The sequence below is a fragment of the Chelon labrosus genome (assembly GCF_963514085.1).
Source record: "Chelon labrosus genome assembly, chromosome: 21".
NCBI lineage: Eukaryota > Metazoa > Chordata > Actinopteri > Mugiliformes > Mugilidae > Chelon > Chelon labrosus.
Genome location: NC_140354.1, coordinates 9547049 through 9652177, shown reverse-complemented (window position 1 = coordinate 9652177; position 105129 = coordinate 9547049). Strand labels below are relative to the sequence as shown.

Genomic DNA, 105129 nt, shown 5'->3' with positions numbered 1-105129 from the left:
ATTAAAAAAAACATTTGTAAAAATAATTATTTGCAAATACTTTGCATGTAAATGGTCTTTATACCCATTTAAATGCTGTAGTAGGATAAATAAATTTATACTGTTAAACGAGAACAACAGGTAGCTTGTTTTAGAGGCTGCGTTTCGGTGCCCCAGTCACTCCCACTATATGGATATACGCAGATCTAAATATCTCCCGGACTACTACAAATTACACAAAAGTTATGTGAGTGAGTAAACGACCGTATTTTATGCCAGACGTAACCCTACAGCACCACCTACAGTATTTAAATGGTACAACAGTTCAACTATGACCTTTACACTCCGACCTCATTGGTTTTTTAAAAAAACGAATACCGTATTCGGTTAGTTCTATGTTTCTAATTAAGTACAAGGTTTGTTTATAACAATACTTTTAATGTAGGGTAACGCTGCCCAAATAACATCTAAACGTTTACTTTGTGACCTCTAATTCGCCATTGTGTCGTGTCTTCTGCGCATGCGCCCCCCCCTCCAGAGGAGAGCTGTCGAGGTCGTGTTGTAGGATTTCTCTGGTTGCTGGATAAAAAGGGAGGCAAAATGCCTGCAGACTACGATAAAGAAGCCTACCCGGAGCCGCCGCAGCAGACCCCGGCCATAGACAAGCGAACGGCGCTGCCAGACCCCGCCATAATCCTGTCTAAAGCTTTCTATTACGCCGTGGACCTTCCTGTCACCACCTTTAGAGGTAACCGGAGCTAACCCGGCTAACAGCTTAGCATATCAACACCGCTATGCAGTGGCGCTGTATGCACATATTGTTGGCTTATTTAAATTGAAAACACGACACAAAATCAGTTGTAAATGGTTGCTTTTTGTCAATAATGGCCAGAAGAAGCTGTGCAGCGTGCGCACTGTAATTCAGATGTTATACTAGCTCGCGTTATTCGCTGGACCAGCATAACATGGCCTTGATGCAGTTTTTTGATCTGTGCCTTTGTCTCCATCTTCATCCAGACACCATTGACAGCATTCGGGGTAAGAATAAGTTGGTCTACTACCACCGTAACTTCCGCCGTGTTCCTGACCTGATTGACTGCACGGAGGGAGATTACGTCTGCTACTATGAGGCGGAGATGCAGTGGAGGAGAGACTAGTGAGTAAAGCACATATTATAAGCTTCATCCATCCCTGCTGCCACTTGTGCACACCCGGGACCACCATTAAATGCACTCACCGGCCAGTTCATTAGGTACACCCTGCTTGTTGGACCTTTATGTCTCGATCTGGCACAGATTCAGGAAGGTGCTGGAAACATTCCCATGAGAGTTTGGTCTGTATTGACATGATAGATTTGTCACATCCATTATGTAAATCTGGATGCATCCATGCCTTTTTGTTGTTTATTTCAAAGTCTTGAATGTTGCACAACTCATCAGACCAGGCAACATTTTTCCAATCTTCTTTTTTTTTCCTGATTTTGGTGAGCGCTTGTGAATTGTAATCTCAGTTTCCTGTTCAGGAGTGGAACTCGATGTGTTGTTGTTGTGCTGCTGTAGCCCATCATCTTCAAGGTTTGACGTGTTGCGCGTTCAGAGATGCTCTTCTGCGTTCCTAGGTTGGAACAAGAGGTTATTTGATTTACTGTTGCCTTTCTATCACCTAAAAACAGTCTGACCATGCTCTTCTGACATCGACAAGGCATTTTTGCTCAGAAAACTGCTGCTCACTTTTATTTTCAGACTTTTAAAACCCTAGATATGGATTTGCATGAAAATCTCAGTAGACAACAACAGCTTTTTAAGGTCTAGGATTTGGGAATTTGACCAGATATGGGTGAAAAACTTAAGGCGACCATTTAGTTTATTAGTCTTAAAGCCCTAATGGCTTGGGGGCAAGATGTTCTTGCAGCCTCTCTGCAGAAATGGGAATTCTTGAAAGTGGATCAGAAAGCGACTCTTTTTGAAAGCGACGAGAGTGTCAACCTGTGTCGTTGTTTCCGTCACTCTTCAGTAAAGTGGATCAGGAGATCGTGAAGGTGATCCAGGAGCGTGTGAGGGCCTGCCAGCAGAGAGAAGGGGCCAGCTACCAGCAGAACTGTGCCAAGGATATACAGCAGTTCAACCAGGTGACGAAGGCCTTCCGGTCCCGCTGTAAGTAGTGTTTTAAAATCTTTAAGCATCGATTGACACTGATGAACTACAGCCACGTCATTACTAGATGTCTTTGCTTCATGACCTGCCTGTTTTTTCAGACGAGGACCTGGGAGCTTACGCCAACGCAAGAAAATGTCTAATGAAGCAAAAAGAACGAATGATGGCAGCTGAGGCCAACAGTGCTTGAAAAGGTTCTGTCTTATGTAATAATTGTAAAATAAAGTTTATGTGGTACATGATGTTTTCTCAGTGTGTGAATGTTCCACTACATGAAATTCAATTTGACTATAAGCTGTACTACAAACTACATCTGAAATGCACACGGTTGAATTGAGCCCTCTGTATTTAAGTTTAACATGAACAACAAACGTGGCCGACCGCGATATTTGTTTTGCTTCCAAAGTCACTGACAATGATCGACATTGAGGTAGATGTATCCTCACTCAAATGTTGTGTAATAAAACTAGTATGACCAAAAAAAAATAAAAAATACATAATTTACTAGACTATAAAATGCATTTAACATTCACGGTGTGTATTTCCATGGGCACTGCCATTGTTCCGTGACATCAAGCTGCTGCATCTCAGTGAAGTCAGGGTAGATCGATTTGCCCCAACTTTGCTAGTAGGACCTCCGGCTTCAAGAGCACTTTTTCCAAACCTCAAACCTCCCAGTTTTCTGGAATGCAGCATTAGTGCAGGACTGTTGTAGTGCATTTTGTATTCACTAATGTACCCAAGAAACTGGTGAGTATACAGGTGCAGCTCAGAAAATTAGATTACATAAGATAAAAAACAAAAAAAAAACAAGATACTCTTGGTTGGGCCTCCTTTTGCATGAATTAGTGCATCAGTGAAGCGTGGCATGGAGGTGATCGGCCTGTGGCACTGCTGAGGTGTAGTGGAAGCCCAGGTTGCTTTGATAGCAGCCTTCACGTCATGGTGTCTCACCTTCCTCGACAACAGCCCATAGATTCTCTAGATCAGGTCAGGCGAGTGTGCTGGGCAGTCGGGCAAAGTTAACACCATGGTCACTGAAGCAGCTTTTGGTACCGTTGGTAATTTGGGCAGGTGTCAAGTCCTTCTGGAAAATGAAATCAGCATCTCCATAAAGCTTGTCAGCAGAAGGAAGCATGAAGTGCTCCAAAATTTCCTGGTAGATGACTGCATTGACAGTGGACCAACACCAGCAGATAGAGATTCTCATTATCTGTATGCTATAATCAAAATAAAGGCTTGAAATATTTTACTCTACATGTAATGAATCTGGATAATGAGTTTCACTTTCTGAAGTGTGAAGGTCAGGAACTTTTTCACAATATTCCATTGTTTTTTTTAGCTGTACCTGTATACGCTTTTAGTCACATGCCAAGTTGATCACACTGGCACATCTTAGACATTTGAGCCACACATCTTTTTCCCTGACATATAGCACACGTTACAAGACAGTACACATAGGTGGTGTTCCCGAATGTTTATTCAACAATTCTCTGTACAAAAAGTTTAGGAGGTAGCGGCCTGGACAGCCTGGCCCCTCTGCACAGACACCCTGGTGTGAGTCTTGGCCAGATGGTCAGTAAACTCCTGTAACAACAAGCAGAGAGCCAGGTTAGATAAATAAAACCTTACATATTAGAAAACAAGGCGTTTTCGTTGGGCTCGTACTGACCTGATAGGGAGACTTGGTGAAGACTGTCTCCTTCCAGAGATCAGGGGTCAGGTAGCTGTAGGTCTTGGAGATGGCATCAAAGGTGGCCTTAGCTGTGGAGGGGAAGAAGAAAATGAGCAGGTGCTGAATACAGAAGGGGAGCAGTCTCGTTGAGGAAAAAAAAAAAATAAATAAATTGTTGGGCACCAAAATGGGGAACAGAGAAGACAACTAAAACGTCTTCCTGCCGTGCAATGCTCGTTTTTATTTCTCTCCTGATAACGACAACTACACCACGGCAGAGGTGAAGCTGAGCAGAGCAAGGAGAAAACAGTACACAGACCAGGACATCCAGAAGAATCTTACCGAAGTTGCCGAGGGTGGCCGTGCAGCCTCTGGCGGAGGTGTAGCAGTCATCGATACCGGCCATCATGAGCAGCTTCTTGGGCACGGGGGCGGACACGATGCCAGTACCGCGGGGGGCGGGGATGAGACGCACCAGGACAGAGCCGCAGCGGCCGGTCACCTTGCAGGGCACGGTGTGGGGCTTGCCGATCTTGTTACCCCAGTAGCCTCTCCTGACGGGGACGATGGACAGCTTGGCCAGGATGATGGCGCCGCGGATGGCCGTGGCCACCTCCTTGGAGCACTTCACCCCCAGACCCACGTGGCCATTGTAGTCGCCAATGGCAACAAAGGCCTGTAAACAAAGATGGACACCACCAACTTTAGATTTAGACATCAAAAGCACAACAGGATAGTGTTATTTTTAAAAAACGAAACAAAAACATCTTTATCGTTAATAACGCTCACCTTGAACCTGGTGCGCTGACCAGCCCTGGTCTGCTTCTGGACGGGCATGATCTTCAGCACCTCGTCTTTCAGACCAGAACCCAGGAAGAAGTCGATGATCTCAGACTCCTGCAAAAAAAAGCATTATATTAGTTTATTATGACCGACAGTTGAGGTTTCAAGCTAAATATCTTTATGTTAGGGGTCTGTAGACAGGGGAACTCAAGGGGTGATGCATGATAAGCTGTAAAACATTCATGCAAGAATTTCAGACATACACTGTGCCAACCTTAGATTGGATTAAAACATCCATAAACTAAGTGTACAATTCTAATTTTGGAGTATTTAAAAAGCAAATGATAAGTTCTTCCCATCCCCATTGTTGTATTTGCACCTTTAAACTCAATGACATGTTCAGGTCGCCTACACTTGCCAGTTCATTGGGTACACTAGCAAAGAAAAAATGCATTCTGCAATGTATCTCCGCTTCACGAAGGTTAACGTATTCAGTGCGTGTTTGAAACAAAGCTGCTATGATTAGTTTTGGAGAGTGCGATTTGTAGAAACAAAATTTAAAGTTTGTGCAGACAAGTTTGTATTAGTTTGTCAGTAGGTAACAGATGTACTAAATAAACTTGTAACGTGTAATTCAATAGCTTAACCGCACCGCAAACATCCTCTAAAATGATCAGACAGTTCAATAACAACCTTTTGAACAGTGTTTAGTAATTGTGAAGCTGCTGTATTACAGCAACATAAAGCACAATTTGGGAGAAATGTGTGAATACCATGCTAATTTAAACTTAATGTACTAGCCCATATGTCTTATTACTGCCGTGATGCTCACCTTGATGGGCAGAGAGTACAGATAGATCTCCTCCAGGGACTTGATCTTCATGTCCTTAACCAGGCGGCCCAGCTTGGTGACGGGCACCCACTAACAGAGGAAACAGCACCCCGGTTAAGCCACAATAAATTATATATATATATGTTGATGAAATAAGATATCAAAACGTCAAAAACCTACCTCCTTGTCCTCGGACTTGCCTCCGCGGGGACCACGGCCCCTGCCGCGGCCTCGCCCGCGTCCACGGCCCCTGCCGCGGCCACCTGCGCCAAAACCTCCGCGAAAACCTCCTCTACCACCGGCGTCGTCCGCCATTTGCTGCAAAGAAAAAATACAATATTAAAAAAAACATTCAAATTCAGTCGCTAAAAAACAACAGAACTTGGCAAAACCAGCCGTTTCATTTGTGCCACACACGACACGAGAATCGCCGCCATATTCGCGGACAAAAACTCACACACAATAATTAAAATTTCGTTCAAATCTGACATTAAATACGTGTCAGAATTTAAATTAACATATCTATATGTAATGTTAAAGGTAAAACCGGTATGTTTTGTTGAACGATGCTTAAGATAATGTAGGATTTTGATCGGACTGAAAAATTCGCCGTGGAACTTACGTGATTGTTAAAACAGGAAGAAGGCCCGAAAAGGGTTCCGCCGGGTTTTATGTGGAAGGTGTTATCGCGATACTTCCTCCACGAAATAACGTGCTCACTAGCGCCCCTACTGGCAGCTTTTTCATTTGACTCAAAACTTGTTTTTGTTGAAATAATATAAGTAGAGTCTGATTTAAAATATGAAATATCTACTGATGTGCTTGTAATTTTTATCCATACGAAAAGCTCTTAATACAAATATGTTATTTTAAAGCAAACCATGTATTCTTTGTGTATTTTATATTGTTTATTGCACAGGATACCCAAACAACCTCCTTGTATGAGTGAGCATATGTGGCAATAAATCTGATTCTGATTCAGAACCTGGGCTAATAGCATTATTGTTTTATTTATATTTGTTTTAATTAATTTAAGCTAGCCCTGATACATTTTATAGAGTATGCAGCGGTCACAGCACACTGAATAGACACTTTCCTGCATTAAATCCCCCATTCATAACCGCTAAGGTGTTCAGTTTACGTTGAAACCGTGTAAGAAAGGTGGTAATTCAAGTGTATGATCATTTTGGAGGATGCAGTTTTAAAATGGGGTTGACAAAACAATAGAAACGTGTGCTGGTATAACACAATACAATTCAAAAGTATATTAAGATCAGATGCAAATAGGAAAACTGTGTGATGTTAAATACTTTATTTACAAAGCTGCTGGAAATTCCCTAAATCCATACCTACCCACATATTAAATAACAAGCGTCAAAGAAATAAACACATGCGGAAATTATACACAGCAGTAGCCAACCGGTAACACTGACTCGTCCCTCAGCCGTTGCTGTTGCTACTAGGAGTCCCGCTGGAGCTGCCGCTACTCTCCAGGAGGTCCTCCTCTTCCACCTCGTGCAGATCGTCCATCACCTCCAGGCTCTCGCAGATGAGCCCTATCTGCCTCTTCATGTGAGCCATGGTGCTCTGCATCCTCCTCATCTTCCTCTGGAGGGCCGTGGCGATGGTCCTGTGGTTCCTCTGCCTGGCTTCGTACTCCTGCCTCAGCTGCTTGTAGCAGTTGTGCTGAGTCTGGGTGCGGTGGGAGAGTATCGTGCCGCAGCCCATGTGGCAGGGCTGGCGCCAGTGCTCGCAGTGGCGCGCGTGGGTCTCCAGGTCCCTGCGGAGGAGCTGCGCCCTGCATCCCTGGTACGGGCAGGGAATGAGCTCGTACAGGCAGCTCATGCTGTGGCAGTACTGCTCTGAGAGGGAGAAGGTCTCATCACAGCCGCGGATCTCGTTCTTACACTGGGAGATTAGTTTGCAAGGAAAATAATCATTAGTTGCTTTCCTAGTGACAGATAGTCATCATTAAATGGTTAAAGGTTCTGACCATTGACCACAAACAACTTGTCGTGGTCACTACACACTGGCACTGTGGTCAGGAAATCTTGCCAGAAGCTCTGTTTCCTGAGGACACTGAGGAAGCTTGGCACGAGCGCGAGCAGCCTCACAGAATTCCACAAGTGCGGCATTGAAAGCCTGCTGACAGCGTTACAGCGTGACATGGGAACCGCTCCAGTCAAAGCCAGAAAGCACCACAAGAGAGTGGTAAAGAACTGGAACGACCGTCTACCACCAGGCCTCTCAGTATGCAATGATCTGATTACTCACACAATCCTGTCTGACGCCACACCGACGATGTGCAATGCTGCAACATACGGCACACGATCATCCCACACCGAAACTGCCTTTTTCTTTAATACTAAATATCTCTTAAAACTCAATCTTAGTTGATTTATTCTATGTTTGTGAATACTGGATAGGGCTATATTTAACTTGTTGTATTCTAGATGTGTTCTACATTCCAGAATAGGTAAAGCTATTTCTGAATAGAACATGTATATATTCTAGATTTCAGAAGAGATTGTTCTATTCCAGAACAGTCCACGTTCTAGATTCCACATTTCATATTCTAGTCTTATCACTGCGGCTCTTCTCGTCCACATCGTTTCATTGCATTGTTGACTTTGTGTTATGGCTGCACATGACAAACAAACTGATGATCCTGATTCTGACCTTGATCTTCATGCGTCCGATAGATTTGCTCAGCTTGAACATGACAAAGATCAGGCTCGGGTTAACCGGCTTCCTGCAGCAGGGGCAGGTCTCCTGTCTGTGAAGTGACGAATAACAAAGAGTCATTAGGCATCTATCACAGTTAATCATATGGTGTTACTTATCCGGTGGCATTGATCTGGCGCATTCTGTACCTTTTTAGCCACTGTAAGATGCATCTCTTGCAGAAAATGTGGTGGCATGCCGCTCTTACAGGACACCTGAGGACCCCCTGGCATATGGTGCAGATCAGGTCGTAGTCTGGAGCGTCCACAAACAGCTCCACATCATAGCCCCCGCTCTGTGTTGACACCTCTGGGTCCGCCTTGATTTGGCCAATGTAAACACAAACTATTAATCCGGATTAAACCGTCATTAAGGAAATTAGAGAGGGCAAAGTTACGGCAGATGCAGGCTGTGACAGCGACCTAACTACAGTGTATTCAACGTGAAGAAAAGAGACAACAAAACAGAATTGTTCTGGAAAGTCATATGACCAGTCACGTGATTGGAAAAAGTACAATACCTTTGCCAAAACGATTTCAAAACACGAGATAATTTTAAAATGTTATGTGTTCAGCATTATCCTTAATGGTGTTTTTGCTTAGCCCAATTCAAATAGCTTATATAATTAATATGCCTTCATATTATTATAGCTCTTTAAAGGCCAAACTAATGATAAACTTCACCGACTAAGGAAAGTAGTTTTTCCAAAATTAAGGATATAAATTCACACGTACATTTGTTCGGGGAAAAATTGAAATAAAGCATATAAAGAAACAAATATTAAATAAAAATAAATGAATAATAAATAAAGAGAAGCTGCCGTATACTCACCATTACAAACTCCTTTCCTTTCCATTCCCGGCGCTGGTTTACTCCATATCGATCCTCTCACATGTCACACACGGAACACACCCCTGCGTTATCAATACAACACACACACACATGAACATTCCTGACCCAACATGAAGGAGGGCCCCCGGACAAATGGAAACAGTAAATTATATAAAAAGAAAGCCGGATAAAGGCGGCGTCCTTTCCCTGCTGTTCGACCGGGGTCAGCTCGTCAAACGTTTAAAATGAAAAGGTGCCGAAGCAGCTGCTGTAAAAGATAACTTTCACGAGTTAATTTTGACAACAATGACACTCATTGCTTTTGTTTTACTCAAATAACACTTTAATACCGCTACTTTAAACTTCCACAAGCTAAAAGTTATGTTTTATTGACAGACATTTAATTTCTGCATCGGCTGAAAACATTGACAGTTCACAAAAATAAAATAACAATCCGGCCAATCACAGCTCCGATGTGTGTCGATGACGTACAATGCGTGCGACTCGGCTATCAACATGCGGGATGGACGCTTTGGCTGTAGCCAACGTGTGTGACGAGGAATAAGTTATTTACATTGCCCGTGGCGTCTAATTATTCGGGTTTTTTGGCTTTTCTCGTGAGCAAGATGGCGAATACCAATCTCCGTTTCAAGACGAAGTGAGTTTGGCGCATCGCACGTGCGGACGTCCAGGTGTTGCTAGCGGGCTAACGCAAACTGGGCTAAGGTGGCTTCGTTTCACTGTGATATTTCTCTTATTCTCTTACAGTTATGCCGTTTCCAGCAAGATCGAGCCGTTTTACAAAGGAGGGAAAGTGCAGGTGCGTTGTCTGCTCTGACTTGTCAGTGTATAAGGGTGTAGTACCTGCTGGGCTAACTTGATATCATTTTAAGAGAGACGTTATGGAAATGTCACATTGTCATAAGGTTGAGACTTCTAGGAGGCATACTTGGTTGTGTATTAGAGGTCAAAATGCCTTGATTTATTGTCCAAAGTATGGGGCAAGCTCCAAAATGTCTTCATCTTCATCTTTTATAACCACTTGTCCTGTGAAGGGCAGCTCCAAAATGTGATTGGCAAATTTTTCAGAGTTATATAAAATGTAATGCAACTGTTTTCACAAGCTGAGTAGCGATAAGCACACTACAGCTCCTCGACTTGACCTTTAACCTCTCTGTGTATTGTTTTTTTTTTTTTTTTTTCAGATCAGCAAAGATGAGAACTACATCTTTTGCACATGCGGATCCCGTGTCAATGTTTTGGAGATCAGCACGGGGAAGATCGTTCACTGTGTCGAGCATGTGAGTGCAGTCTGGTTGTAAGGGGATTTAGTGCACGACTGTTATATTAGAACGTATTTATTTTCTAACTTTAATGAACTGGCTAGTGAGAGAAGAGCTTATTTGGAAGTTAAAAATGTAATATCACTTGTGATAACGTGTTTGATAGACAGTGGTGCTATAGTCATGATTTAGGTATTTCTTTTATATGTATTTTTGGTAGAGTGATATGATATCACCCACGGACATTCTCTTCCCTTTATCACAAAGGAAATACATCTTGAACTTTATAGGTCCTCGTGCTGATGATATATATATATAAAAGTATCTAAAATGTGACCTAGCTAATGAAAGCATTTCCATTTTTTTGTTTTTGTTTGTCCTGTTTGGCAAAATTTTCCATGAAGGACGATCAAGAGGACATCACATCATTTGCGCTCAGCAGCGATGATGAGGTAAGATGGTGTGGTTACAGATTTCCAGTTACTGTTGTGTTTTTTTCAGCATACGTCTGTGAAACGGTATTAAATACGTCTTTACTTTCCGTCCCACAGTTCCTGGTGACAGCCAGCAGGGCTCTGCTGCTGAAGCAGTGGGACTGGAGGCAGGCTACCTGCATTCGCTCCTGGAGGGCAATTCACACGGTTCCTGTTGCCAGCATGACCTTTGACCCCACCTCTACCCTACTGGCGACAGGTCGGCTGCGGCGTAATTAACGACGATCAGCTTCTTCCTTAATGTTCGACGTCGCATAGTTTACGGTGTTCCGCCTTGTCTTGCAGGGGGCTGTGACGGCACCATAAAGGTTTGGGACGTGGTGAAGCAGTACTGCACTCACAACCTGAAAGGGTCGTCTGGTGTCGTGCAGTAAGTGGACGCAGCTTGGCCCTTGCTTTTTAGAAATAATATTACATGGATACTATACAGACAATTACGTATTCATTGGAAATTCTAGATTTATAGGTCTTTAATATTACAAATGAAGATGGAGAAATTTAGTAGATTTAGTAAAATCACAAAAAGCTTCCACTACTTGTGTGTCTTTGCAGCTTGGTCCAGTTCCACCCAGATATAGAACGGCTGCAGCTCTTCTCCTCCTCTCTGGACTGCGGCATTCGGTTGTGGGACCTGCGCTCCAGCAAGTGCGTGTGCGTGCTGCAGAGCCACTACAGCGCCGTCACCTCCCTCAGCTTCAGTCTGGACGGCGGCACCATGGTCAGGTACGGCGCAGCCCGGGTTATAGACGCAGTGGATGGGGCTGACGTTTAAGTAGTACTAAGTAAAGTACTGTGAGTGCGTCTGAATGCCAACGCGTGTAACTGTATCCTGGTCTTTGCTTGCAGTTCTGGCAGAGATAAAATCTGCACAGTGTGGGACCTAAAAACTCGGGAAGCGAAGAGAACGATTCCGATCTATGAGGTAAGAGTGTGCAAACCTTTATTTGAATAACAAAAACTCATTTAATACTTGCTTTAGCCTCAATTGTATATGTCTTTATCTGCAGGCTGTGGAAGGCGTTGTGCTTCTGCCTGAGAAGACAGACTTATCTGAGATCGGGGTGAAGAGCAAGGGCTTGCATTTCATCACAGCTGGCAGCAAAGGTTTGGTTCTTAAATTACCCTAAAGCGCCTCGCCTGCGTCGCGAGTCTAAATTTAGTGCTTTAAACATCGCCGTCACTCGCCAACGCGTCCATCTTCCGTGCAGGTATATTGAGGTTGTGGGACGCCGACAAGGCGCGGTGTGTCTACACCCAGACCCTCTCCTCCGCCCTCGCCCCCGCCTCTGGAGAGGAGGAAGAGAATGACGACGACAACCCCCGCAGTCTCACCTACCTTTTTCACCTGCCTGCCTCCTCCAGACTGGCCACAGTCACCGCAGAGCACAACATAATGTTCTACAAGCTGCCTGATCTCACCACACAGCAGCAAGTGAGTACAGAGTCCAGAGCTTAGTGTGATACTTAGATCCGGTGCTGATGATTATTATTTGGGAACTGTACTTCTTTCTGTGTGCGTGACTCAATTGCGTAATTTGTGCGTCCGCTTCAGTTCGTGGGTTACAATGACGAGGTGCTGGACGTGAAGTTCCTGGGCAAAGGCGACAGTCACATCGTGGTGGCCACCAACAGCTGCCAGCTGAAGGTGTTTGAGCTGCTCACCAACAGCTGCCAGATCCTCTACGGACACACAGGTCGGTCACCAGCAGAGGGCAGCGTGTGAACGCGTTGTGAAAGTTTCTGCAGCGGAACCGCAATGAAAAAGAGTCGCGCTGCGTAGATGTACAAAGACTTTAAATAGTTTTAATCAGAGTTTTAAATGTTTCCTTAATTAGATTGGGTGGTTTTTAGTGAGATGGACTTCATAAGAAATCTAATTATTGGGACAATTTAAGTTTGGTGTAAATTAAAATCAAAAGATATTAAAATGAATGAATAATGAGGTATAAATACAAACGTACGTCATATTTAAAAAGGTACCAATCTAGGAAATGTTAAAGCACAAGGACTGTAAACAGAAGTGAAACCAGACTTCTAATCAAATTTTCTTGTCTTTGTGTTGCTAACATGCAACTCGCCGAGCAGGTCGGATGGATGTTTATCTCTCCCCCTTTTTCTTTTTCTTTTTCCTGTTCGTCTCCCTCAGATACTGTCCTCACGTTGGACGTGTTCAAAAAAGGCCAACTCTTTGCAAGCTGTGCCAAGGTAACAAGCGAGGAGAAATTAGTCTGCACACATGCAAAGAAGAAACCATTCCATACATAGAAACATTAAAGCACATTAAAGCTAACAGCCACGTTGGTGCGTTTGTCTTTAGGACAGGTCGGTGCGTGTGTGGCAGATGGACAGTGACAGTGGTCGGGTGAGATGTGTGGCCCAGGGCTCCGGCCACACCAATGCTGTGGGCTCCATCACCTGCTCCAGGTAGCTCTCCTGCAGGTTTTCTTGTCACACGTACTTGTCGCATATGTGCCATAAAGGCTTTAATGTGAATCTGATTCTTGTGTCCAGGGTGAAAGCGTCTTTCATTGTGACTGGTAGTCAAGATTGTACCGTGAAGGTGTGGGATCTACCCGCAGACCTTTCTACGACGGGGACGGACATCCATCAGCTCACCGCCCGCACCACGGAGAAGGCACACGATAAGGTACAAGACAGTCCAGGAACTCTTGCAGCCATTTTTACCTGTTAACGTGCATAACAGGAAGATGTGTGCATGCATTAAAATCTAATGTGGGTGTTATTTGTAGACTTTTGTATACTGCAAAGAACAGGGTCCAATTCCAGCTGGAAAAGTACAGCAAACCAAACAGTTTCATATTCTAAAAGACATTAGTTTTTGTCCAAATATGAGTCAAAATCTTCTAGGTTTGCATAATATGGTTGGCAAATACACCAACCCTAAATTAAATTGGAACCGGTCCCTGAGATGACATTGCAACAACAACATTTGGGATGCGTCTACAAATCTTTTGGCAGGCTTTTCCCGATCCCCTTGTGAGTCGTTTTTGTTTACACGCTTAGATAAGCCCTCGCTGATGAAGGAGATTTGGTTAAAATGCAAGAACAAGGAAAAGGGCGTTCAAAGCTGTGTTCAAAAATTCCCTCATCGCCAAAAACAAACCTTTGGTTGTAGCCGCTGGTTAATCTTCAACTACATTGTCCGCTGTCTAAACACTCAGAGGGAGTCTTTTTTTAGCGGGACTGTGGAGGGTTAGTCACTGTTTGCATTTAAATGAAAAACGGGGTCACTCGCTGACGCAATGAAACAAAAGGCTCTCTCATGTAATAGTGAGAGACCAGTCTTCCTTATAATAACAGCCAGTTTGAATTTCACACGGCCTGCTCTTTAATCTGTGAAAACTGATTGCTTACGTCAAGCCTGTGGCTCAATCCTTCCCTCCGGATGCACTGCTGCTAACACAAGCGCACAACATAACGTGATTGCCTGGAATAAACTCTACAAGGGAACACACGTTGAAGCGACAATTGTGTTTGGTCGGTAAAATAGAAAGTATCCAGTGAGCGGCAGTTCTCTGGGTGAGAACCTTGTTGGTACCAGACGTCAGAGGAGAACCGTGAGACTGGTTGGAGCTGGTAGAAAGAAAACAGTAACTCAAGATCATCTCTGAAGGCGCAACACGTCAAACACGGTAGTGCTACGACGGCAGAAGACCAGATGAAGGATAAGAGCAGGAAACCGAGGCTGAAACTCACGAGGGATCAACAGAATTGGACAAACGTAAATTGGGAAAAAAACGTTGCGAATGATTTCTGCTGCCACATTCGGATGTTTGGGTCCTGCCTTGTACCAACGATTCAGGCTGGCTGTGGTGGTTGTGGTGGTGTAGTGGTGCGGCGGTGACTTTGGGCCCCTTAGTGCCACAGCCTACCTAAAGATTGTTGCAGACCATGTCCACCCTTTTTCTGACCACAGCGAAGCCATCTACTGGCGGCTACTTCCAGCACAATAACGCACCATGACTCAAAACTGGGATGTGGTGGAACAGGATATTGGCATCATGGATGCGCTGCCGACAAATCTGCAGCAGGTGTGTGATGCTATCGTGTGAAAATGGAACGTTTCCAGCACCTTGTTGAATCTATGCCACGAAGAATTAAGGTTCAGAAGTAACCCGGTTGTAGGAAGGCGTACCTGATAATGGATGAGGGAGTGTAAATGCATGTGAACGTGAAACTCATAGGTGAGTGGCCAGAGAGGTTGGATCAGTTTGCCGTACCAATTTGCTGACTGTCATTCCCAGACTCTCCTGCATTTCTGGTTACTCCTTCAACCAAAGACGTAAAACCCCCCAAAAATAACTTAACATGTTTTTCTATTTAGTCCCAATGTAACCATCACTATCTAGATGATAATGCTCTCTCCGTTAACTATAGGAATGCTCAAAATGTTCGTTGTTGAGCAAGCCAGGTGATTTATTTTTTTCTCATTTTCTGTCTAATTCACACACCGGTGACTCAGTTCCTAAGTTATGTAAACAACGTGTATCCAAGCTTAATCTTCTCATAAGGAAATGCAGAACCAAATCTGTCCCATTGGCTCACTTCCGGATCTAAATACCATTTGCAAGTCACTGGAAAGTAAAGTTTTGTTTTTGTGTGCTGCACGTACACACTTCTCAAGATGCACAATACAACAATTATACAAAAAGAGTTGGCAATCTGTCAATTGGGAGTGCCCGGTAACGTTTCCAAGTCATTCCAGTCAATTGAACAGCCCTGTTTTTCCATCTAAATTCTCAATACATCCTCTTGACTCATTTAAACTTAGATCTTACCAAACCTGTTAAAAATTATTCCTCATATCATCATCTTCGTCCCTTTTTACATCCCTACAGGATGTAAACAGCGTTACAGTGTCGCCCAACGACAAGCTCCTGGCTACGGGCTCCCAGGACCGCACGGCCAAGCTGTGGTCCCTGATGGGGGACGGTAACCTGGCCCTGCTGGGGGTGTTCCGGGGCCACCGTCGCGGCGTTTGGGCCGTCTGCTTTTCTCCGGTCGACCAGGTGCTGGCCACCTCCTCTGCAGATGGCACTACCAAGCTGTGGAACCTGCAGGACTTTAGCTGCCTCAAGGTAAGGGGGAACATGTCTATGTACGCGTGTCATTTTTTGTCGTTCGTTTAGAGTTTTAAACTTTTTTCCCCTCTTCGTTTTCAAGACGTTCGAGGGCCATGATGCATCTGTCCTCAAGGTCATCTTTGTGAGTCGAGGCGCTCAGCTGCTCTCCAGGTAACCGCACTTCCTTCTCACGCAAGGCATTTCCTCATAATATTAACAAAAGATGTCATTTCTGTTTCCACATTGCAGCGAAATGGGCCAATTCATTTTGAAACAGCATTTTCACATTGTACTGTAGATTAAGGAAGCCGGTCTGTAAAACGTCTGAGTCCTGCTTATCGTATTATCTCAGATGGCTGATTATCATGGTTCATTTCAGGGAACTATCGCTTGTCAAACTTGTTTACTTATAAGGTTGAATAAAAGGAAACAAAGCTGCCTTTCAAAAGCAAAGCTATATTCTCAAGAGGCTTATCTGTATCCATGGCAAACTTACTCTGATTTCTTTGTGCATTTCACTGTAGTGAAGTGTGCATCAGTTACATACTAATACTTAAATTTTCAAATGTCAGATTCAGATTTTGTCTATTAGTCCAAACCATAAACTGTATAAATATAGACGACGCATCAAAACACGCCAAACTGACGCTAATTTCCCGGGGATACGGGCCAGAATCTGCGCAGTGCGGCCCGAAAGCGTTCCCGTTTAACTAATACTGTGCTCTGTTCTACCTCCACCAGTTACAACGAAATGTTGTTGTTTTGAAAATTTTTACAACTTTCATGGTCTCTCTGGACTGCTTTACAGAGCGGTTGGCATTGCAACTGGTAGTCGCATTTATGTCACATCCTGTTTCTATAGAGTCAAATATCTAACTAAAATGAAACATATCCAAAAAAATGACTCTTGAACATTGATCAACATTATATCAGCTACCTAAAAAGACAGAAAACATCCTTGAAAACAAATATTTAACATGTATTTTAGTGTTTTAATTTGGCCCAAGTCCCATCCGCTAATATGGAGGGGGCGGAGCTTATGACCTATACTGCAGCCAGTCACCAGGGGGAGCTCTACTTGCTTCAGCTTCACTCTCGCGGAGCAGTTCGGTCGTCCATCTTTATACAGTCCATGGTCCAAATCTGAAAAGCATAAACCTGGGAATATTTACATATTTGCCTGATTAAACAAAGTTCTGGCTATTTGAATTATCTTTGTTTCAACTTTTATATACTTTAACACTCTTAACCTGCTTAAAATTGGCAAGTAGTATGGAATTAACGATGCTCTAACATCTAGTTCCTAGTGAGCATTTCCCTGCCAGGTCTGTTTGTTTTGGCTAGTGTGAGCACAACAATCGCGCCCCATTCCCGAACAAATCAACCAAGCTGAGACCACCCTCTTTAACTGGTTTCAGAACACTTCCCAGAGTGATTCGTTTGCAGTGAGAACACACGTTACGTGGATCAAACTAAACGTACATTTTCGATGCAAAGTTATTTCCTGACTTCCCGAAATCAAAATGTTCTGCCAAATTTTGACCAATCAAAAACGTAGTGTTAACACAAACCGAACCAAAGCTTAATGCAACATTGTACCAATGGAAATATGTGTATAAGCCCCCCAGTACACAGCTTGTGTACTCAGAATTCAGATATATCTTAATTTCTGTTGCTGTACCGCCTTATGACTCCCTACATGCGAGTCTTGCGGAGTGTTAACGCAATTCTGTATTTCCCTATCGTGTTCCACAGTGGCTCAGATGGTTTGGTAAAGCTGTGGACCATAAAGACCAACGAGTGCGTGAAGACACTGGATGCCCACCAGGATAAAGTGTGGGGCCTCCACGCCAGTCACAAAGATGATAAGATGGTGACTGGCTCAGCAGACTCTCATATCACCGTGTGGGTGGTAAGTAGGTTTTGACCGATCTGTTGACTCTTTGTTGGCCTTCTGATTGGTCGAGACAATCAAAAGGCCATGGAAATATTTATATGGCAGCTTGAGGTTCTTTTAAAAGACCTATATTGGAAATTGTAAACACACAGAGAACTCAGTGTGGAAATAAGCATGTGTCACCGTGTTTGGTTGTCACTTGACCGTGTACTCGATGCTTTTTTGTTCAGTATTTGCATCTAGTGTTTAAGGAGGTGATGTAAGCGAAAGGTTTCTATTGTTGTGACCACAAAGTATCCTTCAGCAAGATATTCTTTCTTCTTTATCTTTTAGCCGGTTGTGTTTAGCTGACCATTCACTCTGACTTATCCCTGAACAGGGCGGTTGATTGTTAACAAAAGTTTTCTGTTTGTGCACCGCTAGGATGTGACTGAAGAGGAGATTGCAGAAGAGCAGGCCAAGCAAGAGGATCAGATACTCAAGTAAGTTGCAAAGATGGATTATTTTGTTGGACTTGCTGAAAGGATCACTTCGGCCATGCTCACACCTGATATTGATATGCGTCTTGAGCATATCCGCAAGCTTAAAGTACTATTGCGAACACACCCAGGATGCATTGAGGGGGTCTGGGCCACTTGTAATGGAAGTCTTATAAAAGTTTTTTAGCAAAACAGCAATTTACAAATGAAATAACAGAACGTGTTCACACTGTGTCATTAAAAAATGTATCCGCATATGGTTAATTAACCGTGTGTTCATGTTGCTGTCTTCTCCAAAGTAGCCACGTGGAGTTAAGTTACATATTTCCTCTATCACCAGGTTAGAATCTGACCTTCATGCAGGTCTCAAAAATAACCAGCATCAGGGTGGTGATGAATAAATAAACAATAATTTCAGTCAGTGAGATACTTTACAGCTTGTTCCAAAATATGTATCATCTACGCAAGTCATGATGCACACTCAACAAGCGGTTACAAAATTCTGCTTTGCCCCGGATGATGTTGGGTGTTGATTTGCATACAGAGCACAAAACTGTAGTCGGACATCCAGACGCATTTAAAATGTCAGGTGTGAACACAGAAGCCAGTTTTCAGCCGGATACTTGTAATCTGATCAGTGAGAACACGATTTACAGGAAATTTGAGGCTTCCTTCAGCTGAGCCATTTAAGATCTGCAGTTTAGACCTTATAGATATGGTGGAGTCCAATTTCAAGGAACTGTACTTTCCATTGTACAAATTCAGGGCATCTTGGTCATGCGTCTTTGTGTGCGTATCAACATGTGTCTTTGTCTTTGTTGCGTCTAAAGGCAGCAGGAGCTGTCGAACCTGCTCCATGAGAAGAAATATCTGAAGGCCCTGGGTCTCGCCATCTCACTCGACCAGCCTCACACTGTGCTCACTGTCATCAAAGGTACTTCATTCTACTGGTGTACTCCCCCCGTCTCTCTCCTCTGTCCTTTATGAGCTGCTGAACGGTATGTTCAGTGTCTGTTCTCTCTGTCCTTCACGTTTTCACCTGTGGTTATCTCAGCCGTCAATCTGTCCTCTCTCATTCTGGACCCTGTCCTCAGAACGAGCCTGCGAACACCTAAACGAACACCTGGATTCTGCACCTTGACTCCCTTTTGTTCAGTTCCCACAACAAATGAATGCAGTGGCAGTTTAAAGCTGAAGATGAGCAGCTATAAATATCCCTGATTACTTTGGAAACACAATTGCAGGCGTTGCAGCCAACACAGAATATTTTATAATACTGTAATACTATAATAAGTGTTACGGATGTAGTGAACCAGCTCAACAACATCCTTGCACTTAATTAAAGCCAACGTTTTATATTGCAACGAGGAAGTTACGGTCACATTGTGGCAGTTGGAAAATCCTTTCTCCAAATCATAATATTTAAATATGCAATTAACTTTTAGATTTTTCTTGTTCGGTCTGTGTTTTCTCCTGTTTCAACAATGGAAATGATCTGGTGAAACCTAGTCGTGCTTACGTCAAAGACACTGAATTTATCCAAACCAGTGCATGCACAAAGGAAATCTATTTGTAGACAAGGCCATCGCTCAGGACTGTCGCAGGTGGAACAACGTGTACAACGTGTCGTTTAGTATATGGGTACAGGTAATGCCTTCTTTGTTTCGTTGTTTTGTAATCACAGCACATATGTGCTTCATGCTTTCACTGAAATGACTGCATTTATCCGAATGCAGGCATGCACAAAGGGCGTTTTTGAGCATCTGGGCGTGTGGTGTTGTAATATCAGTACTATTGGGAGCATTGCCAAGAGCAAAAATGTACCCGCACACATTTGCCTCTACATAGACCAGATTGACAGCCGTAAATGAGGCAACAGTGTACCTGTCCATATCTGTGATGACACATTATCCGTCATCTGGGAAAATACTGATTTGCCTGTCAAGAAAATTAGGTTAATTTTGGTATTATAAAAACTGAAAATGAACAAAGGTTATCTGCTACTGCCTGACCCCTGACATCAACTTGTCCTGTGCTGTTTCTAGCAATCCGTCAGCAGGAGGACAGCCGCGAGCTCTTGGAAAAAACGGTGCTGAAGCTTCGACAAGATCAAAAAGGTAACATGCCCAAAGACGTCTTTGGACCCTTTTCATTAAGAATCACCTGATACGCTATGTTGGCTACCTAATCATGATGGGAAGTTATTGACTCAGATAAAAAGGCTTGACATTTCATAATCATGCTGGCTTTAAAAAAAAAAAAAAGAGTGACTCACTTTCAAACATAATACTGGCAGCCTCTATGGAAAGAATGCTTGTCAGTGGAAAACTCTTATTGTTTGAACCCTGCTTTTGTTTTCGTCTTGCTGCTGTACGATATTTGACCCTGTTACGGTTGCTTTGACTCAGAGTCGCTCCTGCGCTACTGTGTGGTTTGGAACACCAACGCAAGGAACTGTCTGGATGCCCAGGCTGTCCTCCAGGTGCTCCTCACACACCTGCCGCCCGAGGAGCTGCTGCAGTACCAGGGAGCCCGAACACACCTGGAGGGCCTCATCCCATACACAGGTCAGCGGAGGGCATGGAAAATACTGACATTACTGACCAGTAAATGATTGGATATAACAAAATAGAAGCATGCATAAAAATGCATTGGGATTCCTATGGGAAATGCAAGGTCATAAAAAGAGCAACATCATCTGCATAGAGTGCAAAAGCACAGATTTGAACAAGTTACAAAGAAGACTTTGGCAAATTTGGGAAAGTTGTGGCGGTATAACATAAAGGGTTACCTTTGAATCCCCACTTTAAAAACTTTCCCATAACAAGTCCTGCAGGTAGACTCTCACAAAGAAACCGAAGAGTGTAAAAATCAGTTTTCATATCCAAAACTTTAACCAGTGAAACAAGAGTAGCTGTTGGACTCATCTTCTGCCTCTTTCTCACAGAGCGGCACATGCAGAGGATTGGCCACCTGCTGCAGGCATCCATGTTCTTGAACTACATGTGGCAGAAGATGAGAGTGGCTGGAGCACCATCCAGGTGAGAGAGAGCTACCTAACCTGGTCTCGCCTTCCTCGTTTGGTTCAGCTCATTCGGGCTGGTGTGCACGCTGTCGGTTGACTTCTGGTGTTGACCTGACAACGCGGAGGCCCCACTGGGATTAACATTGATCCTGGGCGATCTGATCTCAAGTGGGCAGTGCACTAAAATGCACTTGAGATCCAATCCTAGTTCTGCATCTGTTACGGCAGATGAAGCCAGGATAATGTAAATGTCAGCTGGCGTTCACTGCATATATCAATGTGTATTGTTTTATGAATCTAATCCGTGTTGCTTTATCCTGTCCAGCATGGACCAAGGTGAAGACATGGATACTACTCCTCTGGTCCAGACCCAACCTTTCTTTGTGATTGACAAGGAGAAAAGGGACATCAGCAGCGAAGAGAGAGAAGACGAAGGCGACGACAGTGACAGCGGACAAGACGAAGACTTAAATTGCTCCGTTGAAGACGTAGAGCAGGTTGATGAGGTCAGTGCCACCAGTAAAGCCTCCACCAGCAACGGGCAGTTGAAAAACGGGAACCATGACTCGGGAAGCGAGGAGAGCTCAGAGGAAGAGGAAGACGTGGAAGGCGACGATAAGAATGATCTAACCACGGTAGAAGTCATGAAACGTCTCCCGGTTTCCGTCACTGCTCAACGCCAGACTTTCGCTAGCTGACAGAAATCACCAAGCTGAACACGGGTGACTCACTTCTGCGGAGAAGTTTTCAGAACTCGGACCATTAGTGACCCTGAATGATACGTGGCAGCGCTGCAGGAGACAGAGAAACAGGTGTGAAATTACAATAAAGACGATTGGCCCACTTCTCAGCAGCTGGGTCTTGAAGACTTTCAATCTTGTGCCAGCACCAGAGCTATGCATCAGTCCATCAGCCTCCAGGCAGGAAAAAGAGGCGATGGAACAGATTGCAGGAATGAATAGCTGCATAAACATTCAGGCGTTGTGACACGGTCCTCTTCACCCACAGCACATACCACTGTGCCGTTGTGCAGTGTTGCATAGACCTGATCAACCTGCTCGGCAAGAACGCAGTTTCCACTTGCAGCCCACACCTCTCCTTATGTACCCATTTATTATTTTTTTAATGTCTGGACCACAAATGTTTATAAAATAAAAATGGCTTGTGATTTAAAATAAGTTGCATTTCTGATAAATCGATCAACAGCGTTTTAAAATAAGATGTGCACACAAAAGGTTTTAAAACATGACCCAATCTCTACCTGGAAAGAACTCAGTTGCTTATCGGAAACAAGCAGTTGAGTCGGTTGACTGGAGGTTTTGGTCTTTTTTTTCCCTTCCTCATAGTTTTGGCAAAGCTGTGGTTCGGCATATCGTGCAGCTTTTGCAGCGTGCGAAACAACCAACCGACCATTGCTTAGTTTTTTTTCTCCATAGGGTTTGGTGCCAGGTGGCGTTCAGACTTTGTTATTTTAATGGCTTCTCTGCGATCTGATCGCGAGCAACCACCCGAAAATACTTTGTCTCCAGATCTATCTGGAGATCTGCTCAGTTTCACACTCTATGCAAATAAAACATCAACATCGTTTGGGGGCAGTAGCATAATGTAACAGCTGCTTAACGGATTTCAACTTGCAGCTCTATCAGAATCACAAACAGCTGTGGCATGAAGACTTGGGGAGATGAGACGCATTTTGGAGCAAGCTGTGAAGCTTCTGACCCACTGAAAGAACGCACACACAGTGTAGTCGAACTTAATTTCAGTTGTTGATTCTTGCTTTTTATTTATTATTTAGTTGGTTAATGGCTACAGGCTCATTACTAATGAACAGACAGAACTCAACGATGCCTCACAGCAAAAAGGTTCTGGGTTCAAATCCATCGGCATGTTCGTCTCTGCGTGGGTTGTCTCTGGGTACTCCGGCTTCCTCCCACCATCCAAAGACATGTTCGTCAGGTTAATTGGTGATTCTAAATTGGCCGTAGGTATTAGCCCTGCGATAGACTGGCGACCTGTCCAGGGTGTACCCCGCCTTTCGCCCAATGACAGCTGGGATAGGCTCCAGCAGACCCCGCGACCCTTCACAGGACTAAGTGGTTACAGAAGATGAATGAATGAATGTTAGCCCTGCGATAGTCTGGTGACTTGTCCAGGGTGTACCCCGCCTCTCACCCAATTGCAGCTGGGATGGGGATAGGCTTCAGCCCCCCTGAGACCAACCAGAGGACAAGTGGTCATAGAAAATGAATGATTGAATGAATGAATGAGGCAAAACTCTGCTTGCACAAGAGAACTCCCGTTGACAAAGTGTGTACACACTACCAAAGCAATGTCGTCACATGTCTTGGGAGTCTTCCAAGTTATTACAGTTCAGGCTTTTTAGACACATTAAGAAAGACTTGGACATCGTCTTAGTTCCTGAAACAGCTTTTATTTGTCGTCACATTCTTTAGTGAATACACCTAGAATTTACATGGTCAGATTCTGGAGTGTATATTCAGTTATACGCCTCCTGTCCTTCATAAAGAGATAGCTGTACATGTGCTTTAGCCAATACAGAAACAGCAGTATGGATAAACATTTAAGAAAAATGTGCAGTCAGAAGTACATATGAATCTTTCTCAGTACACTCGACACTAATGCATATAAGGCACAACACAAAATTTCCAGTATGAAAAATAAAACCCAAATAGCCATTTTTCTAGCTCTGGTATCTTTCATTTTCCAATTTGGGCACCCTTCATCCCAAGCCATAGAGTAAATGAGATTCTTACATGTCAGAAATTAAACATTTTGATACTTTATCGACTGATAATCTCCGTTTGCGTGGGTGACAGGCCACCTTTGGTTGCATTCTTTCGGGTGACAGTGGTGCAGCGGGTGAGGATCTCCTGGGCCCTTGGTCTAGGTGGCACCTTCGGTAATGTGGGCCCCTTGTAGAGGTAGGGATCAGACACGCTAGGGATCAGTTTTCCCTCTGGGGCGGTTGTTGGGCTGCTTGTTGGGCTGAGGCGGTTGCTCACAGTGGGCGGAGGCGTGCGGCTGAGACGAAGCTGTTCTTCGTTGGCGCTTTGGCTCAGGTCAAGGAATGAGCCCGCTGAGGAGGAGAGGTCGCTGAACTCGTCGCTGAAGCTTGAGTCGCTGTTGAAGCTGTCCTCGCTGTCGTGTGTCGGGCTCCTGCCACGTTGCGCCCCTTCTCTGTCCATCTCCACCATGATCATGGGAGGAGGATTTGAGGAGGTGGGTGAGGTGAGAGTGTTTGTAGGGGACGCAGGGGCGCTTGCTGCAGCGGGGCTTGCTGCAGCGGGGCTTGCTGCAGGCTGCACGGCAGGTTGTTCAGGAACGCTGAGATGCCGAGACATCTGTCTGTTGCGTGGTTGGACTGGGGAGGGAGACCTGGCAGATGGAAGTTGCAGCAGGTTTCCATGGGAGCGGCTGTGCTGGGACTGCTGCTCCAGGTCCAAGGAGGCGCCCAAGGAGGCGCCCAGGAAGGGGGAGGAGAGGCGGCGCTCGTGCTGGTGGAATCCCATTTGAATTTGCGGGATGTGGTAGGGCTGCAGGTAAATGGTAGGAATGTAACCTGTTTTTCCATTGTATCTGTTAAAACACAAACATGGAGAGGTGAAAATTGGCACCAGTTTAAAAACTGAAAACAGAGGTCCTTCAGCTTTAGCTAACGCTTGCTTTAATTGCTACTTTGATAGCATTTAATACCTCAAAGTAAACTTGTAAGTTAGAACTTTCTGAATAATACTGACAAACCCTAACCCCCATTTTTTGTTGTTGTTTATACCTATTGATAACGAATGCTATAAAACAAATCAATGTAATGCCTTCCACAAGATGCTAGAGCAAGATCCTGGGTGCTTTACAAAGATTGTTTATTTATTATTTTATTCTACGTTAACCTATTCCAGCCTGACTAATAGACTGGGCTGTGATAATCACTCAGCATGACAAATATGCCTGTTTACTGTAACATATACAAAATGCGTTCATCGATGTACGCTACACTATTAAACAAAATAATAATTGTTTCAAAAAGAAATCGCATTGTTCCGTTTACAAATCAGAAAACATAACTTAGTTATTACCCTCCGGGATAGTGACTTAGTTATTAACCCCGCCCCCAAAAAAGAGATTTTTTTGGGGGCGGGGTTTTCTGATTTGTAAAGGGAATATAAAATCCGGTACAATTCGATTTTTTTTTTTTTTCACTGCACAACCTTCAATGAAAGTTACCTTTAATTAATTGTTTATGGTCTTTCAATTGCGCAGCATTTGTGTAGCGGCCGCTGCTGCCAGTCATTTGACAGTTGTTTTTACAATACTTTACAGTGTATCTGTCCCATTTTCTTACTTTTGAGGCACCGCTCTGGTGTTACTTAGTTAGTTAATTTACAACAAAGCAGCTTAATGATCCATTTTTCAGCGGATCAGTTGTAATACCTTATGAGCCACCAGCCGTTTTCGGACTGCTGCAGGACCTCCACCACTGAACCGGTGCTTACGGTGATCTCGTCATCTTTGGTGGCCTTGTAGTTCTTGACTGCAGCGTAAAGGACTCCTGCGGGTAGAATAAATGTCTAAATATAATGTCATGTAATAGAATTTGCTCGACGTGCAGGTATGCCAGAAATACAGGCGTTGATGTCTACAGAAAGGGTACAACAAATACCTCTTTCAGGAATATCATCTGCCTCGTCGTCATCCTCATCGTCCTCTATTTTCTCCAGGTAGGGCGCAGGGAACCAGGCCATCCGCTTTTCTTCGTTCTCCACAAGCCACCACCCTGAACCAACACAAACACACGTTAAAACTGCTCCCTGGGAGCATTTTGGGGCCGTAGTGGGGACGTCTGCTCACCTGCTTTGTCTTTGATGAGCACGTCTACTTTTTCCTCCACGGCCACTTTGAAAGGCTTGTTCTTGGTGTCTTTGGTCTCGTACGTGGCCACGCATTTGTACGTCTCCGTGACAAACGGCTGGGTCACGTTGCCAGTGTTGCCGGGTCCTCCGTTGCTCTTGGCTTCGTCGTCCGTCTGCATGATCACGATGCTGGGGGCGAGAGAGGCCGATTAGTCCTGAGGTTCATCCGGTCCAGAAAGAAAGAGATAGATCCTATGTCTGATGATGGATTCATGCAGGCTCTACTTTTAAGATTCTCTTTGCCAACATCTCTTCAGTGCTTGCTCTGGGGGTTTCATGCTCTGGGTTGAGACAGTTTGATTATTGTTACTGGCAACATATAAATAAATTGAATTAGACTGATTATTATTATTGCTTAAACCTGAACCTGTACCTGACCTTGTTTCATCTTTGTGAATCTACTGGCTCTTATCTAAAGTCTATCCCTAAAAAGCTGAAAAACTGGAGAAGCTGCTTGGATAGAAAAGTTGGCACAGCGTCTTCAAGAAACTCTACAAGTCCAGTTCCTCTTGTTTTGAGCTTTCATTGGATATAAGATGACCTGGATGACTGAGAACCTGAGAGTTGTCTGAGGTTGTGCGTAAATCAACATTTAAAAGGGGTTAAGAGAAAGTCTTTTCTAGTCATTTTAGAACATAAAAGCAGAACTACAATCAGGAGCCATGTCAAAATGACCATATAACTTAAAATATACAATTATGTTTTAATAGTTACCCCTGATCTAAGATGGTGTTTGAGCCACCATGTATTGTGCAAGTTTTCTGGAATCAGCTCTAAAGGATTACTGAGGATATTTTCAGTATGGATGTCATTGTTTATTTACTTAATCTAATTGCTCTCATAGGCGCAGAGGTCGACAGTACAGTTGCTCGAAATGAATAAATGTTTAGCCTACCTGTCCTTTGCGAAATCCGACTGCAGGTCCTTGTCCTTTGGGTTGAAAAACTGGATGACCTCCAGGTTCTGAGAGACCCGCGGGTCGCACCTCAGCAGTTCATTACAGTAATTCTCCAAAAACGTCAGGCACACCCGGACCTTGGCCGAGCCCTTCCTCTGGCTGCTCTGCTTCATCTTTCTGTCTGAAAGCGCACAGGACTCTTTCAGTGCCAATCCTTAAGGAGCGCGACTGGACTCAGCCCAGCTGTGAATAATGCACACTTACATTGAAACCTTGGGATGATTCTGTCTGATTTTTTCATTTTGCTTGCCGAGGGGAACGCCTTCTTCATTTGCTTCTGTAGGTTATCAACAACATGGGTTAGACATGTGAACATGCACAAAACGAGAGGCGTAAATAAAGCCTGTTTTACACTCACATGCAGTGTCTTGAAGTCCTGAAAGCTTCTGTACACTACAATTTCCTCCTTGTCCGACCAAAGCACCGAGGTCATGTACATCTGGAAGGAGAAAATGCAGACTTTTATTACAAATTCAAAAAAAGAAATATAATGAGCAACTCAATCTGCACTTACTTTGCACTTCTCCTTGTGTATCACCCCAGCCAAACGGACACTCATGGGGTATCGCGCAGGCTCCATGGTGGAAGGGCAGGCAGGCAGGCAGGCAGGCAGGCAGGCGGGTAAAGGTGTGCCGAGCAGTCCTGCAGTCTCAGCCTGGTTCAGGACTGAAGCAGGTGCAACGCTCAGCAGGTGAATTTATTTCCTCCGCCGGAGCAGGTGTGGCTGCAGCGCCTCACGTAGGCACAAATGGAAAAAATTCCAGCATTCCTCCAAAGCCACATGTGTTAGCACAGTTCAGCGCTATGTCACAAACAGGTCAAGTCTGTTTTGTTCTGAGCCGGGACTTGTGCGTGTGGCCCCGGTTGCTGCCAAGGGGAATATTCAAGACTGATGGTGATTAGATTGTGACTGACTGAATCAGGTGGAGCAGGTAGAGCAGGGGCTTCTTCTCTTTCGTTACAGCTCACTAGATCATTTGGAAGGCTAACAAAGTAAACAACCAAGAGGAATGTATCAGGATCCCCTCAGTTGTCCCCTACACACAGAATATGTTCCCAACTAATCATTTAGTGCTTCGAATTAATATATTTTGGGTTCCACACCTTACAGGCATATGTTTTTGGCCTTGGTTCAGAGCTATCACCTTAAAAGGGCTGCACTGTGAAATGAAATATCTATAATGAAGACCCGTGTGTCATCTGCAAAGAAATTAACAACCGCTCATGAGAGAGGCCAGAAGCACCCCGGACGTGTCCCACAGTGCATCACCCCTGCACCCCTACAGCAGTAAGCGTCAGTCACGCCTCCTCTCGGGAAAGCAGCAGCAGCCACGACCGTTAAAACCACACGAGGAAGTTGTTGCACACGACATTCCACATCTTTTTTTTTTTTTTTTCCCAGTCCGGTCTTTACAGGGAAGAAATGTTTCCTCCTCTCTGCAGACAGCTATTTTTAGGTGCAGCATCTACACGGCAAACATGCGGCGCTGTTATCGATTACTGACTAGTTTGTGTTTTAGCATGCTTTTTCAGCCTGCTGGGAGGAACCTGACAATAAAACAAGTGTCCAAGAGCCTCCCGTTGAGCAGTTAGAGACTGTTAAACTCGGTATGTCCAACTAATCTAAACTGATTAAGGATTACAGTCGTTTTGAGATTTGTGTTTACAATATTTATTGACTTATCACTGCACCAACTGTATTTTGGAAGAAACCAAAATCTGGGCTCTGGGGTAGGTCAACAGATTTACGTTTCATGGTTCATTACTGACATCTAGTGTTAGATGAGCCACTGCACCATCGTTTTACTCATTTAACTCGCCAGATCATAAGCCACTCACGAAAGAGCCACGAAGCACGCAAAGCACAGATATGTATGAAACTGCCATCTTTATTTTTCCTCACACAATACCCTCATAGCAAAAGTATAACACTTTATCTTCTTTTAACTGAGTTTGTTAAATCGGGGTTTAAATGACCCCCTCCCATATAAACATTCTTTCATTGCACAGATTCCTGGTTCTGTTATACATGATTTATAATAATAATAAATTATAATTAATTTGAAGCCATTAAGATCTGCAATCCACTTGCATGGATTAAAAAAAAAAAAAAAAAGCAATACAGTGCAAATAGTAGCCCAACAGCCAATAGAAATCAAGTTGATGCGAGCAGCTTTAAGCGACAGATAGGTTTGGGAGTGCGTGCATTGCTCAGCAGCTTTTACATCGACCTTACTACAATAAAGGAATCCTGAAAAGTTGAAAAAAAATATTCCTTTCAAACACGACGACGACTTACAAACATTTCAAACAGTAAGGCAGCACATTTTCCCTAAAGCGTCAAAGGAGGTCACCCTTTCACACATGGTTTACATTCTTCAATGTCATACTCCCCACTGAGGAAGCAACTCGTTTGCTGGAAGTAAACAGCAGTAAAATAAAATAAAAAATAATAATAAAAAAAAAAAAAATCAACAGGTCAGAACACTGCATTGCTTTTGTTGCGTCTCAACATTTCTCCTTGTGCCGTGCCCAGAACTTTTTCTTCCAGGCGACCGTTTGAGACAACGCACAACCCTTTGTCTCAAACTCACGATGTGTGCCGTCACGTGTGCGCTAATTTTTCCACTTTTAATTAAAAATAATTAAACAGCTCACCCTTAAATAAAACAAAACATTTAGGCGGCGTAAGGGATCCTACCCATCGAGTGATCTTTGGCTTGAACAGAGAACATCTGATATGAAGTCGCTGCAGCTTGGAAAAGACCCGCTCTCTGGGTCAGTCCTAGCTCCATCACCCTTCAGCGTTTTCGGTTATTAAATATTTATTGCCTTAACATCATAAACGAACATAGCATCCCTGATCAACTTACAATCCAGTCAAAAAAAAAAAACAGATTCTTTCTCATCGCAGCGTCTCCTCTGATCTTAGTTCAATAAATCACCATTAATCACTTTGGGGCTTAAAAACTGATAAAGATACTGTATATTTAAAATTAAATTTTAAATAAATTAAGCTCTCACTGAAGAAAATCTTTCCACGCATCTTTATAATTTCTTCTGCAACCCCTAATTGAAAGGCATTTATGTTTATTCCCCTTAAGAATCTATTTTGATGTCCGACTACAGAGGCAGATTTGAGTGCAAATAAATGAGGTGGATTATCAAAAATAAAAATAATAATAAAAAAAAAGACAAATTAAAATTTCAATTATCTCTGCAGCGACTGGGAGAGCCGCCCATATCTCGCCGATCTTTCCTCCTCTTCTTCCTCTGCGCCTTCTTTCCTTCGGTGCAGCAGATGAGTGTGTCTGACCACTTGTTCGTTTCCGCGCGGTGAGGAAAACGGGTCACCTCGGGTTCTCGGCATTCAAAGGCCCTCCCATCCCATTCAAGCACGGGGCAGACGGAGCCGTCCCTCATTTCACTCGGCGTCCCCGTGCATTTATGTCACCGGAATTCATAAATAGGCATACTGTGCTCTCGAATGTGGTTTAGGCTTAGAGACTGGTACCTGCAGGAGCAAGTAAGAGACAAACAGTGTGAATAAGAGGCGTGTTGACGTGACTAATGTTACTGAATTATAGTAATTACCACTCTGAGCTCCTATGGTAATAGTAGCCTTCAATAGTGGCCGTGGACTTCTGGAAGCAGATGTAGTAGAAGCCGGCGAACGAGGCTCCGCTGATGTCTTTGATGGTGTGGTCTGGAACTAGAAACTGCTCCTGAGAGGGCGAGAAGAGCAGAGGTCAGCCTGATGCTAGGCCGAGGGGGGAGACAGGGGAACGGCCGCAGCTTGATAATGTAACCAACCTTCCACCTCATGAAGATATAATCACTGTTTTCCAGCGCTTCATAGTCGAAGTCGTCCGAGTTGAAGTTTTTGGCGTACTTGTAAAAGGCCTGGAACTTGCTCTGGAAAGGGAGCAGAAACGTCAACACGTGCAATCAAATATGCCAAATTAACGTCAAATGGTTTCATTAATTGATCATCAGCCGTGTATAATTCACGCCAGGGATTAGCATGTGTCCTGGATGGTCAGATCACAAATGGGCACCTTTAAAACCAGGTGTGAATAGAACCGGGACATATTGAGGATGGATTTGCGATCCGTTCACTCGGACCACATTTAGAGGCGGTCTTGCCCACTTTCCACATTCCTTTCAGCAGTGTGGACAAACAATGCGTCCTGGGTCGTCGCCTACTCGACTGACGCGCTCCAGTGGCTTCCACAGTTCGGAATACAATCTGATTTTTGTAACCAACATCAGGGAATAGCCAGATAAATGCATAAATGATAAAATGTTTAGTGAGTGAGAGAAACTCTAAAGCTTGTTTCAAAATTCATATCATGTCCACAAGTCTCCATGTCACGACCATAGACTGTATAAAGATGAAGGGCGGAACAGCTCCTCAAAAGTGAAGCCGGATCAAGTAGAGCTCCCCCTGGTGTCTGGCTGCAGTATAGGTCATAAGCTCCACCCCCTCCATGTTAGTGGATGGGACCTGCGCCAAACTAAAACACTAAAAAAAAAGTGTGGCCGGGTCATCGATACTGCTGTAATACTATTCTACTGCACCTCAAATGATGTCTGTTCTTATTTGCATACAGTGTGCAAAACTGGATGACTTTTGGACAGGAACGGAGAGACGTATTTTCAGCCGGTTACGCGTGACTGGATCACTCAGGACACATTCAAATAACCAGGTCAGGACAGGGGCCATTGATCGCTCAGACGACATTAAATGGTCCGGGCCACATGTGACCACATTATTTCAGCAGCACTCTGTTTTGAAAGTTTGGGAGCCCTTCCCGTCCCCAAAGTGAGCGAATAATTTCACTGAGCTTTATCCTTTGTAAACAAAAAAATGCTACCCCGTCGTATACATCCTGCATATTTCAAAATAATTTGGGCATTGCTGTGCATTACCAGTTAATATGCAAGTTACTGATCAAATCCTCGATTGACTGAGACAGTTACATTAAGATAAATTAAGATGATTGAACATACCCAGTGCTTTCGGTCCACATCCTCGTCTGCGTCCCACTTCCTGGTTAAAAAAGGCCTTTTTCGGCTGATAATTTCACCAGCAAAGAAAGTAGTAAGAGTGGGATACTCCTGCCACAAACACACACACACAACAAATGAGAAAATGAAAACCCTAACCCTTCCGCATATTATTTTTTAATATAAATAAATAAACCACGGTGCAACTTGAGGAGTAATGTGATTTATAGGTTGTGGGGCTGGCTATGAACTACACACTTTAGCATCTGCAGATATAGGGGTGCTGCTGGTGCCGCAAATCAAACAGTTGTCCCCTTCATCTCAGCTTTCTGCAACACGCCGATGCACTTACACACTCAGCTGGCAGTTCATTTGTTACACTAGTGAATACAAATGCGTCCTAATACAACAGCCCTGCGCTAAATCTTTTCATTTGTTTAACATACACCGAGAGAGCTGGTGATTTTGGATCACTTTGGAGGCTGTGCTCTGAAGTACTATCGAATTGGATTGTGTTGTACCGGCAAGTTTCATCTTTTTAAACAGGCCCATTTTATTCAGTGGGCTAGGCTATATAACAAAAACGCTGTTTGTGTTTGATTCAATACAAACTACATCCTCCAAAAATGATCATGCAGCTGAATTCCCACTTTCTTAGGCTGTTTCAACATAAACTGAACATTATAACAACCCTGAAGGTAAGAGTTAGTGCAGGACTGTTGTACTAGAATGCATTTGTTTTCACTAGTGTACCCGATGAAGTGGCAAGAGCTTGTATGCACAAGAAATGTGAGAGACTATCAGCTTTCCCCCCCCGCTCCGTCACAGCTGAAATTTACCCGGGGATCTCGCTGACCCTTTCCCCCCCCTTCCACATGTTACATAAAGTAACTGGGCATACAGCTGACACACTTAAGCTCAAGTATGGGTGGCTGGCCCGAGCTGCCTCACAGTTTATCAACAGCTAATCTGACATGATTCATCCAGCGTCGAGCAAGTGGGAACCAGTTCGCGTTCAGTCACAGAAAGAGTAAAGGTCAGTGTTACTACACCTGACCCAGTTGCGAAGGCTTACCTCAGTCAGGCCTTTGATCTTCAGGTATCCACACAAATATGAGTCCTCTACAGTCACATGCTGTCCAAGATAAAGACATTTAAGGAATTGCAAGCACAAAAGTTGTGTATACAAATGAAACGGCAGCACTGGAAATGAGAAAACAAGACGCCAGGTGGACGAGCAAACAGGAATTAAACCTTATATTTGCTTAATGTCTGCTAGATAGATCAATTCTGCAATTCAGGTAGCTTATTGCACAAAATACTAGCGTGTTTGGATGGTATGTGAGCTACAAACTATATTGTATGTGACTAAAGTATGTCTTGAATTCAAAATGCCAGCACAGGAACATGGCTCAAAATTAGGTCAGCTTGTTAATACTGTAAAAAAATATGACTGCACATATGCTGACTTTGCATTATAATAATAAAAAACAACATTAATAAACAAACTAATAACAATTTACCTGCAAAACAACCTCGACGTCGTAGGAGTTGCCTTTGCTCTTCTGGTAACCACGAAACTGTGAGCCGCTGTACAGGAGCGAGGTGGCCACCCCCGGCTGGTGGGTGTTGATCGGGGCAGGGGGAACAAGAGAGGCCGAGGACCGGCAGGCCGAGCCGGTCGCTCTGTAGCACTCCGCTCGGACTGGCATGACGAGCGCTAAGGTGCCGCCGTCAGCAACCGTCATTAACTTTGCGACTGAGCACACCGCACCTGGGGACAGAATAGGTGCTGACAGGGGAGGTTCAGCGAAACCGCTCGAAACACCACAAGTCCAAACTTTTCCTCAATTATCTGAGGTGTCCATGAACCGACTACAGGAGAGCTGCAGCGTTTCATTTGAGAATCCAGCTTCCCCGAATTTCATTGGCTAGAAACTAGTGCTCGCCCGGAGAGGGATTCTTATTGGATAATGAGCCGCGGGGTGTTCTGGGTGTTGTATTCCATTCCCGGCACTCCAATCACGAGATAGGATACAAGATGGAAACTCAATGTTTTGGTGACAATTTTAGATACTGTAGTTTAAGACTGAAATACAGAAACACATATATTAATAGTTCAAAACAATTACTGTGTCTCCTAGGCAAATATAGCACTAACACGGACCTGTTTCCTTATTTCTGCTATATACTGTGTATCAAACATAATAGTTTCTATAATTTACACGATATCATATGATTGAATCCTGTTAAAAATTATTTTTTTCTCATTCAAAGTGTTAATGATAGTTTCTTAGAGCAGCCTTAAAGGGATACAACATTATATTTAACTATAGACATTCCTTGTGATAATTAAGCCTTTCAATTCTTGAATTTAACTAAATTATTTTCTATTTGAAGGAGGCATCTTGAGGCAATGATCAAAATATACAGTTTTTCATTAATTTCTTTTTTATTGTGTTGTTTTCATTTCAAAACAGGCAGCAAAAATGACAAACAGAGAGGTAGTTAGAGCTTTTCTTTAGTGCATATGACAAATATTGAGTATATACTGTAAGAAGACATGCTTTTTTTACTTGTACACAGTGGGAGTTGTTACAATTGTCAAGTGAAGCTGTGAAAATACACACACACTTAAAAATGATCTTACTAGTTGATCTCCTGCAACTGCTCCCTCAAACGGTCCACGTATCTGTTGATGTCTGAGATGCACATGCGGCTCCGCTTAACTTCTTTGTCTTGAATCTGCGACGACCCATAAAGGCAAACGTCAAAATTTTTATAAAGGCTGTCAGACAAACAAGAGAGGTTTTGTGATCCATGTTAAAATTTACACTATCAGATCCCTACCCCTTTAATTAGTGTCGCTTTCCAGGTGCTGACACAGGTAACCAGCTGAGTCTCCCGGTCGTTGATATTCAAAATGTGGTTATCGTGGCCAGTGGCTAGTGCGTCCATCACTGCGTCTTTGTCTGCGAACAGCTACGCGTAGGAAATACAAGCATAAGAACAATGGCGGTGCTTTCAGATTTATCTGTGTCATCAGCGTTGACATTAGACTGGCATTATTCAACTATTCAAATACCGTACTGGTCATTTTTGTTTTCTTGGTATGCATGCTTAAATGTGCAACTGAGTTTTCAGTGTAGAACTGAGAAACAAGTTCTTGCAAATGTGTTAGTATTTTTAGTTTTATGGCCTTGTTGCTGAAAGGTGCAATGCAAATAAACCAGCCTCACCTTAGTTTGGCTACAATAGCTTTAGTTATAATACTGGTCTACAACATTAGACTAAAAGGGACATCACTGACCATCACAACGTCGTTTGACATTGCCTCCTCCAGCTCGCCTTTGGCAACTTTCTGGAGAGTTTCATTGGCAACTTCCCGTACATTCTGATAATAGGCATCCTCCAGATCTCGACATTGGGCAAATGTATAAATGTGTCAAAGAAATTATTCATACACGGTTGGATTACTCACAAGAAAAATCTGGCAAGAAAAAGTTAGAAACATCAGTGCTAGTTGAAATGACTCAAAGGTGTTACGCAGACTAACAGTCGTCGAAGGATATATCTCTTGCACAGTTTCGCTGAAGTTGCCAACCATGTCTGAGAGGCTGGCGTCAAAGGTTTTGATGTCATCCTGAAATGAAGAGGAGGCATCACTGTGGGTAAACCTGAACTTAAAGTAGGACACAGCATCAGGACAGAATGTACACGCTGACCTCCAGCAGAGTGTCCAGATGAAACTCCAGTTCCATGAGGCTTTTGCAGAGGTGGTTGACTTCCTCATTGCAATGCTTGAGCTTGGCCTTAAATAAACCTGGATCTGATAACTGCTGCAACTCCACTGTCCTCTATACAGGGGAAAAAAACAAGAGATAATCCTGTGTTAAATGCTAATATCATTTTTACTGAATCTATATAACTCTGCAAGACAGCCCAGAAAATGTTAGACTATAATGGTCCTTCCAGCTTGCCTCGCTGTGTTGCCGATCAAAACTTTCCAACATCTGTGCTGCTTTCTGTTGGTAGTTTGCCACAGTCTCACGCTGGCCACTGAAGAAAGAGTCCACCAGTGTCTTTCTTTTTTCGTGTTCAGCCAAGCCTGTTTCAAATAGCTGCATACACAGCTCCACCATTTGTTGTTCAAATGTAAGTACAAGGTCAAGGAATCATAGTCTCAGCTTCCATGTTATCAGTAATACACCTGCATGGATCAGGAAGCCATGACAAGGATATGTCAGGAGCAGAGAAGCCACTCCCGGAGCACAGCGCAGTGTCTCTGTCTCTGGATCGTCTTTAAACATGCTGTTAAACAGATATGGCCCGTTGAGGAACTCCACAAAGGCATCCTGTGAGACAGAAGGACTTAAGTGAGGCACATGACGTACATACACACTTACTCATCTGCACCAACAAACCTGAATTTGCATTACCTTGTGTAATTGTAGTTTAGCGTCCTGACTTTGGTGAGTCTCAACAGCTTGTTGTTTCTCCACCTCTTCAAGTCTCATTTTCTCCAGAACAGGCATGTATTTGATCATTGCTTCTTTTTTCTGCACGCACACACAGATACATCAGTCAATAAAGATCAATAAAATGTTGTCGTAAGCGGAAGAAGATTACAAAACTTACATGGCTACAGTCGATTGTGAATTGGATTTGGACTGTTTGTACTTACAGTGTTCTTGTCGATCAATCTGTAGTCCAGGAACGTCAAGTTCGGAAAATAGCCAGCGAGGAAGAATTTGTAATCGTCGACCTCAGAGACAGGATTCCCAGAAAAGGTGACTGTGAACAGTTTCTCCAGCTTCCTGATGTGGAGCACCTTTGAAACAGATCAACTATGCATTAGGTTATGTAAAACATTCAGTGGCGTGGCACATTCATTTTTTTTCTTTCTTACATCTTCTAGCTGACTGAGGAGGTTGTTTGCAAAGATGAAATGGGTGAGGTTCCCAAGTGTAGCCATGTTTTCGATGACAGAGATCTTGTTGTTGGACAAATTCAGCACCTCGAGCTTTCGCAGCGCCTCCAGACCCTCAATTTTCTCGATGCTGTTGAATGACAGATCTGAAAGGTGCATTTAAAGCATTGCTAGTATTGTTTCTTAGTAGATCTTAGGTGCTGTCTACAAGGAAATGCAATCAGAATATACAGCAAACGCAAAGTTCCTTCTTACTTAGCCATGTCAGATTAATCAGATTTTCCAGGCCCTCAATCTTCTCTATGAGGTTGTTATTCAAATCAAGCCTGGTCAAGGAGGTGAATTCCCACAAGTGGTCAATCTTTTGGATGTCTGTCAACAAACAAACTCTCACATAACTAAACTCAGTACACAGTGATACACGTTTATTTTTACTCTTTCTCACTTTTGAATTCCAGGTATAATACAAGGATTTCACTAAAGTGGGTTCCCACAGCATCGGGCTCATCATCGAGAGCCTCCGCTACGACCTCCCGCAGAAACATCTCATCCATCAACGTGGGCCGGGATTTGTCAGCATAAGAGCTCATCATGCTGTCAGTGGCGACCCTTTCCTCTGTTAAGACAACAGAAATACATGATATTTTGTTACTTAGAAGCTTGATTTGTTCAGGTAAACACTGTGCCAAGCAAAGGAACAGAAACATTGGAGGGTGTTGCTTTATATATTATTATTATTACTCATGCAACAAGCTTAAAATACACACAATTAAAACTTTACTACCTTGATAAAGTCGGTGTGTACCCTCTCACTACCTCTGTTGTTTACACTGTTACATAGCAACAGGCTCATCTGAAGCTGCGTTCAAGTGCGTTCGAGTTATTCTGTTAAAATGAGATTTAAAGCTCAAAATGCACCTTTTTTTTAGCGTGACTTATTGACATATGACTAAATATATCAAAATTGCGTTTAGCTGCGATATCAGGAACATTTTGCGCTCAATTTATTTTCGTTAAACATATTTTTTTACGTCCGGCCCGTTGAGCTATGCACTTTTATCGTTACATTCTTTATTAAGGAGGATTTGGCCTCCTACGCCTCGAGGGCATTGTTATCGTTACTTGTATATATTATTGTATTTATGAAGAATTATTTTACGCTTTCGGATAAAGAGACATGATGATTAACATTTATGAACGTTGCATTTCGTTGCTTAAAATGCGACCAGGAATACGTGTCGAACGCTCTCGCTCCTTTCTTTTCTAACCAATAGGATTTCCCGGTGGGCGGGGCTTGGGAGCGCCGCCTGAGGGCCCCAGCCTCTGTCATTCCAGAGCGGACTGTTGTTGTCAAGATGGAGTTCTTGCTCGGGAATCCGTATAGCACTCCCGTGGGCCAGTGTGTTGGTAGGTTAGCTTTCAAAAAAAAAAAATACTCATCATTAGAGCGTTGGAGGTGCGCCGCTTCCTCCGCCGCTCCGTGATACGAGAATAGACTAAACGCCCGGTGTCTACTACTACTACTGGGATTAACGGTTGCACCCGCGAGCTAGCATCATCTTAGCGAACGTCATCTATTTGGAATCTGATTTAAGCTAATGTTAGCCCGCTAACCCGCCTAACTTAGTTCGCCGTGATAACACCTGCTAAAATCACGGCGTTTGTGTAGACAGCGTTGTTTCTAGAATTAAATTAGTGGGGGATTAAATGGGGTCTGTGGTGACAGGGCTTGGAGTGACTTGCAGAGCCCGAACTAAGTTCCATGTTTTCTTAGTGGGCGTTTTAGTTGGACAAATTGCTTCGTCAACCAGGTCGTTTTTTGTTTTGTTTTTAAGTTTAAAGTGTAATTTCTTCTCCGTTTTGGTGCTCGTTAGCACTGCAGCGGAGAACAAGGGCATGTGGCCTACCGCATCCCTTTGGTGCGGTTGCAGCTATCTTTGCATTTTGCCCTTTTGTTTACAAAAACTACTTGCAGACTACATCCGATCCAGACGAGTTGTCACCCGAGCATTTGTCGCACAATGAGTAAGGGCTTTTGCTTGGCTTAATAGTGTGACAGTCTGCAACAGTTTGCTTGTGGTGAAATCTAGCAGTGCTCAGTGTTGAGGATGTGTTTGAATATCATGTCAAGACAGGGCAACACCATTAGTGCTGTTGTTCCTGTTTATAGAGGGACCACATCCTTTACAGTGACATCCCTCTGATATTTTCCTCCTTCAGCCGTAAACAGCCTTAGACTGGATGTCCATTGACGGCGAAGTCGTCTAAAAGGTTTTTTAAGCAGAGTTTCCTGTTTTGATGTAAGCCGGTGGAAATCTCAGATGTTGATTTAGAAACTCGGCGACCTAATCAAGCTCACTGATGCTGCGAGATGGGAGCTGTTTTGCGAAAAAGGAAGTCTGCAGCATCGCCGAGAGCACACCGTGTCCTGTCGTTGTGTCTGCAGATACTGGGCCTGTCGTGCTGTGGGGTTGCACGCTGAACATCTTGAATTTCCATTTCGCAGAGATGGCTGTATCTCCTGCCAGATCTCTCTCCGGTTGAGCTGCAGCGCCGTGCAGAGCTGCGGTCTGAGGGGTCTGCAGGCTTCAGCAATAAAAGGGGCAAAGGATCAGTTAAACCTGACACAGAGACGAAGGGAGGAGACGTGTGTTAATTCTGTGCCACGGAGCCTAGCAGAGCCACAGTTTAGTGGCATGCGGAAGGACAAAACACGAGGGCATGTAGAAAACATGCAAGAGTAACGAAAGTAAGAGTCCACTCTGTGCCGTACAGAAATAGGCCAGAGGAGGACTTTGTGGCTTTGTTGGCAAGTGCATGGCACAGCTTGCCACTGTTAGTGTTAAAGCCATGTGATCGACTGGCTCCATTCGTGTGCTGTCGATTCCCAGGGCCGAGGGAGGCCGAATGAATGCCCTCAGTGGGCATTTAACATCTATCGGCCAAGCTCTGATAGTTCAGTGTACAATCAAGCGCATATCGTGTGGGCAGATCAGATTTTTTCCCCCCCCTGTTTTATTCCCTTTTCCGCCATCCGTGCGCGCCACCCCGCTTTGACACGACAATCCACTTGAGGAGATTAAATGGGATATCCCAGTGGAGTTAGCGGGTTAAACCTTCCAAACTCACGTCCTATACGCCGTGCGGCGTGATGCCAGTGCCAGGCGCGGTGGGGCGATTTATAAACGCTAATGTGTTGAAATTTCTCTGTGGCTGTCCGGTCTGTGACAAGTTGATCGGAGAGACGAGTCGGAGCATGAATAAAACATGGCTTTCAGGTTTGTCAAGTGTTGTGCTCCCCAACAGGTCGGCATCACGGCCCAGCGAGAGGCGCTTGGCCCGGGCATCGCAGTCTGCTAAGGCCCTCTGAGCTTCAGAGGGAAGAGCTCGTCCTGTCCAAACCCAAGAATTGTGTAATGAGAACCGATTAAGTGTCAGTCACAGGATTCATAGCTTCGTGCATTAGTAGAAACCCAAGTGAGACCCAAATCTTCAAATAGTGTTGCATTCATGGGCATGATGGGTGGATTTGGAGGAGGCAGCTATGGTGACTACAATGCTGTCTGTAGCCAAAATGCTATTAAATGGTAGGGTGGAGTGTGAAGGGGAGATTAGGTCACTGTGGCTTCTGTTTCTCTGTTTTTTTTTTTTTTTTAATGACCGTTTCGGGAACACAGCTACATCTCCAGAGGTGTTGGCTTTCCGTTTTCTAGCGCGCTCTTTGGTCCAGTAAATTCAGTTCATTCGCCGGAGTTGGAGGAAGCGCAGAAACAGGTCGTGGGCGTTATTTTATAGCGCGCAAGAGTTTCTCGCGAGACCTGTAGACGTTGAAATGGGATGAGGAATCGCGGTAGTCTCATTTGCCTCCTCAACCCGAAGCCAAGAGTTAATCCCACCCCTTTCTGACGGATATTGGGTTTCCAGTCGGGCTGCTAATGGATCTTCACTGCGCAGATTTTTTCCCACATCTCAAAAGGGGAATTATAAATTAACATAATGAGTGTTCACTGTAGGGTAGGGTTTCTATGATGTTTTAGCTCTGTTCATATTTCATAAGCTGGTTGATTGTTTAAAATTTTGAATAATTATGTCAAGTTACCCTCTGCAGAGACCACTACTCAGAGGAATTGTATTTGTCTTTACTTATCTCAGTGGTCTGAAGTGGGCAAGGCTCCAGCATAAAAAAAAAAGAACTATGCCGAAACAAGCGTCCAGTGTGGCAGTGTGTGTAAAACTGATGAATTCCCTTTAATTATAATGATACGCTAATAATTCATTTTTATCCAAAAAAACCCGAAAACATAGGAATATTCTGCAAAAGCACTTTTTTGTTGTTCATAAAACTTACGTCTACACGATAATACCCCTTTTCGCTCAGGCAGACAGAGCGCCGAGGTCTGTCGCCTCATTCTGATTTGGTTACACAACTGTTGCACTCATGCCCTTACGTGAACCATGGGTTGCTTTAATTACCGCGCATCAACTTAAGCACAGACGACAACCGAGCCCTGCTACACTGCAGCAACGCGCTTACTGGGCAGTAAATAGTTTGCAACCGTGCAGAAAACCACCAGCATCCTGCGCCTCGAGACCCAGAATCGGAGCCGAATAAAAAAAAAAAAGTGTGACGTCAGTTTGTTCCTGTGAAGCATTATCTTTCAGAAAACGGTGCGAGGGTCATGAATTAAGCGTGATGTAATTAATGTTTTGCCCCGAACTCTTTTGTGTTTTCCCTCCAGAGAGAGCGACAGATGGAGGGCTGCAGAGTGAGGACTGGACGCTCAACATGGAGATCTGCGATATCATAAACGAAACAGACGAGGGGTGAGCCGCTGCACTCTCAGGAAATTAGTCGTTATTGGGTTGTAATTTGCTTTTATCAGCGCTCTGGAGGATTAGTGAGGGTATTTGGCCCAAAAAAGGCCTCTGGTCCCCCAGCGCGTTTGTAATGGAGCTTTCATTGTTTTATCACAGACTGGCCGACGGAGTGACTCGAGCAAATAATACGCTGACTACTCTTCTCCTTCTTCCCCGCATTACACAAAGCCTTTTGTTTTCCTTAGGTGCCAATGAATGAATGAATGAATGAAGCAAAGAATGAATTACAGCTGGGCGACGTGGCCGAAAACGCCTCGGGTCTCAAGTCATGCATTCCTTGTTAAAAACTGAACGTAGTTTAAAAGAACCGCCAGACAATGAGTGGAGAAAGATTCACACAGTAAACATTATGGTGCATTATGAATTTTTGTTCATGCTCTTTATCACAACAGTGTGTGATTACGCAGCCTCATGCTTTAAGTGAACTCCTGTCAGTGAATAGCATGAAGCTGAGGCATTTCTACTTGTGCGCTCGTCAGTCAGTCTGGCTGGCTCTGTAATAACGTCACCCAAAAGCTAGTCGACGCTGTGTCATCTTTTGCCAGTCGGGTTCATTTTTGTTTCCACTTCCTGCTTCACTTTCAACAATGGCAAGTGAAACTTTCGCTGAAATTTTGGCAAAATTTCACCTAAGACAAGTCTGAGCCTCCTCAGTTCACCTTTCCTTGACGTGTTCCATCGTTATTGATCCAAAACAGTCAATTCGAAAATTGCGGAGAATGAGAAGCAGCTGGAAATACCAAAGCGGAAATACGCCACTACCAAGCGGACCAACAGCTCTTGCGGTCTGCATCGCGGCGACGTGTGTTTTATATTTCTAGAGAGGTGCATGTCAATTACGGCACTAGGGTTTGCGCTGTCACCGTAGCAACGGAGTCAAATTGACGCAGAGAAGCCTAAACCGCGTGTTAGTTTTCAGTCTATCTCAGTCCAGTAGAGCACTCTCTAAGGAATGTTTCCAGCACCTTGTTGAATCTATTCCACAAAGAAGAAGGTGTACCTAATAAACTGAACGATGAGCGTAAATTTGACCCTGTTATTATTATTTATATTAGCAAATAGCTGAAGAAGATGCAGTATACTGTAAGTGATGTTCTCTGTTATCTTTGCCAACAACTCTGGACTGGGTTTTGCTGACATATGCGTAGCAGGGCATAGAAGTCTGACATTTCCAGAGTCTTGTTAGACGTGGCTGTCGTGGAGAATATCTAAAAGGGTTTTCTGTTTTTTTTTGTTTTTGTTTTTTTTCCTCTCTGAGTACCTTCTGTTTTCTGTGTTCGCATTCTTCATGCCTACACGCACGCATTGTCTTGACATGCGACACGGAGCCCTCTCTCCGTCACACCGAGCACGCGCGCGCAGCAGCAGCACGGAAATAGAGAGCGAGGTCGTCCAGCTTAACACAGAACACACAAGTCATTGTCTTCTGCCTGGTCAACTGCAGCGTTGGCGATCCTGAAGCTGGAGAGAAACAGTTGTGAAACGTCGGTGTCGCTACTCGTGTGTTTTTTGGCTAAGATTAATATCTGATACATACCCCAGCCGGGGACCATATGCTCGGTCCAGTCTGCGCTTCAACCTGGTATTGCAGTATGGTGCAATGGTGCAACCCTTGAACTCAGACGACCTACTGTGTACTTTCAAATATCTAATTTAACAGGTTAGTGTTGAAACATGGTATAACAACATGGATACACTACAAATTAAAGGCAACAAAGAACTAGAACATACTGTGGACACCTTGTACAATATGCTATATGTCACACTTTATGCTCCGTCTCCATTCATTTCTATCTGTTTTTAGCTCCTTCACTCAGTAAATGTATTGTAGCCCCTGAAGGAATTCGTAAAAGCTTATTACGTTTCATCTGCATTCGAGAAATAGGGAGGCTAAGTCAGAAAGCCAGCCTAGACTCTTCATGCATGGACAGCTTTGTTCTTGCCTTGGGAGAGACATATCGTAAATCAGGAAGAGAAAAGAAAGAGACAGATGGTGTGACAGTTCTTCTTCTGTTTTACAGTTACACTGACTGACTCGCTTGTGCGATCGTGGCAGAGAAAAGTGTTGATTCCGACGAAGTCAGTGATGCCATGCTCACGAGCAGCAGGGTTTTTTATTATTATTTTTCTTTTTTTATGCAGCTCTAACGTTTCTGCTGTTTTTCTCTAGGCCAAAAGATGCCATGCGGGCTTTGAAGAAGAGACTGAGTGGCAACAAGAACTACAGAGAAGTGATGCTGGCGCTAACAGTAAGAAGTTTCTTTGTAAAGCTGGCGCTAAATTCAGCTAGTATGTCGGTCGTCGTTGTTTGACAAAACAGCTTTGAACTCAGGAGCCACGTCCTTGTTGTTGCTCCTTCTTAGCCGCTTTGCATAAAATTTGACCGAGCTCTGCTAGTTAAAAGCACCTGATTGTAGCGGAAGCATCCTGGCTGAGATTTCCTGTGAACACCACAGAGTTTCTGTTGCTTCTCGCATTAAAAAAAAAAAACATTTCTCTGCAATTTGTTTCTTAAATGAGTTTGATCCGCTCCCTTTTTACAGGTGTTGGAGACATGTGTGAAGAACTGTGGTCACCGCTTCCACGTCCAGGTTGCCAACAGAGATTTCATAGACGGTGTTCTGGTCAAAATCATCTCTCCCAAAACGAATCCTCCCACCATCGTACAAGACAAAGTGCTGTCTCTCATACAGGTATTGGAGCGTCCTCTGTCCTTCCTACCTATGCTGTGCTTTTAAAATGTATTCACCCAATTAGATGTTTTCCTTTTTATTGTTTTTAATTAAGTGATTGTATAAGTATTCACCCGATTCAGGTCAGAGTTTAGTTGATTGCCTTTGGCACTGAGTCTCTATGGATAGGTCACGGTCAGGCTTGCACATCTGCAACTTCAATCCGTTCTTCTTTGCAAAACTGTCCGGTTGGACAAGGATCGGGCTTGAACTGCACTTTTCAAGTCCAGACACGAATTCGCTATTGATCGAGGTCTGGGCATTGAGTTGTTAAATATTGTCGGGAAATAAATCTTCTCCCAAGAAATAGTCCTCTTCTAGACTGAATCAAAATCAGGATTTCCACATATTTTGCTGTGTCCATTTTACCCTCCACCTATACAAGCCGCCCAGGGGCTGCTGCCCAGAAGCATCCCCAAAGCATGATGCTGACACCACCGTGCTTCGTGGTAGGGTTTGTGCGTTTGTTGCCAGACATAGCGTCTTGCCTGATGTAGCAAACCAGTGACTGGACCTTCCAGGTGCAGGTGTCTTTATACTACAGCCACCAGAGACACATTAACTGCACTTCATTTCACTAATTGTGAGACTACTAGCACCAATTGGCTGGGGCCTCTGTAGAAATAAGTCAGCCGCTTTAAAGGGAGACACAGTCAGCCCTGTGAAAGGAATCACACAGGCCTGTGATGGTCTCTGGGTAGTCAGGTGGGCAGCGGATAATATGCTCCACTTCAGAGATGTTATCCCGCAGGCTTCACTGTCTCCTGCAGCTATCTGGTTACTTGCGGTCACTTTAGCCAAAAGGTTCTCCTGTCTATTTCTGCTGTCTTTTAAATATTTACAGGGATTGTTCAAAGCGGCTCCATGGAGATTCCTCTTTTGGAGAGAGTTTACTGTACACCCAGGAGGTCCCACACCATTTATTTATTTATTTAGACCTGTGAAACAGGGTAGAAATGCTTACCACTAATGTACAGATGTTATTTAGTACTTTATTTTTTGCCTGATGACGTTTTTACAGTCAAATGTTTATTGGATGTCTCTTTGTGTGTGTGTGTAATGTGACAGGCCTGGGCCGACGCCTTCAGGAGCAGCCCTGACCTAACCGGGGTGGTCCATATTTACGAGGAACTGAAGAGGAAAGGCATCGAGTTCCCGATGGCAGACCTGGATGCGTTGTCTCCCATCCACACGCCACAGAGAGTAAGGATAAATACAAAAAACACACACAAACAAATTTTGCGCACCGCGGCATCCTATAGAGTTCTGTTTTCCTCACAGGGTACACCGGAAGTGGACCCAGCCATGATGAAGTACCTCGCCCCTGTCGCACCTGCTGCCGTGACTCCTAAACCGGCCCCGCCCCCTCCCTCTGCTACGCAAGCTACTCAGATGCAGAGCCCCATCACGGCAACCCCTGAACAGGTAAGAGGCGTCAACAGCAACATTTAACTAATAATATTAACCCGTTACTAGTGACTTAAAGCAAATGAAGTCATGTTACTAACTGCTGCTTATACTAAATAGTGTGAATTAGTTTCAATGACCTTTGAACCATTGTGCTTTCAGATTGCCCGGCTGCGTAGTGAACTGGACGTAGTGAGAGGGAACATCAAAGTCATGTCAGAGATGTTAACTGAGATGGTCCCCGGCCAGGAAGATTCCTCTGACCTAGAACTGCTTCAGGTTAGATGAGTACACATTCAACTTTACAAACTGTGGCTTAGTTTTTGAATACAGGCTCATGCAAAATAGATTTCTTCAGGAATTACGTACACAAGATTCAGTAAATAGCAGATTTACTGTGAAGTGTTATTCTTTTGTGCAGCCACTAGAGGGAGTCATGTATTTAGTTTTCTGTCCCACAGCTTATTAAGCGCCACTAGTACCATTATTCCTAAAGTAAAAGTATACTTGGTACTGGCAATTAACTGGTATTATAGAAATTTCTTGCTAGTTTAATCTTTTAAAGCCAAATCCACAATGGTATTTGTGTCAGCTCCATGGTTCTGGCCCAGTGCAAAGGAATCTGTGCCACTTTTATGGGTCATGTGATGCATTTCTTGACTTTTTGGTTCTTTTTCCAGCCGCTATAAAAAAACGAAAAAATATTTTTGACTTCTGAAATTCTGAATGCCTTGTATAAATCTATAAGATCCTATGTCAACTATAAAATGATTTCTTATAGAGGGTTGGTTGAGTCATTAGTAGACAGACTGCACGCTTTCCTGTTATTGCGGTTATGTGTCTGCTCGTCCACATCTCTGCGCTTCTTCCTCCCCCTCCTCCTCCTCATTTTCTCTTTGTGTCTATTGCTTTATTTCTGAATCTCTAAATCAATATGTTTCCAAACCCATCAAGGAGCTGAACAGAACGTGCCGGGCGATGCAGCAGAGGGTGGTTGAGCTCATCTCACGTGTCTCTAACGAGGAGGTGACGGAGGAGCTTCTGCACGTCAACGACGACCTCAACAACATTTTCCTTCGTTACGAGAGGTGCTTTCAATCAAGCAGTCAGTCGCACTTTATTCGCGTAGGGCTGGACAAGACATGGCTGTTTTGGTTCCACATATAAATCCACATATAATTAGTTTTAAATGTCCGAAACCTCACGGAGAGAAACGATGTGAAGCACTCATTTGTTTTTAAGCATTTTGAGGCTTCTGACATAGATAAAAAATGTTTAAGCATTTGAAACAAAGATGTGTAAGCATGTGAACGTCACAAACATTCAGCTTTTCCTATGCTGCTAACAGGTACGAGAGGTACAGGTCGGGCAGAGCCGCACACAACAACGGGGTGAGCGCCATCGACAAAACTCTGCATGCAAGCAACAAACATCGAACACTTTTTACTTTAATACATAACGCCCATTTGTTTAACATGAGGGATGTTGTGAGCCATGTTCACACAAATCAACCGTTGTTAGAATGAATACTTACTATAACACTTACTTTATTGTTGCATAATGTGAAATGTAAATAGAAAGCACTTTAAGCTTTGCAACCTGATCTCTCTAAAGTGTACATTTGCCGCTATCAGCCATTTATCAAAGGACTGAGTCTTCTCTTATTACGTCTCACATGGCTGTGTTTGCACTTAGTTGATCTCTCTTGTGTGCTCTGTCTGTTTGTATTGTGGCTAGCTGATGAAGGCAAGTATGACCCAGTGTTCCATCCAAGCCTGCGTGCTGGGATGAACTGGACGTTATGCATTAATTTGACCCATATGATCCTTAACGTCAGTGCCAACGTGTGACGCTAGACACATGCCATTCCCTCTACTCCTAATGGCTTTCTTCAGCAATCATGTGGCGACTGTTCATTCAACCTTCAGTATTTTCCCTTGAGTAGACTCCAGTCCACAAATACCGACCTGCAGTGATGTTTCAAGTGGTGTAGTCAATCCTGTAGAATTTCCATAGCTACCAAAGTGTTCTTTTTGTATTGGAGAGGTTAACATCTTTTTCTTTTTTTTTTATCAAAACATCAAACACCTTTTCCTCCTCTATATCCAATATTAGATGTTAAATGAAGCTACAGAGGATAACCTGATAGACCTGGGTCCAGGCTCCCCTGCTGTGGTCACACCCAGGATCACATCCAGTCCTCCATCCAGCTTCACTCCCGGGGCCACGGCTTCCCCAGGGCACAACCTTACGACTGCCGCGCTGTCCACTACACTAGCTGGTCTTGGTAAGAACAAAAAATATATATATATTAATTTGTCCTTACCTTGTGCAGTCCAGGTAGGCAGACGGCGCCTACAGAGGTGCTGTAAAGAAGGACCAGTCTCTGGTTATGTAGATCTATAAATCTTAGCATCATTATTTATTTTAATTCAATGTATCTTGTCATTTTTTGTTGCCTTACCTCCAGATGTAGGATCAAACAGCGTGAGCAGCACTCTTACGTCTTTATCGGGCCCAAACCAGGATGACTTTGACATGTTTGCCCAGACCAGGAGCAGCTCTCTAGCTGAACAACGCAAAAAGTAGGTCTAGGTGTAACTTTCTTTAACATAGATCGTCTCCTGTTGGTTTCCAGGTTGCAATTTACTTTAATTTAGTAGCTAATGATAACCACCTTTGATATTTAAACTAAACTCTAACCTGTTTGCTGTGTGTGAGACATGAAATATAGACTTGGGGTTATTGGATATATGGCACAAATTTAGGAAAAAGCTGTAAGGTTTCTCACTCACTGAAGGGATGCAAGACCTTAAGTTGCAATTTATTTTTTGATCTCCGCCCTGATGTTAGTTGTTTTAGACCCTTAGATAGATAGATAGATAGATAGATACTTTATCCCTTGGAAAATAGTTTTTTATGACATAATTACTTGGACTCAATCAATTCATTTGTGGAAATGGAAATAAATAAGGAAATAGACTAGTTCTGCAAAAAATATGATTAAAATGGGCCATAAATGTTTGTTCTTCAAACGTTGTTCATGTTTTCGTTTACAGTGTAAAATATGAAGACCCTCAGGCTCTTGGAGGCCTGGCCTCTGCTTTGGATGTTAGACAACAGAATGCAGGAGGGGTGAGTACATTGAGGCATGTCGTTTTAAAACAGCTTTCGGCATGTATGGAGTGTGGGAGCTGTGTTGTTTACATGGCAGTCGAGCCTTTTTTTTTTTTTTTTTGTACCAGTCTGCCCCAGCCCCTGACTACTCCCTGCATGTTGGGGTCTGCAAAACTGTATGTCCCACAGTGATATTTCTCCTGTGTGCAGTGACACTTTGACTATAAACGGATAGGCGTAGCTATTTCTAGTTCAATCAGTTCAATCCAGCTTTAGTTCGTTTTCACAATCTGTTCTCTCAGAAAGCTCAGAAGTCACCGGCTAGTTTCAAAATGCTTAGTCTGAGCACACATTGCAATATATGTGTATGGTCATCAGTAGGTACACAAATGATTCTGTAACTTGAACCACCGGACACACATACACACACACACACGATGGTGATTACAACATTTTTTAGTTGCCTCAGGTTTTACATGTTTAGTACTTTACCTTGAAGTCTCTTCTTTTTTCCCTATTTGCTTTCCTCATTTTCATCTTTATGGAATGACCCTTTCGCCTTTTTCTTACGTTCTGTTCTTTCCCCCTTTCGATGACAGTCGCCTCTCGCACATTTGACTTCTCGTCTGTCTTTCTCTCTCTGCGCTGTGTGCTATGCTGTGGTGGGGCCTTTCTTCTCTTGTGTAAGGTGTTATTCTGTTGTTGATTCAGCTGAGGGTAAAAGGGGATGATAACCCAGCAGATCAGGAGCTGCCCATAGACAGCTGGCTTATCACCCAAGGAATGGTGAGGACTCTATTCACAGTGTGGCCTCCTACCCCTTCCCCGTGTCCACCATCACTCTCAGCCTCCTCCGCCATTGTCCATCATTCTCATAAGCTGCTGTTCTTCTTAAGCGTCATCTCACTGCTCTGTCCTGGTGCTAACAAAGTTATACCCTCTAAAAGCATCCACCTCCACCGCTAGATTTTGTTCTCTAGTCTTGGGCAATATGACAAATATATTTATTTTGAAATTAAGCCATTGCAGGCAGTGCTGTGAACCAAACCTGCTTTTGCATGATGACATATTTTAAGTTATTTCTAATTAATTTGTATTTATCTTAATTTATAGCATTACTAAAAAGCAAATATTCCTGCAAACACTTTAGCAATGGAGTGTGCAGAAAATGGTATGTTTCACTTCATACCATACTGCCTACCTCTATTGTACTCTGTAGGAATGAGTGCTAAACACTATACTCATTACTGATACTCATTCTAATGGATCCTTTACTGGCCTGCTGTCCATGAACAAGGAACCTTTTACCTTATGTCAAGTCCAAACATCCTGTGTTACGGTTGCTAGGATAAACAAACAACAGCCATGTGGGGGTCCATTCCCATAGAAAAATTGCATTCCTCCCAATGGTCCATTCCCATAGCAAAATGTTGAAAACCTGTAATAGTCCAGAGGCAACATGGAGGTGAGACAGCTAGCATCAGCAACCATGCTAACGTTGGCCGACATTGGAGCAATGACAAGTCTTTTCAACACTAAAAGTCCACAGGTTTCACCATTTTTTTTTATGGTAATGGACGCCCCCATTGCAATTGCTTGTGTAACTTAGCAAGTAGGAGCCCTCTGGTTGGTGTCCAGCAGACCAGTCAAAAGTCCAACAAAGGGTCAATTCCACCCTTTTGTGGATGTAATAATGCGTCACCAAGAACTTTGATCAGCTCCATCATCCCTTAACAGTCACGCACTAAAACAACGGAGGAGAGCAAATACTCCTGCTACGCAGCAAAATCAAATCAACAACGATGAACTGTGTTAAATTGCTAAGATGTCATTCAATCTTAAAAAAACAAGAGAGTTGATTGCGGCTTGCTGTGTAGTGGTGGGTATTTTGTCAGTGGTCCCGTAATGCTCTATGGATTTTAGATAATACGCTAGTGATTAACAACCACCTTGAATTTTAATTCTAACCAGAAAAACACCAGTCAACTAACAGATAAAGTAGATTTAATATTTATAAATTGATGTTAAAGGGGAACTACTGTTTTTTACAACCTGGACCTTATTTCTGGCATAAAATACGGTCGTTTACTCACCCATATAACTTTTGTGTAATTTGTATTCCTTCGGTAGATAATTAGATCTGCGTATATCCATGTAGTGGGAGTGACTGGGGCACCGAAACGCAGCCTCTAAATAACGCATTATCTGCCGCGAAACTCGTTCATTTCACCAATATTTTGTTATCATAGGCTAGTGCTATTCCCCACTGAGTCCTGAGTAACAAAATATTGGTGAAATGAACAAGTTTCGAGGCAGATAATGCGTTATTTAGAGGCTGCGTTTCGGTGCCCCAGTCACTCCCACTACATGGATATACGCAGATCTAAATATCTCCCGAAGGAATACATATTACACAAAAGTTATATGGGTGAGTAAACGACCGTATTTTATGCCAGAAATAAGGTCCACATTGTAAAAAACAGTAGTTCCCCTTTAAGTTTATATTATGAATGTTTACATGTAATGGATTACGCCTTGAATTTAAACTCACCGGCCAGTTCATCAGGTATACCTGTTCAGCCGCGCATCAGCGCAAATATCAAATCAGCCAATCACACGGTAGCACCTCAGTGCATTTAGTCGTGTGGACGTGGTCAAGATGAGGGCAAACAACCTGCATGCGTGGATCCATCCTACCTTGTATTAACAGTTCAGCGGTCGTGTAATGGTGTGGGAGATATTTTCTTGGCAAACGCTGGGCCCCTTAGTGCCAGCTGAGCATCATTTAAATGCCACAGCATCCCTGAGCGTTGCTGCGGACCGCGTCCATCCCTTTTATGAACACAGTCGACCCATCCTCTGATAGCTACTTCCATCAGGATAACGCACCGCGTCACAAAGCCAAAATGATCATGACAATGAGTTCACTGTCCTCAAAAGGCCTCCGCTGTCACCTGATCTAGAGCACCTTTAGGGTGTGAAACAGGAGATTCACATTGCGTATGCTTAGCTGACACATCTGCAGCATCCGTATCCAGCCCAGTACCAGCAAGGTGTACCTAATGAACTGGCCAGTGAGTGTATATCAGTTTAACTGTCACAATAGGGACATTTTTCTTATTGTGCACTTTATTTTATCTCCTCTTCACACAGCTGCATGACTTTTTTTTTCTTGTGAATGGCTTTCACTGCCCTACTGCCCTATCTTTTGACGCTTTTTGTCCTTCACTACACATACTAGGATCTCACGAGGAAACACCAGTGTTTTTGTAGTTTACAACAGGGCCTCAGACTAGGTTTTTGTTCTTTATAATAAACTCTGGTATCAGGTTGATGTCACATGTAGCCTTGACTAAGTCACAAAGGAAAAAGTAAGAAAAGTAGAAAAAGATAATTTTTTTTCGAGTGACATATAATGCAACACACAGTTTCCATTGTGGCCGTTTGGTGCTCTCACAGACACGAGCGCAAACGCGCAACGTCCACTGACATGGCTTCCATCATCACAGTCACTGCTCCCCGCACAGCGTTGCGCCGTGCGCCCTGTTGTCGCCGCGTGGCTCGTGGCTCGTGCGTGCGTCCTCAGAGTTTGTGTATGCCATGGGATAGCCCTGCCTCTCGACGCTCCCTGTGCTTCCAGCTATTCCCATCCAATCAATCTCTTAATCACGTTCAAGCGATTTGCTAATTGACTAATGATGTGGAATAATTAACGCTGCTGTGTGACATTAGTCGGCAGCTGCTAAGCCGTGTCAGCGCCACGGAAATAATGAGAACAATACACAAACTGGGAATTCCCGCTCTCACACTGAAGGCTGCTGAGTAGCAGTTCACAACATATGATAAAACACTGTTAGCACAGAGGCGAGAGAGGTTGGGGGTGTCTTTTGAGCATTTTTTATTTCATTCATTTATTAGTTTTACTTTGATAATTTTCCTCTATGAGCTTCTGGTGATTCCTGTTCTTGTTATTTTGTGTGTGTGTTTTATATCTTCGTTTTTGTTGATGGCGCTGGGTGTCTTTCTGTTTTGTGGCTTTGGCGCTACCCCTCGGTTTGTACATGGCTTTGCTCCATAGATCCCCGTATCGCAGTCCTCTGTCATGGATGACATAGAGGAGTGGCTCTGTGCTGACGTGGTGAGACTTTTTTACCTTGATTTATTTCTTCTTGCTTCTCTCTCTATTGCTCTTTCTTCTATCCTCAAATTTGTTTGATTTTCTTTTTTTATTATTTACGTTTTTTGATAGCACATTTCATCCGTCTAACCGCATACTTTTGACTTAACTTTCTTTTAACTTCACGTTCTTTCATTTATCCAATGACTGACGTAGGAGTTTACCATTAGGTCACAGGCTAACAAAGTGCTAACAATAACTGACTTAAAACAGTCGCCGCAGTGATCTTCCTTAACTTGTGCATGTAGAGGTTATGAGGGGGCTCGAGAAGGTTCCCCCGGTCGGGTCAACTTGTGTGAAGTGTGGAAGGATGCATGAATGATCCTCCATGAGCCGCTTCGTATAAATCTGTCCCAGTCTGTGTGAACTTTACAGGGATGTGACCTTTTTTGTGTCCTGCGCCAGCTTATTGTGATGCAGACTGTGTGCCAAAATGTATTTCTGTCATTCATATGACAGCGTGTTCACATTCAGTAAAATAAAGACAACTCCAGTATTCTGTCAAAGGATGTGTAATATATTGTATGATCTTGGTTTTTCTTAATAGAAAGGGGACACTGCTGAGGAAGGAGTGACCAGTGAAGGTAGGCACAGTTAATAGAAGCAAATGCACATGCTTACTTGCCAGTTCATTAGGTACAATGAAGTGAAAATGAATGCATTGTGATACAACAGTCCTGCACTAAATCTTAGCTTCAAGAAGGCTTTCAGCTTCTGTTTAAAATAAGGTAGAGAGCTGTCGATTCAACTGTGTTTTCATGTGGTTTCATATTGAATTGTATTGTGTCTCTATTATTTTAACAAGCGAATTTAAGTCAGTGGGCTAGGCTAAATAACAGAAACACTTTTTTGTCTTTCATTCAGTCAAGCTTAGCAGCACCGCAAACATCATCCTCCAAAATCAAAAAATAAAACAATGTTTTATTTAAGTCGGCTTTATTTCCCATGTTTGTGTTCCCTGCTTTCAGTCCATCCAAGTGTGCCTGGGGGCCTGGGGACAAGCCTGGGGGAGTTTTGCTTGCTCAAGAAACCTAAGTCATGACCATAGAGGGGATTCAAACCAGTGACCTAACCCTCCCAAGGCTGCTTCTCTAACCACTAGACCACAGCTACTACTTTTCTGATCCTGTTTTACTATAAACTGAACATTGTAACAGTCATAAAGGGGGGTTTAGTGCAGCACTGTTAGAATGCATTTGTTCTCACTAGTGTACCTAATGTTTTGGCAAGTGAGTTCCATCCTTTTTTTTTTTTTTTTTTATTTTAGCCCTTGTTCTGAATCCAAATGTAACATTCATCCCTGAGCCGCCATCCTTCTGACGCATCGATTTGTTTCTTTCAGAGTTTGATAAGTTCTTGGAGGAGCGATCCAAGGTGGCAGACTCCCTGCCGTCTCCCCCCGGATCTAACCCCGGATCTAACCCCGGATCTAACCCCGGGTCTAACCCCGGGTCTAACCCCGCTCACCCTGCTCGCGCCCCCGGCGGCTCCCACAAGAAGGCTGAGCGGACGGAAGACGCCCTCTTTGCCTTGTAGACTGTTCTCAGCGCCCCTCCCTGCGGGGAGCCTCCGCCCTGCAGGAATGCCCCCGGAGCGGTCCGCCTCGTCCCCATTTTCTTTCATCGCTGGCTGGCAGTGGTGTAGCAAGTGGTCTCCACCTGCTTGTTGTTCTCTTGCCACGGTGTCGCTCAAGCCTGCAGAGGTCCGACGTGTTTACCGCGCACTACGCTGTTGCGTATTACTATAAATGGATGTATTAATATGTTAATGTGGGATGTATTATTTTGCAGTCTCATTTGTAACACTCCACCAAAGGAAGACAACCGTGATTTAAAAATGTGGTATATTACGTGTCCACACGTTGAGTCAGTATTGAAGCATACAACGAAGGGTTACATTGTGTTAATTCGCCGCACTTTGCTAATTTCTAATTTATGCATTTATTTTTTTTTTTCATTTCTGCAAATATTCCAGTCAAGAGTTCTATGTATGCTTCTAATACTGAGATATGCACGGAATAGCGACACCTTTTGTTTTTTTTTTAAGTTTGCTGAAAGCACTGAAAAAGAAAAAGTCTCACGTTAGCAGGCTAACTTTGCTAAAGGAAACCAGTAGCAAACGCGTATTTAATCTTGACAAAACTGCCAGCATTCCTCTAACCAAAGGGATTTAAAAAAAAAAACAACAAAAAAAACATCTATATATGACTAGTTAGGATTCGCATTTATGCATTTCTAGTGGGGGGGAGGAACGTGCCCATGGAACATTTCCCATCAGTCTTTTCGTTCCTTTGAAAAGCCACGACAAATTTTGCTGCGAACGCTTTTAGCCATTCCAAAGAGTAACGAGGCTTCAGCGACCAACTTCATTTTAAAGTCACATCTACAATGACCTTAAGAGTAAACGTTAGGGATCGTGGACGTGTTCCAGTTATATTAACGTCTGTGCACTTTGAAGCTAAAAACAAATCTGTATTTTGTCCTTTTGCGTTTACAAGATGGTTACTATTTTTGTAGGGAAAGGGAAATAATCTTTCGAGCGACATCGTTTTGCACATAACTTTTCTAACTGTGTTGTTGCAGCGCCCGTTGGCGTCGCGGCGGTTGGACGGCGCATCAGACCCGTGATTGCAAAAACGTTCGAAGATATTAGACGTTGCACAAAAGAAAATTAAGTAAATGGTGTTTAAGTGATCAGTGTGACATGGCACTGGCATCATAATCAACTAAAACGCTTATGATAATGCGCTGTTGTGAAAAGATAGAGGCAGGTCTTCTCACAGTTAACACTAGTTTAATCTAGTGAGGTATGTACCTCTAATTACAGGAAGTTTAGCTTCTGTATGAGATTAAACATGTATTGGCTCACAGTAATATCTGGACATATATATATATATATATATATATATATTATGATGTGTTATTTGATGCCCCTGTGTTTTTATAGTTCACATAAAAAAGAAAAGACAGATATTTGTACCCTTCATCACTCGTTTTTTCTTTGATTTGTGCAGTCAAAGACTTAGTTTCATTCTTTGTGTATTTTTTTTTTTTTTTATTGTTATTTTCGAAGCCAGTGTGATTCGTCTTCTGTTGTTTGAGATGCCGCCCGGTTTTTCTGTAACTGACCGCAGCCAAGTAGCTCTGACTGGAGTTTGTCTTCGGAGTACATGAGATCACGTTTCATTTCCTGTCCATTTCAGTTCATTTTAACTTGTAATTGCGCTGCACGGGAGATTTATTTTCTCTTCTTTCATTTGAGAAAAGCCAAAAGCCTTGTTAATCACAGTCATTTGAGTCCCCTATCAAAGTGGTAACAGCCTAGTTATACGTAAATCTTGTCAGTATATTCACTAAACATTAGTGTCTGCCTAATCATTACGATGTATCTTAACTGACAGAATGAATTATCGCTGAGCTTTAATTTTCTTTAATGCTGTACGGCTACATATGGATATGTAGGTTTAATACGGTTGCCAGGTAACTGAGATATTAATTTTTAGAACCAACCATTGTGTCATTTTTGAAAAAACTTTAACCATGCAGACGGGACGACGATACTAAAAAATGTAACAGGAAGCCCCTTCCAAAAAGGGAACTTCAGCTATTTTTCTGTGTTTTGGGATCTGCGATGGAGTGTTTTCTGTTATTTGCATTTATGAAGCTTAAGTCCTGATGATCGCAACATGTATTCCTCTCAAACGTCTGGCTACGTCGCAGTGGTTGCTGAATGTCTTTTAATACGGATGAGGCGGGATGTTTGGACGACGTTTTGCGGACACGGAAAAGGGGGGGGGGGGGTCTGGTTTTTCTGTCGCCGGGTGTTCCACGTCTGTTTGGCTGTGCCGTCTGCTGCCATTACTGATGGTCAGATTCGTGTTTGACCTAATGCACATGTGTAACTGCCCAATAAAACACTAGCAATGTGTGGCCGCTTCCTCGTGTTTTTGTATCTTACAGCCAAGCGGTGGGGCAGTTCCCCTTTTCTGCATTCCAGTGGCGCCCATGATGCAACCCGGGCTCAATCTTGCATTGTCACAGCAGCCTTTAACCCTCTCCTACATGGTTGTTTGAGGGACCTTCATCCACTCCACTCCACCTGATTCGAACTCACTAACTCGAATCGAAACTTTTCACACACGAGCTCTGTTTAGACTCTGCATTAATATGTTTTCCTGAGTACAGGTGTGAAAACACACGGAATGAATTGAGACACATTTGACATCTGATCACTCAGACTATATTTGGAGGTGGTCTAGGACGCCTGTCTTTAAGCAGTGAGAACACACGCCAACTGACTGTTTTGCCTCATTCATTGAGAAAAAACACTCACACTGATCTTTGTGCAGATCTCTAAAATAAATATCAGGACGGAGATAAATAAATATAACGTGTGCATGCTTTCATTGACTGAGTTAGCCTTTACAACTTTTTTTTTACTACTGACATTACACTAACTACATTTCCCCAAGGCTTCAAGTCATGACGCATGAAGCACAAACTGTTCTGATACAGATGGAGCGATCCACTGGAAACAGCAGCGAAGTTCTGCCGGGGCCCCCGAATGACATCCACGTTTGTTCGGAACGTAATCGGATCTCGAAGCCATGTCGGAGACGCATTTAAAACACTGAGGCGCGAACACCAAGTTCCAGCTGGTCATACTTGTGACATAATATGTAACATACACAAAAACACACCATCACCTCCAGTAACAGGATTTTCTGCATCACTCCACTCCCTTCCTGAAAACAACTTTGCAGTGCCACTCCAGGTCACTGACCTATTTCTTCAGAACGTGCCTTTGTGAGGCTTTCTCTTTGTTTTCATATGGCGGCATATTTACATTACAGTGTTGAAGCTGATGACTCAACCGGAAAATATTTTAAGAGGCCCTCAACTTTGTTGCTTTATTAATTATTTAAGTGTTAAGTAAGAAAAAGTAAGTAGGAAGTTAAATGTAAAACACAATTAAATCTTAAATCTTATTGGGGAAATTATTTTCTATGTATATATTATTACTATTATGTATTACATTATGCATACATTTTTTTTTTTAATTATTATTTTTGGTTACATGCATTGCCCCTGTTTATTTCCACGTTGCTGCCACCATCGCTTCCAGAGTTAAACACATGATGTAATTTCTAGACCCAGGGATGTGTCGTCAGATCACCCCACTCGGCTTCTCGGCTTCCCATTGGCCGATTTCACTGGTTCTACAGGAGGAGCCGCTTATTTGAGTCAAACTAACTTGACCGTGTGAAGGTAACGCCCCCGGCGGCTCTGATTGGCTGAGCACGGCAAACCCACAATAAACACAAGCATGCCTTGTCCCACTAAAGTCACGTCTATGTGAAATATGCACTTCATATTTTAAAAGGCTGCGCAGGGCTTAAATACACAGCACTGGCATTAGTATTAAAAATATAGTTTTGAGATTAGATTTAATGACCCTTTTGTGATACTTTCAAAATATTTTTCCATATTTGGCATTTTGGAGTCATTTTATATAGTTGTCTGTTATATTGATAACCGTGTCACATTGTGGATTTTCATATAAAACCACGGCAATGTGATCCTCTCCTTGTCACATCTTCGGCGAAATAATCAAAACAACCCCGAGGAAGAGGGACGTGGGAATCCAGTTCGAAGGCAGCGATTGGCTGGCGCACCTGTCAATCATCATCGGTTGGATGGGTTTCTCCGGCTACCGCCGTAAGCACGTTAGTACTGAATGAGCTTCAGTGTTTGGCATGGTTTGACAACTTTCCCCTGGGCGATTATTATGGGGGCAGGAGGACGCAGTTAGCAGTTAGCGGACACATCGGTAAAGAAGTTGCAGCTCGTTTTTTTTTTTTTTTTTTTTTTTGCGTGTGTTTCCAGCAGACCTCGGGATCTGGAGGTCTGTCAAATGTAGGAACTTTCCCATTATTATTTTTTTGCCCCCCGTCCTCTGAGCGAGCCAGTGAAGTCTTACAAGGGAAAGCCAGACACCGGAGTAAAGATGAACAGCCTGTCTTTTGACGATCCTTCGTTGGACAACCTGGATCCGACGCTGACGCTGAATGACCCCAGCGATATTGACACGGCTCTTTTAAGCGACATTGATGGTAAGAATATGCAACGGTTGGCTTGTTGGCTAAGCCGGTAACGTTTGCCACACACATAAATTAACATTAATTTACTCCAGCATATCATGTGCGTGTTTTATTTATCATTTCACCCTGTGTTCTAAATCCAGTATTTAGACTAAGCTAATGTATGCTAACTTACAGCACTGGCAACAACCAAACGTAAAGGATTTTACATCAGCTAGCGTTAGTTAGTTAGCTAGACTAGCTAACGTTAACAGTGCTCAGCTAGCCGAGTATCCTGTAGAAGTTGCCTGTGCGTGTATAGTTGGTAGTCTTATTCTGAATTTGTCTCTATCAGAAGCCGCTGCTTTCGTTTTATTGTTCCGCAAAACTGTGACTGGAGCGGGTTAGCTAAAAATGCTAATGTGCTGCTAAATGGTCGCGAGAGGGCCCCGCCCCCAGCACGCTCCACAGACAGGGGTTAGGGGTTACTGTAGTTCATTCCTCTCTACTGGGTTCAGAGTACCTCATTTGACCGCATTTGCAAATTTTAAAGTAGTTTTCGTCAAATCAAACCTTAAATAAGGGATTTATTATTATAATATGAGAGCAGGCTTTACTGTAGACTTTAATGTTTTTTGTTTTTTTTATCTATTTGTTGCAAAATACGCCCTGCGCGACCCCATCTGCATCCTTTACTAATCCTCTAAATGTAAAGAAATGGTTGATTCCGCTTGAATGTGTTGCGCAGTATTTTGTGCATTTTGTGTAGGGGGGAATTTTCTTCAAATGGCCAAACATGTTTCATGATAACACCCGATTGTGATAACCCGCATTGTGTAAACATTACTCGACCGTGCACGCCGCGAGGCCGTGCCGCGCCGCTTGCGCCCGTCCTAAAATCTGACCGGCAGTAACCCCTCCGGTGACGCTGCTCGATGGTAACCTCGTGTGTGAAGCCACAGACAGTCCCTCTCTCTTTTCCTGTCTTGGTCTGATCGGCATAGCAAGTCTCCGAGAGGCGCTCTGATTGGTCGAGAGCGATCACCTCATGCACAACACTGGTTCACAAATCCGGGCTGCAGCAGCTTCTCACTGCAGCCATAACATACACTCAGTGTATTTTTTTATGTATTTTGCGCTTCCCCAAGTCAACTGAATCTGGTCACATTAGAGGCTTGTGAAATTATTATTTTGTGAAATCTTTCCAGGGCCTGAATATACACTCGCTTGCCAAAACATTAGGCAGACCTCTAAAGCCCTAAATCCCCTCCATGACTGTAATAATATTCAGTTTGTGTTGAAACAACATAAGAAGAGTTGTAATGTTATTTAACCTAGCCTGCTGATTAAGTGGGGGTGTCAAAATAATAGAAACATGTGTTGGTACAGCCTCCAAACAAACCATACCATAACCTTCATGAAGATTTATGGAAAAGACACTTTGGTAAATGTATTTTTTTTTCATATCTGTTATGATCGTGCCAAACCAAGAGGTGCAAGACTCTAATAAAGTTTCACAACTCTTTTATAAACACTTGGCACAGTTTTCTCCTCATCATGAGAAAGGGTACTCTACCTGGTGTTTACCATCACGTGTCAGTATATCCTGTCCGTTTCACAGTTTCTGTTAGTCATTCAGATTATGAAATGTGTTAAAATATTTCTTGTGTCACCAGTGCACAATGTGGATATGTTTCACTGCTCAGTGACACTGATGCTGCTTCTGGTTTCCTTTTCAGACATGCTACAGCTCATCAACAACCAGGACATGGAGTTCGGAGGACTCTTTGATCCCCCTCCGTACACCGGGCCTCCTCCAACCCAAGAGATTCCTGTTTTGACACAATCCATCACCCCAACTGTCCCTCCCGCCCCGACCACCACCACCACCACCACGTCTTCCTCTCCCTCTTCCATCCTGAGCAGCAGCCCCCACCTGGATGCACTCCTGGGCCCTCCCATCACCCGTAGCGCCACCACCCCGGACAAGGCCTTCCAGCCTCCCACCTTCCAGCAGTCTCCTCTGGCCAAGGTACCCAAAGTCGCCCAGCTGCAGCCGGCTTCCCCGCAACAGGCTCAGACCCTCAGACAGCCCCAGGTGGAGCAGCCCGCGCCGATCCTTAGCCCGCCCGCCCCGGCCCAGGCTGCCTCGCCTCATGGCTCCCCAGGTCCGAACCCGGTGTTCAGCTCCACGCCGCAGGCTCTTTTCAGCTCACCCGCGTCCCAGACTCCACCTCATCCCCAGCCGCAGACACAGCCTCAGGCCCGGACCAACAGCAGCAGCCAGAATAGCTACACGGGTAAGTACTTTTTAATGGCGACGGGGGTTTATTAGTGTAGGGTTACACTTACAGTTAATTACCTTAAAACCTATTGTTCATGAAATCTTCAGCGCAATGTTTTTATAGTTTATTAGCTTTAAATGGTTTAGAAAACAAAGAACAATGAGGTTTAAAGCAGATTTTTGTTTCCTTCATAAGTTTGGCTTTTTCGAAGAATTGTAAACCGTAGTTCCCAGTAAGGTGGCTCTTCACGTGTATTGGATTTATCAATCTATGACACTAGATTATTCATCGTAAAGTCGTAATCTAATAGACTTTGCTCAGCAGCCTACGTCTATTAAGTGACCGAAAATGCTTTGTCTGAGCAGCACCTCTTGTATATGCACACGCGGCGGTGAATGCGCACCGTTCATTACAAATGCAAACGTCCATGTTTGTTGTGTACATTCTGCGACGAGAGGCTTCCATGCCCTCTGGACATTTTCAACGAAACGTGAAAGTTAGTGTGCGCAGCTGTGCGTTCCTCCTTCCTTACGTTTCCATCAGCACCTTAAAAAAAAATGCCTCGGGGCCTGGCACAGACACACTAATGCAATGACTAGTTGGAGGAGATAAGAAGTGCGGCATGACTCACTGAACGTTGTTATCACGCGCTTCTTACGAGATGACCGTTCACCTACAAACCCACGAACAAGGTCGATACCAAATCGGACTGTGTGTGTGTAAATGCTGGTGCAATCATTGTTAGTGTTTAAACAATTGTTATAAATAGCATGCTCACAAGACGAGGCAAAACACAAAAAGCTCACATCCGTCGCCTAGATGTTGGGAAGTTAGGTGCTAACTAAGGGTCACAAGTTCAAATCCAAGGACTGATGGGAAGAAATGTGTTGGTTGCAAAGCACCTTAACCTGCAAACTCCTCCCCAGGTTTAATTTTTTTAATTAATTTTTTTTTATTGTGCCCTCTACTACCACCAGATGTGCTCAACACGTGTTGACCGGCTATAGCTAGGTTAAATGCACAAACAGCAACATATACTCGGACACTCGGGCACAGAACTGAGTCGTCTTCGTGCGTGTTTCATATCATTACACGTGTTTTATTGACAGCTGAATAAATCTTTGTGGCATCTCTTGTTTTCCAGCCGCCGCTCCCAGCAGTGTGGCCGCGCCTGCCGCGAGCCTGACGTCCTCGCCTCCCTGTGTTCAGCCGGTGACCATCCAGGCTCAGCTCCAACAGCTGACCACCGCCTCGCCTCTCTTGGCCACGTCAATGAGCCCCCCTGTTCAAACCATCGCACCCCACGTCCAGCAAGTGCCCGTAAGTCTCTTAGGCCAGTAGCCGAGTCCTTGTTTGTGTTTGTGACTATTTGGCGTGCTGATTCTGGTGTCTTCCTCAGGTGCTGCTTCAGCCGCAGTTCATCAAGGCCGAGTCTCTGCTGCTGACCACTCTAAAGCATGACCCTTGTATTGTCACCACTATGTCCTCTTCCACAACCCTGGCCAGCACCACCCCAGTACAGAGCACTTCACTGCAGGTACCTAAACTTAAACCCAGAGGCCGTACGATACACCGCCGAGGCGACACTTGAGATGTAACCGCCTTGTTTACCTCCTCAGGCCTTTATGGGCGGAGGCACTATCCTGACCACAGTGCCCGTCATGGTGGACACTGAAAAGCTGCCTATCAACCGCATCGCCATCAGCGGTAAGCCATCGGGCCAGCCGCCCAAGGGCGAGAAGCGCACAGCCCACAATGCCATTGAGAAGCGCTACCGCTCCTCCATCAATGATAAAATTGTGGAGCTCAAAGACCTGGTGGCTGGCACTGAAGCCAAGGTAAGACGGAGCTTATTAAACAGCACAGTTTAATAATAATCTATTCTGAACTACGGCCTGTTTTTGTCAGGTTTTTGTAATTTGAGTCTAATACAAATTACAAAGCATTTGTTTTCATCCAATCTTGTTCCTTTTTTTTAGCTCAACAAGTCTGCAGTCCTGAGAAAAGCCATCGACTACATCCGTTACCTGCAGCAGACCAACCAGAAGCTCAAACAGGAGAACATGGCTTTTAAAATGGCAGCCCAGAAAAACAGTACGCGCTTAAAACCCTTCTTCTGTCTCTATTCCCCCAACTCTCTCGTGATGAGATTTGTCGATAGCCGCTGACTGACTTGACCCTCCAACAGCTCGCTCAGTCGTTCTTTTCCTCTTTTTTTTTTTTCCCCTCAGAGTCCCTCAAGGACCTGGTTGCCATGGAGGTTGACGGACAGGCGGATGTGAAGAACGAGCTGCCCACCCCGCCGGCGTCTGATGTGGGCTCCCCGACGTCTTTCTCGCACTGTAGCAGCGACTCGGAGCCGGACAGTCCAATGGTGGAGGACACCAAGGTAATGCATCTCTCACCTGAAGTGTAGACTTGAAGGTGGAGGTTGGCATGTTGAAACCTAGTAGCTGCTCACTTTGATGATACCTGTGTCAGAGGAATGAGTACTGAATGTTCTTTATATATTTTTAAACACATGCCTCTTTCTGAACTCTCCTCTTTGCGACAGCCAAGCGCAGGCATGTTGGACCAGTCGGTAGCGGGCGGCTGCGCCGGCGGCATGTTGGATCGTTCCCGCATGGCACTGTGCGCGTTCACCTTCCTCTTCCTCTCCCTGAACCCCTTGGCAGCTCTGCTCTGCTCATCCGGCAGCAGCTCAGCTGAAGGCGCCGGAGGCACCGCCGCTCATCACGCAGGCCGAAACATGCTGGGAGTGGATATTGCAGGTACGCTTCGGATAAAAGCCGGTAGGGAGACAGGAGGTTGCTGCTGCTGTCAGTAGGTTATCTAAATCTCCAGTTTCATGTGACCGTGTGTGTGTTGTTCGTAGCTGACTCATGGGGCTGGATGGACTGGATGCTTCCAACCATTCTGGTGTGGCTGATGAACGGTATCCTGGTATCGGGGGTTCTGATTCGACTCCTGGTTTATGGCGAGCCTGTAACCAGACCACACTCGGGATCATCTGTCTTGTTCTGGAGGCACCGCAAACAGGCTGATCTGGACCTAGCTAGGGTATGATCTTTTTTTCTTTCTTAACTTGTTTGGTTTTCCTGTCCCATCATCTGATTTATCGTCACCTTTTCTCTTTCTCTTGATCTCCCTTTACGCTGAGCAGGGAGATTTTGCCCAGGCCAGCCACAACCTGTGGACCTGTCTGAAGGCTCTCGGCCGCCCCTTACCCACCTCCCAGCTGGACCTGGCCTGCGCTGCGCTCTGGTCCCTGTTGAGATTCTGCCTCCAGCGCCTCTGGGTGGGCCGCTGGCTGGCTGCCAGGGCCGGGGGACTGCGGTCTGATCGCCCCCTGCAGGAGGACGCCTGCAAAAGCAGCCGAGACGCGGCCCTGGTTTACCACCGTCTCCACCAGCTGCACATGACAGGTCGGCCCGAGGGAGGAATTTAGTTTTTTAGATTAAATCGGTGTGTGTGTGGTCGACTGAACACTCCAGGGTGGCGTATTGAAGTTATCAGTCATTAAATAGTAACTCGGCTTAAATTGATTTAGTGCCAATACATAGTTTAGGCTGATTTTGAGAAAAAATGCAGACTTCTGGCGTCATTTAGAGTTTAATTTGTTTCCATTAAGGTGGAGGTTTTATTTCCCCGCTGGTGATTTAACTGGCTTTTTAAATTAAAATGTATATGGATTTAACTTTCTGCAGCGGTGATATGATGGGATAAGTAAGTTGGTGTAACTTGCTACCTTAAGTTCATTGCAGCACTTTTCTCTTTTAAAATGAATATTATTATTCTGTGTTCTGCAGGTAAGCTGAATGGCAGCCACCTGTCAGCAGTACACATGGCCCTCAGTGCAGTGAACCTGGCAGAGTGCGCTGGCTCATGTCTGCCTGTAGCCAGTCTGGCCGAGGTCTATGTCTCCGCAGCTCTTCGGGTCAAAGCCAGCCTACCAAGGATCCTGCATTTCACCTCTGTAAGTCCCCTTTTATTTTGCACAAGCATCTCGCTCAGTCATTTGTTTGAATGAAGTACTTACACATGGTCCTGCTGTTTTTTTTTGTCATTCAACTCATTTTTTTACTCCTTATAGCGCGTGTTCCTGAGCAGCGCCCGTCAAGCATGCCTGTCGTCCAGCGGCAGCGTACCTCCTGCTATGCAGTGGCTTTGTCATCCGCTGGGTCACCGCTTCTTCGTGGACGGGGACTGGGCTATTCGCAGCACCCCTAAAGAAAGCATTTACAGCCAGGCCGGCAACACTGGTCAGTGTTCACCGTTATTTTGTAATGCCTTATTGACGCTTTGGATTCTTGGCATTTGTCAAATTAAAAGATTTTTTTTTTTTTGGTACTCTTACAGTGGATCCTCTGGCCCAGGTGACTCAGGCATTTAGAGAGCACCTCCTGGAAAAGGCTCTGTACTGTGTGGCACAGCCTCATGGAGAGAAAAGTCCTAGCCAGGGCGAAGGGTGAGAAAACCAGACACACTTAGGACTTACGTCTGCTTAGATTGCCTATGATACAAACTATAAAACAAAAGCTTTTGATAATGATTCTAAAGTCACCAGTATGTGTTCATGTGACAGAAAAAAACAATAATTCGCTATGCATCTGTCCTCAGGGAGTATGCTGACGCCCTGGAGTACCTCCAGCTGTTGATCAGTGCATCCGATGCAGCTGGTGCCACATCCCAGTCCTTTGCTATTGGCTCCAACATGGCGACTGTGACTGGTAGGTCACTATAACAGCTGTCCTTTCTATTTACAGCCCATTCATTTCTCTGTTCCATGTGTGAGAAGATGGACACCCACCATGCACGGCGGTTTTACCTAGAAAATTGTGGAATTATTGCATGTAACTTTCGATTTTTCATCAGTGCTCAAAACCTCCATTACCTGGCTGAAAGTACTTTGCTTAGCAAGTACAGCAACACTATATTTTCCCTCCTTGCTTTAGTACTACTTATGTTTCCAGAGAGAATTGCGTTTGATTGTATAGCACCCGTCCTAAATGGTTTTCCTAAAGAGCTTGCAAAATAAAAAGCTGCGAGACAAAGTACATTTTTGCTACTGAGGCTGACTAGACACTTCGCTTCCATCCTCCCACTGCTTTACTTCGTCCTCACTGATCACTGATCTGAGCAAAGGAGGGCCAGGTAAACCCGAGGCATCCGCGAGATTGCTTCATCTATCTTCAGCTCTGTCAGATTGGTGATCACCTTGAGAGGAGGAAGGGAGACTGCGGGGATTTTAATAGGAGACGTTTCTTGGCAGGGCCTCGGGTTGCTCATGCGATGGTGCTGGTGTGTGTGTGTGTGTGTGTGTGTGTGGGTGTGTGTGTGTGTGTGTGTGTGTGTGTGTGTGTTTCCCAATGTTAAATGAAATAGTCTTCTCTTACAAGGAAGCTTGATTTCCTGATTTAGCTGATTTTGTTTCTCGGCTCGTGTTGTGTCTGTGCCAGAGGGGACAAACGGATTGGTTCAGAGGTCAAAATTCACATAGCGGCTGTCTGCCTGCGTGTGCAGACAGGCGGCATTATTTGCATGTTTGACCGTCTGGGGCTGTCTCGCCTTTTGACTGTTTTTCTCTACAATCTCCAGGCTGTGACCCTCACTCCAAATGGTGGTCCTCGGTTGCCGTAGTAATCATCAACTGGCTCCAAGGGGACGACGCTGCGGCGGAGAGGTTGTATCCGACCGTTGAGCACCTGCCCCGCAGTCTGCAGAACGCAGAGTAAGTGAGAAATATGCGCGCCGGAACTCCCGCAGCCAGGTCAAGAGTGCGTTGCGTAACGACAGCCCCCCGAGCTGAGGGCACGCTTGCACCTTTCCACCACCCTCACCTGTGTCCCGTGTCTGTTTTACCTCTCGTTACATCAGGAGTCTTCTGCCGAAAGCGTGCCTGAACACCTTCAGGGCAGTGCGGGCCCTGCTGTCCAAGCCAGAGAACTGCCAGCTGAGTCTGAGCTACAGTGACAAGGCCAGTGCCCTGCTCCGAGACAGCCTCAACCTAGGACCACACTGCCACAGCTCCAGTTTAGACAAGGTACGCACGCACAACAGCGCAAGTCGGGTTGATGTTTATTATTCCTCTGAGGGGAAACTTTGCGAAGGCTACTCCATCTGCATATTAAAAATAAATAAACACCAAGGAATACCAGGAATTACCCACACGTACACATCATCGCTGGAGTACATGCATAAATGCGCCTCGGCAGACGGCGAATCCCCCGCAGCTGAACCACTCTGCGGTGCTGCAGCGTCCTACCCTCTGGCTCTCGGCAGATGGTGGTGCTCGTGGACAGGTAGCTCGCAGTGTGTGCACGTCTATGGCCAGAGCTGCGGTGCATTGTAGTTGCATTGCATGTGTGTCTCAACGGAGTGCAATGTATCTGCAGTGCAACACAGAGCTGGGCCGCTCACGGCAGAACGCACGCTGGAGGAGTGACTAATTACCACCAGCTTTGAGATGTTATTGTTTTGTTTATTTCTGGACTTGACACTCACTTCCCACTTCATTAGGTGCGCTATTGAAATGCATTCTAGTTTAACAGTCCTGCGCTAAATCTCTGCTTCATGAGTTTGCATTGAAACGGCTTAAGAAAGGTGGTAATTCAACTGTATGATAATTTTGAAATACGTAGCTTTAGCCTAGCTCACTGACTCAAATGTGTTGGTACAATGCAATTCAATGGTGCTACAAACCACAGTTGAATCAACAGCTCTCTCAGGCTGTTATATTTATACATTTATTGTCACTTGTGCACCTTACGAAGAAGTGTTTGAAGAAGTTTTGACTTATCAAAGGGTTCTGTTCAGGATAACATACTGTAAGTACAAGCGTATTTATTAACAGCCAACAGATTCTTCCCAAATCATTGTTTTCGTTTTTTCTCCCTTTGTATTTCAAACACAAAAGTGACATTTCTGGTATTTCAGTCCTAATTCTGATCCTTTCTCCGGGCAGGTCGTCCAGTTGCTGTTGTGTGATCTCCTGCTGGTCATGAGGACCAACGTCTGGCGTCTGCAGCAGCAAGGGGCCAGTCCTTCGGGGACGGGTTCGGCGGGCACCAGCGGCCCCGCCGGCGTCCACCAGGCCTCCCCGCCGGAGCTCCAGGGCTTTCAGCAAGACCTCAGCTCCCTGCGCAAGCTGGCGCACAGCTTCAGACCTGCAATGAGAAGAGTACGTACAGCGGAGCGGCGACGGCCACCGCGTAGATTCGGTTCGGGTTCACGCGGTCCCGACTTGATTCAAATAAATATCATTTTATTTAGAGATATTTCGGTTTCGAAACACGAAAGAGGTTTCCACCTAATTAATGTGCTTGACTTACCTTGTTACATACATTTAAAAAAAAAAACAATTTTTGAAGGATTTGTTGAATCAATATCAGGTCTTTCAAATGAAGATTGATTTTAATCAGAAAAGCAATTTTTCTTTTGAAACCCATCACCTACTTAATGAGTCAGCAGTTCGGTTTGTTGACATACAATCAAATTTTAATTTTGTTGTGCTCTAAACTCATTTTCTCTCGGTCCAGCACGCAACTAAACACCTAGACAAAACATGACGTCTGTGTGAATGAGCAGAAGAAAATGTTTAGCAGCGTTGTCCACAAGGCTTCAAAGTCTGAGCAGAACATTATGTGTCAGTCATCATTCCTCCTCCTCGCCTCTCATCTCTCGCCCCTCCGTCCCTTTCCAGTTGTTCCTTCACGAAGCCACGGCCCGGCTCATGGCGGGGGCGAGTCCCACGCGCACGCATCAGCTTCTGGACCGTTCGTTGCGGCGCAGGGCGACACCCGGAGCCAAGACAGGTGCGTGTGGACACACTGTTTCATCTAATCACTAGTCTGCTGCTTTGATTTATTGTTTCTCATGATGATATTTTAAATTTGAAATGTAGTATTATTGTTAGGGTTAGAGGGACACACAGAGAAAATCTTCCATGGTTGAAGGGTCTTAGTTGAGCTGTAACATTCTGTCATCCATCATATGATTAAACAAATTCGATGATTTTTATTTTTCTCTTGCATTTGATGAGATGCTCTCCGAGAGGGGGCTGAGAGGCAGTGAATTACAGCAATCAGTGCTTCTAATCAGCTTCTCATCTATCTTGCCCGTTTGTTCATTAAATCACACCGATACCTACACAAGAAGTCGCTGCAGTCTGATTGGCCGTCGGTGGCCTGATGAAATCAAAAAGCCGAATACCGGCGTAACGAAATACTTTTTTTCTTTTCTTTCTTCCCTCTCTGCGTGCAGAGGAGTGCGAGACGAGGCCCGGCCAGCGGGAGCAGGCAGAAGCCGTGATGCTGGCCTGCCGCTACCTTCCACCCTCCTTCCTGTCGGCTCCGGGCCAAAGGGTCGGCATGCTGGCAGACGCGGCGCGCACCCTGGAGAAGCTGGGAGACAAGAGGACCCTCCACGACTGCCAGCAAATGATTATAAAACTGGGCAGCGGCACCACCGTCACCAACAGCTAAAGCGAAAGGGAGGGGCGGGAGGGGTCGAGAGAGAGAGAGAGAAGCATGGACACTGTACATAGAAACATTTCTCACACACACACAAAAACACAGGCGGACGGAAAAGAAAAACGCTTCTGTAAACGTGGACTGTACGGTCTAATTTTGGAGTGAAGCTCTCGGAACAGATTTATTAAAATGTACAGATTCATATCAAACCAGGTTAAGTTAACCATGACTCGCCCCTCTCACCTCCCCAACCCCACATCAGAAGGCACTTGTAGAGTTCGCTCTCTAATTATCAGAATACGGGAATCCTTTGTTTCTCTTGCCAAGCTGAATCCCCTAAAAAAATGCGTTGCAGTGCCACGGTTTGACCACAGAGAGGAGCCATCATGAACTTGAGGTGCGTATGTGAGAAGCATGAACAAGCTCAGTGTAGCAACCACCCCCCCCTCAGTCTAGAAGCGTCTTCTACAAGGCTGCAAAGTGCGCAGAGCGAGGTGTAACTTCGTTCTTGACGCAAACCAAACCAAATTCGGATTGGTCTGACCGCGAGCTTGCAAAGTGGGGAGACACTCCACAGGTTGCTCAGATTCAGTCCAGTTTTATTTTATTTGCGCTCACCGGTGATGGTCTGGAGTGAGGTGCCCGACTTGCCCAAGCCCTTCGTCTCTACCTGCACTAGCCCAGCGAGGCTGACTTCAGTGAAATAAGTAATAATAAGGCTTTACGAGGTTATTTTCACCAGTCGAGAAAGGTTTAGGTTGTGTTTTTTGCCGTGTACATATTTTAAACTGTATTTATAATCTGTAAGAAGCAGTATTTTGCATAAACAGAGTGATAAATGCTTATTTTCCTTCCTTAATCCTGTTTCGTTTGGTTCATTTTAGACCAGAACCAAATGGCGTAGTCATCGTACTGTATTGGCAAGCGGAGACGGGTGTCGAGGTGACCTTTGCGCCGCGTCGCCTGATTCCGTCGACCCTTTGCCCCGTTGCTCACGTACGCAACTGCGATATCAAAAGTACTTGGCACCGTCTGATTCTCTTACACCGACAACTCAAACTATGACACGGACCTTTGGCACTTGTGCCGTAGGTTGCGTAAATCACGCGGACAATTTCGTAATGACTTTTTCCAAAGAGGGCCCGCATTCGCCTGGGAGCCTGCCGGAAACTTCCCCTCGCTACGAATGTTTTGCGGGTGGGGCGAGTTGGGCAGGAGTTGCTCAAGTTGGGAGTCTTGGGGGTTGATTTTCAGACTTGCGTTCTTGGTAGTTCAGCCATGGTCATTCAGTAACTGAAACAGCAGCGCACGTGATGGTGCCCACATAATACGTTGCATGGTACCTGGTTACTTCCAGATGCATCTTCGTAAAACGAATGGCGCAAGAACATGACTGGGCGTCCGGACCGTATCTGGTGAGGTATTTTGATTCGGAACATTGCTTAGGCAGCAGCTGATGACGTTTCTGACGAAGTCCAGATAAACGCACGCTGAGAAAAGCCCTCAGTTTCCCAAATTGCGCGTTACCAGACTCATTCTGATAAGAATCGAGTCGTTCTGATAAGAATCGAGTCTGGTAACACCGGGCTTGGCCCGCATTCAATCTACTGAGGCTTTATCGTAGCTCGAAACTTAAATATTTGCTCTTCCAGTCATTTTTCATGTCTCATCTCCCTGGAGAAGCACCGTTTCTCGACTCTTCATAGGCATGTAAAAAGCTGAAAAAACCCCCCCACAAAACAACAACTTCGGCATGTGTTTTTGTCCCAGGACCAGTATGTTTTTATATTGTGTCACTAATGTGAAAGACTGAAAGGACATGGGAATCAAGATGACTGTGATGCAACCGTGTCTAAATGTGTTGTTTGTTTTGTTTTTTTCTTTTAACTTCCTTGTTCTTCAGGTTCATTCTTTTATCTTGTAAATATTAAAACATTTTGTAAAGAAGGCGGTAGTGTTTTGAACTTTCTGTAGTTGGTCGCTGGTCGATACGATCGGAATTTGTTTAGGCTCCCAGTAAACTCGAAACTTTGCGAGTAGTAGTGAAAAAGGTTAGCCAACCAAAAAAAAACATAGCATTAGTAATTTGAACTTCCTAACCCTAAGGCTGATAAGGAATCTTGTTATCGGTGATAAGTTTCCATAAAATGTCATAAATGCAGATTAAATCATACGCTAAAATTAGGCTTTTTTTTAAACTGTGTTATCATGGTGCACGCTTTTCCGCTCTGCGCGGGATCAAAGTTTAGCCATACCCGAATCGTGTCTCCGGTGTGTTCGTGTTGGTGCGGGTTCGGCGAAGACAAAATAAAAGAGCAAGCCGTTGGTCATAGCAGCATTGAAAGGTGCTGGTATATTTAACATTGGCGTTACAAAAAACAGTTCAAACAAATGATGCCGTGTCATCAGTTCCAAACAAATAAGACATGAAAATCAATAAAACTGCATGCTCCCACTTAAGACAAGTGACATTCCCAAAAAAGGTCCTCTTTTTTTTTCTTTTTTTTTTTTTCATCAGTGGATTCTTTTAATAACATTTTATAAGCAATAACATATTCCATTTTATAGAAAATAAACATCTCTAGGAAATACTATACACAATTATATTAGTACATCACATCTTACATTTAAACAGCATCAAATACTTATATACACCATTAAATAATGAGCTTCATAAAAGAGAAAGTTTGCTGTGGTGTTTTTGCACTTCTTTTTTTTTTTTTTTCTTTTTTTCAATGCTCTAATACTTAAATATGTCTCCTTTTGATATGACCAGTACTTTAACCGACGCCCTGCGCAGGGCCTTGTCGCGTAGCACGGTAGAGAGAGAGAGAAAGAGAGAGAGAGAGAGAGAGAAAAGAGGCTACATTTTTAGATACACAGACAGACAGGTGTGGTATGGGGTCTGCACTGAATGCACGTCTTTTCGGCACAGCTGTGGCGTGTGAAATAGTTCTACTCCACTGAAATGTTTAACGGTTTAATACTTCGGAGCTGTACATAGATTATGAAGTGACGTGGCCTGGCTCCCCCCCGTGCGACCCTCCGAGCCCTCGCCTGCAACCTGTCGGGTGATGATGGCGGCATCTACTGTACATACTGAATGTGCACACGGTTGAAATGAACTGAGTTCATACTTTTTTTTCTTGTTTTCACATATAAATATGTGCATGTGTGCATACACATATTTATATACGTGTATATTCTGTCAGAGTACCATAAAGCCCGACGTATACCAAGGGTGACGCGATGATGTTAAGTCATAATGCACATCAAAATACATCTCTGAAGGTAAGAGCATTATATTAAAATACTGCGTCCATTTTTTTTCTTCAATACCAGTATAGTTAGAACCTGTAAAGCACATCATCATGTACAGTTTCCTTAGTTGTTTCATTTTGTTATAAACACAAATGCACACATTGAGATATTATCACCAGTGGTAGGCTGCTGTCTTTTTTTGTTTTGTTTTGTTTTTTTGTTGTTTTTTTTTAACTTTTTTTTTTTTTTTTTTGGGATGCGTGACATCTTGAACTGGAGATGCACTTCTTCACGCTCACACGGACAACATGTGCACAAACACGCTGATGATTTTGATTTTGATGACGATGTGGTGGTTGTGGTGGATGACATTTCTGTGGTTGACGCTCACGTGCTCGCCCGTGTGTGCACCTCTTGGCAACCCCGCGGACGGCCAGAGGGACGGCCAGAGGGACGTTCCTGTCCAATCAGTGTCCGCCAGGTGTCTGGATGTGATAAGCGACCCGTCCGAAAAGGCAGAACTCGCGCGCGCTTTTTCCTCGCTCTGCGTTTCAAACAGAACCGTGCGGCGTGTCCTCCTGTCGAGCGGCGTCGCTGCTTTCTGCCTTGCAGTAAAGGGGCTCAGGAAAAAAAACAAATAAATAAATGCCTCTTCTGGGCCGGGTTCGGGGTGCAAGCTGCTCTCCGTAGAGCTGTTCTCCAGGGTTTGTATTGCTCCTAGCTCCACGTCGGTGCAGCCTTTTACCGCACCCCCCCCCGGCCCCACTGGCCGACATGCCTGTCCATCATCAGTCATCACCGTGCCTTTAGGTGGCTGTTAGGATGGCGTTTTGTCTTGCTGGATATAGGTGGTGTCTGGCAGAGAGGTGGAGTTGTTGGTGAAGGTGATACACAGGAATATCTTACAGGTCCTGCAGACGAAGGGTAGAGAAACCGATTTAAAATCAGAAGACGCAAACATACAAAGGTCTGACTTGTGCAAGAGATTCTTTTTTTTAGGTCCCTGCCTGCTGTCTGTCCCCTCACAGCAGTACACGGTACATCTTGTCATTTTCACAGCTCTGTGCACCATACGCATGCGGACAGGACACTCTGAGACGGTCTGAGAGCGTCTCAGTGCAGATGGGCAGAGTGAAGACATGACCGAAAGCTACACGCGGTGTGCATGAGTCTGGAGACGGCTGCAGCTGGCCGGTGAACCCACTCCTCTGTGAAAGACACAGCAGGAACGCCTTCTAATTGTGCTCGTAGTGGTGGAGCACCCTTGCACCCCTCTGCAGCTCACCCCCCCCCCCGCCAGCGTCTCTTGTTCACCCTCTCTGTCTCTGAACTGCCAGCTGCCCATCCTTATGCCCCGGACTCAGACCGCCAGCTTTGCTCTCTGTCTTTTATCTTCCTCTCTTCCTCTTTCTGATTCCCTCTCTCTCTCTCTCTCTCTTTCAAGTCCCCGCCACTCCCTCTTTCTGTTTACCTCCCCGGAGGAGCACTCGTTCTTTAACACCTTCGCTCTCACCTGTTGTTTCCCTCCACCTTTTCCATCACGGCGTCCCTCCCGTCGCTTTTTTTTGTCTCCCTCTCTCTCGCCGCCCTTCTTTTCCCTCTCTGCCTCTCTGCCTCTTTCAGCGCGCCGCTGTCTGATGTAACTGGCCTCATTCGTCTTTTGTTCCCACTCGAGCTCAGAGAAAGCGGTCTGTTTTTCTCTCGGCCTCGTCTCCCTTGCGCTCCCTGCGTTACGTGTGTGTGTGTGTGTGTGTGTGTGTGTGAGAGAGAGCTTTACGTGCAACCTGTTAATGAACAGCATGTGTCCGTCATCGCTAGGACAATCCATAGCTGAAGGCGACGTGTGTGTGTGTGTGTGTGTGTGCGCGCTTTTTTTTCTAGACCTAAAACCAAGACAACAGAGGAAGTATATCTGAGGGGGACCCATGGGTGCGGTGGTTGCATGCTTCTTGTGTGTGTGTGCGTGTGTGTGTGCGTGCGTCTGCTCTTCCTTTTGATTAGGCCGCTCAGCGTAAATTGGCACAGCACAGACACACACACACACACACACACACACACACACACACACACACACACTCACAGACCTTCAGATCCCTCAGCTGATGACAGCTCTGCCTCAGCCCGCTAACAACAATCTCTCTCTCTCCCCGACTCGCTCTCCTTTTCCCCCTCTGCTTCTCACACTCTATTTCTGCCGCTTCGTCGTGGGAGTTGAGGTGAAGAGAGGTGGGGAGAGGAGTAGAGAAGATGAGAAAGAAAGGGGTAGAACGGGATGAGGAAGCATGAGGGGAGGACGACCGAAAATGTGTGTGTGGGGGGGGGGGGGGGAAGAGAGAAAGCTTGCAGGAGATAAGAAGCGAGCAGAAGTGAGAGGCTGAGGTAGCTGGAGCGGAGAGAGGGAGCACGGGGGCAAAATAAGGCGAGCGGGAAGAAAGGAGGGGAAGAACACGAGAGAGGGGAAGAGAGGGGAACGTGGAGAGAGCATGCGGGGAAGATAGCAGGCAGTGATGGTGGGTGGGGTGTTTTGATCAGCAGCCAGCTTTTCATCCCTGTCAGTATGCACAGAGGAGAGCAGGAGAGGGGAAGAGGGAGGGAAAGAGGGATGCAGAGAGGGGAGGGAGGATGGGAGGCTACTGCCACCGCTGCCTCAATGCACCGCTGCTCCCTGCTGAATGTCAGCATCTCTAGCTCTACCCCCCACCCCTCCGCCCCCTCCTGCATTTGACCTTCCTCCCCGCGTGCTGCGGTGCGAAGACAAGGCCACCAGATGGCGTCCTGTCCTGCAGGAAAAGCTCTTCCTGGGGTTTTACTGCTCACATTAGCTCCAAAAATACTGTGACCCACTGTAAATGCAGTGGCCTGAAGTCATAACAGTCCGTACCGAGCATTAATACTGTAATATAGCTCGACAACGCCAATGGGTACGTAGCGGTTTGGCTACAAAAGATTAGACAGTTCCAGATGATATCCTTCATGGCTTACTTATTGGCATGGGAGATGGGTGCTTGATGCCAGGGTACAGCGAGCACCAAGCACTTATGCTTTTTCCTTTGATGCTTTCTCTGTTTTACAAGAGCTGGCGATTGTCAACTATCCAGTCAGCTGCTTGTGACAGAAATGTGTGAGCACAGCTTTTTTTTTTGGAAGTGGAGGGGGTTGAAAAACAACGGAGTGGAAGACTGGTAATTGGAGGGGAGACGAAAACTGATATGCAGAGTGGCTCGAAAAGCAGAAAGACTTTAAGGCTACCTTTACATGGAAACTATCTGAACCAAAAGCGCAAAAGTGGCGTTTCGTTTTCACTTTTAACTCCGCATTTAGACGAGCGTTTCTGAAACAAATCTGTGTTCAAACGGAAACGCAAAAGTGTGTGAAATTTCATACACATAGATGCAGTATACGCGCCAGATGGCTAGGTGGCAACACTCCCAAGAGTGCCTGCGTAGAGGTATTTACTTTTCTTGTACTTTTCCACGCTTAGCGCGCGAAATACATTAACCAAAACAACCACTTGGATACAAATTATTGCGGCTAGGGCCTGTTGAACCTCCATCGCGGAGCTCGACATGTTGTTTACTTGTTTTTCCGGTCCTGTCGCATGCTTGTCATTTCTATTCGACGAGAAACGCAGTTTTGCGTTTTTCACCCTTTGCACGGTGACGCGAGGGTGGAGCGTTTTTAAGATTTCCACTCTGGAGGGTGGTTTCACTTTTTTGCGTTTTCAACCCCCAAAAACGCCGTCACCATCTAAACGATATAGGACATCCGATAAAATGTTTTGCGCTTTTCACCTCCAATCGTTTTCGTGTAAAGTGCCCCTAAGTGTTGCGGGTTGCTGCCTGCGAGGGCGGACGCGCATTCGTTTTTCTTACCTCGTGTTTAGGACATTTGATGGAGAAGTCGTCCTCGTGGAATGTGCAGCCTGAGTCGGGGAGAGAGAGAGAAAGAGAAAGAAAGAAAAGGGTAAGGACAGAATAAGCCATAACATTGCAGGTAAATGAATGAAACTCACAAAAAAGCCTCTTCAACCCTCCTCGACAAACACAGATAAATGGTAGAAGAGGTGAGGTTAACGTGAAAGATGAGCAAGAAAAAGGGAAGCGAGAGAGGGTGAGCGGCAGAGGGAAAGGAGACTCTGAGCGGTTGAGTTGCAGAGCAGGCGGGCAGGCAGGCAGGCAGATATGGCTGGGGCACTCAGCGGGATTAAAACGGGCCCTGCTTTGCTTCCTGTGCCGGTTTGGCAGATGCGGCGGGCCTTCTAATCCTCGCACTGTACTTTCTTGAGGCGGTACAGGGCGAAGCCATGTCGCACAGCACACGTGACGCACGGACACTCACAGGGACACACACACACACTACGAGGCACTGAAAGGAACATGCACAGGTTCTAGCATGCACATAGGGGACCGTTTATGCTAGCGTTTGGGCAGGAAGACACATGCACATTTAGTCTCCAGGTGGAAGCACGGACGGAATGAGCCACAGTTGTGGTCAATAGTGCACACACACACACACACACACACACACACACACCTTCCTGCCTCTCAAGTCTTGCCTTGTTCTCTCTCATCATTGCATTTATTCAAAGTTCCCTACCTCCCTTTCCAGTTCTTGCTCTCCCCTAGCACTCCAACATCTCTTCTCAAGCTCAGTAATGTTACTACTTGGTACATTTTCCCTCTCTCATTTTACCCACGTCCAATTTTTCTCTCCTCTCCCCCTTCCCCCCCTTTCTCCTCTGTTCAACCCGCCTTATTGTTTCCTCCCAATTGCCCTCTCAACCCCTGTTTAGTTTCCCATTTCCAGTTCCCTTCATCCCCTTTCCTCCCCTCTCCCTTTTCATCCCTTGTTGCTCTCTTCCTCTCTCACTGCGGCCTCTTACCTATCTCTCTGGCGCAGACATAGTGGTATTTATGAGAGCAGCCTCTCCAACAGCAGCTGAGGGACGCCCCCACAATCTGGCACTTGTAGCAGCTCTGGGGTTAGTCAGACAGATGGACATATGGACCAAGACCAGTAAAGAAACAAACAAATTGACCAATAGAGGGACAGAGGGACAGAGAGAAAAGAGAGGGGGGGGAAAATGTCAGACGTTAACAGCAGTTCTGAAAGTGACCGTATACTGAGTGCATCAGAATAGTCAAAGACTCGCAGGCAACAATTGCAATCGTACCGTTTGCGCTGAGTTGTTGGCAGCTTCCTTTAGGCCGTATAGCCTCCCAGCTACCATAATTATGCCCTTGGTCCAGATGGTACAGTTTTCGTGGGCCCAGTGCTCCTTGGCCTCTGCCTCCAGTTGTAGCCTTTGGAACGTGCTGTTATTGCCGTCTTGGTCCCCCGTGGCCGTCGTGCGGATGGCCTGGAGTTGCATCATTCTCCTGAACCTCTCCCGGAGAGTTAATCTTCGAGGACCACCCTCCGGACCCAGTCGTTCCTTTCTTTCTGCCCGTCGGTAGTGCCAGTGATGGTGCCTGCTACTGCTGCCCTCCTGAGATGGTGCCTCTATGACTCCCTCCTCTTCTGTGCTGCCCTCATTCTCGTTCTTCGAGGAGCTCCCTGGTTCTTCAGCGCCGCTACTGGTGTCGTCATTTGTCTTGTCTGACTCTACCCTGAAGGATTCTGTGCCCTGGATCGTCAAGATTTTCCGTGGAATGCCGTCCTCTGTGTAGTAGGGTCCACACAAGTCGCCTAGGTCTTTGTAATTTGCTGGTTTTCCACACAGGCAACATGTGAGACACCTACCAATTAGGTTTTTATTTACCATTGGTCCCTGCAGCATGGCAGCAGTATGTGGCACAATTTTTGCAACGGTGAAAGGATTCCTCATTCTGAGTATACCCTTTTTTCTCCGTCTCTGAAATATTACCGCGTCCTCCGGCTTATTGACTACAGCACACCAAGAGGAAAAGTCTCTGGAGTCGTTAATCCGTACGTAAGGACAAAAAGACAGCTTAGAATTTTGATGGACTGGTTTGCGCCTTATTCTTTTCACAGTAATAATCTCAGTCTGTTTATCTGATACTGTCACTACAGGGCCGGCAATGCATGTCTCCTCTTTTTCTATGTTTTCTCTTCCCCTTCTTTCCTTTTCTTCTTTTTCTCTCTCTTCTTTCTCGGCCTGCTCACATCCTGCAGCCCGTACTACTGCCTCAATTACCTCAATGGCATCTTTCATCCCGGGTTTTGGCCCAGGCTTTTTGTGGATCTTCATTGGCTTGCCAGGAATCTGCTCTGATGAGGCTTTGCTTTGTTTCCTTTTGATTAGGTTTGCTGATGGTTTTCTGCCTCTTCGGGATTTATGGCTGAGTTCTGTACTGGCCACTAGGGGGGTTTCTATGATCTCATCTGGGCTGCCTTGCAGAGGTACTGTGGACTCTGTGGCGTTTACATTTTCTTCTGCTCCCTCCTCTTGTTCTGCACATTCAATGTTTGTCTCCTCAGATGTCTCTGGTTCCTCTAGAGCTTGGCCTTTTCGTTTCTTCCTCCTTTGTTTTAGGTGCATCTCGTGGTTGTTTTTAATGGCCCTTTGCTTGGCTAGCCTTGGTGTTGTAACTATTAGGCTCCCTGCTTCCAAGGCCACGACTGATGCATCTGTGCTCTCCACCATTGCCCATCTCTTTCTTTTAGTTCTGGCAGACTTAGTAGCAGCAGTAGGTACACCTTCTAAGTCGTGTTGTGTCCACTCATCTGGAGTCCTGACTTGGGATGGGGCCGCTGTTGAACTCCAAACCGTGTCAACTGTGACATCCTGCTGTGTCCCTGGTTTAATGTCTAAATGTCGTGTCTCATTCTCAATTGCAACCTCTTCTTTCACCCCTTGCCTCGCCCCTCCTGGTGCCTCTTGACTCACCTCGTGCTTTTCTCTTTCTTGTGTCACCTCCTCTATTCTCACTGCCCCTTTGTGCTCTTTCACCCCTTCTTGTCTAGACTCTGTCACCTCACTGGTATTTACCATAGTTGTCCCTCCTTCTTTCAAGACATGTTCAGACAAAGTCTTGGTTGTCAAATCATCAATTAGATTGGTGTCTAGCTGGGGAATTGGGAGGTGTTTTTTTGAGCTGGGAGATGTAATTTTCTGCACCATCGCCTCATATTTCTGTCCTCTGCCTTTGCGTGGCGGGAGAACTTTTGTTTTGGTGGGGCATTGAGGAATCACCACAGGAACATCACTAGTGATTTCAGGACCACTGATGATGGGAGTGTCTTTGGTTAAGGGAGTGACCACAGAATCTTTCTTAGGTGGCCCTCGCTTTCTCCTGGAGCCCCGGGCACTCTTTTCTTTTGGTGTAGGGATGACTTGTTCTTGCAGGGAGGGCTGAGGAGGTAAGCTTTTTGCTTTGGGCTTTGGACCCCTCTTTCTCTTTACTGCTGTTGTGGAAAGTTCTGGGCTAGGTTTCCGTTTTTGTGCAATGGGTGTCTTTTCTTCAGATTGTTCAGTCTGGACTAGTGGTACGTCTCCTGTGTCCTCTGTGTTTTTGACTGAATTATTAATGGGAGTTAAAGTTTGTTCTTCAGTTATGAGCTTTTGTACTTGTGAAACTTCATTGACTTTAATCTCCGTTAAAGTCTGGGTTAGCATATCTTCCCCTATGATCTTTTCTTTTTCTTTTGACAAGTTGTCCTGGGAGGGTTTTCTCGACCTCAAGACCATGTTCTTACCCTCATGCTCTGGTGCCTTTGCGTCATGGTGTGTTTGTTTTTCCTCTTGCTGAATTGGTTTTACTTCCTGGTTTACTTGTAAAACTGTAGTTTTCAGACTCTTCCTGCCCCTTTGAAGTCCTGTAAAAGTTTGAACTATGTCTTCTTGTTGCACAAGCTTTGCTTTAGAAACTGAGCCCTTGGGGCGACCCACTGGAGCCTTGATGGCTACAGTGTCAATGGGGGGCAGAACATCTGCAGGCTTGGGTCCAGGCTTAGGTCCTGGTTTTGAACCTGGCTTTAGCACTGGTTTTGGCCCAGGTTTTGGTCCAGGCTTTGATCCAGGTTTTGGCCCCGGTTTTGTTGCAGGTTTTAAACCTGGTTTGGGCCCTGGTTTTCGTTTTAGGGGAGTCTCAATTTTCGGTGGTATCTCTGGTTCATTTGGCACGGGTTTTGGTCCCAGCTTGCACCCAGGTTTTGGCCCAGGTTTAGGTCCAGGCTTTAGGCCAGGTTTAGGTCCTGGTTTTGCTCCTGGTTTTGGCCCTGGTTTTGTACCAGATTTTGGGCCTGGTTTGGGGCCAGGCTTTGAACCTGGTTTTGGGCCTGGTTTTCTCTTAATATGAGGTTCGGCTTTGGGTGGCAAATCTGATGAATTGAATGATCGTGTGCACATTCTTGAACGAAATCCATCAGTTAGCATTTTGGGAGTCTGGCTGGCAACAGATTCCTTATGAGCTAGGTCCATTTGATCCGAGAATAGCTCAGTTTTGCTTGGGGGCATGCTTGTTTTTTTCATAGGAGAGAGGGGTTTTTCCTCATCCTTTTCCCCGTCCCTCTCCAAGCTTAGCTGTCGTCTGATCCCCACACCAGAATGTAGGATTCTCCTTCTGCCCCTAGCATACTTACGTCCAAATGCCCTTGGCTGTGCGGATGGAGCCACTGGCTCTGGCTTGGCCAAGGGAGTCACAGCACTTGAACAGCTTATTCCTGGTTCCATGTCCTCGTCACCTTTTTGGGGGGAAGGTGGAGTGTCTGCCCAGGAGGGGGCTGAGGGAAGTATTGACTTCCCTGGTAGCTGAGGAGAGTCTGGCTCCAGCATTTTAGCATCACTATGATCAATATGATCCCTTGCCTGAGCTGCAGGTGCCTTGTCATTGAGAGCAGAAAACACTGGCATAGCAGACTGAGGCTGAGGGGCAGTGTCACCAATGGCTGACTCCCTTGCTGAAGCATCTGCTGCTGTGGTTGCTGCTGCAGCATTTGGATGGGCCGGTGCCCCTGCAAATTCATTGTCAATGTTGGGCTCAGCACTCTGAGTTTCTGTTTTGCTGCCGAGATCTCCAGAAAGCTTCTCCAGCCCATCTTTATTATTCATATGTTCCTCAGTTAATGACAGACTCACTTCTCCCTCGTCCTCAGTTTCCTCTCTCACCTCTGCAGATAAAGGAGGTGAAAGACAACATTTCTGTTCTTCTTCGTCTTCCTCTTCATTTACCTCCTCTTCTGCTCTCCCCTTTTCCTCTCCCACCTCATTCTCCTGATCTCTGCTTCCAGGCTTTTCTGAGTTACTGTCTTCCAAGGCCTCGACTTGGGGTGTCGGAGAGGTGTTCTCTGAGCTGTCATCCTTATCTATGGAATACTGATCCTGTTCAAGGTCACCTCTTGAAATAAAGGGCAATGTTTTCACTGAGCTTTCAGATGCAGTTGGAGACTCTGATTTGAATGTTTCTGATTTCATCTCTTGGCCAAAGTGATCTTTGTGGCTGGAGTCAGAGAGAGCTGCAGGGGACTGTTCAACTGAGTCTCCTGCATCAGGGTCATATTTGCTCTGGACCTCCTGGTACATTGTCTCCTCATAGCAAAATCTTTTCTCTGTCACCTCTTTGTTAACTTCACTGCATACAGATGGACATTTCTCTTCATCTGACCATTTCTCTAGTTTCTCAGTAGATTTAGTTGTGTCTAAATCACTTTCACAGTCAAGAGGTTTTTCTGTTGTCAACTCTTCTTTGTCAGCTGATTTCTCTGTCCAGGCTGATTCTTCAAAATTCTCTTTGACAGGTTCATTGATATGTACATCCGAAGGGGAGTCTCTTTCTTGCTTCATAGGACTGGGGATTATAATGCTTGTTGGAGACCTCTCATCACCGATGCTCTTTACTGGAGTGCTCATGCCATCTCCTCCTGGCACAGATTGACATCTAGTGGGGTCAGGAGTAAGGTTGTGCAAACCTGAGTCCCCAGACCTGGTAGACATATCGTCTGGAGATGCCATGGAGCATGAAGAGGCTGTGTCCAGGCTGAGTTGTGTGTTGTTATGGGCCTGGGCTGGACTTCTCCCCTGGCCAAAGTAGTAGTAGCCCCTGTCAAGTGGTTCATCACTACTGCTCGAGTAACCTCCCTCATGGAGTTCCATGGGCAGTGGTTGATGCTGGGGTGTAGAGTATGGGTCCTGCATGGGTCCCCCTCCAACACTACCACCACCATCTGGATATGAAGGACTTTTGTACTCCTCACCCTTTTTGGAGGATACTCCACTTCCAACACTGCTGTTGCTCCCACCACTGTTGCGCTTGCTACCTTTTTTGTTGGCAACCAGGGCCTCTGAAAGCAGTAGCTGTTGGACATTATTGGAGATGTTCTCCACCTGAGATGTGAGGGCATTCAGGCTCCACAAACTGGGGTTTGATAAGAGCTTTTCTGAGAAGCGCTCTTTCATGGTGGGGACTTGTGGTGTGGTAGTGTAGCTGTGAGGGACTGCATGGGGTACGCTCGGGGAGGGGTGTGAGCGTGGGGGTATCAACATAGTGCTGTTGGTGCTGGCTTGCTCCTGCATACCAGCTGAAGAGGATGATGATGAGGAGGCTGCCCCAGGGGTCATGGGTGGTTGGCCATACTGGAATGACTCTGGATTGGTCATTAGTGGTGAAGGGGTGGAACTGTACGATGGGGAGCGTCCTACTGAGCGTGCAGGTGAGTGGCTGGAAGAGGGGCTACAAGTCTGATAATACTGTTCTGGTGATCTGACAGGCAGCTCAGACAGACAGTAGTTTTGTTGGGGTTGGCTATAGTGCTGGTACTTAGGGTGGGGCTCCTGGGGGTTAGTCATGGCATGTAAAGGAGGCTGCTGCTCATAACCTCTGGAGGGAGGCTGCTGGTAACCATAACTGTTCTGGTTTGACCTGTAGCCCCCCTGCTTCAGATTGCTATGGCTGCTCATTTGTCTGCCATACTGGGAATTAGGAGGCATGTTGTAACCTTTATAACAATGGGGCATAGGGCTGCACTTCTCCATGTATGATGATGGAGAAGGTGAGTGCTGTGGGTAGTGCAGGTGACTCTGGGGGTACATGAGAGGTGAGGGGGCAGGGTTAGAAGTGTGAGGTTGATGGTGGGGGCTGGTGTAGGCAGGGGTAGAAGGCTGGTGGCACTGGGTCTGAGAGTGCCCAAGCATGTTCTGGTCCATGTATTGAGAAGCGGCAGGTGCAGGGGTGCCACCAGCCTCCAAACGTCCCACCATCTCCTGCTCATACTGTGCTAACTGGGCTGGGTCCTCCCACTTCTGCTGCAGGTGGTTCTCGCTCATATACTGGGCTGAGTAATTCCCAGGGCCCACATGGTTACTGTAACCTCCAGGACCCTGCAGATGCTGACTGGGGTTTGGTGGGGGCACTTTATTTCCTCTGAAGGATTTCTTTGCCTGCGTTGTTGCCGAGCCCCCGTTTCCACTACCATTCCCTCCTCCGTTTCCTGGGTAACTAGCATAGGTTTGCTGGTTATAACAGTCCTTGGGTCCTCCAATACCTGGTCCTCCAGCTGAAGGCAAGCTGCTCGTTGGATTTGCCAGGGGATGGGCCTCATAGCCTGGCCTAGTATGCCCTGGGCCTGGGCCTGGATGAGGACCAGGGCCTGGATGTGGGTGCTGGGGGTGGGGATGATGCGGGTGTTGGCGATAGGTCTCCAGGCGGGATAATTCATGGGGCTCCTGCTGGTAGCAGGGTTGGTTGCTGTGGTAACCACCGCTGCGCTCGCGGAAGGACTGCATACTCTTTCCGTCTGTAGCCAGAGTAGGAAGGGGGAGGTGAGGTGAGACAGGAAAGGGGGAAGGGGGAGGGGGTTGAGGGATCTGGAGGTAGAGAGAGAGGGGAAGTGAAAAAAGACAAGAAATTTTGAGAGTTAGTGCTGTTGACCCTGGGGTTTAACCATTCTGTATTTCCTTCTTTATTATTCAGTGTCTAATTCAAATTTAACATTCACCTGTCAAATATTCTTCAAAAAGACTTCATTTTTACTCTTGTGCATATGTGTGTACATGTGTGTGCACATTCTTGTGAGTTGTGTGAGTACAAACTGATTCACTTACAGTACATAACCATCACGACTGCTGAATTTGTTTCCAACTGATTTCATATGAGGCATTCAGAGCTATATTGCACCCTTTCTTTGCAGATTTTAACTAACCCTAACCCTAACTCCAACCCCCTTATTTAAGCAAGCAATGGAATGCAAAGCAATCTTTTCTAGTTTGCTATTGAGGTACTGTTTCAAAGGTCCAACAAAGCCCTCTTTTTCTTCTCCTCTCTTCTTCAAGCCATCTCCTGCACACACACAAACTCCAATTTTGTCTGAGCGGAAGCAGGAAGTGTTACAAAGTGTGTTCACGTGCCTGCTTTTAATGCACCAGTGGGGGTGTCAAGGGAGTTTTTGTTGTGTTCGCTTGTGTGTGTGTTTTTCTGTATGTGAATGCGTGTGTCTGCAATCTTTTACCTGCCCGTGCACGTGTCTGTGTGTTTGCATGCGTTACGCAGTCATACAGTAGCGAAAGCAGAGAGGACGGTTTGAGAGTGTTCTCGGTCTATAAAAGGAAAGAGTCACCTGGAGAAGGAGCACTGAGCCTGTGCTTGCGTGTTTGTGCATGCGTGTACGTGTGTGTCAGCCGGTTTCAGCACAATATCCCAGCATTCAGCCCGCCCCCGGGACAATGGTGCATCCCACCAGACGCACAGTAGCATTATTCATCTCTGAAACACACACTGTGTGGATATTGCGCGCATTCATTCTCTCGTGTATGTGTTTGTGAATGTTTGAGTTGTACTGTGCGGGTCTACAGCTTGGCAGCCCCGTTACATATGCACACACACACACACACACAGTCACAACAAAGAAGGACACACACACACTCTCATAGACAAATACACACGCACCGATAGATTCCCCTGGAGATGCTCTGTCCTCCCTCCTACCTTCCTATCTCCCCTGCCTGCAGCCCACTGCTGCTTCACCTGGGGTGATGAGTGTGTCTGTGAATGTGTGAGTGAGAATACTTTTTTGTTTTTACACAATGACCTAAATAAATATGCTCGTAGGTGACAAGGATACTCCCAAATCAAGCTTTCCGGTCACAGCATAAAGGATTGAAAGAGAGACACACATCACTTGTCTCTCTCTGTGTATTTGTCTGCGTTTAAGCCATCTCCCTTCTCGTCCGTATTGTCCGTTTTGAAGAATAATTAATTGGACATTTCACTGTTTGTCTCTCCCTTAAAACTAAAGCTAACAAACCAAATCCTCTGTCCAATCAATTTACTTAATTTCTCCTTCGGTCCCTTCTCTCTTACTCAAACACACACGTGTGCGTACGCCGGCGTCTACATTCTAATCACGTCTCCTCTCCACCTCCCTGCAGCACCTCCTTCCACTCCTTCCATCTCTCATCACAGAGAAAGCCTGGCATTGTGGAGTCGGCCCACTGCTTTATTCGTGGGTGCACCACGTCACCGCTTCAGTAGGGGTCAAAGAGGAGAGGGGACCGAGGATAGATGCTGGGATCACAGAATCCTCCCCCGTTGATCTGTCCAACTATTCGTCTGTCTGTCTGTTCAGCCGCTGCATTGATTTTGCTGCTGCTTGAGCACGGAGGTGGAGGGATGAAGGAGAAGCAAACACACACGGTTCGCTGTTTGCTACACCTGCACACACACACACACACACATCAACCCCCCCCCCCAACACACACACTTCCCTTGTTTTCTTGTATGTTTTGTGTGTTTGCTTTATGTCCTTATTTTTATTTTTTTTTCATCACTCTGTCTTCCTTCGCATCTTTCGCCTCACGACACAATGCTGTCTGTGGTGGAAAGACACATTTTTTTCTTCCTTCAACTACCATCGCTTTCTTTTTCATGCCCTCAAATCTCTCCCCTGCCCTGACTAGAGAGGAGAGCGGCAACATGAGGGGAGAGACAATGAGGCGTCGGGGATGTTGCGGGAGAGAGAAAAACAAGGCAGCCGTGGAGTGGAGAGGGATAGAGTCGAGATGGGGGATGCCAGATTAGGGGGAGAGTGATAGAATGATAAGTTTGAAGAGGGGGTGGACAAGGAGAAGGAGGTGCAGAGGACGGAAGTGGATGAATGATTTACTGAGTGGGCTCCTGAGTAACCTGGGCCCCTGGGAAATATGAACTGTAGCAAACACCACACACACATATATATATATATATATACACACAAACACAAGCCCACACAAGGACGTATGCATGCAAGATTGAAGATTCTGTGTGAGCTCTCAGCGCGATGGCCTGCATAATTAGCCAAAGGCTTCAGCTCCGCAGACGAACATGAGCTGCTAGATGTTGGGATTGATTACCGTGGTCTCTTCCCACTGCTTGTCAAGGCAACTGCCCTTATAGATTTCGTTATGAGCGTGTGCTTTTCTAGATGTATTTTTGAAAAACAAAAACAAAACAAAAAAAGAACCCAGAAGCACCAGTTGGACCTTTTCATCTTGAGCGTTAAAATGTGCCCTAATAAAATAGTGTCAGGACGGAAAGAGGGAGAGAATAAAACTAAAAAATAAACGCGAGGGAGCAGGGGAGGAGGGTGAATCTGATTGTTCCGCTGGATGGTTCATAATGCGCAGAGCTGTGACTGGTTACAGTCCCCCCCTTCATTCATTTTTTATCCTCTCTCCCTCTCTTTCATCGCATCATCTTCAGAGGCAGCTTGAGATGGGATTTATCTCCTTTTCTCCACGCGTGCACACATGAACACACAAAGAGAGGGAGAGAGAGAGAGAGAGAGACAGCTTCCCCTCGTTCCATCAACTCTGACTCTGAAGCACTCTTTCGCTTCGAATCTTTTTTTTTTTCCTTTCCCCCTGCTCTCTGTCTGTCTGACACAAACAAACACGTATGCAAATGCGCAAACACACGCCGACCCACTCGCGCACAGGCGCGCATTAATGGAGGCATACAGAGAGGAGGAATGGAACGTCTCCCTGTGTGTTTACCTCCCCGGTCCTCCTGGTTAATTATGCATGCAGAGGCAGTTTGCTGGAGAGGTGGAGTGGCCTGGGAGGAAGCGCGCGCACACACACACACACACGCATCCCATCACACCTATTCACTCAAAATCACACTTCGCCACCTCCTCCGGAATCGTCACAACGCGAACCCAGCACTGCACACACCAAAGCTGAGCTCACGTGCTCGCCGACAACCTGACAACGCACTTGAAAATAACCCAAACACGCCACGCTCCCTCTCGCCCCCTCCTCCCCCTTCGCCGCGCACACACACACACACACAAGCGCTCGCGTCTTGCCACATCTGCCTTTAACACCGTGCTTAACACAGCACGCTCCAAAATAACACGGCAACCTGGCTCAGGCGCTGCTCCCAATCAGTATGCTGCAATCCCCTTCCTAATTACGCACACTTCAACGCGGCGCAGGAAGCGTTCCGAAGCCTCCAGCTAACGCGCTCTCTCTTCAGATCTCCTGCCTGTACCCTCCCATCTACCGTGCCCTTTCGCTTGATAACCTCTGGTTCAGCACGGGGGACAGACAGACAAGACAGACAGGCAGACAGATGGACAGACGTGCACACAGCTTCTCTCTCTGTCTGTCTCTCCTCCTCTTCCTCTGCAGTGTCTGTCCAGACTGCGTGGGTGGATTCCTACCCGAGGGAGACGCTTAGGAGATGGAGGAAGCCAATATCTGCTCTGACATTTGTCAGTGTCCTATTGTCATGGCACACAGCTGGAGGTCACGAGGGGTCACTGGCAGCCAGTCGCGTAGATTATAGAAGGAGGCACAGGGGGTTGGTGGAGACCTGCCGTTGACACTCACAAGTGGACGGATGGGCAGATGGGCAGATGGGCAGATGTTGATTTGAGGCCACTGGACAGGCAGCTAATAAACTTGATCAGAGGGCTGACAGTGGGATGTGTAAGAAAATGAATCGCATTCAAGAAACGCCAGACAATGGCGACATAATTAGAAAATCGAACTATAGAGCTAAAACCTCTTTCTTGATTGAATTGAGTGTGTTTTCTTGAAGGGTTTCTGTCAAAGCGTGGCGCGTTTGCCCCGGTTGATCTCGGAGACCATTTTGTTTCTGAAAGACCCGTTAATGCGAGGGCTGTGTTTGAGCGAGCGTGTGTTTATGCGCGCGTGTGTGTGTCGGCTGCAGTGTCATCTCTGGGGTTTAGGATGACTCATCAGTGTTTACAGATAGCGGCTGCCTATTCCGTCGCCGATGAAGATGACGCTCCAGACACGAACGTTAAACACAGACGTTAAATGCGAAAACCTGGACGAAGAGGAGAGGGAACTCTGGAGCGGGGAAGCACAGAGAGACGGACACGCGCTGCTGCGGCGTCAGCGTAAAAGAATAAAGAAAGGTCAGGGGGGGAGAGAGAGAGAGAGAGAGAGAGAAAGTGAGGCAGATGTGTCCGTCTGCAAGTGAGAGAAATGCATTGCCCGATACAGTTCTAGGTTTAAATTGGCTCTTAAAGTAGGATGCAGAGATGATTTTGTTACTAGGCTGCCTTTTCTCTCGAAAAAAAAAATATACATTCAATTCAAAAGGAGCTCTAGGGTGGATGCTGTTGGGATGTTCTTTCTATTGCGCCGCCCTGACTGACAGGTTGTTGATGTCCGGTGACCTTTTAGAGAGGAACAACCTCACAGTGGGACATGTTGAAGCTATAAAAAGGTGTTCAGTTCCATACAGCCCCGGACTCAAATCGGCAGCATGAAGTCAGCAGCGGTGTGCTCTTTTGAAAAGCACGCCTCCATTCAAGCCTGGCACATCTACATGCAGCGCTTCATAAAGGCGTTCAAGGGCATAACACAGAAACGCTTCACTTTGGCGTCGAACAATGGGCGGGAGATGAGCATGTGGGCTGTGAAAGGACACATCCTGTACACCTATTTCTTTGAGTATCTTTTTCTCTCCGTTACAGCCTCCCGCGGCCCTGACCCAAAATCATCGGGCCCGACCTTGTCCTGCTCCTCCGCGCAACTCTCCTTTATCTCGCTTTTTTCCATCAATCTTTTCTTTCCGTCTCCCCCTCTGTCTTTCAACGCGGTCACCTCCAGCGGGCAGCTGCTGCGCGTTGCCCTTTGAAGGACTAAACCTGGCTTTGTTGACATGGTAACGGCGTGATGAGACTGGTGGGGATGGAGAAGGAGCGAGGGATGAGCGAGAGAGAGAGAGAGAGAGAGCGGGGGACCAATCAAGCACACACATTGCAAGGTAGTGTTTTTTTTTTTTTTGTCTACCAAACGGTGTCGTGGATACCTGAGCGTGTGACGGAAATCTGAAAAATGAGAGAAAACTGATCGCTCATTACCCGCAGCTTGTCCTCATGCTTATGCGCGAGCGAGTCACTGTCTGCGTGTAGGTGGGCGACAACAAACATGAATCAATTCTGGCTTGTGGAAGTGTTATGTGCGCGCACTTGCAAGCGTTAAGCGCGAACACGCATGCGATGGGGATTGATGAGAGCTTAAACGATCGAGCCTGACTGCCTCCAACGCCTCCGCAAACGTGCGCGCGAGGGCATTAGTCGACTCTAGGTAACCTTCCTGGGTGCAGATGGAGTGAGACATGCAGTCGCAGGAGAAGGAGGCGCTCTGTGGATCCCGTGGCGTAGATAAGCTCAGCAGTGGCCACCCAGTTTTTTATTTTTTCTGCTTTTCCTTCTCCAGGTCTCTCCTTCGCACACGCAAACACACACACACACACACACAAGGGAGTTGGGGTCCTGTAAAGTGGGCCGCAGAGCTACTTGGTATTCCATCGGAATCCTCCAGCGAGGAGCGAAAGAAACGAACGATGCAGGAGGAAGATGGGACGAGAGAAGAAGACAAAAGCGAAGCAATCAGAACCAAGCGCGCTTCTCTGCGTTTACACTGGAAACTGAAATCCAGTTCGACTTATTTTAAACATATAGTTGCCGTCAGGTTTGGAAACAGATGTGAAACCCCTCATACATCTTCCTACCACTTGCGCACACACACACACACACACACACTTGTATCCGCAGGTAATGGGGCGGGTGGGAGGGATCCGCTGAAGCAGAGGGATTCCGAGTCGGGACAAGTCTGGTGTGACATCCCTGCTGGGGCTCGAGGTGCGTTCCGCTCCCATTTATTCGATCCCTTCCCTCATTTACACGGACACACACACACGCACGTGCACACAGTACTCACCCGCACTCGCGGACACCTGCACATACAGAGACACGCACTCTGATTTGCACCTGCTCCCCCTTTGTGCCACTTCGGTTCATCTAATTGATGGTGCTGTGTCACCGCCGCCGTCTCCCTCTAACACGCACGCACACACACACACCTTCTCCTTCTTCCTCTGTGTTCTCATTCTCTCTGCGTCCTCCAAGTTGTTCGCTGCCCTCTGTTGTCCTCTACCTTTCATACCCTTTCGTGCCCCGTAGCCATAGTGCAGCTGCTGGCACCGCTGTGTGTGTGTGTGTGTGTCGGTTTGTTTGCCAATGTGTGCGCATGTGTGACCTTGTCTGAGGTTAGGCTAGGGCCCCTTAGCTTGGCATACTGAACCCATAGCCCGAAGGAGGGATTTGTAGATGTGATGAGGAGCCTCAGATGTTTTCTGCTCTAGCTTTTGCGTCAACGAATCAAAAACGAGCGTGTTTTCCTGTGCATTTGCTCGTATTTTACGGGAGCCTGTACTTTAACTTGCGAGTCATGCCTCTCACTTGTTCCTGCGGTAGGCTATTATGTTTGTCTTTGATTATTGCGCACGGGCTTAGATAAAGTCAAACTGAAACATCAGATATGTTTATCTTGTCTGTGTGTTCAGTTGGACTCAGTCGTGACTGGGAACAGAAGAAGGCTAGAACCGTTTTGGCACAAATTAAAGCGTTCGGGTGCTTGGGGTTTTTAAAATGCGATGCGATTCCGTGAGCGGCTGCAAGAAGATAAATTGCCAACCAAACTTTGATAACCAACTTCCTGTCGCTTCCCAAACACCGGCATACATCTCCTACGTTTCCTCTCCTCTCCTCTTCTCCTCTGCTGTTACCCGAGAGCTAGACTGGGGAATACTTTGCTCCATCCGCAGGCACAGACAGGCCGACACTAAAAGCCGGCCGCGGCCATTGATACAGGGACGGCAGATAAGTGAAATTAGAGGAGGATAGAAAAGAGAGAGCCGGGAGAAGAGTTTGATCCGAAAGGCCCAAAAAGGGCAGGAGTAGGGGGAAAGAGGAGACACGAGGGAGGCGATTCGGGACAAATATAGAGAGGAGGAGAGAACAAATGGGAGGAGATTGTGAAGAAATGGAAGGCCAGCAGGAGGGGATAGGTGAGAAAAAAGGGGAATGACAGGAAGGAAGGGATATATGATACGAGAGAAGGGAGAGGGTGAAGAACAAGACACTTGGAGTGAGGGGAGGCAAGTGGCGAGATGAGGAGGGTGTCGAAGAAAGGCGAGGAAGGGCAAAAGTGAGAGAGAGGAAGAAGACGGGCTGGTGCTGATCGAGAAGATGCAGAGGAGGAAAGGAAGGGAGGAGGGGAGGGAGGATGTGAGATTGAGGGCATGGAGACAGGGGGAGAGGTGGAGTGGGAGGGAGAGGGAGAGATAGATTGAAGCTGCAGAGATCAAGGCAGACGCGAGGAGGGAGGAGATGCGGAGGAGGGCACGGGTGTAGTGACGAGGGGAATGGAGAGATGCGAGGAGGAGAGGAGAAGCGGAGATCGTTATCGTGGGGGCCGTGCTGCCTATTGATTCGCGTTAGCGTCTCGAGCCGGTGAAATAACAGCGGTGCCGAGATGCAGACTCCTTCGTCATTAGCGAGCACCGCTCTCGAGACACCGGAGGGTGCAGTGCGTCCGTGTTTGTGTGTGTGTGTGTGTGTGTGTGTGGCCATATGGCATGTTTGATGTCCACACGATCAAGCGCGGGAACAGTGAGGAACAAAGTAAGCAAGAGAGGCAGATGACAAAGTTTTCCCACTTTGTGGTAAAGAAAGACAGATTTAAAACAGATTGCGGGGAAGGAAAAAGCCAGATTGAGTGAAAGACCAGCAGACTGTGGCGGACTGGATGATGGAGAGGGAGATGCGCGGGAAAAAAAGAAGTGATCGGGGCTTGATGTCTCAGGTGATGTGCCTCACACTCCAGGTGACAGATCTATCGGTCATTTCCCACAGATGGGTGAAGAGTGACAAAGTTAGCTCCCTGTCTTCCTCTCCCTCCTTCCCTCTCTTTTCCGCATGTGGCGCAGTGTGACGGTGGCGGCAGAGGTGGTGTGTGTGTGTGAGAGATTTTGTCTCGCCAGGGACCAGGCAAGTGTGAATATGGCCGTGGAAGTCTGCCAACTGAGCATGGGAGAGGGGTGGGGGGAGAGGAGGAGGAGGAGGAGGGAGAGGAGGAGGAGAAAAGAAAGAGGAATGAAGAGGGGAGGAGGAGGAGATGAAGAGGAGAGGGGGAAGACTCCATCCTTTGTTCTTCGTTGATGAAAGGAGGAATTGGATCCTCTACTCCCACTCTCGCTTTCTCTCTTGGTGATGAGCCTTGATGTGTTGGGGTGAGCGAGCAAGCGGGAGACGCGCACACACACACACACACACACACACACAATCATGCACGCTGCTGCCTTATTCCACTCAAGTAAGACCCAAATGACTCCTCGCTCACTAATTAAACTTTAATCTCCAATAGCGCACAAATTACCTGCCACACAACTGAACGCTGAATTACATGGATGCATGGAGAAAGGGAGATGAAAACAGAGAAGGGATGGACGGATGAAGGAAATGAGAGTTGGAGTGAAGGTCACACAACCTGTAGGAGGAAAAACCCTTCTGTTTCCGTGCCTTGCGTCGTCCCTACCACCAGTTTGTGCGGACTTATACGAGCATGCGTGTTTACGCCTCTGCCCGCTCACGTGCTCTTCAGTTACGCGTCCCTCTGCGAGACACAACGGCCGGTAACCTCCACCTCCGAGCCAGTCGATGTTCCCTCTCGCACCTGAATGTTATCACACACGCGCACACACACACAGTTGTTGCTAGCCTAGTCCTCGCATCCTCCTCTGCCTGGCCTCGTTCCCGTCTCTCTCTCATCCAGACGCAGCCTCTGCTAGGACACGCTCATTCCGCCATTTTGTGCCACACGGCAGAGGGCATCACGGCGGAGATGTTTGCGTGTGTGTGTGTCACTTAGTTAATCACAAAGAACTAACGATAATTGCCACCTTCCTACATCTTTTTTCAAAGCCTGACTCTCAGGTCGTAACCGGGGACACATAGGCTATGTAGCGCTCTGTGTGTTTGGCATCACTGAGCCACTGAAAAAATACAGACATGAAATACTAAAACACCCCCAATATGCCACATTCACAACTATACAGCTCACATAGTTTTTATCAACAGCGTAGTTGAAGCTTTTTTGGGACTAAAGGAAGCTGACTGACAGTTGAAGACGGTGAAATGAGGGCTCGTTAATGACTGGCAAGCCTGGCGCCTCACAATCTGCATAAAAAGCTGCCAGAATTTCAATTTGGATGTTTGTCCTTAGCCTGGAAGCTGGCCCTAAAGTCCTCCTCCCACAAAATGTTTGTGTGCGGCGTAAGTTGGTCTGGAATCTCTACGTTGGGAACTGATTATGTCCCGGCAAAGATCAAATCAAATCGTTTGGGAGGTCTTTATGCAGTGACGGAACAAGAAATACAGTCATACGCATCATGACCGCCGTTGAGTTGTCTGTGTTTACAACACAGTGGCTTTGACTGCTTGTTGGACAACACAACAGTGTGCAGGGGTATTTTTTTCATTGAAACTCGGTTGCTCCAGTCCCCCTTGCAACCCTCTAAGGATAAGCGATGATGGATGGATCACTGTCAACAAGTGCAATGGCAACTCAAGTTTGGCACTTTGGCCATTGCCGCCTAGTTTGACAAGACGATGGAGAAGTATGAGGGGTAGGACAACCCAAGGATACTATGCATGTCCAAACGGTGTGGTCTTCTCAGTTACAAGGCACTCACTTCCTAAAACTTCCTGCTACCCAACCGTCTTACTCTAAATGTGACATTATTTACTAAATTTACATAATGCTGTATTGAAAAAGGTGGTTAGCACTGATGCCTCACAGCGAGAAGGTCCCGGGTTCGAATCCATGGGCCGACTGGGACTTTCTGTGTGGAGTTTGCATGTTCTCCCTGTGTCTGCGGGGATTCTCTCCGGGTACTCCGGCTTCCTCACACCGTCCAAAGACATGCTCGTTAGGTTCACTGGTGATTCTAAATTGGCCGTAGGTGTGAGCGTGAATGGTTGTCTGTCTTTCTGTGTTAGCCCTGAGATAGACTGGCAACCTGTCCAGGGTGTACCCCGCCTATTGCCCGATGACAGCTGGGATAAGCTCCAGCAGACCCCGCGACCCTTAACAGGAACAAGCGGTTACAGAAGATGAATGAATGAATGAATGTATTAAAGTAGACATCTAACAAGTGATTGAGACCACAAAGTCATTGGCAGTGTGTTTAGTGAAACAATAAAGCAAGAATGTAGTTAAAAAACATTCTTGTTGAAAGAGGGGAGCATCCTCTCTTTGTCTGAGACCAAAGCCGGGTTTTTCAGAATACAAAAAAGTTGTCGCCACGCATGAAATATCAAACTCTTAGGGTACACAAAATAGGTGGTAAATGGTGAAGGACATCAACCCAATTAGCCATCTCAGAGGTCCCATTTTTTAGATTAACTGCCGCTACTGCTGATGCTGCTGCGATATCCCGGGATGAAATTATTGACTAAATACTGCAGTGCTAACGCAGGACCAGGGAGCTGAGCATATTCTCCGCGGTGACCACTTTTATCTTAACTACCTTACAATACCAGAGAATGTGCATATTTTCAGCCTAGCTGGCGCCGGCGGGAATTAAAACCTCTAAACTCTGAGCGCGTCAGTGCCACACTGTCATCTGTGCAGTTAAGTCACAAACCGGAACGTCCGTCCAGTTCAGTCTGTGTCAGGGCTGCTCGTACTACACGGAAGGGTGTCTTCACAGTGCATATTACCCACAGTTGGTGGTGAGGTTCGCGGTGGGGAACATCAGGGGACAATCAAGGATATGCCCGTCATGCAAGGATGGCGTTTTAGTGTATGCGTAGGTGTGTCTGCCCCGTCCCTTGGTGTGTGTGTGTGTGCGTGTGCGCGCCGCCCGCCATGCGTGACTAGACGGAGTCAGGTGTTCTGGGAGGGGCATTGGCACAACAGTGCACCCATATGCTTGTGACTGAGTGGCAGGCACGGAGAGGGCACCGTGAACGGGGAGGGATCTGCGCTATGCCTGCGGTGCATGACTTCATCCCTCCTGCAGGCAGAAGGGGTACTGGGACTAAGCGAGGCTGACTGACTTAGAGGGTGTGAAAGGATGCTGATCTGTGGAAAGAGGGAAGAGAGTGAAAAAATGAGGCATGGACTCAGAATGAATGAGACCTAAGGTACAAAACAGATAATCTCTGCATATGTGAAGTAATGATGTTTATCCTCCTCCTCGTCCGTTTTATATTTATACTCACTCCAGTTTAATGCAGCCTCTTCCTATGACCTACATGCACACGGCCAACACTAATTTGGCCCGTCAGCTTTGCACTGCATCCTCTCTCAAAGCCTGTGTTTTACTCGGGCAGAGCGGACGTGAACTTTCACGATTATCCATCAAACGCATGTGTTCGGTTAAGTAGCCTAAATCTTTAGCATTAAGCTCATAAGACGCCAGTCTTAGCGTGTTTGGGAGCCAAGTGGACACCGTGCGACAAGGCTCAGCTCGGTCAGGGGATGCGGCGGCGGCGGCGGCAGCTCCGTGAACCGTGGCTTTGGCCCCATCGGAGCGCGCAAACGTCGTCAGCGACTCGCTCCCTCTCCCTCTCAGCCGCACGCATTTCTAAATCTGTAGGAAGCTGTATTTAGATCGTGACGTGTCCTTGCTCTTTGCACACACATCCGAGCGCGCTCACGCACACAGATACACACCATTCCGGCGATGCAAAGTAAATGATGCCGTTGCCTCTCCCCGAGTCCCTCGGAGGAGGGTTCCTGCGAACGACTGCACAGCGCAGGGACACACACACAGATAGTGAGAGCAGTGGCTGGTTACTGTATCACTTCTCGCGACTGTGAGCAGGTAATATGGTAGGTGATGCTTTGACACAGAGCCATGGTGAGTCCAGAGCAGCCAATTAGGTTAACCTTCCATTTTGCTACCATTTGAAGTTGGCTAGGTTATCTGCTCCACCCAACACCTAGCAACCAACCTACAGCCAATTACTGCCAAGACTTCCTTGTATCCTTGGAAACACATCACTGGCCTCCTAACATCAACAGCATACACCCCAAGGGAAAACTGACTGAGCCATGGGAATCAGAGTTTGATAGCCAGGTGTCTGGCTTGGTGCAGCATTTTAACATCAATAAATCATTAACAAATGCTAATTTGAAGACATTAGGATTCTGATGACAAACAAACCGCTGAGGAGGTTGGCTGCATCTTCGAGTATGTGCAACAGGGTTGAATTTCACAGAAATATGTGCTGGACCACTTTACTCCTCCTCCTCCTCCAGCAACAAAAAAAAAAAAAAGAAATAAAGCAGAGCTGAAGCGTTTAGAGTTTCTCGCGATGGCAGATGGTGGAAGGAGAGGAAAGCTGATGGAAAAATCCCTTCCAAGATGTTTATCCTTTTCAGTAAAATGAAAAGAGAAAACAAATGCATATGGAGGGAGGAGGAGGAAGAGGAGGAGGAGGAGGAGGAATGAGTGGCCACGACCACAATCAGCAGGGTTCGTGCACGGACATCATCTTAAAAACAAGACACCCAACAACAAGAAAGTCTTTCGATTCAAGTTCTGACACTAACTACTTACGAACTACAAGCTGTCAGGTGTCTTCTGTATTAAACTGATGGACCTGATATATAAGGTGAAGTGATTTGAATCTGGGGGACCTGATCACTTCCTCCTTTCACCACCCCTCTATCCTTCATTGCCCCTTCCTTTCATCCGATGCCCGTTTTTTTTTTTTTTCCCTCTCCCTCTGCGCTGCCCATCCCTACCTGTCTCATTTGCATAGGATGCCTCATTTGCATACATATGAGCTAAAGAGAAAGGGGATTTGTGTGCGAGAGAGAGAAAAAAAAGAGAGGAGGAGAGGTGAGATATGCAGGCGGGCGGCTGCTGATGAAAAGAAATGAAAGAGAGCCCTTTCAGGAGGAAACTGCAACCGCAACCTCCCTCCCTCTCTCTCTCTCTCTCTCTCTCTCTCTCTCACACTCTTTTTTCCCTCCACGCTCTCTTTTTCAATTCTGTTCTCGCCCTTTGGGTCACACCTTAGAGAGATCCCGCAAAGGCCCCCATTAACGTGAAATATCAGGCGGAGAGACGGGAAAGAGTCAGGACGGTCAAAGGGAGCAGATAACCGGTAAAAGATCAGATGCAACACGGGGCCGAGCAAGGAGACGAAACAATAGAAATAAAAAATAAAAAATAAAAAAGTGAAAAAGTAAGAGAGGGGGAATAAAACTGATAAACACGACGCAGGAGCTTGTGCACGTCGCCCGTCTATCCCCTGCAGCAGCCTGGCTCGGTGTTACCACGGTGTTGTTGTTGCTGTGGTGGCGACGGATGGTTGCCTCGGCAGAGCAAAACTGATTGGTTGTGAAGTAAAGCACCCCCTCCCCTCCCCTCCCCTCCCCTCCCCTCCCCTCCCCTCCCATCCCAGCCCCCCTTTAGTGTGCCCTACGGGTCTTTTCTAGGAAGGAAGGGACATGACAGGCCCCACCCCTTCGACCAAAGCGCGCACGCCCAACACACACACACACAAACCCACATTAAACATGACGCGTCCTCATTCAGACTTCTATCTTCTGATAGAAGAAGACACAAAAACAAGGTATTGATATGATTCACACATGAACTATATAGACCAGTTCAAATGTGCAATCACACCCACAGATGCGCAGCAGCCTCTATAATATTAACAACCTCCACCCCCCCCCCCCTCTCCCTCCTCGTCTCCACATCAGGCCAACCCAGATGCATCCCATACAATCTGTCCCTGATTGCACACCAGCCCCCCCCCCCTCAACTGAACACACTGACAAACACACACACACACACACACGGACGGGGCATATTTATCCTGCTTGCGCTTGCTAATTGCATGCGTCTAATAACCTGGTGCAGATAGAAAACAGAGCAGCGCTCTCTCTTGTCTCTCGTCTCTCTGTGGACAGAGTCCAGACGTGAGGCAACTGCAGAAGCCAAGGATATGAAAAGGCAGCAGGAGATAGGAGGAGAGCAGACGTAGATGTGTGTGTGTGTGCGTGTTTGTGTGTGTTCGTCCTCTGGTCTTTGTTTGATCTTTCCGCCCAGGCCTAAAACGCTGCGGCGCACCAGGAATAATAACTTTCGCCGTGACACACATGTGGGCTCACGCATGATCAGAACGTGTGTGCACCGCACATATGCACAGGCGGCCTCCCTCGCCGACGACGGCCCTTTACACGTACGACGTGTTTGTGTGTGTGTGTGTGTGCTCGCATGAGATCATTGACGCGTGAGCCGTCTCCTGTGTATCATCAGGACCGGGTGGAGAGGAGCGGGCGGGGGGAGAAAAAGAGAGAGAAAGTGATGAAAGGTGGCAGGGGGTAAGGAGTGGAGATGAAAGCGTGAGAGGAAGGGGGGAGGGGTGTGGGGGGGGGGGGGCGCGAGGGTAAAAGGGCAAAGGATGGATATGGGAGAGGGAGAAGGGGAGGAGAGAAACAAAGGGGAGAGGATGCGCTGAACTGGGTTGAGGAAAAGAGGAAAGGACAGATGTGCTGACTGCTGATTGGATGGAAAACAAGAGGGAAGCGAGAGAGAGAGGAGGAGGAGAGGAGAGGAGAGGAGAGGAGGAGAGAGGCAGAGAGAGCGAGCCTGTCACCTCTAGTCAGCGGCTATTAGCGGCAGCAGCAGCTCTGAGACACCATCCCTCATTCTGCTCTGCCAGCGCTGGCACAATTAGACACACACATGCACACACTTTCATGCACACGCTCATCCATCCATCTTTTCCTCCGCGTGTGTGGCTGAGACTAATTGAGTGTGTGTGTGTGTGTGTGCGTCGGGCTGTTTTTCCTCTCTGTCTCGGCCTCCTCTGTGTGTGTGTGTGTGTGTGTGTGTCTGTGTCTGTGTGTGTAATGAAGAGACTTAGGGAAAGAGCGAACGTCCTTGTGTTTGATCCGCCTGTGCGCGTGCATCTGTGCGTGTTTGCGTGTCTGTGCCACGGAGGGCCCCGTGCCCAGGCCTGAGACTGACTGATAGAGTCCATGCCAACTTGAGCTGCGCGCCACAGTCTCCGCGCCTGCACCCATGTCCTGCCGCTGCCAGCGTCTCCGTCTCTCCTCTCTCTCCTCTCTCTCTGTATCTGTCTGTTGCCCACCCCCAACGCTCCGTCTCTAGCTCCGTCTCTAGCTCCGTCTCCCCAAGCGTCCTGTCTTTGCCTCTCGCTGAATGTCTGCGACCGCCGGCCCCTCTCATCCTCACATCTTTTAGTCGAGGCTCTACCTGCCGTCCTCCTCCTCCTCTAATTTCTCACAGCCCTGTTGTCCCTTGTGGTCTCTATCTCTTATTGAACCCACATTTCTTTTTTTTTTTTTATCACAGCCCGTCTTTTTCATAATTTTCCACCTCTGAATGAGCCGTTTCTTTCTCTCCTCCCTCCCCTCTTTTCCTCTCCTTTCTTCCCTCCTTTTCATCTACATCAATTATTTATTTCCGCACGCTGCCACTAGTGGCAGCTGTTTCCGAATTTTCCTTCCCCATTCATAACCCTCTCCACGGATCTTCAACCTTTTTCCTGGTTTTTACCTCTCGCCGTCTCCGAGACGTCTCTATTCAGGGCTCTCCTTCCATCTCATCAGAGTCCTCATTATCCGAGCCCCCTCCGCCACTCTTGTCTTTTTTTTACTTCCTTCCCTCTCCTCCCCCCGCTTTCCTCCATCACCTGCTTCTCAGCGGTATATCTCCTCATTTCCATACAGCCCCGCAGCCTGCAGACCTGCCTTGGCTCGTATCTGCGCCTGCTGGGGGGCGGGCTGGGGGGGGGGGATCACATATACGCATGCATGCAGGTTTTAAAAAGGCATGCACGCCTTCAAACGCGCGCGCATTCCTCAATCCGGAAACATACGGGTCAAGGAAGATAAGCATATGAAGAATTTATGCTGCCTGCTTTCTCACACACTGATACAAACACGCATTCATCCAGGGTATAATGAGATTTTGCCCCTGCTGCATTCTTCTCTCCATCTTCTGAGCTACGTATCCGCAAATTTGTTTACAATCACTATTTATATATGCAATAAAAACCATTTTAGAGGCAAATTAGAGACTGCTAAGTCCTTAAAACCATTTGCCGCTTTCTTTTATCCACTCTTTCCAGTTTTGGCACTGCGTGGATTTCGTCTCATACGCGCGGAGATATTAATTGAGTGAATGAGGCCTATATCCTCTGCTAGCCTCCCCTACACTGCTAGCGAGACGGAGCCGAGGGCTCCTCTGCTGCTGAAGTACGGCGGCTCATAAAAATTAGGGCTCGCTGGATAGATCTGGGTTGCTGACCGCTGCCTCTTCTAGGCTAGCTTGCTGGGGAAGAGCTCATTAAGCTTAGCTGCGGGTGGAAGCGATCCGCCTTGTTAGGATGTGTACGTGTCTCCTTAAAATGCCGCGGACCTGTGCGTCTCATAACTTCAGCTGCAGGTTGCGCAGCCCTTATTCTTCCGCGTGTCTGAGCGGCGCTACATTCGGCACGCAGCTAGGGACACAGGAAAAGTCGGGAAGAGAAACCGCGCTTATTAGGCCACCACTGACTGTGTGCATGATTCATTGAGAGAGAGACAAAGACCCAAAGAGAGAAAGAGAGAGAGAGAGAAAGGAAGGAGAAAGAGGGAGATGGATGGAGCGGTGAACTAGGGCAGCTCAGGATCAGGCAACTCGCACGATGGCTGTCTGCTGTCCTAAGGGAAAGGGCTTGCTTGTTATTTTAAGGAGGGTGACTCTGGCACTCACCTCGCATAGGATAAATAGGGACACAGTTACGCCTACATAAGTTTTCTCTGTGAAAATGAAACTGACAGCAAACCAACTACCGCCGCACCTTAGAGGGTCTATCTGTCTCAGATAATGGGCGAGCTCAGCACCGCCGTGTGGGCCCACCCCGTCACGTCGGCTGCGAGGCGACACCGCCGGCACGCAGGGCTCACGAGGGCCGCGTTGTATTCGCGAGCGTCCCTTTGTGCAGCTGCGCCTGCATATAATGTGCAACTGCTGCATATCTGCGTGTGAACGTACGCGACCTCACCTGGGGAAGTTCAGCGAACGCGTAGGCAATCTCATGAAAATTCGCGACCACGTAAGCAGCCTCCGTGGCTCTGCGGGGGCGTCTGCATGCGACGACGCGCGCGCGCTTGCATGTGTGTGTGTGCGCGTGTGCGCGAGGCGGCAGGGCCAGTGCGGCGTTGTGACTTAGTGTCTGTGACATTTGACATACTACAGTGCCTGCAGTGTCTGCTCCACGGGACCAGGGCCGCTCTGGCAGCACGCCTCCGCTTGCACTCGTCGCATTGCATCTCATCACTTCTCAAGTCGTCTCGTCACATTTTCTCCCTCTCATTCTCAGATTCCCCCCTTCCCCCCGCCCCCCTTCTTTCCCGTGGTCTTGTTGTTTCCATCTATTTTTTATATCTTGAAGCAGGTATCTGTTTATTTCTCATCCGCGGTCGCTTCTCCCTTTTATTTTTTTCCTTGCGTCTAATTTCCTTTCTGTCTGTTTTCCATCACACCCCCTCCTCCGTGTCACATCTCATTGTCTTTCCCTTTCTTTTTGTCCAACTTCTTTCTGCTCTCATTTCCTTTCCGTCTTTGTCCGTCACCCAGTACACTCTCCCGTCAGCCTGCTTCTTCTTCTTACATTCCCTTTTTCCCCGTCTCTCTCTCTCTCCCTCCTCTTATCTTCAGCTTGTGCTCGGCTCACTCCAGGCCAATTAGCTTGCATCAGTCCACTCCTGTTGGCTCGGTAGCACCAAGCAGGTAAGCTGGGCTTCTATTAAGCGGAGTGTGTCCGCGTGCGCGTCGTCCGTGCGGGTTTGTTTACAAAGAGCCCTATGAAAGGGTCAGTTTATGAGCCCCTGTGTGTGTCTGCGGGTGTGCATCCGGTCGCATCCACGCCCACGCGGCGACAAACACACATGCGCACACGGACGTACACATCTGCTCAGCGAGAGGACCCGTCGTGCACGCTCCCTCGGCCTACAGATAAACAAGTGGGCTCACATCTCCCAGGAAGTAACCATGGCAACCGTCTCTCCCTCTCGCTCTCTCTCTCTCTCTCCCTTCCTCTCTCTCTCACACTCGCTGAGCTGCCTGGTTGGCTGGCTGTCATGGAGGCAAGACAATAGCAGGTTTCAAGGCCAATGTCACTTTTTACATCCACCCCACCCCCACCCCCACCTCAACCCCCCCCCTCACACCCACACTCACACACCCATCCCATCCCGGCGTCCTCCTCTGCCTCCCTTTCCAAAAAAAAAAAAACAACAAAACAGCTTCCTGTATTGATAAATGTGATGTCACAGGTGGGGCGGCAGCCATGCAGAGCGGTCCGGGGTAAACATGAAAAACAACAACGTATGCAGCCGGTTATTTTTATTTTTTTATTTTTTTATTTTTTTTGCAATTTCCCTCCATCTCCCTCTCCTCCCTCACCCCCACGCCTCCCTCTCCTTTTCTTTTTGTATAACGTGGCCAATTGCCTTCTTCCCTTTGTAGGGCGCGAGAGGAAAAGGGGATTTCATGCAGGCTAACTAAGCCCCTAATCCTCTGTTTCGTACCGTTCTATCTCGCTCTCTGTTTATTTATATATTTCCCTCTCTTTCTCTCCTTCTATTTTGGCTTCGCTGGAAACTCTTGCCTTTTCGGAAGCGTGCAGCGGCGGGAAAAAGTATTTAGATCTTTCAGAAAAGCATGATTAACATGTTAAAATACGGTTACAATTAACTGTCTTGTAATTCAAATGTACAGTTTTATTACCTCCACTGATATGAGAAGCATTTTCATATATAATTGCTGATAATCAACACAAAGGTAATTATGACCACCGCATGGTGACTAATTTCTTTACTGTAACTAAACAGACACCGAATTCATAGGCATGTGGAACCTCAACAAGCTCATTCGACAAGCCCATTCATTCATTCGCTATCTATCTTATCCACTGGAGCTGGGTCGTCAAACGTACGGCCCGTGGGCCAAAACCGTGGAGCGAATTTGCCAAGACTTTAACTGCAATCTTTCAATAAACTAACTGCTACAGACACCCAGAACTAAACAGCAGGCAGCAATGTGCCGAAATTCCACTTATTTTTCATAAGAAATTTCAGGTTGGTCATAAAAGGTTTTGTAAAAGTAGATTAAATGTGAACATTTTCCTAATGCGCTTGTAATTCTTTGCACTAAAACAAATGGAACAATTTGGAGTTGCTTATGTTGCCTGCTTGAGATCAAACTGTGCTGTGTGTGGCCCCTGAACTAAGGGGTTTGACACCCCTGCACTAGAGAGTCTTGGGGAGATGGAGCCTTTTGCCAGTCTATCACAGGGCCGACACAAAGAGACCAACCACCATTCGCGCTTACGGCCAATTTAGAATCGCCGGTTAACC

The 105129-nt window shown here is 46.0% G+C and overlaps 10 protein-coding genes across 14 annotated transcripts; 4 read left to right on the top strand and 6 right to left on the bottom strand.

The window, feature by feature from the left end:
* The first annotated feature begins 490 nt into the window (after positions 1-490).
* Positions 491-2374, top strand: ndufb10 (NADH:ubiquinone oxidoreductase subunit B10). Its single transcript, XM_084570213.1, has 4 exons — positions 491-727; positions 997-1135; positions 1993-2132; positions 2234-2374. Exons 1-4 carry the CDS (start codon positions 580-582, stop codon positions 2320-2322), a joined length of 516 nt encoding a protein of 171 aa, XP_084426339.1. The 5' UTR covers positions 491-579; the 3' UTR covers positions 2323-2374.
* A 1220-nt stretch (positions 2375-3594) lies between these two features.
* On the bottom strand, positions 3595-6081 carry rps2 (ribosomal protein S2). Its single transcript, XM_084570089.1, has 7 exons — positions 6045-6081; positions 5603-5740; positions 5423-5512; positions 4597-4704; positions 4150-4483; positions 3805-3896; positions 3595-3719 (listed from the first exon to the last, which is right to left on the bottom strand). Exons 2-7 carry the CDS (start codon positions 5735-5737, stop codon positions 3639-3641), a joined length of 840 nt encoding a protein of 279 aa, XP_084426215.1. The 5' UTR covers positions 5738-5740; positions 6045-6081; the 3' UTR covers positions 3595-3638.
* Positions 6082-6578: 497 nt separating this feature from the next.
* rnf151 (ring finger protein 151) lies at positions 6579-9045 on the bottom strand. Its single transcript, XM_084570715.1, has 4 exons — positions 8978-9045; positions 8296-8465; positions 8102-8198; positions 6579-7330 (listed from the first exon to the last, which is right to left on the bottom strand). Exons 1-4 carry the CDS (start codon positions 8978-8980, stop codon positions 6863-6865), a joined length of 738 nt encoding a protein of 245 aa, XP_084426841.1. The 5' UTR covers positions 8981-9045; the 3' UTR covers positions 6579-6862.
* Positions 9046-9493: 448 nt separating this feature from the next.
* On the top strand, positions 9494-22515 carry tbl3 (transducin beta like 3). The gene is made up of 23 exons (XM_084570714.1): positions 9494-9635; positions 9746-9797; positions 10183-10278; positions 10665-10712; positions 10812-10953; positions 11040-11124; positions 11307-11477; positions 11601-11676; positions 11762-11858; positions 11963-12186; positions 12307-12448; positions 12901-12959; positions 13072-13178; positions 13266-13401; positions 15614-15853; positions 15939-16009; positions 17594-17750; positions 18159-18217; positions 19045-19148; positions 20260-20331; positions 20623-20781; positions 21162-21255; positions 21565-22515. The coding sequence occupies exons 1-23, from the start codon at positions 9604-9606 to the stop codon at positions 21935-21937; spliced, it is 2796 nt and encodes a 931-aa protein (XP_084426840.1). The 5' UTR covers positions 9494-9603; the 3' UTR covers positions 21938-22515.
* Positions 22516-23656: 1141 nt separating this feature from the next.
* noxo1a (NADPH oxidase organizer 1a) lies at positions 23657-27815 on the bottom strand. The gene is made up of 8 exons (XM_084571186.1): positions 27640-27815; positions 27484-27564; positions 27330-27402; positions 27063-27246; positions 26106-26296; positions 25918-26031; positions 25689-25806; positions 23657-24836 (listed from the first exon to the last, which is right to left on the bottom strand). The coding sequence occupies exons 1-8, from the start codon at positions 27703-27705 to the stop codon at positions 24041-24043; spliced, it is 1623 nt and encodes a 540-aa protein (XP_084427312.1). The 5' UTR covers positions 27706-27815; the 3' UTR covers positions 23657-24040.
* A 917-nt stretch (positions 27816-28732) lies between these two features.
* On the bottom strand, positions 28733-34364 carry gid4 (GID complex subunit 4 homolog). The gene is made up of 6 exons (XM_084570403.1): positions 33659-34364; positions 33211-33270; positions 32139-32246; positions 30939-31040; positions 30720-30850; positions 28733-30639 (listed from the first exon to the last, which is right to left on the bottom strand). The coding sequence occupies exons 1-6, from the start codon at positions 33881-33883 to the stop codon at positions 30576-30578; spliced, it is 690 nt and encodes a 229-aa protein (XP_084426529.1). The 5' UTR covers positions 33884-34364; the 3' UTR covers positions 28733-30575.
* Positions 34365-34655: 291 nt separating this feature from the next.
* drc3 (dynein regulatory complex subunit 3) lies at positions 34656-37883 on the bottom strand. The gene is made up of 12 exons (XM_084570027.1): positions 37511-37883; positions 37321-37437; positions 37045-37211; positions 36820-36966; positions 36575-36694; positions 36341-36490; positions 36116-36307; positions 35861-35992; positions 35719-35778; positions 35446-35577; positions 34986-35117; positions 34656-34880 (listed from the first exon to the last, which is right to left on the bottom strand). The coding sequence occupies exons 1-12, from the start codon at positions 37770-37772 to the stop codon at positions 34785-34787; spliced, it is 1707 nt and encodes a 568-aa protein (XP_084426153.1). The 5' UTR covers positions 37773-37883; the 3' UTR covers positions 34656-34784.
* A 241-nt stretch (positions 37884-38124) lies between these two features.
* Positions 38125-57154, top strand: tom1l2a (target of myb1 like 2 membrane trafficking protein a). Of its 5 annotated transcripts, XM_084570965.1 has the most exons (15): positions 38125-38472; positions 41805-41889; positions 44114-44192; positions 44487-44636; positions 45744-45878; positions 45957-46100; positions 46245-46361; positions 47037-47170; positions 47431-47473; positions 48198-48369; positions 48553-48667; positions 49142-49217; positions 53278-53337; positions 53924-53960; positions 54719-57154. In XM_084570965.1, exons 1-15 carry the CDS (start codon positions 38421-38423, stop codon positions 54910-54912), a joined length of 1593 nt encoding a protein of 530 aa, XP_084427091.1. In that variant the 5' UTR covers positions 38125-38420; the 3' UTR covers positions 54913-57154. The 5 variants fall into 5 exon arrangements, with proteins under 5 accessions (XP_084427091.1, XP_084427089.1, XP_084427092.1 ...); XM_084570963.1 differs by having other exon boundaries at positions 45744-46100; XM_084570966.1 differs by lacking the exon at positions 54719-57154 and adding an exon at positions 54345-54474 and having other exon boundaries at positions 45744-46100.
* A 1621-nt stretch (positions 57155-58775) lies between these two features.
* Positions 58776-72152, top strand: srebf1 (sterol regulatory element binding transcription factor 1). The gene is made up of 19 exons (XM_084570153.1): positions 58776-59488; positions 61195-61755; positions 62885-63060; positions 63140-63277; positions 63360-63578; positions 63720-63834; positions 63972-64129; positions 64295-64511; positions 64616-64800; positions 64904-65165; positions 65550-65716; positions 65834-66002; positions 66100-66208; positions 66361-66470; positions 67339-67471; positions 67618-67783; positions 68705-68920; positions 69443-69554; positions 70003-72152. The coding sequence occupies exons 1-19, from the start codon at positions 59383-59385 to the stop codon at positions 70221-70223; spliced, it is 3540 nt and encodes a 1179-aa protein (XP_084426279.1). The 5' UTR covers positions 58776-59382; the 3' UTR covers positions 70224-72152.
* Positions 72153-74289: 2137 nt separating this feature from the next.
* On the bottom strand, positions 74290-85155 carry rai1 (retinoic acid induced 1; the record flags this gene model as incomplete). Its single annotated transcript, XM_084570025.1, has 5 exons — positions 74290-74383; positions 74499-74680; positions 77345-77394; positions 78355-78448; positions 78646-85155. The coding sequence occupies 5 exons, from the start codon at positions 85153-85155 to the stop codon at positions 74290-74292; spliced, it is 6930 nt and encodes a 2309-aa protein (XP_084426151.1).
* Between the last annotated feature and the right edge of the window lie 19974 nt (positions 85156-105129).

Coding starts and splice junctions, on each gene's coding strand:
- srebf1 (XM_084570153.1), top strand. CDS start 59,383: ATGAACAGCCTGTCTTTTGACGATCCTTCGTTGGACAACCTGGATCCG. Junction 59,489..61,194: donor TCTTTTAAGCGACATTGATG/GTAAGAATATGC, acceptor TTTCCTTTTCAG/ACATGCTACAGCTCATCAAC. Junction 64,130..64,294: donor CAATGGTGGAGGACACCAAG/GTAATGCATCTC, acceptor TCTTTGCGACAG/CCAAGCGCAGGCATGTTGGA.
- rps2 (XM_084570089.1), bottom strand. CDS start 5,737: ATGGCGGACGACGCCGGTGGTAGAGGAGGTTTTCGCGGAGGTTTTGGC. Junction 3,897..4,149: donor GGCCACCCTCGGCAACTTCG/GTAAGATTCTTC, acceptor TCCCCTCCACAG/CTAAGGCCACCTTTGATGCC. Junction 3,720..3,804: donor TCACCAAGTCTCCCTATCAG/GTCAGTACGAGC, acceptor TTGTTGTTACAG/GAGTTTACTGACCATCTGGC.
- tbl3 (XM_084570714.1), top strand. CDS start 9,604: ATGGCGAATACCAATCTCCGTTTCAAGACGAA. Junction 10,713..10,811: donor CGCTCAGCAGCGATGATGAG/GTAAGATGGTGT, acceptor TCCGTCCCACAG/TTCCTGGTGACAGCCAGCAG. Junction 12,187..12,306: donor ATCTCACCACACAGCAGCAA/GTGAGTACAGAG, acceptor CGTCCGCTTCAG/TTCGTGGGTTACAATGACGA.
- gid4 (XM_084570403.1), bottom strand. CDS start 33,883: ATGACGGTTGCTGACGGCGGCACCTTAGCGCTCGTCATGCCAGTCCGA. Junction 33,271..33,658: donor ACGTCGAGGTTGTTTTGCAG/GTAAATTGTTAT, acceptor TATCTTGGACAG/CATGTGACTGTAGAGGACTC. Junction 30,851..30,938: donor ATATCTTCATGAGGTGGAAG/GTTGGTTACATT, acceptor TCGCCCTCTCAG/GAGCAGTTTCTAGTTCCAGA.
- ndufb10 (XM_084570213.1), top strand. CDS start 580: ATGCCTGCAGACTACGATAAAGAAGCCTACCCGGAGCCGCCGCAGCAG. Junction 728..996: donor TCCTGTCACCACCTTTAGAG/GTAACCGGAGCT, acceptor ATCTTCATCCAG/ACACCATTGACAGCATTCGG. Junction 2,133..2,233: donor GAAGGCCTTCCGGTCCCGCT/GTAAGTAGTGTT, acceptor CTGTTTTTTCAG/ACGAGGACCTGGGAGCTTAC.
- drc3 (XM_084570027.1), bottom strand. CDS start 37,772: ATGTTTCTGTTCCTTTGCTTGGCACAGTGTTTACCTGAACAAATCAAG. Junction 36,491..36,574: donor CTAAACTACAATTACACAAG/GTAATGCAAATT, acceptor TCTGTCTCACAG/GATGCCTTTGTGGAGTTCCT. Junction 35,118..35,445: donor TGTCAAACGACGTTGTGATG/GTCAGTGATGTC, acceptor TCCTACGCGTAG/CTGTTCGCAGACAAAGACGC.
- tom1l2a (XM_084570963.1), top strand. CDS start 38,421: ATGGAGTTCTTGCTCGGGAATCCGTATAGCACTCCCGTGGGCCAGTGT. Junction 48,668..49,141: donor CTAGCTGAACAACGCAAAAA/GTAGGTCTAGGT, acceptor TTTCGTTTACAG/TGTAAAATATGAAGACCCTC. Junction 53,961..54,718: donor GGAAGGAGTGACCAGTGAAG/GTAGGCACAGTT, acceptor TGTTTCTTTCAG/AGTTTGATAAGTTCTTGGAG.
- rnf151 (XM_084570715.1), bottom strand. Junction 8,199..8,295: donor ATCTTACAGTGGCTAAAAAG/GTACAGAATGCG, acceptor GTCACTTCACAG/ACAGGAGACCTGCCCCTGCT. Junction 7,331..8,101: donor TCGGACGCATGAAGATCAAG/GTCAGAATCAGG, acceptor CTAATCTCCCAG/TGTAAGAACGAGATCCGCGG.
- noxo1a (XM_084571186.1), bottom strand. CDS start 27,705: ATGGAGCCTGCGCGATACCCCATGAGTGTCCGTTTGGCTGGGGTGATA. Junction 27,565..27,639: donor TACACAAGGAGAAGTGCAAA/GTAAGTGCAGAT, acceptor TTCTCCTTCCAG/ATGTACATGACCTCGGTGCT. Junction 26,032..26,105: donor GCTCATCAAAGACAAAGCAG/GTGAGCAGACGT, acceptor GTGTTGGTTCAG/GGTGGTGGCTTGTGGAGAAC.